This window comes from Paramormyrops kingsleyae, chromosome 16 (assembly GCF_048594095.1).
Source record: "Paramormyrops kingsleyae isolate MSU_618 chromosome 16, PKINGS_0.4, whole genome shotgun sequence".
Lineage (NCBI taxonomy): Eukaryota > Metazoa > Chordata > Actinopteri > Osteoglossiformes > Mormyridae > Paramormyrops > Paramormyrops kingsleyae.
The window spans coordinates 17439661-17561556 of NC_132812.1; the positions used below are offsets into that span (position 1 = coordinate 17439661).

The following is a 121896-nucleotide window of genomic DNA, read 5'->3' on the forward strand; positions in this document are numbered from 1 at the left end:
CCTCACTGGCATTGAGACCCAGAGCTTGATAGCCGCTTGATAGCCGCGCTGCCCATAGCAGCTCACGCTGCTTCCCTGCAGCCCAGCTGCTTGTCTGCATGCTGCATAAAAATTCTGCAATGAAGTGATGTCACTTGAGGAGGAGCCGGTTATGGCCCTATGTTTGTAGCCTGAGGGCGTGCTGGAAAAGATAACTGTGCCGGACCAGACAGGGTCCCACAGAGTCAAGGGCAGAACTGTCTATAGCAACTAGCTGAAGGCGGCTCCAACTGCCATCCTTCTGACACACACACACACACACACACACACACACACTCACATATATGAGGAGTGGGTATGCTGACGACTGACCGCTGCTGACAAACCCATCCTGGGGCTTGTGTAGGTGGTGCAGCTTGCAGAGGGAGAATCATGACAAGATTTAAACATTTCTGACAGCTCATGCTGTTTCATGCCCTTGTTTGCCATTTCCTGTACTTGATGAACGTTTATCAAAGATGGATGAATATTGTCATTTTCCTAGAATTGAAATCATTTTGCTTTTACAGATACAAACAGTTAAACCTTAGGTTGCAGGAGATCCTGGTATGTAACCAGGCATTACCAAAGATGACTACATGTATATATTTAATTTTTTCATAGAAAACATAAGTTCACTTCATTTGGTTAATATTATGTACTGGCAGACATCTGCTCTTGGGATATTTTTGAAAGTACTAGAAAGCATTAAATAAATATCTTAAAGATCCTACGTCAGTAGCAGATAGATCATCACTGTTTGCCGTGTCAGCTTTTATTGCTAGTATATTGTCCTGTTAGTGTCCTAATCGCAGCTGATGTATTTCGTATATATGCCCATGTATGCAGTATCTCTCTCCTGGACCTGGGATGTTTACTTGGCTTACATGGGACTTCTGTGTTGTGAAGTTTTTAAAACGGAGACGGTGTACAACACCTATAGCAGCCATGGTAAGAGTTAAGTGATGGCGACACTCTCTCACTCTCCATCCAAACTGGAAGGTCTTTCTGCTAGAAGGTGACCATAAAAAGGCACGAGCCATCATAGTCTGCGTGAGGCTTGCTGTGGGCGATGGCTCCAGCTCACCGAAGGAGGCTTTCGGTATAACAAGCTGCCTAGAGACACTTCCCACAGATCTCACACCTGCCGTCTTTGTCCTGATTACAGGCCACTTCATTACAGAAGCAGCCTCAGACCAGACTTCGGCGAGTGTGACTCCTGCAGTAAAGGCCAATGCCCTGGGCACAATTCAACACCTCACTCTATAACTGCCTGCTGGTGCATTGCTAATAAAAATATCATTTATTAATTACATTTATTTAATAAATAATACAAATCGGCAATAAAAATGTTATTTCATTAATCTTCTTCAATTTAATAAAAAAATACTTGAGCTATACCATCAATATGCAGTTTTACTAAACAATAAAAAGGTTAAAATGAACCCTGTAACTGTAGAACTTCACCTCTTTAACAAATTTTTAAGCTGTAGCACATACTTGAAACGCTCTTCCGAAGGAGGGGATTCACATGATCCCATATCTCCGTGCAAACAGGTGCATTCCAAAGGCCATTTCCTCATATGCGCATTGCGCCTGTATTTTGACCTGTTGTACTCTTGATATTCCCAGGAATGGTTACCCAGGCAATAGGGTAATTATCTCTGGCCCAGGCTCTGCCATTCTGTAGGACCCAGAGCCGATGATTAATCTCTCTGGTGAGATTTAGAAATCTTTTCCTCTTATTCCAGAGCTGTTCTGAAGCATGGTGGGAAAAACAGAGGCTCAGTGGCAGTTCTGCTACTAAACTGCTAGAAACGACAGCTGGCAGAGCAGTCCAGTATAAGCCTGCACTGTCACTCTTGCAAATCTCTACCCTGGTATTAACTGGCTAATTCTTTTGTTGTATGTAAAATGCTCCAGGGTGTTTCATAAAAATACTGTTAATTGGACTGATTTAAATTAAAAGCTGTTTCTGAAGATATATAGATGAGGTTGACTAATATAAAATGAGAGAGATGAGAGCAGCAGTTCATGGGAGACCCAGAAAGGTCATCACTTCTGCAATGATGCTTCCTATATGAGAAGATCTGTATGGCTCATATGAAACAGGCAGTAGTGTTAAAGTGGGCTAGTCTGTCAGTCTGTGGTCTCAAGGATTTGTAGCACATTAAAATAAGGTTAATAAATAGTGTTAACAGAAATTAAACCAGAACGCAGATCTCTGAAAAATCTGGGGGGAAAAACATCACTGCAAGTAAGCAGGAGCTCAGTAGGGGCATGGCTACCCTGGCAGATTCAGGGGCCCAGCACTATACAGGGGCCACAGAAGGGGCCTGGCTACCCTGGCAGATACAGGGGCCCAGCACTATACAGGGGCCACAGAAGGGGCATGGCTACCCTGGCAGATTCAGGGGCCCAGCACTATACAGGGGCCACAGAAGGGGCCTGGCTACCCTGGCAGATTCAGGGGCCCAGCACTTTACAGGGGCCACAAAAGGGGCCTGGCTACCCTGGCACATTCAGGGGCCCAGCACTATACAGGGGCCACAGAAGGGGCATGGCTACCCTGGCAGATTCAGGGGCCCAGCACTATACAGGGGCCACAGAAGGGGCCTGGCTACCCTGGCAGATTCAGGGGCCCAGCACTTTACAGGGGCCACAAAAGGGGCCTGGCTACCCTGGCACATTCAGGGGCCCAGCACTATACAGGGGCCACAGAAGGGGCATGGCTACCCTGGAAGATTCAGGGTCCCAGCACTATACAGGGGCCACAGAAGGGGCATGGCTACCCTGGAAGATTCAGGGTCCCAGCACTTTACAGGGGCCACAGAAGGGGCATGGCTACCCTGGCAGATTCAAGGGCCCAGCACTATACAGGGGCCATAGAAGGGGCATGGCTACCCTGGCACATTCAGGGGCCCAGCACTTTACAGGGGCCACAGAAGGGGCATGGCTACCCTGGCAGATTCAAGGGCCCAGCACTATACAGGGGCCATAGAAGGGGCATGGCTACCCTGGCACATTCAGGGGCCCAGCACTTTACAGGGGCCACAGAAGGGGCATGGCTACCCTGGCACATTCAGGGGCCCAGCACTTTACAGGGGCCACAGAAGGGGCATGGCTACCCTGGCAGATTCAGGGGCCCAGCACTTTACAGGGGCCACAGAAGGGGCATGGCTACCCTGGCACATTCAAGGGCCCAGCACTATACAGGGGCCATAGAAGGGGCATGGCTACCCTGGCACATTCAGGGGCCCAGCACTTCACAGGGGCCACAGAAGGGGCATGGCTACCCTGGAAGATTCAGGGGCCCAGCACTTCACAGGGGCCATAGAAGGGGCATGGCTACCCTGGCAGATTCAAGGGCCCAGCACTTTACAGGGGCCACAGAAGGGGCATGGCTACCCTGGCACATTCAGGGGCCCAGCACTTTACAGGGGCCACAGAAGGGGCATGGCTACCCTGGCAGATTCAGGGGCCCAGCACTTTACAGGGGCCACAGAAGGGGCATGGCTACCCTGGCAGATTCAAGGGCCCAGCACTATACAGGGGCCACAGAAGGGGCATGGCTACCCTGGCACATTCAGGGGCCCAGCACTTTACAGGGGCCACAGAAGGGGCATGGCTACCCTGGCACATTCAGGGGCCCAGCACTTTACAGGGGCCACAGAAGGGGCATGGCTACCCTGGCACATTCAGGGGCCCAGCACTTTACAGGGGCCACAGAAGGGGCCTGGCTACCCTGGCACATTCAGGGGCCCAGCACTTTACAGGGGCCACAGAAGGGGCGTGGCTACCCTGGCACATTCAGGGGCCCAGCACTTTACAGGGGCTACAGAAGGGGCCTGGCTACCCTGGCAGATTCAGGGGCCCAGAACTTATATGTCAAATCGGGCTCAAGGTGACATTTTTTCAGGGGGCCCAGAATTTCTAGCTACACCCCTGTAAGTGAGCAATAGTCACAGAACATAATGACAACAAATTCCGGAATATCTTGTATGTAGGTGTGCATGTGCTGTGCTATTATATGCAAACGCAGTTAGTTAGGGAGCCGGTTGATGGAACATGGAGCTTGTGAGCCATATTTATTGTAACACGCAGAATTTTATATGGCCTTTATAGAGACAGACCCTACTTAGTTCCTGAAGAGTATTACCTTCTAAATGTCATCCATTTAAAAACAGTTTTGCCCAAGTACCTCACACAGACATATGTTCCTCCTCCAGTCTAGACCTTTGTCAATAATAACTGATGTCATAAGTAACATGTTTCTTTTACAACCCGTCTTGTCCCTTTTGTATATAGCAACTTTATAGCTCAATTTGCATCTTCAGTCCACGCTTCCTCATAGACACTAAGAGCATCAAACAAAAATAAGGTACTTACCAATGACAACAATGTTCAACAAAGCCCAAAAGTCCAAAAGGTGTTTGCAACTATGGGAAAAACCCAAATGCTGTGGGTGTGATCAGATTCAAAGCAGCCCACTACATTTAGATGGGTGACATACAGCAGAATCACGAAATAAGGAAGGAATGCGTGTCAGCTTCAGTACTACAACCAAGTGTCTCAGGAGTGGGCAAATATGAGAAGATGTCATGGATCCGGGCGGGTTTGGTGCGACTGCGTGGCATGGTGCAGGCAGAAATGGTGGACAACCCACTTGCGGATCAAAGGACAAACGGGGTTTATTAACTGAACTAAAAAAACACTCTCACCAAAAGAGAGAAGTCAGTCTCTCTCTGCCCTTTGCATCAATAGGCCTCTAATTACAACAGGGCTAGTCTCTCTCTGCCCTTTGCATCAATAGGCCTCTAATTACAACAGGGCTAGTCTCTCTCTGCCATTTGCATCAATAGGCCTCTAATTACAACAGGGCCAGTCTCTCTCTGCCCTTTGCCTCAGCCAACTTGGTCTTACTTAGATGTAGTTCTTTAGTCTTTATGAGTCAATTTCTTTAGTGATGTGGTTTGGTTTGTTGATATGGTTTACATGATTTCACCTCCTATGCGGTCTACAAAATATGGAAGGGTTTGCAATTCCGTCAGCCAGAGGTGTAGCCAACACCCTGAATAATGCAAACTAAACAAACCAACTAACTGCAAGCAACTACCAATGTCATTTTGTTTTAAAAGCTTCTTGAGTGGTGTTACCTGTTCAGAAAGCTGAATGAGGAGGGAAGCACAGACAAACACAGTCAGGAACATAAACGCCCTTGGGTTAGGTTTGATTATGATGCATTCTGGGAAAAGAAACGGTGGAGCAGAAGATCACTTTTCACTTTTTTTCATGTTAATGGGTGTCTGAGGACTCAAATGACAGCATTTGACCTGATGACCATGTCAGAAGACGAGGTGAACTTTACCCACGAAGGTAGCTTGGTGCATTTGATTGGAGAAGTGCAAAAGCAGGGCAGGGGTCGTTTCTGTCGCCACGTTGGCCATTCCTGCTCGGCCTTGGCCTCTCGAGGCCCTTCTTTGAACTCCCCACACATACACTGTGACCTCTGAACTCCCCAAACATACACACTGTAAGCTCTGAACTCCCCAAACATACACACTGTGAGCTCTGAACTCCCCACACATACACACTGTGAGCTCTGAACTCCCCAAACGTACACACTGTGAGCTCTGAACTCCCCACACATACACACTGTGAGCTCTGAACTCCCCACACGTACACACTGTGAGCTCTGAACTCCCCACACGTACACACTGTGAGCTCTGAACTCCCCACACGTACACACTGTGAGCTCTGAACTCCCCACACGTACACACTGTCAGCTCTGAACTCCCCACACGTACACACTGTGAGCTCTGAACTCCCCACACGTACACACTGTCAGCTCTGAACTCCCCACACGTACACACTGTGAGCTCTGAACTCCCCACACGTACACACTGTGAGCTCTGTACTCCCCACACGTACACACTGTGAGCTCTGAACTCCCCACACGTACACTGTGAGCTCTGAACTCCCCACACGTACACACTGTGAGCTCTGAACTCCCCAAACATACACACTGTGAGCTCTGAGCTCCCCACACGTACACACTGTCAGCTCTGAACTCCCCACACGTACACACTGTGAGCTCTGAACTCCCCACACGTACACACTGTCAGCTCTGAACTCCCCACACGTACACACTGTGAGCTCTGAACTCCCCACACGTACACACTGTGAGCTCTGTACTCCCCACACGTACACTGTGAGCTCTGAACTCCCCACACGTACACACTGTGAGCTCTGAGCTCCCCACACGTACACACTGTGAGCTCTGAACTCCCCACACATACACACTTTGAGCTCTGAACTCCCCACACGTACACACTGTGAGCTCTGAACTCCCCAAACATACACACTGTGAGCTCTGAGCTCCCCAAACGTACACACTGTGAGCTCTGAACTCCCCACACGTACACACTGTGAGCTCTGAACTCCCCACACGTACACACTGTGAGCTCTGAGCTCCCCACACGTACACTGTGAGCTCTGAACTCCCCACACGTACACACTGTGAGCTCTGAACTCTCCACACGTACACACTGTGAGCTCTGAACTCCCCACACGTACACACTGTGAGCTCTGAGCTCCCCACACGTACACTGTGAGCTCTGAACTCCCCACACATACACACTGTGAGCTCTGAGCTCCCCACACGTACACACTGTGAGCTCTGAACTCCCCACACGTACACACTTTGAGCTCTGAACTCCCCACACGTACACACTGTGAGCTCTGAACTCCCCAAACATACACACTGTGAGCTCTGAGCTCCCCACACATACACACTGTGAGCTCTGAACTCCCCACACGTACACACTGTGAGCTCTGAACTCCCCACACGTACACACTGTGAGCTCTGAACTCCCCACATGTACACACTGTGAGCTCTGAACTCCCCACACGTACACACTGTGAGCCATGTACTCCCCACACGTACACACTGTGAGCTCTGAACTCCCCACACATACACTGCGAGCTCTGAACTCCCCACACATACACACTGTGAGCTCTGAACTCCCCACACGTATACACTGTGTGCAGCTGTGGGTAGACAGTACTGAACAGAAATCTTGAGCCAGTCAGAACCTGTGGCCACTTGCTGCATTGTTTATGGTGCCGACAAATATAAGCTCCTTTCCAACCACAGCTGAAGTGGAGGTATTCTGAGACATTTACTGCACCTGTACTGACAAACACCTCAGTTGGCTCCTCTGCAGTTTACCATCAAGCCAGGACATCAGAACAGAAGAACTTTAACCAGTTATACAGAATAGGAAGCATTTATACAGGGAACAGAAAAGCAAAAGACAAGCCAGCCAGCCTTGCTGCACCAGCCTCACTAAACAGAAGCCAGCTTCAAGATTCACAGCTCAGATTCACACTATGACAGCAAATCTGCAGTGGCGGCATTAACACTCACACTGCGACACCAAATCTGCAGTGCCTGCATTAATACTCACACTATGACAGCAAATCTGCAGTGGCTGCATTACCACTCACACTATGACAGCAAATCTGCAGTGGCTGCATTACCACTCACACTATGACAGCAAATCTGCAGTGGCTGCATTAACACTCACACTGTGAGAGCAAATCTGCAGTGGCTGCATTAACACACACACTGTGAAAGCAAATCTGCAGTGCCTGCATTAACACTCACACTATGACAGCAAATCTGCAGTGCCTGCATTAACACTCACACTATGACAGCAAATCTGCAGTGGCTGCATTAACACTCACACTGTGAGAGCAAATCTGCAGTGGCTGCATTAACACACACACTGTGAGAGCAAATCTGCAGTGCCTGCATTAACACTCACACTGTGAGAGCAAATCTGCAGTGGCTGCATTAACACTCACACTGTGAAAGCAAATCTGCAGTGCCTGCATTAACACTGACACTATGACAGCAAATCTGCAGTGGCTGCATTAACACTCACACCGTGAGAGCAAATCTGCAGTGGCTGCAATAACACTCACACTGTGAGAGCAAATCTGCAGTGGATGCATTAACACACACACTGTGACACACTCATGCTCATGTTCATGGGTGTTTATTATACATATAGCTGTCATGTCCATTTTACACTGCTCGACAACCTTTACACATCTATAGTACCTTTGCTTCTCAATAATGTTCTTAAGCAAACAAGAAGTTCTACTAGTCTTCAAAACTTTGTGCTTGTCACTGCTGTGTCCTGCAAGAGATATATGAAGTGTTTTTTTAATGTTTAACTGCTGGTAATGTGAAACATCATATTTTTATACGTTCTAATAATGTTAATTGCTTGAACACTTACACCATTCAAAGGCCTTGGGTAGCAGGCTGTAGCCTGGGCAAGGAATATGGCGGCTTTGCTGTCACCCGCTTGCACCTTCTACCTTCTTTTGTCAACCACAGGCTCTTCATCAAGATATGTTATTACGTGTCATAAGAATCGCTTGCTACTCCAGGAACAGCTAAGCACAACATGGGAAGCTGTTTGTGCCAGTTCTAGCAGTGCCTGTTTGTACTGTGATGACTCACTGACTATTGTCAGGCCATACCGACATCAGCTGTTAGTAACAAGAAGTTGATCTGAGCAGTTTGAGAGTGGCCTGACCTTGAGCCTCCTGCAAGAAATATGCATTAGCAAGATCTTTAAACGGATCGTAGCATATTTATTACATATTGTGTGATCATGCCACACATTCTGGAGGAGAAAAGTATATTAATAGCACAGTGGGCAGCAAATCCCTGAACACTTCAAGTTTTAATGCAACTGCAAGCCACAAAAGAATGTCAGGATGGAGAGAATGTTTGAGGGTTGCCAATGAAAGCATGACAGCAGACTGGTAACACACTTCCTCTGCTCACAAGAGCATGCACTGCAGTGCATTAAACTGAGTGTGCTGTGCAGATATTAGAATGACCGGCTCTGTGGTTTAAATTTTTTTTTAAAACAGTACATCTCACTCATCCACATTTCCTGCCTTTTATCCTGGAAGAATCGTTTGGGCCACACCAATGTGGCAGCCACTTCCTGGGATTCCTAATGGAGCTGGGGGATAATTTAGTTTTGACACAGTTAAGAGCTTGTGTGCAGCGCGGCTTGTTTTAACAGGAAACCACCAACTTAAACTTCCCCTTGTTCCAAATGCAGAAGTGAAAGGCAGCGATAAGAGAACGCTAGCATTTAGTAGTGTCAGAAGACTGAAAATATTAAGGACCTATTTAAGTTTACCCTGTCGATTACCTAGAATTCTCCCTACTGCCTGACATTCAAGCACAAAAGTGAATAAGTTGCGTCCAACGGTAAAAATAAAAATGCTTGCTTGATGCGTTTATTTAAGAGTCACTGAGTAGCGCTGCCCACATTTCCAAGTGCTGAAATCATTCTTCCAGCAAATGATTGGTGTCTTTTGTTAATAACCTCATTTGTTTGCATACAGAACAAGAGAAACTTGAGTCTGCAGACTAAAAGGCATGATTGTGTCGCTTTAAACTGAGAATCACATAGCATGGCTTTCCTTTCAACGCCACAGAACCATTTTCCCCGGTGATATTCGGCATGTGTTGCTAAACAAGTACTGTAGCACAACCCCACTCCAGTACCCCACCACGGAAGCTCACAAGGAAAGGAGAAGGTTTTATTTCCCATGGAAGTTTATCAGTCTAAATGTGGGAAGTATCTCTAAAAAACTGGTCCAATGTCATTGTCTCGCTTTCTTCTCACTTAGCATGTAGCCCTGAGTTAGTCTGGCTCTCCCCTCAAACCACATTTCCTGTTACGTGTCTCACTTGCAGCACTTTCTGAAATGTCTTTTTTTTTTTTTTTATAAATGTCAAAAGTAGAATACATCAACAGTACAACAGATGGCGTGCACATACAGGTAAATATGCATGTACATACAGGTAAATATGCATGTGCATGCAGGGATAGAACTTTTTGCAAATAGTCAACTGAGCAAGTTCAGTAAAAATGTAGCCTGACCTGAAATTTTTTCAATAGCCAGCTGGCTGGTGTTCAGCTCTTAGCACTTGTTCATCTAAATGACTCCCCACGTGGGGGCGAGCTCTGTTCCCAGCCCCGTTTAAATGCATATGCTATTTAAGATTCAGTTACGCTTGTGTGGTAAGTCTCTCTGGTTTGATGCGCAGACAGTATCACAGGTTATTGAAAGAGGCATGACTGCATCAAGGCTTGGAACATCACAATATAGGAATATTAGACACATCAGAAACAACTGCTTCATCCGCATTCAGTATTTCCCCATCCAGAATAGATATGTAGAAATAGTTTTCAATTTTTGCCGATTTAGGAATGGGAAGGTAGTAGTAACTTGCATATTGTTCTTTTGGGAATCCTTTGATGGGTCTTTAGCCAGCATGAGGCTGTAAAGCCTGTTTTGCAAGCTGCTCCCGGTCACATTTAGTGGCCCACAGCAGGTGTTTCATGTTCCTTCAGGGTGATTTGGGCTTTGATGCTTTCTGGTTATCAGGTTGGTGGTGTCCTCCTGATTGTTTTGTGGGCATAAAATGGCTGCAGCTTATGTGCAGAGTGCAGCCACAGTAAGACCTGGCCAACAATGTTTCACGGTTCATCACATCCCAGGTTCTTGGTAAAGGTACTTGTTGAATCAACACTGTTGTAATTCATTCCATATTAATCTGTATTAGAAGTAGAGAACTGGCATTCAGATAAAGCACAATTTATACAGGACGGCCATTTTCTGTCATTGAATATGTGCGTGTCGACACAGCTGTGTGTGGCTGGATAAATGTGTGAAACTGTCAGTGTTGCCAGACTCTCACCTGGTTTGCTGCTGTTCCTCAACAGGAAGCCAGTCTTCCTCTTCGTCTTCCTAACCCTCCACACACCCCGAAGAGTTAGTGTCAGTGGCCAAAGTGTCTCTCCAATTCTTGCAAAGATCAGAAAAACCACAGAAAAAGGATGGTTGCATCCAGATCATGGGATGTTACACACTGTGCTTCTTCAGAGCACAAGTATGTAGCAATACTTATTATTATTATTATTATTTTATTATTATTCTAGTGGTCCAGGGGAGCCAGTCTCCCTCTCTGGGCTGTGTTCTGCTGTGCTGACGCCAGGCCCCTGCAGACACTCATCAGGAGTGATTAGTCACGTTCCTTTGACTGGGCTTTGCACTCCCTCACTGCTCTTTCATAAACTCACCGCACTGCTGTGAACACAGGTAGTTGTTTACATTTTCATGTGACCCCCTAAAAAAAGCAATACAAATAAGCATAGGGTGGGTAATACTTATATGTAAGCGTGCATTACTATGTAACATTAACATATGTTTTACTACATTATTAAAGCCTGATATTCATATATAACCAGAAAAAAGCTTCCCTGGTTCTACCTTTTCACATTATAGCTATGCCACTGTGTTGAGATACATAGAGGCCACACTGCAAGCATGCATGGGTGCCGCCTGGGTGTGACGGGATATAATGAGGCCACACTGCAAACATGAATGGGTGCAGCCTGGGTGTGATGGGATACATACAGTAGAGGCCACACTGCAAGCATGCATGGGTGCCACCTGGATGTGTTGGATTACATCGAGGCTACACTGCAAGCATGAATGGGTGCCGCCTGGGTGTGTTGGATTACATCGAGGCTACACTGCAAGCATGCATGGGTGCCACCTGGGTGTGTTGGGATACATAGAGGCTACACTGCGAGCATGCATGGGTGCCACCTGGATGTGTTGGATTACATCGAGGCTACACTGCAAGCATGCATGGGTGCCGCCTGGGTGTGTTGGGATACATAGAGGCCACACTGCGAGCATGCATGGGTGCCCCCCCAGGCTTACGGAAAGCACACAGCCCTGCCAGGGCTTCTCCCATGCTATCAGGGTGACAGATGTACTGAAAATATCAGGCTAATTACAGATGGGGGGGTCAAATGAGTATGACTTTTGCCCACTGCTCTTTGTCTGGATGGCAGACAGCACCAGGGCACCTCACAGGTCATCTGTGATGAAGTTAATCTTGTTCACACCATTCTCAGCCACGACTCTGCAAAACTGTGAAATTTAGCATAGCATTAGCATGACACTTCCTCTTCTCCCTATGTTTAAGCATGCGACCAAAACCCCATCCAGCCCTCACAAAGCCAGAGATGACAATCTCCAAGGCACTTAATAGTGAGGCAAGAGGAAGCTAAATTCCTTTGCAGAAAAAAATAATAATAACTTGTCGTACTTGTGTACTGTTTTCCAGCCAGTGATCGTTCAAGGAAATGTTTCTTTCCTGTCTGTTTTTGACCTTTGCAGAGACTACAGATTGGGAAAAAGCATCAGCCTCTAAGTATTTTGTGGAAGTTGACCTGGCCAGACCCGCATGAGTCATAGGACTGTTTTATTGCGAGCTTCCCCTTATAATCCTCCAAACTACGGCAATAAGTATGATCCCAGCCGCACACAGTATAGATAAAATGCTAATTTCCATTCTGAAGTGTTTTTTGTAAATTATCATAAAATACAAATACAGAAGTTCTGCGAATACAGAAGAAGGCCAGACTTGGTGGAAGAAAACAAATCAGTGATTTGGAACAGTGATTTGGGTTGTAGTATGATGTCAGTAAATGTGTGTGGTTCTGGGAGGCATCTAGACCAATGGGAAGCATCCTTGGAAATAAGGAGGATTTTCAAACGGGGTAAAGTACTAATGTCTCATTCATGCTGTCATATCACAAGACACACAGAGAATTAGCAAACTGTACACTGGAAAACTGTCAAACATGCTTTTTTTAATCTAATATATGTGAAGGGCTCAGTGGGCTCAGTCCAAGCTAAAAAGCACTGTGATTTTAAAATGTTATTTCACTATGTAAACAACCAACCAGAATGTATATCAGAATATGTGCTGACCTCACCAAAAAGCATTAAAAATTTGCATGATGGACATTTGAATCTGACTTGGATTTGAATATAACTATTCAAAAATTAGATTTAATGTCTGTTGCGATATTTACCATCAACATATGCTATGTTTGGTCATTTTTTAGTGTCCCAGTCAAAGTGATAGTGACCGTTGGTGGTGTTCGCCATAAATGCCTTGCCATTGTAAAAATATTGAGTCATTCTGTCTCCCTTGACATTCCAGCTAGATAGCATTACTACCAATGCGAGAATACATTCATCATCATGAATATCAAAACAATTATGGAAAAATAAAATATGTTCCAAGAAATAACGTGTGTGATTCATGTGTATGCATATGTATGCATGTGTATCTCTACGAGGGGTGAGGAAGCAGAAGAACAGAACAAAAGACAGTCCCTCCCACATGTATAAAAATGTGGTCATTTTTATACATATATTACGCTCCCCCACCCTACGTCTGATGAACTGCAGCATCTGCTTGACTCTTTTCAAGAGCAGCTGGCAGCTGGTCTCTCATTGGTCCATCGTCCTCTTTCGCTTTGTGCACCATCCAATCAGACGGTCGTGGGAAAGGTGTGTCCTAAAGGGAATGGTATTCAAGGGATGGGAGATAAGCTTCTTTGATTCATGAAAGCAGCAATATTCCCTGTCCCAGATCACTCCCACACTGTACTAACAGTCAGACTGCAACAGATGACGGTGCAGCAAGGATGTGAGTCAGCAGCAACATCTGCTCTGGGCCACAAGGATGAGTCTGGTACCCACTCCAGTACTGAGTGGAACTCTGCCCTCTACCCTAACCCGCATTTCCTTTGGTTGACTATTCCTGGCTGTGCTGTGATTGTCTTTCAGCATATTACAGCCTTATCTCAGCTGGCTGGGGATTTTAGGATGCCTGCCCTCTGCCCTGCAATACACATCAGAGTTACACTATTGCTCATACTTACATGTATTTCATTTCTACTTTTCAATGACTCTTCTTAATTTGTCTTCATATTGTGCGATAACAATGGCTTTCCCTAAGGCAGCTTGCAGCCAGAAGGACTGCCTGAGCTGGATTCCTGCTCATTGTAGGGCAAACACTCACACATAAAGGTACACACTAATTTAGAGACATCAGTTATCAATTTAGCCTCTCACTGAATACAGTATACAGGATCTTTTAAAAAGCGCTTCAGTGTGACTGTCATCAGACTGACAGACAGATCACTCTGTCTCCTGAGGTGACAGCAGCATACTATCACTGCACTGGAATGAACTTTACTGTAATCATCACATCCTGGATGCTGGAATGTTACATTTTTGCTAAGGTTTTCCTTAATTACTAGTGATACTCTAAGCAAAATAAGTGAGAGTGTATTTATGCAATCAATATAAATAATGAATCATTAAAATAAAGATTCCAGTATAATAAGATGAATATCAGTAGACGTACCACTGATATTATTTTTCCGTGTCCACTACTTTTCTTTGCATAAGCATCTTGATAGTCTTTCAACGATGCAAAACGCGTTAAATATTTATCTCTTTCCTGGAAAGGCAGCAGTGTGCCGCCCGGTCTGCCGTCCGAGTCCCGTGTGAATTACGCCTGCGCCAAGTGTCCCCGTCGGCACCCGGATGGCCCCTGTCATCCAGTTTAATCAGCTGTGTAAGCCCTACGGTAAATCAGCGCCCCGCTCGCCGGTAGCTTCTCCTCCACGGACCAGCTTACCGTATCAGTCCTATTAGCAGCTCCGGCATGGTGCAAAGACCATGTACCGGAAAATCAATTCTGTTTAATCTAGTCATGTCCAGTGGTTAAGTACAACAACAATCTTTATTTATCTCAATCCACTTTCCGACGGTCCTAAAATTAATGAGCTATTAACGAGTTAAGTTAATGGTTTCCACATACATGGTTGTCAACTTTGGTCAGCTGGCTGGTGTGAGATTTTCAATTTGAGACAAGTATGCACACGCGTTTACACGTATCAAATCCATATTATTCCATTATAAACCTAAAATTAGGTATATCAAAAATCTGGGCTAGTTTGGAAACCCTACAGACTGTTTACATGGTAATAAAACGGAACATACATGTCAATGCGTTTGGAGACTCCTCTCGAGTTGAAAATCTCACGCCAGCCAGCTGACCAACATTGTACCTGATCAAGTCATCTAGCATCGATTAGTAATCAACCAGGAAAAAAAAAGACAACTAGAAGAGCATTTGCTAGGTTAGCATGTTATAAATCACGTTGCAGACTAATATGGGTTTACAATATTGCCTTACATTAGGTTTCATTACTTATTTGTTTGTTGTTCTAATTAATTGTGTGTTATGATGGCGTTCTGGCTAAACTCTGGCTATCACAAGCAAAAAGGAAAGTTTTCAGTAAACCTAATCTCTTTTCATTTAACGGGGAAAATATGTGTAGTAATAGTAATAACTCATGTGTTGTCATTTATACTGTAGGTTGACATTTTTGCATCTGCTGTTTCATCTGTAATGCAGCTCATCATCTTAACACCATTTCTATATTGTAATTTTACTATCTGAAGTTGTGAAAGTAAATCTATTTATATGTTACAGCCTTTTGTGAAATTTTTCTTAAGTAACCTCACTTTTAGAATACCTGGTTCTCAGTGGGATATTTGTGATTTGTGATATAGCTGACAGCAAATGAAATAATGGATCAATAAATGTTATTTATAGATGCCGCCTCCAGGCCAAGTCTCACTAGAACAGCAGCACATTGTTTGCTGAAATAATGATGACAGATAAGAGCTGAACAGATCAAAATCACCCCTAATTTAGTGAGACTACAAGGCTGCAGTTCAGTGTGCTGCAGGCGTTTTGCATCTTGTCTAATGTATATGAGAATGCTGTGTCTCTTAGCTGAACAAACATCAGTCACAAAGTCTTCTATGCCTACTAGCCAAAGAGAAATACTAGTGGCACTGATTTAACATCCCTGTTCTACAGAAGCGTTTTGTGTCAACGCTTTTTGTGTGAATTTGAATACAGGACAGAATGAGATGCTGTCACTCTCCTGACAGAAAGAGATCAACATTCAGGCTGATCTATTGACAGCTGCAGGCTGCTGATAATTAGACCTTCTCCCAGTCTCGTGTTTTCATTGCCCAAATTTTATGAGTGCATAAACGCTTTCTACTCAGTCCAGAATGCTCCCTCCTGCAGGAGTAATTAGAAGAAAGATCAAGATAAAGCCTTTGACAGGTGCTGATTAATGATGGTATGAGGTCTGTCTGCTTTGGAAATGCAGGAAAATGAGTTGTTGTAGCAAGTTTAAGTAAGTGCTGAAGGTCTGAAAACTGCAAATATTTATTAGTATTGTCATATCAATGTCTAGTTAACTACTCTGGTGTATAATTTATGTTTTATCGGAATATGTCCCTTAATGTGGGAATAACCAAATAAATATTTGGATAGTACGAGTATGGTATATTTCTGTTACCAGTAAGTATTTATTTTCTTATTTTCCTTCCTTCGGATCATGTCTCTAATATCCTCCCGACGACCTCTCAAAGTTCCTGCTCTGTAAGTGTGGCACTGCGTTGCATATTATTGATAGCACGGTTTAAGGATAATTATTATACTTTAATTCAATTTAATCTGTATTTTTTCAACTGCAGGTGATTATTGTGTTGTCAGTTTAACATTTTCTTCACTGCTTTTATTGTGTGTAGCATTCTTCAAGATAAATATATAAGAGTTTTGTCATGTCAGGTTGAAACATTAGAAACCACTGGTTCGGGAAAGCCTGCAGTTGCAGTGTCCAGTAGAGAGTAACAGAGCTCACTGATTCAGAGGTACACAGTTCAGACAGCTACATGAGCCCTTTAATGCTGTGCTGACAGTGGAGTATGACCTCACAGAGAGGAACAGCAGTAGGGGCTCCCAGGGGGGCGGGGGGCAGCTTTTACTCTGGCTCTGCTTTCCAGCTTCATTCTGTATCTTTTTGAATTCCCAATACAATTGGATACTGAAGTTGAAGTAGCCATTAATGTAGCAGATCCACACATATGAGCAACAATGTTTTTATAAGACCCATAACTTTGTTCGTTTGTTCGGTTTTCACTGAGCTGTACATGAGCGCGGCCCATTCTGGGTGTACCCCAGGGGGGGGGCATCAGGCTGAGCTGGCTGGGGCCCTGACTGTGCAGTCTGGGGTGGGGCCAGCTGCTCCTCCCACCCCAGTCCTGGATAAATGCTTGGGACATGACTGGATGCCTCAATAATAAATGAACAAGCGATATCATTTAAGAGTTTGTGCTTGTTTTATGAAAATGAAAACCAGTTTCTTTTATTTGCTTTGGGTAGAATTCAGGACACTCTGCTTTTGCTGGTCTAACACTGTGTGTCTAGATCATTCTGACCTGATCATTTCCAAGAATCCTGGTGTCATGGCAACAGATTGTCCTACCAGTTAGGAAACTAGACATACAACAATGCTTATGGATTATTATAATGCTGTAGATCAACAGTGGCACCTGCCCCCTTTCGTTGCGGTGGCCAGCAGTGGTCAGTAATAATTAGCCATAATAATAATTATGAGTGTGGGTAGGAGTGGGCAGTAATAATTATGAGTGTGGGTAGGAGTGGGCAGTAATAATTATGAGTGTGGGTAGGAGTGGGTTGGATGTTTTTGGGGCTTTATGGCTGAAAGAGGTACACTTGGAAAATCAAAGGTAAAGTAGATTGATAATCCGCTGATCAGCGCATGGGTAGGGGGATGCGAGGGGGACAGGGGTCAGCCTGGGTCCTTGGCGGGGTCTGACTGAGCTGGCCGGGGTCCTGGGGGGGGTGGGGTCAGGCTGAGCGGGCTGGGGCCCTGGGGGGTCTGACTGAGCTGGCTGGGGCCCTGGGGGGGGGGGGGGGGCAGGCTGAGTGGGCTGGCTTCGGTCAGGATGAGCGGGCTGGGACCCTGCGGGGGGAGGGGGTCAGGCTGAGCGGGCTGTGGCCCTGGGGGGGGAGAGGGGGGGTCAGGATGAGCGGGCTGGGGCCCTGCGGGGGGAGGGGGTCAGGCTGAGCGGGCTGTGGCCCTGGGGGGGGAGGGGGGGGGTCAGGATGAGCGGGCTGGGGCCCTGGGGGGTCTGACTGAGCTGGCTGGGGCCCATGGGGTCAGGCTGAGCGGGCTGGGGGGGAGGGGGGGGGGGGTCAGGATGAGCGGGCTGGGACCCTGCGGGGGGAGGGGGTCAGGCTGAGCGGGCTGTGGCCCTGCGGGGGGAGGGGGGGGGGGTCAGGCTGAGCGGGCTGGGGCCCTGCGGGGGGGAGGGGGGGGCGTCAGGCTGAGCATGCTGGGGCCCTGGGGGGGGGGCGGGGCAGGATGAGCGGGCTGGGGCCCTGGGGGGGCCTGGGTTTGCTCATGTTTAAAATGTACATGTTTGATCAATTAGAAAGACCAACTGACAAATTAGCCATCACTGCTCCACTGTTTGATAGCCAGTATGGAGGCTATGATGGGAGCAGTGAGTCTCCCCCTTCTTTTTCTCCTGGGAAACCCCACTGGACAGCCTATGAGCTCCACTGGCAGTATGAAGGCTATGATGGGAGCAGAAGGCAGAGTCTCCCCCTTCTTTTTCTCCTGGGAAACCCCACTGGATGACCTATGAGCTCCACTGGCAGTATGAAGGCTATGATGGGAGCAGAAGGCAGAGTCTCCCCCTTCTTTTTCTCCTGGGAAACCCCACTGGATGACCTATGAGCTCCACTGGCAGTATGAAGGCTATGATGGGAGCAGAAGGCAGAGTCTCCCCCTTCTTTTTCTCCTGGGAAATCCCACTAGATGACCTATGAGCTCCACTGGGAGTGCTGGGGCTGAAGTATTTCAGTATTTGTTCAAGGCTTGTTGAACAGGGCTCGGTGCATCTTTTTTTTAATGTGCAAAAAATGACAACATGCATACTTTGTAGTAACATTTTACTTCAGGGGGCACAAATACCTAGTAATAACTCAGTTACTACTGAAGTACAACTCATGAACAAATGTAGCAGCTACTTGAGATTAGTTGTAACAATTCATTAATGATGAACAAATATGAGATCTGTATTTCACTTGGTTATTCATGACTTGTTCCTTCAGTAGTTCACAAAGGTTTACAGAATTAATAGATATAACAAATATAGTGACTGATAAAGATGTCATGATTTATTAATGATGAACCATCATGAGATCAGTATGTAAAACTTAGTTTGTGGTTAATTAATACACAATTAAGAGCATAATACTGTATTATTTGTGCCCCCGCAAGTAAAGTGTCACTGACTTTCTTCACAATGTTTTATGGTGATCACTTTTGGATTCACATTAAAATGAAGAAGAATAGTGCAGAACAAACATCAAGCTGCTTAATAAGACATATATCAGCTTTTATAGATACAGGAGCAAGACTCAAAAAGGTATATGCTTGTGTCAGAATGGGTCACATGTCACATAGGATAGGAAGCAGCGAGTAGTTATAAGAGGCTCGATGTCACAGTGGGCCTGCGTTCATAGTGGGGTACCGCAGGGTTCAATTTTAGGACCACTTTTGTTCCTAATTTACATAAATGATATAGACACCAATATATACAGTAAACTGGTGAAATTTGCAGATGACACCAAGGTGGGTGGTGTAGCAGATACTGAACTAGCGGCTCAGCAGCTACAGCGGGATCTTAATTTAATTAGTGACTGGGCTGACACCTGGCAGATGAAATTTAACATAGACAAATGTAAGGTACTCCATGTAGGGAGCAGAAATATAAAGTACAGGTATTTTATGGGACCTACTGAAATAAAGGTAGCTGATTATGAGAAAGACCTTGGTGTGTATGTTGATGCTTCCATGTCTCATTCTCGCCAGTGTGGGGAAGCAATAAAAAAGGCCAATAGGATGTTGGGGTATATCTCCAGGTGTGTGGAGTTTAAGTCAAGGGAGGTAATGCTAAGATTATACAATTCCTTGGTGAGACCTCACCTAGAATATTGTGTACAGGTTTGGTCACCATATCTTAAAAAGGACATAGCGGCCTTAGAAAAGGTGCAGCGTAGGGCCACAAGAATGATTCCTGGTCTTAGAGGAATGTCATACGAGGAAAGGTTATTTGAGCTAAATCTGTTCAGCCTCAAGCAAAGGAGACTGAGGGGGGACATGATCCAGGTCTATAAGATTCTAACAGGTTTGGATGCTGTTCAACCGAATAGTTACTTCAGCATTAGTTCAAATACAAGAACTCGTGGCCATAGGTGGAAATTAGCGGGAGAACATTTCAAACTGGATTTAAGGAAGCACTTCTTTACACAGCGTGTAGTCAGAGTATGGAATAGTCTTCCTGATAACGTAGTGCAAGCTGAATCCTTGGGTTCCTTTAAATCAGAGCTAGATAAGATTTTAACAACTCTGAGCTATTAGTTAAGTTCTCCCCAAGCGAGCTCGATGGGCCGAATGGCCTCCTCTCGTTTGTATAGTTCTTATGTTCTTATGTTCTTATGTTCTTATGTACATCTGGGTTAGCTACACAAATACACAGCCCATCTTTCCTAATCAGAAGTTCGTTTTGTGTTAGAAATTTATATGGTTCTGTGGTGACTCAGTCACTCTTTACTTGAGGGAACACAAATAATGTAGTCAAAAGTCAAGTCAAAGTCAAAAGCCTTTAATGTCAATTCTGCCATATGTACAGGACACACAGAGGACTGAAATTACGCTACGCTCAGACGCCATGGTGAGCGCGCTAACAATGACAAGCAAGACCGACATTCAAGACAGATACAAGTATTCATATATACCGAAATAAAATTTAACTAAATTAAATACTTTGCGCAAAAGATGAGTGTGGGTGTTGTGGATGTCCGGAAGGAGGGGAATGGCATTCCAGTGGTCTTTCCTAATGCGTTTACTACGCAATGCTGGGTTTTTCGATCACTGGCAGTTCAGGTTCCAAACCACACAGTGATGCAGCTTGACTGGATACTTGCAGTGATGCCTCGATAGGAGGAGGCCATGATCGGTACCGGGGCACTAGCTCTCATTAATTTGTGGAGGAAGTAAAAGTATTGTTGGGCTAGTTCATGCTTACTTAATGCATTAATTAACCAGTAACTAAGTGGCTGTAGCCCCAAGTATTTTAAGCCTAGCCCTAAGTATTTAACCACTGATGCCAATCTTCCTTTTAAAAAAAGCCCAGGTAAACTTAACTTAGCCCCTGAATTTTTTCAACAGCTCGAAATGCCCCTGTGGTTCATGTATTCCATTTAGGAACTATAATAGTTAACAGTTAACTAATTAGGTAATAATTAACTAATATCATTCCTGCATGGAAAACATGAATCAACATAATTGATTAATGATGAACTAACACTTAGGTAATGGTTAATTTATGCATTAAGTAAGTGTGCACTGCTACATTTGTGTCCCCTCAAGTAAAGTGTTACTCTTTTCATGGTGTTTTTTTTTTTTCGTTTTTAGACTAAAATTAGAATATTGCAGTTTATTTTATAGGTATCAGGTTATCACACTGATCATGGGCAACTGCAGACGAAGACAAACAATGTGTCCATGAGGTGAGAGGAAAAATGAAAGAGCGGCAGTGAGTCAGTCACCTGCAAATGTCAACTTATGGTGTTTCGACAAGCTCAATCCCTAAAAACACTCCATAGTGAGAGATGCCATGGATGAGGCCCCTTGTTACACCCCCAGAATGCCCTTCTTTGAATATAGATGTGTGCAGAACACAGGAAGTGGTCTACTGTGCAGTGGAAAATTGATCACATGAGTCACTTTTAATCGTATTGTCTTCGAGCATGTGTGCAGTGTGTCTAAAAAGAGTGCTTCTTTTTCAGGGTAAAGGGCTCTGGGGGGGTGCATTTGCTAGTATGTCAAGGTCCACTTACATCTCATAGATTTAAAATCTGTGGGAAGACATTTTTGTTCTGGTTTGAGAGAAATTAATATTCCAGTGTGACTGAGCATGAGTGAGTGTGGTTTCATTATTTGGTGACTGCAAAAATTATATAAGCCACACACTGTGGGTGCTTGAGGCGACATCTCAGCTGGACATTTATGGGAAGCTCTAGAGGAACATGAAACAGCATATTTAGTCTGGCTTCTGATAAGCTGTCAAAATGACAGGCAAACAGGAAGGCTGAGTAGCACTGGAACACACTTCCTGATTTTACTAAAGCTGAAAACACATGACACGTCTCACAGGAATGTATGTTCTGTATATAGTCTGCACACTCAGATAAGTCGTGTTAGAAAGACTAAAAGGGTAATGAAAGAAATTACAAGCAAAAAAGACATGTATAAAAAATATTGAATGTGCGCAAATCTGGTAGCTGGTTGTAGATTTTAAACTTTTAGTTAACACCACAGTTTTTTTATGGTGTTTATATATGTATGTCTACAATGTTCTCATACTTATTAGGAAATATGCAAAAACCTTGACACTTGTGTTGTTTAACTTCAGAAACAGGCCAAAAAGAGCTTCTGTGTTTCCTTCAGGCAGCACTGTCTACAGTCAGTTGGGCGAGCAACTATTATGATGCTGGCAGATGCCTCAAATCCACCAGCTAAGCTCATCACAGTCAGACCTCTGCAGACCCGTCACTGGCATCACTGCGTTCTAACGCAGGCCCTGCAGCTGTATCGCTCACTCTAACACAGGCCCTGCAGCTGTATCACTCACTCTAACGCAGGCTCTTCAGCTGCATCACTCGCCCTACCACAGGCCCTGCAGCTGCAACACTGAGCTCTGGCGCAGTCCCTGCAGCTGGAACACTGAGCTCTGACGCAGGCTCTGCAGCCGCAGCACGAGCAGAGGAAAGAAAGGAAAGAATAACGCTGAAACACGAATGCGCTGGGTGCCATTTCAGAGAGAGGTCACATCGTCCAGACTCATTTTTATTCCTGCAGGTTAAGCGTATAACACACACTTCTGACACGAATTTTACTCAATGTGCGGTGGTTTAAGTACGAGAGGAATTGTCTTCTTTATGATCAATCTCTTACTCGTTGACACTTTGTAATGTTTTCTGAATTATTTAAACACATGGAATGATTCACCCCAATTCAATAACATGGGATAGTCTAATCCTGTCTTAAATGTCCAAAAGCAATAATTTCACCTGTTGTAAGGGCGAGATCCAGCTTTTTATGAAGCAAATGACACAAAATAGAAACCTCATCCCCTAAGTCTAGCATGTGCCATTTTCAGGAGCCACATGCAGCATCAATCTTAAGCCACTGACTGCTGTTCACCTTTCCCTGTAGCTCAGCCAACAGAGAATGATTTTGGAGTTTAATACTGCGTGGCAAACACTATTGGCAACCTTTGCACGCATTCTGTAAAATCTCCTGTATCTCTGATGATACATGTTAACCAGTTATCAGTTATCCATTCCCTTTCCATAACCTTTTATATAGTGCATAGTCAGAGCCAATTTCAACCTAAACCGCATGACTTTGGACTGTGGGAGGTGAGTATGTTCAGCAACTCTCCAGGTGTGATTATAATTACCAATGATAATAACCAATAAATTACCAGTTATAGCTTTTAGCACTTCCAAAAGTTGTTGACATTATGTAACTTACACCATAGTTTTTATGGGTCAGCAAATGGAATTATTAAAGATTCTCCAGAACGAAAAAAATAAAGTCAACAATCTTGAAAACTGGGTGATTGCCGTTGGCGTTTATTACCATTTTGTAGCAAATTTAAACTCTTATTTAGCTCAGAGTCTGCTTCTCTCAGTCATGCCAGGCCTATCAGACTGTTATGAAACAGATGCACACAGGCCTATGCGCACACACAAGGAGAGCATAGCAAAGGAAACGAGCCAGACATCAAATACGCAACTCCCCTGTACGCAGACGTATTTGCAGTAGTCGCCGCTCCTCTGTGAAGCAGCACTTCTCTGTGTCTCACACACTACACACTGAAAGACAATCCTGTGTCCATTGGCTAATTAAACACAGGCAGCACCCACTGTGTGGACAGTTTAATTATACTGCAGGCGAGCAGTGATGAAGGCAGTTAGGTCTTACTCACATACATTCATGTAGAATGAAGTTTGTTTTTATCTTCTATTGCTCTACATTAACAGACAGTCAATTTCAGAGGTTTCAGTCTATGTCTCCCAGTCATCAGTCATCACTGTTATCAGTCAGACATCTCACAGAAGAAAGTCCTCGTCATTTTCACATCAGTTGTAAAGTATCTGCACTTCACATGGAATCTCAATTTCTGTTTCTGTTCATATTTAAATAATTATAATTTGTAGATTTCTGAGTAAGTTTGGTATATATTTGTACCAAAATACCATCAGAATGACAGGTTATTCTGTACTCAAAAATAGTCAGACTTCCTTTCTGTCATGCGCCAGAACCAAAAGGAACAAAAGGAACTTTTAGAGGCTTCAGAATATGCTTTTGATGAAACAGGAAGGCCTGAAGCCTCACACTTCCTGTTTGCCTGCGTAGTTTCCCTGGTTATACTGAAGGTCTGATAGTAGTGCTCCAGCTGACATACCGACAGTGTTGGGCCACCCTGTGCTGGAGCAACACTGGGTGCTGATATCTGCTGTGACCTCTCAGAAGTACATGGTTTAGCATTGGTCTTGTTGGATAAGTGCTAGAAATATACCATTCAGTGAGCTTCTCAGTCTCCAACCCAGGATGCCCATCATTAATCTGTGTGCAGCTAAACTCTCTGTGCTAAACTGCATGTGACTGTACTGTAGCATCATGTTGTGAGGCCTGAATAGGGCCATTATATCTTCAGCTCAATGACACACATGATCCTTGTTGGTGACAGTGGTGGCCAACAGGCAGATGCATTCTTTTCAATGCCAGGATTCCTGAGAACTCCTCCACCCTTGTTGAAGGTCATTATATTACGAAAATATGATAAATACCCCCTACCTGGTCTGACACACACAAAATACCATTTAGAGTGTCCTAAATGTGTGATGCCAGAACAAAAAGGTTGTCTTTCAGGAATTTACACTCTGCTTGGAATCTGTTCTGCTGCAAACACAGGTGAGTTCCCATTGTTTTTCTGACAAAGTGATTTGACTCATGACAGCATTATAGAAACGTAAGATCCACAGCATGAATTATGCTGCAGGAATCATTTACCCAAATAATTACCTAATGACATTTTCACATTTAATGTAGGCTAAATATTTGAAAGCCCCGGAATTTAGGGATCTCTGAGGGATGTGGCATTTCCTGATCACACAGGCAGGAAGTGCAGCAGATGTTGGCAAAGCTACCATCGCAAGGCATAATATGAAAACGTTTGGCACATAACCTGTTTCCCATGCAGGGTTAACACAAAACCACAGGGATCCAAATATAGTACAAAACACTTCCTATTGTTGAGAAAGTATATATCCTGTTACAACTTTTTAAAAAAGCTCAAAATGAATCAAATGTTCAGCAGTTTGTTACATCCCACATTCTTCAGCAGTCGGATTGCCATGGCAACATCAGCAGTGCCAGTCTTTCTTACCACCAGCTCATATTTAATGTACTGTTTGTATTCCTCTCAGGAAACCTATTGATTTGTTTCATTTGAAGCATAAACATTACATTTAATAGCCCTATCCATTTCATTCAGTTTTATATATTTTAAAACATATTACCCAACAGAGATTAGGCTTTCTGTGACCACATTTCTTGGGTCAGATGTCTTTATTGTGGATATTTTAGCCTGATTTACTTTAGTTTGAAAATAAATGCAGTATGCTGAATGTGTATTACATTAACTTTGTGTCAACTGCTGACAGACAATAAATACATCAATATTAAAACAATAAATCAATCATTTGGTCTCCACTCCATTTTCCTGCTTTATTTAAGGATAATGGCTATTCCTGTTTTACATGTTATACAAATAACCAATTGCATATACAGCACTGGTAAAAAATGTGACTACTCTATATTTTTTTAAAAATCAGCATTTTTTAAAATCCTGGTTTAACCCTGGCTCTGCGGGCAGAAGGCTACACTGAGCAGCAGGTTGCTTCCAGGTTTAAAATTTCTAATGAAAGCAGGACACAAGAAAAGGATAAAGCAGGTGACACTGGGAACCACCAACTTTCTAATGCCAGAGATGACCGTTAACTTACTCAACAGTTTCTCATGAATTGTAGGATGACATCAGGTGACCTTCAAGAGAAACGGGAAACATTAATTGCAGGTGTGAAGTGCACTGCTAGGACAGTTCATATCAGGCTCCTAGAAGCAGGACTGAAGACCCATAAAGCAAGGGAGAAGCCTTTTATTATGTGACATGTTTGATGTGGGGCAGACCCAGAAGCAGGGTGCTTGTGCAGTACTTTCCCGCTCAGAGGTCACATCCGGAAGACTTACAGGGCTGAGTGAGACTTCCGACCCATCTTCCTTCCACTCAAGCCCTCTGATTTCTGCTGGAAGCAGCACCGTTGACATGCTTCCGCCCATGACTCTGCACTTCCTTGCCAAAGCACGTTCCATCCAATTATCACTCCAGACGAGCTGCTGTGAGCCTGTCGCTGCGCATGACTGCGCAGACCATCAGGCTTCCTGGACACAGAGTGACCCAGCACCTGCCTGTAGCCTTACCCAGGGTGCCACACGCAGGTGTGGTGCGTACTGTAGATCAGTGCTTCTGTCTCACCCTGATAAAGCATCACCCTTCACCTCCAGCGTCTCCAGCAAAGCCAGGAGCTGCTGATCACCCTAGAGACTGTAGCCACTGGAGGACCCCCCCCAACTGAAACTTACGTCAAATGTGGAAGGAAAGCAGGGGGGGTTAAGAGGTGAAACGGGCACAACAACCCAGTCCGTCTGCTCTTTTTCACGCTTACATTTTGTTATTTTTCAGTTTTCCAGACATTTGGAGAAATCACTAATAATGTGCAAACGGTTCCAGCAATATTTTTTTTATTGAACTTTCATAAGCTGTTCTTGAATTTCCATTGTAATTGCATGAAAATACGCTATTACATGAATGCATAATAATATAAATAACTGATTCATGAGATGGAATGTTTTGACATTTTTCAGGAACCTCTTCTGGCAGTATGAGCCCATAACGTGTGATAGTAAGTCAGCAGAGTTATCCTTCCAGCCAGCTGCAGGAAGCCATGTGGGGCGGGGGTCTGCGGGGCCAAAGATGGCCCCCGCCTCGGCATGCCGTGTGGGATGGGGGTCCGCTGGTGTAGGCAGCTGGCCACAGGAGAACTGTGAGGCGCAGCTGGAAGCCCCAGCAAGAAGGAGCACGAACAATGGCAGTCTGCTGGCCACAGGAAGGAAGTTACTAAGCAGCTGGCAGGGAAGTTACTAAATGCTACAAGCTTAACCCAAGAGGATATCAGCCACCACATCTTATGAATCAATGTGGAACATCCATCAATCCATCCTTACAGGGAGTTTCTACCTGACCTGGAGCCAATCCCAGGAAGCCCAGGGTTCAAAGCAGGAGGAATGCTAGGTAGGAAGCCAGTCTGTCACAGATCACAAAGTGATCAGCTACAGTCCTCCCACATGTACAGGTTTCTGGTCGTAGAAAAGCAGGTTAGTGCTCCAGAAGCACTTTCTTGCCTTCCAATTTTTGCTTTTTAAAATTTAAAAAAAGCACCTTAAAAAATAACCTTCTCGGCTACCCCCCCCCCAAGCCCCCCACGCCCCGCTGCATGAGTCAACGCTGGTGCATCTAACCGCTAACAGAAAGTTGTTTTCTCTTTTGATAGGCTAGTTAGAGAAGTTCTTGTGGAATAGAGGAAGTGTTTCATATACTTCATATACCAGTCTCTCATTTTCTCAAGTTCCTACACAAACATACAATCAGGCCCTAGCGTAAAATCAATTGTGTAAGATCAGTTTTGCAGCCCAGCAACTGCCGGTTGGCACAATGTAGTGTCCCTGCCATGAGGTCAGATTATCACGTTCATAAACATGGATGCAGAATGAGAATGGAATCTGAAGAGCTGGTAAATTGGTCAGGGTAACATTAACGTTAAATAGCTCACCTGCAGAACACTTATCCTGATCTAGTCCCTCAGTGTCATTGTCACATTCAAATCGAACTGCCATGTATAAAAGCAACAAAATTAAAACATTTAAGCAATTTAAATGGTTTAAAATATTATCTTTCTATGTGAACTTCCATCCACCCATCTAGAGGCTATTCCAGGAAGCACAGGGCAAATGGTAGGGAAACACTGTGTAGAGCAGCAGACCCTCCGAGCTGCCTGATTTCTTCTTTTTTTTCCTTTTCAAACGTTATGCAGTCTTACTTCTAATGCTCACATTTAGGTGATTAGTTGACAATTTTATGCCCTTCAAAGAAACAATGTTGATTTTTAAGCATGGCCATCCCAGTGTGCGAACCAATGAAAACAACTTGACCGTTACCCCAGCAAGACTTCCAAAAATGCAGGGGAACTAAATCTGTTTGCCGCGTCACGTGTTTAACTGAGACTCCTCTTAAAAAAATTCATGTCGCTCGAGACTTCTGTGTCTGCGCTGGCTTTTGTAACCTCCTGTGCCACTGCCAAGGCCTGCCATTGTCCACGCAAAGGGCACATTAAGTTTTTTCACCGTAAACTGACGCTGCTGGTTTTCTAGGTCAGTTAATAAGCTGGCAGGAGATTCAAACACGCATAAGTGCTGGCCACCCGCTTGCAGGCCGTACTGTGCTGTATGGCCAGTAAAGTGTGTCACTCGAAGGGACTTCCTCTACTGGAACCTAAGGCTACAGCTAGGTTTGCATGTCTGTGAAGTGCGTGCGTTCGCGGCATGCCTGACTGAAAATGTACTGTAACATTAGCATAGGCTATTTCAAAATCTTCTCCAGCTACTGTATTGCCAATATTACATTTTCACTCTTCACTCCACTGCAATAAAGGACTGCCAAACTTGTCAGCTGGCTGGAGTGGGATTTTCAATTCATGTCTGCACACGCATTTACATGCATGTAACAGTTCTATGTACCTAAAATGTAATAGGGATGCAAAGTAGCCTAACACTTTTGATGTAGCTAATTTTAGGTGTACAATAGAATAATATACATTTGCCATAAAATGTCTTATGTGAGCGTCTGAAAGTACAAATAACATGCTAATGCAAGCCCATGCATTCCCCAGAGTTTGAGAAAACTGCAGTCTGCTTTACTTTTGGCTGAAATATAAACTTACTGTAGTTCAGTTTTGGTTCTTTCTTAGCTTCAATTACAACAAACCTACTTCACATACAAAAGCAGGTTTGTCGTAGTCTAATTTTAGAGCTTATAAGATCTAAATAGCTGCAGTATGTTGTAGATACACAACACAGAATCATCAGCACATGTTTTTGTATGAATTTAAAAACTGCCTCATTCTCCACTCAAGTCTATGAATAAAACATTAATTTTATTGAAATACTACATAACAAAAAGCTAAATTTGTGAAATTTTCCAAACTTTTAGCTGAAAATTTGAATCTAATATGTTTACCGAAATGGATTCCTTACCAATCTATTTTTCAGGACAAACACATCAGCATTTGTATCTGGCAAAGTGGATCTTGGAGAATTGATGTTGGGATAGAAATGTGTGCACCTCCATTGATAGTGACCACAAGAAATTAGAAATGTTTGTTTTAAAACTTTATTTGCATATCAAAACAAAATGTTGTGCATTCCAAGAACTGAAATTAAAAAAAATGCCACTCAATTTGAAAGCATTTTACAAGTTGCCAAAAGCCATGATTGGCTTGGATTAGAGGGACATGGGTACAGTGCTGTTGATGAGCGCTCTCTACTCCCCATGCAGAGATGGACTCTGGAGAGCTCAGAGTGCAGAGGGACACTAGGATAATAGCAAGTCCAACACACAGATTGCCAGTCAGTAGTTTCCTCCATTATTGTTAAAGGAGTCGGGGCTTAAAGGGGCGGAAAGGGATTTCGTGTTTATGTTGGAGTGGAGGTGGTGAAGTAAGTACTACACAGTCGTCGGCTTTCATCCAATCACAATGCAACACGGGCTCAGGTTACAAAGTAATACAGCTAAAAGGAGTTAAAAACAAGGCAATGTTTGTGGAATGTACAGTGCATGGCGGACGCTCTGTGTTCATGACGTCTCTGCTTGCTTCTCCTGTTCAATGGCTGAGGAAAAGAGAGGAAACGCTTAGTTTGTCCAACCGAAGGTAGCACATTTCAGGGCTTTACAGTAAATTGCACACTTGTTAGTAACAAGTTGTTACAGTTTAAACAAATCAAGGACAACAACTTGAGTTCCTGTGCTTGGTGCAAAAATGGCACATTTAATTAAAATACAATTAGAATTTGTTGACTAATAAATTTCATGTCGTAATTCATATTTGCTGTCGTCTTACTTTCTTTAGACGGCAGGGGATTTTTCTCCTCAGTCTGAGTCTTCTTCAGCTTGGTTTTGTCAAAGCTGGTGACTTCCTCCAGATTCGGCTTATCAGACATGACTGTAGGGTATCTAGTGATCATAAAACATCGTTAGGTTTGAAATATCTGCATGACCAGGCAGCTTGTCTGAGGGAGAAAAATGACCTATGTGTAAAATTTCCTTGGCACTGAGGTATGTCCTTCACAATCTGGACCACACCCGTTCAATACCGTACAATACATCCGTATGTAGGCAGAAGCAGGGCCCATTTTACAGTAAAAATTTAATTTGCATTATAATATAAACTCAGATTAGTGAAACAGCAAGAAGAAGAATTTTAATTCAACTGGACACGGAAGTATATGCAGTATATGAAAAATATGCATTATAGTAAATATTCAAATTACATAAATATGGGCATTTTAAAATGAGAAGTACAATGAAAACCACTATATATTTCCGGTCTTTTTTCCTCTCGAAAAGCTCGGTCTAAGGAACCACCGCCCTTTTTGGCATTATCTCGGAGGAGAGCACGTTGTGAAAGGGCACGCCATTCTACGGCGGTTAGGTTAGACAAAATCCCACACCGAAGGATCAATATATGACCTTAAAGCAACGGCAAGATTTATACGTCAATGCAAGGGTGCGACTGCGAGCTGAAATAGCCCCTTCGCTGCTGAATTCATGATGCTCTCTAACAAGGAAATCGCATTATTGAGCAGATACAGTAACAATGCACAACCACTTGAGTTTTTGCACTGCTTTTGTGTTAAGCGCAAATATGCCCATATTTACTGGTAAATATCCTTATAATTAGTATTACTATTCAACGAAATCTTCTAATTTTGACATCCAATGCAAAATATAGCAATTACCGTCTTTTTTTTTTTTTTTACAGTGGAATACATATTAAAGGCTGCATTATGTATACAAATTCATGTACGTTTATCACAAATTAACAAAACTGTATACGTAAGTAAAATATAAAAACCTTAATCACTTACCAGAGCTTCACTTTCCAGACGAAAGAGCTTTTCTGTGTGCAGTAGTGGACTGACGCGCCGTTTGCGCAGCCTGAGAAAATATAGCCTGGAATATGCAAATGAGGAGGCGTGGCGACACGCAGCATCGCTTTCACAAAAGAATCGTTCACACTGTCAAGTTTTCCATTATTACATTAACAGATTTGTTTGCGCTGACGATTTTATTAAACGTATAAGCTTTAGAATATGTTTACAAATAAATGCATTGTTGCAGGTTTATTTTGCGAAACATATCCGGTTATGGAGTATGCTTCAAAGACGACATCTAGTGGCTGGTTATGGTACCTTACACTTATATTAAAGTTAGGCTTCCACTGGACTAGACACTAGACACTAGAATAGACACTCAACTTCATAAATGTAAGTGACAGTGAGGGACTCAGTGCAGTAAAACAGTTGAATTAACAGATTTTATATTCATCTATCTTCCACAGAAATGTTTTGATATCCTGTTTTCACATATTTTTCATAATGAATGGCTTCAGAATTTTGTAATATTTGATAAAGGATAAACATGTAACACAATTTAAAGTCATTCAACACTCACTTTGCCCATGTGAAAAAGTCATGACTCCACTCAGCCAGATGACCAAATCGAATTGGTAATCTCAGCTGACTGAAGTAGTCAGCACAAGATTTCTACAAGAATTCTACGCCATGATCAAATGAAATTCCAGAAGAAACGAGGAAAAAAAAATGTTGAAACTAACCACATAGGAAAGGGTTACGAAGCCATTTCTATGCTTTGGGACTGCACTACACCACAGTGAGAGCCAGTGTCTGTAAATGGAGAACATTCGAAACAGTGGTGAATCTTCCCAGGAAAGGTCAGTAGGCCAAAATGTGTCCAAGGTCACAGTGACGAATCATTCAAGAAGTCACAAAAGATCCCAGAAGGCCATTCCAAGAGCTGCAGGTCTTCTTAGCCTCAGCTACGGTCAGTGCTCATTATGCACAGCAAGAATGAGACTGAGTAAAAATAGCATTCATAGGGAGCGTAGAAACCCGTGCTGTCCAAAAGTAACGACAGTGTTCGTGTCACATTTGCAGAGAGAAATAATGTTTATGGACAGTCGGTCAAAAGGACTCTGGACGATGCATGTCCCACTGTGTCTGACATAAAGGAAAAAAACAGTGTTCCACAGTAAGAATGTAATACCCATAATCAGGGGTTAAATCAGAATCGGAGGGGGGGGTGACAGGTAGTGAGTGGGGATGGGGGTCCTGAGTGAGCCATTCTGTATATAAATAAATTAGTTATTATTTGTATTTATGATCAAAATATTAAGATACCGCATGTACATTTTTTGGCATGTTGTGTTACCACTTGAAAGCACCATAATATACACAAGAAAATATCTTTAATTGATATGGGTGTTGTACATATCGTGTGGTTAAATAACTTAACAACAATTCAAAATGGCTTATCACTACAAGTAAATTCTTAGTATTCAGTTGTGATGTGAAATTGCATTAAAACTTATTCACTGAGTTTTTGTTACACGTCTTACCTCTAGAAGAGTCTGGCAGTAAGTGAAAATTTAGCAGTAGTAAAGTAAACAAAACAAGTAAAAATAGAAAAACAAGGGTCACAAATCAAGGTGTTGTGTAAGAATATCTCAGCTAGGGCCCACCCCTTCATGCAGAAGAAAAACATTATTTTTAGTGCAAAACTGACCTTTCATTTAAACCTTTCACTTTAAGGCTTTTACTGAATGTTGGGACACTAAGCAAAGTGCCATTTGGACATAAGGAGGTAGGGCTGAGTTCCACCTGGATCTACTTATATTTAAACCCTACTTCATTTGAAAATGAGAGAGTAGCGTGATGGTGAGCTGATGCTTTGCTGCCTCAGGACCCGGAAGACTAGCTATTTTATTCAAGGAACCATGAATTCTGCACATTACCAGAGAAGTAGAATGTCTGTGATCTGAAGCTGAAGCATAACTGAGCTACATGCATTGTGGATACTGTGTCTGCACACCATGTTTGGTCTATGGCACTTCCTTATTTCATGGTCATGTATAGTGGTCACAGTGCAAAACCATCACATTTTTTTAAATAATTTGGGCTGTAGTGTTATTCTTGTCCCATTTTGTTAGTTATTATCTGCATTAAAAAAAAGGCAAAACATTTACGCAAAAAGCAACCTGAATATGCGTAGTGACCCTGTGCACCAACCTGTGCAGAATAACTGGGGTCACTTCCGTACTTCCTATGTGCTACTATTTTACCCTTCCCTGAAGAACATGAATCCTTTTCAGAAAACCATAGGTTCCTTCCTTATAAATACTAATATGTGTTGAGCTTGAAAGGAATGTGTGGTTTCTGATAGTCACCACTACGACTGGAGGGGATAACTGGAAGTATGAAATTTCCCCAAACCTCATTTGGTCAACGTAATTTATAATGTATTGTTGCACTTCATTCTTATCACTGCTGTGTCATTCCTTAGTGCTGAATGTAGGGCTGTGTGACCAGGTAAAAAATGTTATTACAATAAAAAAAAATTAACATCAGTCCATATTGACAAATTATCATGATGAATGTCAAATCATTATTTCTTTCCAGTTTAAAGACTGTCATTTTATATATTGACACTATTTATATATATTTACACACACACAGAACTTCAAGCAAAATTTATTTGAACATGATTTATTAATTTAAAGACAATGTGAATCTCATCCAGAATGTTCTGCTCACTACTGCACAGTGCTGCATGAGTGTGAAGGTGCTGCATGAGTGTGAAGGTGCTGCATGAGTGTGAAGGTGCTGCATGAGTGTGAAGGTGCTGCATGAGTGTGAAGGCCACTTGGATATGTGGCTGGAAGATGGATGGATAGAACATAAAATCAGTTTAAAATTAAATGTAAAAGAATAATGTTAATCTTCCCTTGCAATGAATATTTGCAGTAGAATAAACCAAATGCATTGTTTATGTTGTTTAAAACACAATTCTTAACTGAAGTATGACATATTCGTATTTATATATATTTACATATTCATATAGTAACCTCTTCAGATTCACGAGTAGGAGCAGAATATGACCATGAATGTGAAATTTGGCAAATAATACTTACCCCCCACCCCCCCCCCACACACACACACACACACACACCTTAATCCATAACAGTCAGTTAGCCTGAAGGATAATATAAAAACTGTATTTATAACCAATTCATAAACAAACATAACTGTATTTTACATTTTGCATGTTAAACTGCTTTGTCAATTCTTACATAGATATTTTAATATAATATACAAAACATCTACATTATGTCCCTGTATGTACAAATTTACCACAGCATGCACTGGGAGCACTACGTTTAAAAATGCTAAATTAAAAAGTTTAAAAGTTACTGTGAGAAAGCCAAGCTAACATGTGAAGGAAGCTGGTTACAGAGACAAAGATGCGTGGAGTAACCAAGGCAAGATTTTGAATATTAAAGACACAGTATACACTTACGCCAGTAAATATTATGTTTCAGTAATTATATATATATATACACACACACACACACAGTGGTACCTTAGTTCTCGAACTCATTAGAACTCGAATTTCTTAAAAGTCGAATCAACCACTTCAAAAAAAAAATTACCTATAGCTCAATTTGAATCTCAGAAGTCAAACTGTGAACGCCGACTTAAGATAACTTGTACGTGCGGGGAAATGAGTCACGCAGCACGTCTCTCAGCGGAAACAAAGGGTAAAGCTTCAGTCTCAGCCTCGCATTCGCTGTGATAGCACAGTGCATGTTTACACTAACTGAATACATATATTTAGACAGTAAAACTACATTTAGACAATGACAGACAGTAACAGTAATTATTATATAATAAAATACATTTTTTTAAAAAGATTTACTTTATTTCATTATTTTAATATTAATAATAAACCATTAATACATTTAATTATAATAATATTGTCCTGCCGAGTGGGGATGGAATGGAGACAAAGGCGCAGACGTCAGGGTATTGGGAAATATGGGGTTTAATTACAGGTAAGTCAGGCGAAACGCAGATGGACAATACAATGACCGGACTGGGAAAACAAACTGAAATGCGGACGAAATACAGAAGACTAATGACAACAACCAGAAACAGCTGATTCCACACGGGGTTAACGAGGGGAGTGGCACACGGAAGGAGCGGGCCATCGGGGCAGGACATATTGTTTGGACACATTTATTTTCTTTACAAATGACTGTTTTGATAAATGTGCTTAGATAAGATTAGTACAGTATATGCTCTTCTTGTTTTATCCTGTTCATATTGTGTTTAAATGCTTAAAAAATATATATATTTAGATGTAATTTTTTGGGGGCCGGGAACCAATTAATTGGTTTTCCATTATTTCTTATGGGGAAAATTCGATAACAACTCAAACTTTTTAGGATTCGATCCTTAGTTCTGAACGGATTAAATTCGAGTTCTGAGGTACCACTGTGTGTGTGTGTGTGTGTATGGTTTTATGTGACCTGAATCATTTGCAGTATTGTTTTTGGCTTACACGCCATATGTGAGTTTCTGTGATCTTTTGACAGGCTCCAAAAACATTCCTCTTTAATTATTCACCACCAACTCATGAATGATCAAAACTGTCAATGGAAAATGTTCAAATGGGAAGTCCTGTACCTGTAATTTTTTAATGTACACAAGACTGAAGCGAAAGCCAAACTCTCACAATACAAATGTAAATGTCTAATTTGAGATTAAGAGAAGAAGATGATAATGCTGTTGATTTCACATGGATTACACCATAACATTTGCTTTCGCTAACACAGTAAGTCATTCTAATACAGCAGTCCAGAAGGGAATGGTCGAAACACATGGACGGGTGTCCTGCTTTGTGTTGTGTTGAGGCTCAGTGTGTCACTTCTTGGATAATAGCACTGGTTTTGAGTTTTCTTGATTGATTACAGCTGCCACGTGTGACTGAGCCGAAGCGAGGCTTGCTCTTAACTCTCCACCCTGGCAGTAAAGTACCTAGAGTAGAGCTTGCTGTACATGGATTGGTTGTCCACCCTGATGATGTTTCTTAGACACTGCCAGAACCATGGCTCAGCAGAGGGGTTCCGGGGCCATTCCAGAACGGTCTTCCCGCAAAGCCTCCTCCTCAGGTGTAGGAACTGTGAGTGCTGCAACACTGGCTCCAGAAGCAGCAGCACGATCACATCCACATTTTCATCCAGCAGCCTCTGGTGGGCCAAGTAGATGGCCATCTTGAAAATACCACTCTGGACGTAGGCCTCTGTCAGAACAAAGATGGTCTTGCGGCTCTGCCGGATGCTCTGGGAAAGGCTGTCAATCACGGGGCTTCCAGGCGTCCAGTCCCGCTCCTCCAGGCAAATGGGCAGGGCTATCTCTCCACACTCCTCCAGCTGTATGCGAAGGTGATTGAGGACCCAGTCTGAGACGTGGGAGTCTTTTGTGTCGTATGTGATAAAAGCCTCATAGGAATTGCCACTGGACCCAAGGTAATGATAACCTTGAATCTTTGCTCTCCAGTAGTGAAGAATGTAGGAAGCATCCCAATAAAACAGATGCATCATGATAGCTATCACCATAAAGGAGAATACAAACGTATAACAAAGAAAGTAAATAAGAAATGCTTCACTGTTATTTACACATTGCTCGATGTCAAAGGTGACTACAGCCTTGCCCCTCAGTAGATCTGGCATTCTACAGGTGACATCCGTAGCTAAGTGGTTGATGTTAATGTCACCATTTTTCAACCACAGGATGAACTCTAATACATCGCAAGTACAACAAAAAGGATTGCCCTCCAGGTGCAACAAATTCAAATAATTGTTTGGTCCGGATAAGAAAGTGGACTGATTGATGACTGTAAGTTTATTGTGGCCAAGGTAAAGTTGCTGAAGACTTCTAGCATTTCTCAAAAATCCACCATAAAGCTGTGATATTTTATTATTATTGAGTCTAAGTATGCAAAGAGTATTTGTAATGGCTGAAATATTCCCCGATACATGAGTTAAGTGATTATAGCTTAAGTCTAGAATTGTTAGGTTTTTAAACCAAATCAGCTTATCCCACTCAAAAGTTTTAAGAGCATTATGTCTTAAATTGAGTTCAATGATTGTCTGTGGTAAGTTTTCATAGACTCCCAATGGTATCTTGTCTATCTTGTTGTAGGATAAGTCAAGTTTTGTCAAGTTTACAAGGTGTTTGAAAATTTCGAAATAGGAGTTGTCCCTGTCTTTCCACATTTTGTTCAGGGAGTTATCCTGGAATCGCAGCTCCTGCAGAGAGTTGCTGATCATCTTTTTGCTAGTTAAAGTGAAGATGTTATTACTGCTAAGATTAAGTATTTTCAACTCAGGCAGGTTCTGCATAAAGTTCAAATTGTGCGTCACTCCAGATATACTAAAATAATGGGGGTTATAGCTCAAATCTAATACTTTCAATTTTTTCATCTCCTTGAAGGCATTGTCATAGGCCAAGTCTATCTTATTGTGAGATAAGTCCAGATATGTCAGGTTTGGCAATGAACTGAACTCGGTTCCATTTAAAGCAGCTGTAAAGCCATTATTTGACAGGTTCAGACAGGATATATTGCTATAGCCTTCAAATTGCTTAGGGGAGATGAAGAAGATGTTGTTTGAGCTAAGGCTCAACACACGGCCAGAAGAATAACATTCAGGTTTCACAGGTAAGCGGTCCTCTTGATAATCCTCATCCTCTTGATAGTATGTCAGGGGTGCAGGCAGCTGAAAGTCATTAGATTCACTTCCTATGCCATACAATGCCTTTGTCTGTCCTGTAATCGGATAAAGCCTATTCTCTGACAAATATACCAGTTTTATGTTAGGAAATCTTGAAAACACACCAGGTTCTGTTTGAACAATGAAATTTGTCCCAAAGTCTAACAGAGAAAGATTTTTTAAATTATAAAGTGGTTTTAAATCTACGTTACGAATCTGTTTAAAAACATAACCTGCAATATGCAAATATTTAAGAGACACCAGCTTAGAAAAGTTATTTGAAAGATTGAGTGTTGAAGGGTATGCCATCCTGTTATAGTTAAAGTTTAGGTTCATTGTCTGTAGATGTGGTAGATAGTTCAAAAAGTTTCCATGAGCTATTTCATCTACTAAAAAATTGAAGGAGAGATGCAGCACACGAAGATTTGGTAAACATTCAAACCAAGAGCCTTTGAGAGAGTGCAGTGAATTTCCTGAAAGTTGCAGTATTTTCAAGGCTGAAAGATTTCTAAATGCCCAAGAATGAATGTCGATGGATCCATTTGGACAGGGAATGCATGGATAAGGTGAATTGTAGCATCTAGGACAGTTTCCTTGCAAATAGAGTTCTTTTAGTTTTGTCAATCCGCTAAAATCATTTTCCAAGATGTGCTGTATTTTATTAGAACTCAAATGTAATACTACTACTGAGTCTGATATTTTGCGTGGGACATTTGTTATGTTATTAAAAGATAAGTTCAGAAATTTTAACTTAGGTAAGTCCCAAAAGCTGTCATTTTGGATATAAAAGTTTTTTTTACAAGGCATCCAGTAATAACAGTTTTTTGAGAGGTCTATGTATGTTATATTTTTCACCGCAGAGAAGGTGTACTGAGTGACTTTAGTTATCTTATTCCTTGTCAAGTAAAGAGTTCGCAAACTGGGTGGGAGGTTTTCTGGAACATCTTGAAGGCAATTTCCATCCAATTTCAAGTAATTTAAGTTGGTCATGTTCTGGAAGATCCCTTTAGGAATTTGAACTTCCTGTTTCATGTTGAGCCACCCAGCATAAAGCTTCTTCAGTTTGTGCAAATCATGGAAGTCACTGATGGAAATGTTTTTTATATGGTTTTCAGAAAGGTAGAGGATTGTTGCATTTCTGCTTATCTCACTGGGTACTTCTTTCAGCCTGCGCTTCTCACAGTGAAAAATAACATCTGTTTTTATCTCGGAGACATCACATGGATTAGTTCTGGAGATCCAGCCTGGTCTCACAGCCTCAGTCAGAAAGAAACCAAGTGCAAAGAGCCAGAGTTTGAACCACTTTAGGAAAAGAGCCTGCAAACAAAAACAGTTACTTCAATAGTTATAGTACACACTCTACAAAGGCTTGACTGCTAGTTGTAGCCCAAGATTTCTCCATCATGGGCAGGCATAGTGCAGGCAGAAAGAAGGTGATAATCCATGGTGCAGCTCGGACGAAAGAGGGGTTTGACAAAAACAAAACACAAATGGTCAGTCAGGAAAAATGGATCACGAGGGGTAAAAATTAAAACAAGTACCACAAAAATCTAACTAAAATACTCACAAAGAAAACAAACACTAATCAGGGAACTGGCCACAAAACTGGGAGCAGGGGGGTGTTCCACAATGCAAGATTAAGGGAAAGTCTGACTTATTTCGACAAATATCAATATGTCTTAAATGAATCCCCGCTGAGCTACCATGGTAACTTAGGCGAGTGAACAAGTCTGCGAGTTTATTACCTACAGTGCGTTTTTCTGTTTTAAGTGACGTTTTCGTTTGAGTTAGCGGGAGGGTGAGTCTTGTATATATGTATATTAAAAAAATGAAACCCTGTAGTCAATGCTGTGAGTAACAGTAATACGAGGAAGCAGAGAGTAAAAACCATCTTTTCTGAAATAATCCTCTGCGTGATACGTCCATAATATGGAGAACAGAGCTGAGATTGCAATATAATCAATATAATAAAGCCTAAACAATCACGTCTCAGCATTCCAATTAATTCCAAAATAACTAAAATAAAAGCGTACCCATATTACAAAGGTCAAACATGAAATGTGCTGACTGAAATTGAAAAAAAAATCTGTTAAAAGAATATGAACAAGAAGATATTTTTATATTTTGTTTAGTCACAGTCTACTTTGAAAGTTTATTACTAAAAAGTAAAGACAAGATACGGTTATTTGTGCAGAACATTTCACACGGATGCGATTTAAAGTATTTTATGGAAATCAAATAATACAGAATAGCATTATACAGTAAGAATGACACTTGAACTCAACTCAGAAGGTTCCCCAGTGGCTATGGGGATCGAACCACTGTACCACCGTACCATGGTACTGGGCACTTGTAACATTTAAATAACCTACGCATTTAGTCTGCCTGCAATTCTTTGCCAAGCCAACTCCCTGGCTTTATTTATGGCCACCATATTGCCTTTTTTTAGCGATTACATCCTTGTATTCTTCATACAGCTCTATCAGCAGTGCTTGTTCTGCGGCAGAAACAACGCTCCCGTTTTACACGCTTTCCGACTCATTTGATCGATCTATCGTTCATTCATTCATCTGGGCTTCTTAAATATCTCGGGTGTGCGCACTAAGTGAGACTATGCAAGTCTGTCTTGTATCAGCCTTGATTAGTTAAAGCTGAACTGCGTTAGTGGAATGAAATGAGGCTAAGTTTAGAGATGGAGGTAGTTTAGGTCTGACTTTTCGGGAAAGTTTGGCTTTCTTTAGCTACTTTCATGGAATACCCCCCAGGACTGGGAGACAAAGAAAAGCAACAACAGGCAGTAACATGTACAATGACTAACTGGGGAAATTAACAAAGGTAGGCACTTAAATACACTGATAACGAGGACTAACAAAAGCATCAACCAATCAACAAAGCTATGGAACAATAAGTCACAGGTGAAATAACTTACAATCAACAAGAGCAGGAACTAGGGTACATTAACAAACACTAGGAACAAGTAGAAGCAGAAGATAATAAAGCAGAGCACAAGGAGCCAAGTTTGCACCCACGAGTAGAGGGGTGTCAGCTTCTGAGCTACTCACCCAACCCACTGGCAGTGGGGGGAGCAGGGAAACACATTAGGGACCAGGGGCGACAAGACAGAGGAAACAGGGTGGCCAGCAACACCTGCTGGCCAGACCGGGGAGACACATGGGACAGGGCCAGAAGGGCACCGACTCTGACATTCTCTTCATTTCATAAATCACACATTATACATTAATGCATTTCTATGTATTAATTTTCACAGTTATCACTCTTATGCTTCCTAAATTCTTACTATCTGTTCCTCTTTTACTCTAGTCTCATGTATTATTTAGCTGTTTTAATTCAAAAGCCGTTAACTATCGCTATCATGTTTTATGTTTCTTTTTCAGGGCTTGCGAAATATCTATATTCCTAGAAGCCCTTCGGACAGGCATTCTTCAGATTTAGGTAGCCCAAAATTAATTCTGGCTAAAAAGGACCATTTTTAAGTGCATCTATATACAAGAAAGCAATAAAAAAAAACATTTAAAAACTCAACATGGAAACATGGAAACATGTTCTAAAGGTCATTGCTATCCTTTCACTTTAGGCAAACGTGTTACTAACAGGACAGAAGCAAAATGAACTGGTCACCAGCAGCATCCCTGGGACACAGCAGGCTGTCAGCATCACAGACATCAAGAGAAGAAAGCAAAGAGAAACTACTCCTCAGATGCATGCATCAGGGATATATTGATCAATAATTTGCCTTTAAACATATTCAGTTATGTGTGATCAAACGACATTTATTGTGATAACAACAACAACAACAGGCAGAGCACAATAACATTAAAGGGGCAGTTCACCCCAAAGTAAAAAAAAAAAAAACACATATTTTTCGAATAGGCTGTATCCATCTAGATTATTGTTTTGAGGGTTGCCTAGTTTTGGAGATATTAGCCAGAGAAATACCAGCCTTCACTCGAATATAAATGGGACTGATGCCATTCTTTCTGTGGTGATTAAAGCGGCAAAAAAATGCATTTGAAAAATTCAGCAGCAGTGCCTCTTACTGGAAATTATGACCCGATTATTCAAGATAATCCATAGACATTGTAGTGAGCAGTTTCATGTAGGAACTATTTTTTTTTCTACTGAACTCCACACACCACCCGTAGCACTGCTCAGAAATTAACACCGGGCCTCATGTGCATTGTGATCAGGTGTTAACATCGATGGCGTCCTCCTTGGCTGAGCTCTAACGTTAGCTAGCTCAGTGGTGCCAGTTAACGTGCTAGCTAGCAGTATTAGTTAGCATCAGTTACCAAAAATAACAAATAGCAAGAATACTATCATAGAAGACGATATTTATCCACTAACACGCCACTCACCTATATCACTTCTGTACAGTTTCAGTTGTGTCATTGTGGATCTTTAATATAACCAACCTCTCTGTTTGACCTAGGCTGGGGTGTCGGGAAAGGCCTTCCAGCATCTACAATCATCTGCTGCTACAAACTCCATCTGATTATACAGAAACATGCATTCATTTGGCTATCTTATAATAATAGTTTTTATAATCTCTTGTGCATTCACCACCCAGTTTCACCTCTGTTTAGTATTTGATTTGGACCACGAAAAGAGGAGGATGGAACCATTGGACCCATTTGTTTTGTGTTTATTGATTGTAGTAATTTATTTCAATAGGAAGTCCTTTTTTTGGAGGTTTTTTTTGGGGAGGGGCTCCTTAATTGTGTTACAAGGGAAAGGAAGAAATAAAAACTGCAAACTACATTATTTCGGATCTCCTCTTCTGCTTCTATCCACCGTCCATAACCAACAGTCATAATAGCTTGATACTTCTATCTCACAAAGCAGCACAGGGCTATCATTGATGTGCATATTTGATCACATTGTTAGGGCCACCACAGGGCTATCATTGATGTGTATATCTGATCACATTGTTAGGGCCACCAGCCCTGGCACTAGATTTTGGCAGATAGTTGATATTATCAATAAATGCAATATTTTTCCTTATAACTATATTGATATAATCAAAAATGTGTGTTTTCATTGTTAGTTGCAAATTATTCTGTTTTCACCAGGTCAGACTGTGTTATCAGATTAAAAACCAAACACATGAAAAATCCTTTTTTCCTGCAGTTCTGTGATAAGCACACCCCGCCAAAAAGATGGACCACATCGCATATCCACTGTGCGCACAGCTAAACCCCAGCTTGTGTTTCTTGTTAATAATGCACAGTAAATTCAGCTGTGTCTGTAGATATTTAACAGAATACACAGTATATAGAGTATATGTAATGATTCATCAACATTATTCTTAGAATAATTTAATTGTATTTGACTACTCACTCAGCCATTGTTATATTAATTATTAAATCTCAACTAATGAGTTGCTGAAATGTTACAAATGCTCTGTATGCCCTCTGTCCAAATAAGGTGTTACTGAAAAGAATGGGTTTATTGTGTCTTGAGTAGTTTTTGCCTTTGTATCATGAGTTGTAAACACATAAAAAGGGCTTTCATGTGCTACACCTGCATTCAATTGTACAGTGTTCTGTACAGTGCCATAGAAATTGACATTTTACGTACACACGTGAACCAAATATTGGACATCGTAAGCTGTATTGCACTGTTTTAAGGACATTTTTAACAAAAAATATTACCCATGTATTGCTTCTAAGTGGAAATGCAAAATAGGCTGTCTAAACGTTCATTCATTCATCAGTCATTCATTCATGATCACGTGTTTAGTATGGATAATCACGATATTTCTTGTGGCAGTAATCGATAATGTAAATTCAGATATCAGCCTAACACTACTGTATCTGGTGCTATATTCTGCGCAGTGATGTGGTTTGTGTGTGACATTTGATGAAACGAAGAGGTACAAATTGGGCACCATCCTAAAATATGCCATAAAATGCTGCACATGCTCAGTCATGCAAGGTACAAAACGGGCGTGCGGAATAGAAACGTCCACTTGTTTGTTCGTTCGTTCATTCATTTGCTCGCTCACTCACTCACTCTCCCACTATAAAGTGCTACATAGTACACTCACTAGTGAATAAGGGCAGACAGCAGTTGATGCATTTCAGCCACTAGGGGGTTGTTATGCTGCTGCGTAATTGTGTGCTGGATAAAGGTAATTGATATCTGTGTTGCATAAACAAATGCCAGACCATGGGCACCAAAGTTGATATTTTTGGATAAGTACACCTTGTGACTGACATGTCTTTACAAAATTGAAATAAAAATAAAACTTTACAGCATTTGACTGTACTGTATCCACCTATAAAGGCATGGTGGGGGCTGCAGATGTAACTATGGTATTTTATACTAATCTTCACAAAGCTTTCTGTAAACCTTTTCATGTTTTCCAGAGGTAATCCATTCAACCACCTTTAAGGGCAGCACACGACAATTTTAAAAATATTTTGAAAACAGATCCTTAGGCTTGGTCAGGCCTGCATATTCTTGACAATACATTTCAAAACTGGGAAGAAAATTCAAAGATCGTGAAATTATTTTTTTGGGAAGATCACCCACCCATAGTTCCTACCAGAAAACTGGGTCATGATGTCTGTTAGGAGACATTGCTGTTCAATTTTTCAAATCACTTCCTAGTTTACAAACCGTCATCATGATCAACAACTCGTTCATTCGGTAGTCAGCTTTTTTCTCAAAATAACTAGTCAAAATAACAGAAAAGTTGAATAAAGGAGGAAGTTTTATTTTACTTTATAATTTCTGACAGTCTATAGGGTAGGGTAAATTTTGGTAGCCCGACAGGAAAACTTGATTGTCCCAGGATATCAGGCTAATGATTTTATGAGCCCTGATTTTTTGATGCAGTATAATGCCCAGCCATTGCAGATAACCATTTTCCACCTATTTTCTGTAATCAGTTGTCTTATTCAGGTTTGCAGGGGGTCGGGAGCCTATCCTGGAAGCTAAGGGTATAAGGCAGGTAATAGCCCAGCCTGGGGCATCAACACATTGCAGGTACCTTGTAATGAGTTTTTATATTATCCAAACTTAGCTTAGATGCATCATATTAATATTAAATATGATTAAAGACACTGTAATTTGCACGGCACTTTTTAATACACAAAACAGATGAGCACCCCCTGTTGGCCTAAAAAAATTACTTTCAACACTGAAATGCTTTCTCTAGAGTTGCCATAAACATCTAGACAGTACTAAAGGGCTGAATCTAGAAAAATTCCCTAGATTTCCCATTCGGATTGAATATGGTGGCTCATCAATAGAAAAGAAAAACTCCTTGTATACTCCAAGCTCCGTAACAACAGCACAACAACCCTCCTTCACCTAAGTCCATTTGTGAAATGCAAATTCAAATTCTAGCAATGCAGCAAAAACTCAGTCATTTTGTGAAGCAAACATGTAATGCATATTATGTGATAAAATGCCTTTTTTGCCATTAACTGTTGTTTGACATCTATGCAGTACTGATAATTGTAAATACAGTTAAACTGACGTAAACAAGGAAGTTCATAACAATCAGTCAAAAAGATCTCACATATTAATACAGCTAGTCAGACAACAGTGCAGACTTACCATTTTAATGTTATCAGATGTCATCTTTTAAAGCACAAAGACAGCATGTAAAGCAAAGTAACTTCATGTGTCTGTAGATTCTCACAATCCAGCAGCAAACTTCTGCTTGTGGCTATTTCTACATTGACTCTTAACCCTTTGGGGTCATGTTTTTATGGGGAGGAACTATTCATTTTGAAGTTTTCACTTCGTTAAAACGTTTTAATAAGGACATTTTTTGCACAAGAAATTTTGTGCACATCTATTGACAAAACGAGTAATTACGTTTACATATACATACAAATCAGCTACTGTTCCTATTTAAACAATATTATGTTCAGATGAAGAAAACCCCCACAGCTCACAGTCCAAAATATGCTTTTCATTAATCTCATATAAAACTGGAATGCAGATGTTCTCCATGACTTCTTTGTGCTAAACCCAATGCATATTTATAAGCAAGAAAATAGCAGATATATACCAGATACCAGATATAGTTATATGCAGTTCTGTTTGTCCCATGGCCACATGGTTTTATGAGGAAGTTTAGACGGTTCACTTCTCCATTTGGGGTTTAGCAGCACAGCCCTCACTAAATACTCTTTTAAGGTTACAGTTTCAAAATAAATGAGAAAAAACAGAGCACTTTACCATTTTCAGATAAACTGCAATGTATAATATAAAACAAACAAATAATTAATTTACAATGATAGGAGAGACAATACAAGAGCAACATATTAAAAAGTCATAACTAATTTAGTTAATATAAATTGCATGTTTCAGTGATGTGAATTTTAATGTGGGCCTTGAAAAAATCCCATAACATTTGCCCAGTATCTGTTTGCTGAATGACATTTCTAGCAGGCATGCTCAGCTGGCAGATTCTTACCTACCCTGTCTGCTACCCAAATAGATCTGCTGACTGTCCCTCCAGCAGTTTTCAAAGCCGATGTCACTCAAAGTTCCAAGATTTTTATATCAATACATCTCTTTTGAAATAATTGGCTGATGAGAAACTTGCAGCTGCATCTGTTTTTATGAAATGTTTGGTTAACAGCAGGTGTGTCAGACCCTGCCAGAGGCCTGTTTGCTAGGTTATATTTCATCTGGGGAAGGAAGGATATCATGAAAAACTAACAGCATGCTGAATATGTATGTCAGAGGTGGCCAATCTTATCCGCTGGTGTGTATGCAAGTTTTTGGGGTAACCTTTAGGTCAGCTGTTCAAACCCAGGTGTGAGGACTCCTCAGCCAATCAGTCCTCTAATTAGTAATATAATTAGGCAGCTGCAGCGAAAACCTGTACACACAGCGACCCGTTGCAGATAAGATTGGCCACCCCTGATGTATGTAGTCCTTATTCTGGTCTTCTGTCAGGAAATGTTGGTCCAGTCAGGCCATAGTGACCTGAAGTCTGTGCAAGACATGGAGTAGGTTACAGCAATGACACTGTGCTAATCCATCTGTCACAAGGCAGTTTATTGTGCATCTGTACAGTACCAAATTAACAGGTGCTTGACAGAATTCCATGGGTTTTACCAGGTGAATCGATGGGAGGTTCAGGAAGGAAATATAAACATTGCACTGACAAAACTTGGTCTATAACAAAACCCTAATGATGAACCTTCATAAAGAATCAAACTCAGTACCACTGAGCTGCAATCTTCTAGACCTTTCTGTTTCTAGAATCAAACTCAGTGTCATCGAGCTGCAATCTTGTAGACCTTTTTCTAGAGCTCAGAGCACCAAATCTGAAACCACATCACTAAATACACACCATGTACAGATACAAATTCTTCACTGCTGCCTTTTTATACACTAAATCAAATTGCCAGCCATTCACATTTAATACTTATTCCTTTCATTATTATTAGCTCAGTGTTCTTTAACATTCATTCAGCAGAATGGAATGTGGTGCCTTCAGTGTCCAGTTCTTTCTCCCTGCATCCATTTAATTTGAATAAAGCATGATGATTAATCCTAATGCTCCATGACCACACATGCTTCCAGCAATTGAATTCATGACTCAATCTATGACTGAAATGCAAACTGGAAAGGTACCCAGCCTTTCCTGTCATACAGATTAGATAGATACATACAGGGATGTCATTAGCAGCTCCATCTAAAGGGTCTCCTGGAATAATTTGCTGTATTGTTGGCGGCCATCCGTGGCCATTGCACTCCTGAGACAAAACCAAAAGTATTGCTGGGCTTGGGGGTTCTTAGGCCACTCCAGCACAGACCTCCTGTAAAGTCTCCTGCGCAACCTCAGGTACTTGGATTGTCGTGGAGGGTCCTCCAGGAAAATCAGAACAATGACATCAGCCTTTTCATCCATCAAGCGCTGATGTGCTATGTAGAAGGCAGTTTTGAAGTTTCCACTTCGTAAAAACTTTTTCGTAAGGACAAACACTGTCCTTTTACTCTCCTGGATGCTCTGAGAGAGGCTGTCAATCAGAGGGTATCCTGGTATCCAGTCTCTCTCCTCCAAGCACAGGTGTAGACCAGGATCTCCTCGTTCCTCCAGGTTGACCCGCATCTCATGCAGCACCCAATCAGAAACAGCTGGATCCTTCACATCGTATACTATAAAGGCATCGTAGATTGCACTTTGAGAAGACAGGGGCTTATAGCGCTTCAGCTTGGCTATGCAGAAGTGGTAGATGTACCACACATCCCAGAGGAAGAGTTGGCTAGAGATGGAGAGTGTGAGAATGCCAAGGATCAGAGAGGTCTGTATGATGTAGAGAGTGATGGAAAGAGAGTTGTGCTGACAGGTCTCCAGGTCCAGGAAAAGGACACTTTGGCCCACTTGAGCACTGGGAGCTGCACAGGTGACGTCTGTCGCCAGCCTTGGGATATTCACTGTTGTGCGGTTAACCCACATAACAAACCAAATTGCACTGCAAGTGCACATAAACTTGTTTCCATGTAGGAGCAAAGTTTGCAGGTTATTGGCAACATTTTCTGGGAAGCTGGTTTGTTCGATATATTGAATTTGATTGAAACTGAGATCCAGATATTTCAGACTAAATGCATCCTTCAGAAAATGTGGAGTTAGGGCCGATATTTTATTCCGTTGTAGGATTAGTTTTTCAATGCTTTGGGTGCAGTTGGAAAGTTCATTGGGAACATCTTCCAGCAAGTTCCCACTGAGATCTAAGACTTTCAGTCTATTAAGCAGCTTAAGCATCTCCCATTTGAATGTGTTCAGCTTGTTGTTTTTCAGGTAAAACTGAGAGAGAGATTTTGGCAAACCCTGAAAAACAAGTGGAGGGATGAAATTTAAATTATTTTGGGAGATGTCCAGACTGGTCAGCTTTTTTAATTTTTTAAAATAGTTCACATATCTTGTGTCTCCATCTCTCCATAACATATCCAGTCGGTTGCCCTTAAATTCAAGTCGCTCAATAGAATTGCTCTCCATCTCTGTGTTTGTCGAAGTAGAAATTTTATTGTGGTTCATCAACAATATTTTTAGCTTTGATAAATGTCCTGTAAAATTTAACATGTGTGTCAGACCTTCAGAGTCAAAGTAATGATTATTGTAGCTAATGTCTAATATAGCTAAATTTTTCAGTTCTTGGAATGCTGTAGAATACAGCAAATCCAAGCGATTGTATGAAAAGTCTAGATACTGTAAATTAGTCAGATAGGTAAATTCAGAGCCATTTAAACTCTGGCTCATAGCATTTCCTGAGAGATTAAGGCATCTGAGCTCCTTGAGGTTCAGGAACTGAGGGTCTAGAAAGAAGATGTTGTTCCGACTGATATCAAGCGTTTTTCCAAACTTACTGCATTGCTTTTTGGTAATTGAATTCAATGAGCCAGCTTCTTTGTCTTTATCTCTGCAGCTGCGTGCATATTCGTCATACCTAAAATAGTGTATTTCTCTCACTTCCCCGTTGTAATAGGGTGCTGAACTTGCCATTGGTGATACAGATAAAGACACAGCTCTTGAGGATGCAAAGACGGTTCCTTCGGAGGGTGAAGATGGGGTGGATATTTTGTTGTCAGAGAGGTTAATTATTTTTAAACGTTTTAGTTCTTTTAAAATGCTGAGGTTGGCAATTTTAATGAAGTTGGTTCCAAGGTCAATGATTTCAAGATTTTTGAGATGGATTAATGGATCGATGTCTTCTCTTCTCAGCTCCTGGAAAACAAACCCTCTGATCCTGAGTGTTCTGAGTGATGTTAAATTTGAAAATGATTCGCTGAGGATAAGAGAATTTGGATATTTCTGCAGCTCATAGTTAAAGGAAAGGTCCAACTCTTCAAGCTTTGGCAAATATGAGGGAAAGGTGGCATCTGTTATATGCTTTGCCAAAAAGTTGCTTGATAAGTCCAATTCTTGAAGGCTCTCTATGCCTTGAAACCAGTGTGGCACCACTGATCGTAGAGAATTACTGTGAAGACGTAGTATCTTCAATTTCTTTAAATTTCGAAAGGCATTTTCATCAATGCTGAGAGGAGCGTAGTCAGGACACGGAACACAAGGGAAAGGTGCATTATAACAACGAGGGCAGTTCCCACTTAGATCAAGGACCTCCAGTTTGATGAGATTTAGAAAATCCTCCCCAGTTACACTTTTTATATTATTATTATAAAGATACAGCTCTTTTAGACTTGAAGGTAATTTGTGTGGGATATGAGACAGGTTATTGGATTTAAGAGACAGCAAAGTCAAATTCCTTAGTTGGATGAAAGCATCCTCATCAATATAGTATGAGGTGTTACATGGATTACGATAGTAACAATTCTGGCCAAAATAGAGAACTTCTATGTTGCTCAATTCTGAAAGGTTCTCTCTGAAAATAGAGTAGATGCTGTTTACTTCAAGACTAAGCAGAGTCAGACTAGGAGGAAGACCTGTGGGTATACTAGACAGCTGGTTCCCATCCAAATAGAGTGACTTCAGATTCTTCAAATGCCAAAAGCTCCCATTCTTAATGGTCACGCTCTGGGAGCACACATGGTCCTTGGGGCCGACTTTTACAGGGACACAGTTGCAGCGCATGTCGATCTCTGTGAGGTTCTCCAACCCCTGGAACGTGCTCTCCTGGATGAGAGAGATGTGATTGATCGTCAGAGTAAGGTTGGTTGTGTTCCTTGGGATATGTTTTGGAACATCTTTTAAGTCCCGCTTTGTGCAATCCACGGTGACTGTGCTCCTGTTTGGTTTCTGGCTGACTTCACACGGAAGGCTTTTGGGGTACCAAGTAGCAGAGACTAATATGTAGTAACAAAAGAGGATGAGGACTGTAGTTCTCCCACAACGAGGCACACAATCCATCATCTGCAATAAAATTATTATCAGTTATACACATCATAGCAGAGCCTTTTCTGAATTCAGCCTCTCCAGATTACGTTTAACAGCAAGGGCTATTAATCTTCCCAACATCTACAGCTGTAAAGATTTGAGTCTACTACAGTTATTCTACAGAAGATCTGCATATACTTATTGTTACAACATTGCAACCATTCATTAAATAAAAAACAACACATCAGTACCCAACCAGATTTTTTTTTGTTTTAAAACAAAATCTAGAACAATTGATTTGAGAATAACAATCCAAAAGCACTGACAGTAGACAGCTGCTCTGCCCAAATCACATTGAAAAAACATATATCAAAAAATGCAAAAATGTACTATGGAATGTTCTTTTCATTACATATTATAGATTTTATACCAATATACAAAAATTACTCACCGCTATATTTAATTGAAAGGAACAAATCCACACAGTTGATTTTATGTTGTTAACTTTCAGTATGAAAATGAAACCTGAGGGGCATTCCCCCACATCAAGACAACATGTGAAAAGAGTTTATATATAGGCGAACTTCCTCATTGCTGCACAGCTTTGCAAACCACAGGTTTAAGTCCTGCCCTAAAATACAAGCTAAATCAATTAGTTTGAGTGTGTGTCCTGTAAAGGGCTCCTGGCATCCTGTCCAGGGCATACTTATGCTTTGTGTCATAAGATGCTAAAGATAACATCTTATCTGCCTTCCTCTACCCTGTCTTGCTCCTGTTTGGCCAGCAGATGTCACTGCTGGCCATCCTGTGTCCTCCTTGTGTAGTTCACTTAACAGCTGGTTTCTATACTTTGTAATTAGTTAATCATCATCATGTACAGCTGTTCCTTGTGTAGCCCCGCTAGTCATGTACAGTTGTTCCTGCCTGTGTGTAGTGCATCAGTCCGGTCTTTGCTACGTGTCTGATAGTGTCTGTAAGCACTGCCAAGTTCCCCTGGAAATAAAGCTTCTCTCCGTTTTACCCAATGGCTGTGTCTGGGATCTCTCTCCTTCATGACACGATAGGATAACCAGACTCATCCGATGACCCAGCAGCCTTACCTTTCACTCTGGTCTCAAAGTCTCCATGCATCCAGAGGATCACATCCTAGATGTCCCTAAACCCTAGAGGGCCTTGAGTTCCCCAGTGTTCATCCTCTTCTCCAAGACAAAGACATCACTCACCCCTCAGATCTTCATGGTGGATTTCCTTGCACTCCTGGAGTCACCCCATTACCTGATGATGGACCAGCGGTGTAAACATTACCTCAAGCCTTCACTCTACTCAAGGGAATAGGGAGTAGTTTGGTGGACCTCTCTCCCACTTCTCCCACTTCCAACCCCCTATAGGTGATAGTGTTAAGGAATGTCCTGCTGGAGGTGCAGTGACTAAGCACTATATCCCCGACAGAGTGTGGCATGTTGCCTGATAAGTTTACACTCCCCACACACACCCAGAAGATCCTGCTCATCTGACAATTGCACAGCTGCTCCGATGCCAACGTCTGACATCCACGGCTGCCTCGATGCCAGAGGCTGACACGTCCGCCGCTGCTCCAACCCCAGCGTCTGACATATCACCTGCATACCATGATGACCCTTGTCTGACATCTCTGCTATAGGACCACTAGTTGCTGTCTTACAGTTGCTGTATTAGATGCACTTGTTTCCCGAGTTGCCCCACCAGTGCCTCCAGAGCCTATCTTGCCAGACTCTGTAACTCCAGAGCCCACCTCACTGGTTGTCTCCCAAGTACTCGCTCCATTGCTCACTTTCCAGCACCAATCCTGGCCTCGGAGAGGCTGCTGCCACAGCATCCACAGTGCAACTTCCAGGCCCCGAGGAGGCTGCATTGCCCCAGTCTCCAGTACCTGCAGCATGAGTTGCTTCACCCGAATCTCCTCCAACTGTCCAGCCAGCCACATTGCCCGAGTCTCCAGTGCCTGTTCTGCAGTTGCCTCACCAGAGTCTCCAGGGCCTGTTATGCCAAGGCACATTGCCCAAGTCTTCAACACTTGTCCCGCCAGCCGATTTGCCTGAGTCTCAAGCGCCTGCTCCACCAGCTGCATCACCCAAATCTCCAGCACCTATCCCGCCAGCCACATTGCCCGAGTCTCCAGCACCTATCCCGCCAGCCACATTGCCCGAGTCTCCAGCACCTATCCCGCCAGCCACATTGCCCGAGTCTCCAGCACCTATCCCGCCAGCCACATTGCCCGAGTCTCCAGCACCTATCCCGCCAGCCACATTGCCCGAGTCTCCAGCACCTATCCCGCCAGCCACATTGCCCGAGTCTCCAGCGCCTGTTTCGGCAGCCGCACCACATAACTCTCCAGCACCTATCCCGCCAGCCACATTGCCCGAGTCTCCAGTGCCTGTTCTGCAGCTGCTTCGTCCACATTACCCAGCTATCATGGTACTCCCCGTGTCCCTGAGGATAACCGCTAGGCTTCCCACTACCTTGTTTTGCTTCAAACTGTCTGTCTGGAGTCCTGGTCCTGTCCTCTATGTTAATGTCTTGTTAATGTCTCATGTCCTGTTTCCCTGGTCCCCAGTCCCCCGTGCCTGATCCTGTCTGGTGTCCTGTTTCCCTGGTTCCATGTTGCATATCTTCTGTCCTCCTTGTGTTGTCTTCCCAGCTGGTTTCTCTCCTTTGTAATTAGTCAGTCGTCATCATCCACACCTGTTCCTTGTGTCATGTGTATATGTTCCTGCTTGTGTCTAATGCGTCAGTCCAATCATTGTTAGGTGTCAGTGTCATTTTACCCAATGACTGCATCTAGATTTTCCCTTCTTCATGACACGATATAGAATATGCTCCAGGCTCCACAAAACCCTGTCTAGGATAAGCGAAAGTCAAAGATGGATGGAAAACATTTTTAAGTATTTGGCTGTAGAACACTTTATTAATAACTTACAGAAGAATAGTTAAAATGTTATAAAATGCTGGGCCTTTTTGTCATTTCATGTTAATCCATTTTTGAAATTTTCCTTTCTTAGTGAAGAACATGGCAGTAACCAGTACCATCTGCCTTTATGCCAAGAGTTAGAAACATGCTTTGATTGAATCAGTTTTGTTTTTCAATAAATGAAAGCAAAACTGTGATGGTAGAGTAGGTTAGTAATTTCCACATGCCCAATCATGCAGATAGATAGATAGATGTTTATTGTAATTGTAATTGTAAGACTATGGCTCCCTCTTTTTCTTCTTTATATTGAAATATCAATATGGATGTAACATTTAAGCAGCACACAATTTACATGCATGCCTGCATGCATCCATCCATTCATTTTGTTTACCCACTTGTCCAATACAGGCTTGTAGGTGTCCAGAGCCGGCTGTAACAGTAAATGCATTCATTGTGTATCATTCCTTATGTTATTTTCAGTTCGGTTTGCACAATGAAATGAATGAATACTTTTATTGACATGGGCAGCCCAACACATTATGCTAATTGTGCTGTGAGCTGGTTACGACTAATGCTGGTAATAGTCGGTCATGCTCAGTGGTTAGGAAACATTTTAGTTTCCCAATAAGTAACACCATCACTGAGGGAGAGTAGTTGATAAGAGCAAGGGCTCTATTTTGATGATCTAACGTAAATCATAAAGCAGAGGCACATCAGCGATGTGTTTATCTGGCAAAACAGATCGTTTTCCGGCAGAGGAAATGGACCTAATCGAGCGCAAAATGAAACTGCACGAACATATCATTTATGGGAGGACCATTGTTTCACCTAAGCCTTTTGAACTGAAGCAGGTGTGGGATGAGGTACTGTAGCAGCAAGCGTGTCTTCAGTTTCTGGCATCACCAGATCATCAGCTCAGTGCCGAAAGCGGTATTATGATGTCAGAAGACCTGGAAAACAGAAGCTCGCTGCTCAACCTGGTGTCTTTAAATAACCATGTGTGTTGAATGGTCAAATAGCCTGAATCGCAACATACCGACAACGTACCCAGTCACCCCTCATTTAAAAAAACACCATGCCTACGAGCGGGAAACACACGCAAAATCATTTGTCATTTTGACAATGTGCGTGCTTGGAGTGAAAATAAGGAATGTGCTCATATGAAACTAGCAAAACTACTTTGCGTTTTGCTTTCCTCCAGTGCAAAATAGGGTCCCAATATGTCTCCCCGTGCCATTTAAAGCACTTTTGCTGAGAAATTCAGACCATGTTAAAAAACACTGGCTATAGGGGTGTTTATTGCTACAGATAAGCGGCCATACTTGGTTGTGTAGAACACGGAATTTAGTTCATTAGGATTGTTACACATCATTTTTGTTTTGTTTTTACAGTTTTTTGCTTTGGTACATTTCTCAAATCATCCCTAACATCTGCAAAACAGTAAATCATTTCTCAAAACAATTCATACAAACAGCAACAGAAAATAGATTACCTGTGAAAATCTGTAACTTTCTCAAAATCCTTAGTTTATCCCTCAAAAGTAGATATTTGTCAATGAACTTGTCCATGCACCAGAATGATACGTCATTGTGTCATTGTTCATGAAAAATATGGTCAAAATTGTCAATATAACAGTGCACTTTGTAAGTATTTTCCAATGAAGACTATGGCTAATATTTTGATGTTTTGACAATGATTGAAAATCACAAGGTTTTACTTTTTCTGTATGGCATACAGTATATCAATTTCAACAGTACAATGTTACTGTATGTATACTGTAACACACACACATGTATATATATATATGAATATTGAGGACACAGTAGTTCTCCCAACATTCAGTCAAACCCTGTGACCAGCCTCAGCCATTGTAAGGCCATGGTTGAGGACGTGGTCCTTATTCATCAGGAACATGCCTCTGTTCTTGGCCTCTTCTACCTCTTCCTCTGTTTTACCTCCCTATGTTTTACCTCCCTATGTAACCATGCAGCCTCACCCCTCTTCTTACTGGCTGTCATTTCCTTGTTGTTCTTCCATTGTCAAATTGTAACACTGTGTTACTCTGTCAATATGTACTTGTCAACTGAAGGTTCCTATGATGCACCTATTTAAGAGGACTGGTTGATCATTGGTCGATCAAATGCTTCAAACATTCCCTTCTATTGATGAAAGTCAAGATTCAGCTGAGAGAAATTCATCAATTCGGGACACATTTACTTAAAAAAAACTGTAGTAGAGAAGTATAGAGAATATGCTTGACAGATTATGACAACTGGTTCAACCATTTTGCAGGTACTGACTTATGCAATGAACAACCAGTACAATTCCTTTTGATTAACATGACATAAGCAATTGATAATATAGGAAACAGCAAACAATTGTTACATAATCATTTGCATGAATGTGCCAAAGCATTTGCAATTTTCCCAAAAGAATGAGACTTTGCATTTATGATGTGCACAAGTGACTTGATTATGTGGAGGTTGGACAAGTAGTTTTGAGATTTTCAATTCTAATCTGAGAAATGCACCAAAGCGACTGGGAAAAACTGTAATACATTTTGTTTTGAACACAAAGTCATAATCATATGCATCTGCAGGAAATTCACAAGCTATACTTTTCTCAAGGAAGTTACCCAAAGCTTCTGAAGAGGCCTAAATCAAGCCTGATGTGCTTCACATCCAAATGCTACAACACTATCTGTCGGGCTTCCCCTTGTGGTAGGAGGCCTTTTTCATATCTGGGGTATAGTTGGAAAAAATTTTCTAATGTGCCGCTCTTACAATATTTCTTTTATTGAGCCCCAGCGCTGAGTCCGGAATGTGTGGGAAAGTGACAACCGGGGGGTGGGAATGGGGCAGGGGAGGGGGCTTCATTTGGCCTGCTCAGAAAACAGACCCCTACATTTAAATTATTGCACCCCCCCATATAAAACTCGCTTCTCTGCCCTTGTGCACAATATAGACCAGTGCTTCCTAAACCAGAACACCTGACCCAAGCAATCAGGAGCTCGAAATTCCTTACAGGTGTGTTGGGAACTGGGATACAAGAAAAATGTGGATCTGTCCAGTGTGCCCTGGTTTGGGAAACACTGATATAAACACCCTGCCCCCCCCCCACACACACACACACACACACACACTCCCCAGATCTCCATGCTGGGGGAAGGTGGCATTTGGATATGACCTGTGCCGGCAGACACATTCACATACCATCACTGCTTCCATTCCTCATTAATCTACTTTCAAATCAGCATGCTGTACTGTGTCTGGCAAATGCTGAAGCTGATTTTAAAAACTGATTTGTTTCTCCAAAACATCAAGGACCTACCACTGACCTCCCCAGCAGGATTAGAACACCCTCAGCATATATAAATAGGCTCTATGTTAAATCGCAGATGGAGAATTACCAGAAGTAAGGACATGCTACAATATACATAATGCATCAGATGTTAAACATGAAAAAAACTAATCTATAATAAACCTTTTAACTGTTCGTGGTTCAAAAAATGGTGCTACTGATAAACATCGTTCCTTGAAGTATAAAAAAAAAAACAGATGGTGGAAATAAAAATAGAAAAATACAAAAATATCACTTCTTAAAATGGCATCCATTTAAACGTGCATTGACATGGAGATCCAAAGCCCATAATGGTTCATCAGAAGACTGACACAATTATGCTTCACATTCAGTTGCTTAACTAACATTTTATCCCATGAAATGATTTGTACAGTTGGTTTTTTCAGTGAAGCACCAAAAGGTTGACCCTGCTACACCAGGACCCTCCTGGAAATTGGGTGTCTGTATCCTTCATGCTGTCTCTACACTCTCCTCTTACTTTACTCGCATTCTGAGAGATCCTCTAATGCCTGTTCATTGGGAGGGCCAGGGATCATTTTTCTCTTGCTTGTAAACTATCAGAGCATTAGCAACTTGCTCATCCCTTTTCCTCTCTTCTTGACCTTCTTCCGATGGTCAAGGATTTAAACTGCACTGGGGAAGACGGTTCCGCTCCCTGCCCCAATTAGCAACCAATTAACAATCTCCATGGTCAACTGTGAAGAAAACACAGCTAACACCTGCCTGAGTGAGGCTGACTGCCCCCTGCTGGTGCACAGCAGATTCTCTGTGGACCATTGCATCACTGCTTGTTAAAACAGACAACCTGAATAATAGCTGTACTGTTAGTTGTGCCACATTTGGTGGTTGCAGCATTTCAGAAACAGCCACTGGCCTTGAATTTTTAGGCATTTACGAAGAATGGCCAGCCAGGAAATGACTTTGGCCAGAAAATACATGCTTAATGAAAGAGGTGAAAAAGAGGAGAAAGATAACAGCTCACAATACTGGTGTGCAGAATGGCTTCTTTTCACTTATCCACCCATCCGCAGGGTGTGTGCACATATATATCCATCCCAGGTGGGCCTGGAGTCTATCTCAGGTAAGGGTACACTCTGGACTGAACGCCGGTCTATCACAGGGCAGGACACACATTAGCCACACAGAAATTCAGAATCTCCATTATACCCCTGGTGTAACATCAAAACACCATGAGACAAAGCCTAATGCCTTGATGATATTCCTGAACACCGCATACCTCTTTCCCCATCTCATCCAAACCTCTAAGGTGTTACATTGGCATACTCAAGCTTGTTATTATTCCCCTATTTGCACAGCCTTAACTTACTCACACAATACAGACTAAGAGTAGAATTTGTTTCAACAACACTTATGTGTATGGCCTGAGAAGACATTATGTTTTATAATTAGGGTGGAGCCCTGGCAAGGCATGTGTACTGGAGATAGATGCAGTGTGAACAGAATAACAGTAGGTCAGTGCATTCAAGTATGTTAGGACAGTTAGTAATATTATAATATTGCAGATGTAAGATGGGGGAGATACAGGCAGTTTGGGCCGAGGAAAATCAACTGACAAATCAACGTACTCAGTGCACCTGATTCTCGCTCACTCAGTCACTCAGAGTCACTCAGATCCAACCTTCAGTTACAGCCTGTCCATGACCCAATCCCCATTTCAGCTTTCTGCATACTTCCTACCCAAGCTTACACCAAACGTGCTCATTAGTCATCAAGGGGGTCTTCCATGAAGCAAGATTTGAAGCTAGTGGTCATGATTGTCCAATATTGCTCCTTACTTAAACTCTTATTAGACAATCAAGGCTTCTAGCTTAAGCTAGCCCAGCTAACTGAGAAATCCATGTCCAGTCCTGCTGCCCCCCCCCAAACACCACACAGCTAAAAAAGCTTCCTCTTCTCACATAACTGTATTCACCATCTGGCCTTAAAAACTCTCACAAAGCTTTAATTCAGCATTATATAAAAATTTTGTGAAACAGCAGCAACAACAACAATAGTAATGCTTTGATAGTAAAAGGCTTATCTTCACTTTATTTTTAAAGTTCATTTTTTTAATAAAGATACAATGTATTAATATATAGTACAATATATTCAATAAACCCCAGTGACCTGTAATTTTACATTGCAACAAGTAAAAGCATTGTAATGCAAGATACAGGAGATTGCATGATGAAACACAGTCTGCCTCATACAACCTGTTCTGTAATGGGGGAGATACCTTTCTCTTTATATTTGTGTGGTGTTCATAATTCTGTTTATTACATATAAAACAAAATATATACAGATCAAATTTTTTTTCCCCAATAGCATGTTTTATTATGAGGGTCAGAGAAACCCGCAATTTCATGTATGGCTTAGCAAAATAACATTAAGGTAAAAGTTTAAGGTTTAATAAGTGCTTTGACTGAATGTGTTAGCATGTACACAATAGCGGACATGGTGGTAGAGTGCTGTGCCAGTACTCTGACGCTGTGGTCACAGGCAGAGCTGCCTACTGCTGCCTCAGCGGCTTTTAGTAGGCAGATATAGTTTGTGATGACTTCATCCGCTTTGGCCGCCACCTGGTCCTGTTGGGCCTCAGTGCTCATCCCGCTCAGTAGGTACATGCAAGCTTCAGGAAAGCAGCAGAGTGCCTGGAAGCTACAAGTTACTGCCTAAAGCATTTCCTCTGTGCTTTGGTGAGCTTGGGACACCGTCTCGCAGGTGCTACTCAGCTTTCTGGACTCAGTGGAAGCAGCTGGTAGTACTGACAGACACCTCGAATATTGTACTGCATGTCACACCCCCTGCCCAAACTGGAGCGCATCAGAGCGATCAACTCTTTGGCATCACTCTGTGCAGCTAAAAAGCCATCAGAGAATATATAACTCTTCCCTTTGAGTTGACCAATGGGGACCAGCTTTGAACTAAAGCTCATGTCCCTCAGTGTGGCATCCATGGGATGCTGTTCACTAGAGAGGTCCAAAGAGCACATATTTGCTGTATCCATGTTGCAAGTGTCCCATTGGGCATCAACCCTGGACAAAAGATCTGCTGTCCTTGTAGTACTCAACAACTGATCTAGGTTTTCAGCATCATCATGAATGTGTTGCTCCTCTTGAGGAAGCAGTAGCTGAAGGGGCCATGACACCTCTAGGTTTTGGCATCTGGCTGTGGTGCTTGCTGGGACCCTCTCGTTCTGTTTGTTGCTAGATGAATAGCAAGAGAAGTAGAAGTCAACAAAGTCTTGGGAGTCGCTCTTGCACAGTCTCTTCCCAAGGGGGTTCTTTTGCATTTTGGAATTAGGGGACTGGGGGGACTGCATGCACCTGCTACCGGCTGCAGCTTTGTTCTTCTCAAACAAGGTGTCGAATCTCCTGAAGCCAGTAGTTAGGCTGCTGGAGCCTCGTCTCAGGCTCCTGCCAATACCTCCAGTGCAGGGATCACATGAATGCAAGCTTCTGGGAGATGTTGAAAAATGGCTGTTTTTCTCACTGTCCGTGGACTCCTGCTTTGGCACGTTTGATTCTGCACTTAAGCGAGATGGCAGCAGCAGGGGAGATTCTTTCACCTGTTTGGGAAGAGCTGATGACGAGTCCCCTCGTTGGGCCTTCTCAGTTTCTGTGTAAGCTACACTAGGGGTAGTAGAGAAACAGAGAGTATCGTTAAGCATCTCTGTGACAACATGCTTTGTCCTGTAGTCAGCCCTGAGCGGCTCCTCCTCACCATGAGGCTGACTGTCATGTGCCCTGACTGGGACTTTGCCGATTCGCACACATGCATTCCTTTCAAGCAGACTAACAGAACCTTCTAAAGTGCCTACAGAGCCAGAATAGGAGCGCTTCCTTTTATGAAAACATTTCATGGATTGCTGAGCATGCAAATTTGGATTTCTCTTCAACATAGCAGGCAAGGTGGCTGAGTGGAACATTCTGGCATCTTTAAGTACTCTGAAGGCTGCTTGCAGCTGGATGCGCTAGAAGTGGGTTCTCAAAAGGTGCAAAAGTCAGCATGCAGGGACATCTTTTACCATTACCTCTCTTACCTTGCATCACTTCTACCCATGCAGTATTATAATGGGCATGCCTCTTATCAGCTATCTTGCCTAGATTCAAACATTGCTGCTTTCCACCTTGGTGCACAGACAGTGTGTTTAAACACTTCAGCTGCCTGCGAGCTTCATTCCTGTCCAATGAATTATTTTTAATGCATGCTTGCTTCACACTGAAATCACAGAGGACATCAGTCCTTTGAGCCATACCTGTGGTTTCTTTGATCTTAGGGATCCGGTGACATCCTTCTCGCAACGGCCCAAATACAGGTTCAGAGCCAGGGGCCGTGTGTAAGTTAGGCAGCATCTTCCGAAGCACTGTTGCATCGGCATTCGGGTGGAGATCTTTGAGCTGAGGACCATGACTTGAGGTGCTATGGGCTTTGTCCTCTGCGCCCATGTAGCTGATGTACTTCGTATCAGTGGTGCAGTGCGGGGAATCCATGGGAGTGGCACAACTGCTGCTCCCTGTAGAGCCACTGGCATCCAGAGAGGAGCACTGGGAGCTCTGAAGGGAGAAGTGACCCTCACTCTGTAGGGATGATATACGTTTGGCTAGGTGGTACTCACACAGCCCAGCAACAGCGTGCTCTCCTGGAGGTTGCTTACTCTGTTTTTGCTCCTCAAGGGGGGCATTGACGTGTTGGGAGCTGTTTTGCTCCTTTTCTTGGGAGAAGGTTTCTGAAATAAGACCTTCTTCCTTTCCTTTACTTGGAACCCTGTTGTCATTTAATTCCTGCTCTGACTCTTGGAGCTCAGCCTGACCAACATGACGTCCACGTAACAGAGGGTGACCACACATAGGTCCCATGGTGGAATTTTCTGCCATCTTGTTTTCACTCAGCATGTGTGACCTTTGGCTCTTCTCTCGGAATGAGGTACGTTCTAGATCAAAGTGATTCATACGATGGGCATCTCTGGCAGAGAAGGTGTTGTACTTTCCACCGTGGAGCTGCTCATCCCCACCTGCTTCAGCCATCCTCACCTGTCGTTTTCCCGTGGTGTTTGTATCAAAGGGTATTCTGGGATCCTCTTCACTAGGCTTTCCCTTTTGTTTGCTGTTACAGGATGGCAGAACAGACCCCACATGCATTTTGCTGAAGTAATCTGTGACTGATTTAGTCTCCATGGTTTCTGGCTCCATTTCAATGTTCTCAGAGTGAAGGATCTGTTTTGAAGGCACAGCCGTAGGCTCCCCTTCTTTACGGCTCAAGATACCAAGGGGCATCTTCAGAGAATGGTCTCCCTCAGAAGGAGAGATGGGAAACTCTGTCTTTTCCACTAGGAGAGGCTGAAATCCCTCTGTGGTTGCCACAAAGAGGCGCATGTTGCTTTCTGACTGCTTCTGGGCCGCGGCCTGCTCAGAGCTCTCCGTCATTTCAGAGGAATTTGTCTCATTCCCAGAATCTGAAGAGGACTCCGGACTAAAGGCCCGGGATATGGCTAAACCTGCATGCCACAAACAGACAAAATGCTTATTTATAATCACTTACGAATCACACTGTGACAACATTCTGCAAATAATGTAATGTTTTTAAAAATTCCATCTCAAACAATGGAGTTAGCTTTTACTTGAAACAATTGGAATAAATGCTTCAAATAAATAACTCAAATTCAGCAAAATCCTACTTAGTTATACAGAATTTTCTCCAAACAATGCAAATATTGCAAATTACAAGAAATGCAGATAAAACACATCAGCAACATGGGGCAATGGAAGTGTATAAGAGAACACAACAAATGAAAATTGGTGAATAATCGCATGCTATTAATGAATAAATGCTTAGTGTAAGAACCTGTATTACTGGTGGACGGCGGGTGGGATGACTCTTCAGACGCTGCAAGGGCTTCCAGTGCCTGCAGTGTAGAGACCACAGCATCGTCCAGGGCTTTCTCGCTGCTGCTGTTGCCCTGTGTCGGGACAGTGTCAATCAGAGACACTGGGATGTCATCGAGTTTCCCTGGGCCTCTTCCTTCTGTGACTTGAGAGACTTGGTGTTCCTCTTCATCCGAACTGTCCCTGAACCCAGGAGGAGGAGCGGCAATGGCTAGGTTCAGTGAATGCAGAAGGACATCGTTGTCCTCTTCATCATCGCCCTCTGGAGGAGGCAGGGAGGTCAAGTCGATTATGTCGTCACTGGAGCCCGAGAACTTGAGAAAGGTGGTCTTGCCCATCTCACTGACTTCACTGTCCTCCTCACAGCTGGCTTCATCCTCATCCTCAGCATCGTCCGTGGTTTCTGCGTAACAGATGTCATGCAGCAGAGGCTCCTCAATGCCTCCTGTGTTTCCAAAGATTTTTGCATCATTGATGCTGCTGTAGACCGTATGGGAGCCATACTGAAATCCATCCCCATCTCCAGAAGGATCCAAATGCTTTAAGCCCTCATTGTTTGGCAGATACAAGGAGCCATGTTCATCTAACATTTCTGGGCTATCATCCATTAGTCTCTGGTAACCAAGGTTCTGGGGGTTAATACTATCTAAAGGGGCATCTCCAAAAATAAAAGAAACCTTGGCACTTCTGGCAGAGTCCGGGGGTTTAGTTCTTGCCATAGAGAGAAAGGCTTGACAGTATGTGCTCCTGTTCCCTCTCTCGGCTCTTTGTCCTACCTGCATGGCATGCTGGGACTGCTCTACCTCTGTGATGTAAATGGGGACGGCCTCCTTTTCAATTCCTGTACAAATGGAAAAGTTGCCTTTTTCATGGGTATCCTTCTGGCATAACTGAAGGCCAGGATCCTCGCTGCCACTGAAGGAGGTACTGTACATGCACTCAATACCTTGGCAGTTAAACTTGCCCCTTGGTTCCTGGCCTACAATATAAATAAATAGGGAGGCGGTGAAAGCAATTTGAGTTAGTCATTTTGTCTGTCACAGCAGAATAAAAATTTAATAACTCAGAAGTAATATCGTCTCACTGTAAACACTGAGACACTCAGACACATATCCTCACTAGATGTGGTAAATACACCTACCGCCATCCATAGTTGCTGCCTTGGATTTGTTGGCCATGTTGAAAATGGAGCGCCGAGAATCTACCAGCAGCCTGTAGTATCCAGCAGTCAGACAGGCCAGGTTCATGGCATCACAGGATTCCATGAAGAGGGTGACAGGCTGTGGCACACACACCCTCACATCAGGCATTTTATGTTACCATGGTAATTCTCAATCCACTTTAATGCTCTATCATGCCACTTTCTAAGAACATGGATCCATCAGCAAATCCCACCAAGAACACTACAAAAGGCAAGGGAGATACCAGTCCATCACAGGGCACAGAGTGGGGAACACCCTGGATGGGATGCCAGTCCATCAGAGGACATAAGGCAGGGGGAAATGCTGGGGGAGATGCCAGTGCTTCACAGGGCACAAGGCAATGGAACACCCTAGCAGAGATGCCAGTGCTTCACAGAGCACAGGGCAGGGGAACACCCTGGGGGAAATGCCAGTCCATTACAGGGCACATGGCAGGGGAACATCCTGGGGGAAATGCCAATGCTTCACAGGGCACGGGGCAGGGGAACACCGTGGGGGAGATGCCAGTCCATCACAGAGCAGGAGAACACCCTGGGGGAGATGCCAATGCTTCACAGAGCACGGGGCAGGGGAACACCCTGGGGGAGATGCCAGCCAATCACAGGGCAGGGGAACACCCTGGGGGAGATGCCAGCCAATCACAGGGCACAGGGCAGGGGAACACCCTGGGGGAGATGCCAGCCAATCACAGGGCACAGGGCAGGGGAACACCGTGGGGGAGATGCCAGTCCATCACTGGACCCAGGGCAGGGGAACACCATGGGGGAGATGCCAGCCAATCACAGGGCACAGGGCAGGGGAACACCCTGGGGGAGATGCCAGCCAATCACAGGGCACAGGGCAGGGGAACACCCTGGGGGAGATGCCAGCCAATCACAGGGCACAGGGCAGGGGAACACCCTGGGGGAAATGCCAGTCCTTCATAAGGCACATGCACATACTAGGGCTGTCATTAACAACTATTTTTCTATCAATTAGTCTATTGACTGTTTTATAATTTTTTTTTCCTGAAAATAAAATTGACCATTTCATTTCAGTTCTTAAGTTCATTTTGACAAGAACAAACTACATATTTGTTATTGCAGGGCTTTAGATAATGGACACCAGCTTTTTGGCACTATACTTGTATCTTACTCCCCCATTTACAGTACACCAACCAAATTAGTAGTGTGGCTAAAATATTAATGAGAGGCATATCGTGACGCCCATAAGTTAGTAATCTTTATAAATTTGGCACATCCTTATCTTTATTAAATTCGGCCAGCGTGGTAAATCAAGTCAAGAAAGGTACAGCTCAACAGCCACAACATCTTTTAAAAGAGGAGATATTGTGGTTAAACAAGGTAACGAGACGTTGGTGGGAGGCGGTGCTTTTTGCAGTTTAAAGTCCATCTTTTGTTAAATGTAATTTTCATTTTTATTTCAGTTCAAGAATTATTTTTTAAATTCAGGGTCTGTTTTAATTTCAGTTTTAGTTTATGATAATAACTCTGGCCGCAATAATCTCAATGCGCATGAACACACATACGCCTAGCAGCACCATAGCACCAAACTAGCATCGGTGTAGAATAAGCCCAGATTGTAGCCTAAATGTTTTCTTAAACACTTCAATGGAAATTCTAAGGTACCAGACAGACAACTTTATGGCTTTAATAATGAGTGTATTTAGTAGCTACAATGACTAAAGGTATTAAAAAGCTCTTTGTACTAATGGCAATTTAATAAACATGAATAGACAACACAGTGGTTTCGCTTCTTCTGGCAGTCCATCATCCAGAAGAGTGCCTGCACCTGCGTCTGTACCTGCACCTGTGTCTGTACCTGCACCTGTGTCTGTGCCTGTGTCTGCACCTGCGTCTGTGTCTGCACCTGCGTCTGTGTCTGCACCTGCGTCTGTGCCTGCACCTGTGTCTGTGCCTGCACCTGTGTCTGAGTCTGCACCTGCGCCTGTGTCTGTGTCTGTGCCTGCACCTGCGTCTGTGCCTGCATCTGAGTCTGAGTCTGCACCTGCGCCTGTGTCTGTACCTGCACCTGCGCCTGTGTCTGTGCCTGCATCTGAGTCTGTGCCTGCACCTGTGTCTGAGTCTGCACCTGCGCCTGTGTCTGTGTCTGTGCCTGCACCTGCGTCTGTGCCTGCATCTGAGTCTGTGCCTGTACTACGTCTGTGTCTGTGTCTGTACCTGGGCCAGTGTCTGTGCCTGAGCCAGTGTCTGTGCCTGCGTCTGTGCTTTTTCTCTTCAGGTACTCATGCATCGCACTAGTGCCACTGCAATATGCCATCAAGACTTTGCACAGTGCACAAACCATCTTTTTGTTCTGTAATAATTTGAAGTACTCCCATAACTACTTAGTAATACTAAAGGAAAACTTTTTTGAATTGAAGCATTTTAGGAATCAAAAAGGTAATTTTATTACAATAACTTCAAAAAATGATGCGTTGATTTAAAATATTGATGTTGACACATTTTCAGCATCGTCATCGACTACGTCGACTAAGCGCTGCAGCCTTAGCATATACTACACATCACGCTATGGGCAGTTTAGAGACACCTTTTGCTACAAGCACTTTTTTGGACTGCAGGAGAAACTAGAAGCCACAGACACAGACACTGACACACACACACACACACACACAGACACACACACACACGAGGAGAACATGCAGCTCTAGTGCTGCTTACTACCCCTTAACAGAGATATTAAGGAGTACCATAAGATATAAGAAATGTGCGCTGAATACTCACATTCAAGCAGTTAAAATCAAAGGACACCAACACTGAGAGCTCTCTTTCATTATCAATCACCTCCCAAAAATGATCAAAGCTATGTGTTGGATGGTCTGAGCCGAAGCCCCTGCCTGACCTTGACATCCAGGACGTGCAGCTCTACCCTGACATTGCTCTCGTCCTCGGCATACATCTCGATGCGATGGACGTGGCTGAAATCGGCCAGCAAGGCCACCAGGTTGGTCTTGGTGTTGATGACGTGACTGATGCCATAGCGTGGCCCCACCAGCAGGGTCACTTCGGTGTGCCGGTCCCCCTGCTGTGAGACAGACAGCCTCTTTCAGACCAAAGTCGCCTCTGCACCATTGACTCCTTTAGATGCTATGCTGGTGTGACTCCACTTATAAATCCTTCATTGGAGACAGAGAAAGCCACAAGACCTCAGGTTTAAAAGCCTAAATGAGTCAAAAATGCAGAGACAAAAACACGCATTTACCAACAGTATTGACTTGAATACTCGACCCCCATACAGCCTCAGATCGCAGAGGTACTTCAGGTAATGTACCTTTGCCTGCAAGGCAGTTAGCTGCAAGAAGACAAGGAGAAGAAACAAATCCAGGGTGAAATCTGCAGGCTGAATTAGCGACATGACCATTTGCATTGCAGTATTTCTCACTAGCAAATACATTCATTTGTGCACATGCTAACAATCTTCATTGCACTTTACTGGTCTCCTGTTTTCTTGTAAAAATATCATAGTTTCATGCCACACAGGAAATCGCATGTGCTGCTCTACGTATCAGAGGGAAAGACAAGTTTGAGCGTATTAGAGTTGATGGGCTTTTGCACTGTACAATTATATTGTATGAATAATTCAACTAAAGTGACTTCACAGGTAACTATTAATTATGCACCTCCAAGAAGGATCTTCCTTTCATATCTGTTTGGTGTTACATGGTGGTATATATGTGTAGCCATAAGGGCGAATAGAGATGCTTACATGTCCACTGTATGCGGTATAATCAAAAAAAACCCAGCAGACTTAGAAACAGGGACAGAAGAAAACAGAAATCCTACTTTCTTGCCGGGAGGTACGAGGTTCTGGTTGGTTTTCAGGATGTGGGTCAGGGCTTTTTTGATGTTCTTCTCCTTCATGCTGGACAGCAGCGCTGGAGGCAGGAAAAGCGCAAAGCCCCACTCCTTCCTGTGGGGGTTGGTCATAATAACTAACAATGATCACCTAACGACTGAACAGACACTTGTCTTTAACAAGATGAGAAGGTAGACATCTTAGCCAAAGAAGAGACTGCTCTGGTGTGCTGGTAGGTGAGCAAATGATCATGGATCCTGTTGAAGATAATCCTAGCAAGGACCTTCCCAGCACAGAGAGCAGTGTTATCCCCCTGTAGCTGCTGCAATCCATGTAGTCATCCATACCTTTCCAGATAGGGACAACAGGTCCCGCCTTCCAGTCAGTTAGGATGACACCAATCTCCTAAATGGCAACAAAGATTGCATACAATGCCAGGAAGACAGCCTCACTACTAGCCTCGAGAAGTTCACCCTGGATACCATAGATCCCTGCACCATTCCCTACTCCCAGCTGGTTCACCACCTGTGCAATCTTAGTGAGATTGGGTGGTTCACAGCTAATTGGAGAATCAGCATCAAGAAACGTGGACCCAGAAACGTCCAACATCCTAGCTGGAGGATCCGCTTTAAACAGCTGCTCAAAGTAGCCAACCCAGCAAATTACAACTGCAGTGTCATCCGTAAGAAGTATTCCATCACCTGCTTTGACTGTGACTCTCCGAGGAACAGATTCAATTGTGCGTAATGCTTCAATTCCTCTGTAAACAGGACATGGGTCACTACACCATAGATGGCGTATCACTTGCTCACAGATTCCTCTAACAAATGCCTCTTTATTTGCCTTCAGAGCCCTTGCAGCCATCCTTCTCAGATCCTGAAGCAGACCGGAGTTACCATTAAGCCGTATGCTGCAACTCCTCTCAATAATATCCAGGGTGTTTCACACACCTAGAAAAACCAACACAACCCTCAGCAACCTTCAGGGTTTTGTCACGGAGAATCAGCAGTCACACCCTAGTTGTGCAAGTTCCTCACACAAACTACATACAAACTACATCATCTCCTTCGCCGCACCACCAGTACTGTAGTATCCAGTCCAACGGTCTGACTTAGAGTGCTGGACCCAGGATCCAGCGACCCCGAGACCCAGACCTTTCACAAAGTTGAGGAACATGAAGCCATTTTTACTATGATCGCCAGACCCATGGGGACTGACGGAGTCCTCATAGCCAGCCCTGTCACTGCCAGTGGTCGCAGTGGTCGAGTGAAGCTGCAAATAAAATGCATACAGTGAGACAACATATAAGATACCCAGAGAGTGCCTTAGCCTGAGTCTCATAATACTGTATGCTCATTGAAAGGAGTGACATTGGCCGCCATTGGGAGGAGCTGATCTGCTACAGTAACAGCTACTCCCTGAGTATGGCAGTCATCTCCCTGGTCTGTGTACCTCAGAGAGTGCCACCACTGAAATGCAGAGTTTGCAAAGCTCTTCCAACAGCAGAGGAAGATGGTCATCATGCCGGAGAGGCAAGACATTCCATGCACCTACTTGGTTGGGCTGCCTCATATTAGGACCCGAGTGCTGCAGTGCTGCAGTGCAGCGAGCGAGACCCCAGCAACACACCAGTTCTGATCCCCAACAGGCCTGACCCTACTGACTCTCCTCCGGGGATGGAGCTCCTGAGGGCTTTCCCCATCCCCTTCATAACGTGTGCAGCCTTCCTGTGGGTGTCTGCAGCAGAATTACTCCCAAAGAGAGCAGATCCCACCACCAACCCCCAAATTTTTCGATGCAAGTTGGAGGGTCTTTGCATATGAATTAAGACAGAAGGAAAAACCACTTCTTGTGAGTTGTGAGTTTGAGACTAGCAGGTAACCAGAATCAAATCTGGCTATCAGGACTTAAAGCCCCTTCTAACAGCTGATAAAACAGTCTAGAACATGGGTAAAGAGTAAGATAGGAGAGGGAGAAGGCCACTCACTCAATGTACTTCAGCGACACCTTCTGCGTCTGCTTCATGGTGACGGTCAGGATGTACATCTGCAGAGCAGCCAGGCGGAGGGCTGTGTCGTACTTCAGCTCAGGCCCGAATCGTTCCAGCACCACATCGTTACAGCTCTTCCGGTGAGAAAAGGCCAGCATATCAGATTCAGCCTGGGAGCTGAGGGAATCTCTCATACCAGGACAGTGTCTTCACCAGACCATCAGAATGCTGGACTTTGCAGAGCAAATTTATTCACTACCTATTACTGGATTATTATTTAGTGTATTAAGTTGCTTCTAAAGTTGCACACTATTTATGGTTACTGTGTTGTATATTTATTATTTTGGTTCAGTTCCAATTGAACTGATTGTTGCTGCTGTTGTGAGACTTGCACACAAACGTTTCTTCTGCACTCTACTAAGTATCAAGTTACATAACTCTGATCTGATATGATCCGATCTGATGAAGAAAGATCTCTGTCAAATGCAACTTTTATTAATGTATGTTTTTGGTCATTGTTTAGGCTCAATTTTAAATATTACTGCCTGCTAACCTTAAAGGAATGAGATTTTCTTTGTAATAAAAATGGCAAAAGAATGGACAATTAAACAGAATTTATCCTGTTTTAATCTTAATACTGTCAAAGGTAAAACCGCCACCCACCTGAACATAAAGATATTCAAAAGCCACTGGATCTCGTCTGAGCAGGTCAATGGGATCCTTCGGAACAAAGCTGATTCTGAAGGAGCATTTCATCTTATGAGATCCTGGTTTTTGTGTCACCTGGCCAACAGACGAGGAGGGTACATTTGCTCTGTATCAAAGGAAGCATTTGAATGCATAACAGTGAAGAACCCGAAAGTGTGTAGGCGCAGCACTGGATGGGCACAATGTGATGCTGAGCCACAAAGGCATACTATTACTCCAGCAAACTCTTACCTACTGCACCCAAAAATTCACCTACAAGTAGCCAGTAGTCTAAGTATAGCTTACTGAGAGACCAAGACGACAAAAAAAATGTGTAGAGAAGAGACAAAGTTCTACCAGGTAAACGCTAGTGCCACCAAAAGATTCTTCTGCAGTTATATATTCTTAACATTTGAACTTCATAACATGAAATTCTCAACCAATCACAGTCACGTCTTTCACATTCTTAGAGACTCCACCTAGCCGAACTGAAGTCTGTTGACCTATAAGCTAGGTAAAGAAAAGTAGAGGGAGGCAGAAAAGACTGTAATAAGATTTCAAAAACACATCTGTGATCTGAACCCAAGAACTAGAAGTGCATTGATACTGATACTAGTACTTGTATTGGATCCCATACAGTACTCAGGTACTCATACCCATCCTTGTGACAGTGTGCAGATATCTATAACCAATACCACCTGATGATGTATCAGCAATATCATCAACGAGCAAAATTAACAAGACCACAAAACGTCTGTGGTGTGGACGTATTTCAAAATTAATGACAACATCCAAAGTGGACTGCAAACTGTGCTCTGCTGAAATATCAAGAAGAAGTATGAAACAAGTTCAAACTACATAAGTAATTTAATTAAATATGTAAAAACTAAACATAAGAAAGAGTAGAGCTAAACTGCTACCAGCAGCATCCTGCAACAGCCCACTGTGTTGCAAACACTGACAGAGAGAGAGAAAATGCCAAGCAATACCCCCCGTGCAGTGAAAATAACAGATGTTACCCAGTAAATGGTTCTTGGCAGGCATAATGTCACGGCATAATGTCATAATGAAGGCATGTGTGTAGCGTAATACTATTTAGGTGGTATGCAGTGTAAAAAGTTTGTGAACCACTACTTTAGATGGTTTTAGATGCCCCATGACATGTTTTTAAGGCATAATTAAATCTGGCTCACTGATACATTGTCTTCCAAAGAGACAAAAATCGAGAATCAGCACTTCTAATCAGCACCCCCAAAGTATTTATGGCGGTGCCATCGTCATACTCTCATAAATAACACTGGCTCCATGTTTTACAGAAACTCAACCTCCTACTAAAAATGGTCAGCCTGTTATTGGGTCTCTCACCTGAGTTAACATCTCTTGCTCATGAAGGAGCAACAGCTTGCTTGGAGATGCCTCAGCACGCTGCTCTAGCATCAGAGAGAAGTGCTCGATACTTGTGATGGACAGCTTCTCTTGCAGAGTTAAGATGACATCCTTTAACACAGATGGATGTGACTCAGAATGGTGAAATGTGCACGGCCTGTTCAGGTACCTCACAAGCTGTACTGTCCTACTTTTTACGGTCGGGCGAGACAAGTGGGAACAATGATTGCTTCATAGTATTATTAAGAAGAAAGAAAGAAACAGGTTTTAATAAGGTTTAGACTTTAGTAACAATCATTTTGGTTGAGGATGCAAGGCTTGAAAAAATGGTGTGTGCAGTGAATAATTATTCTAGAGATTCTACAAGGCTCGCTACAATGTTTTTATATTGTGGCAGCAATGTGGTCATTGTCTTTGGAGTCAGAGATCAAGCTTAAATCCGTCGGCTGACGTAATTTAGTGCATAATCTTTGGCCATCTGTCTGCAGGGTACTAAAGCCACACAGTACCATACACAGTAACTATATAAAAAAGCCACCTTCTTGCAAAATGAAGCCACACGCAATGAGATATTTGCATTTCATAGATAAACATTACTATATCTGTGATAATTACAAACACCTGCTTAATCTCATTGACATTCTGTCCACCTTGATTATCCCCTGTTTCTCACTTTGGTCCTCAAGAACCCCCCCGATAGTCCACATTTTCCTGCTCCAACATCCGGGGGCCCCCCGAGGACTGCCGTAGATGATTAAAAATCTAAAATGCAATTTTTATAACTGGACTGTGTTCAGATCTTTGTAAAACTGATTAACATGCTCAGCAGACTAAGATTCTATGAATATTCACTGCCTGTAAAAATTAAATATTTAAACATAATGAAAAAATTCCCCCATGAGATCTTCTAAATAAATGTAAATGTTATACACACCTTTACTGAGGTACTGTTGTCAAAACGAAACGACTTAGTTTGTCCATTTTCCAAATATACTTTCAGAACATTTGGCATGAAAAGGAGTGAATTATCCTTGACAGGGTCCTGAAAAGCAGAACAAAAACTATTTTAAGCCTCTGCTGAACTAAATACTCTTTCCCACATCAAGTATACAGCCAAAACAATATGTACAGAAATTCACACACGTGCATCAAAATGTACCTACATCACTCAGCACATAATTAAGATGGAGACATACTACAATAAAAATAATAATTCTTCAGTAATCTTTTGTGATTATGATTACACCACATACGTGAACTGAGTGTGAAGTAAAATGTTCTGGTGAAAATCTCATTATCATTCATTCGGTTTTCCCATTTTGCAAGCCAAATAGCTATCGATTCACTTCTCTGTTATTGAAATTCTGATGTATTATTCTCAATATATATTAATATCACACTAATGCGGAAACAGTTGGTAATAATAATGGTTGGCAATAACAAAACAAATCCTATATGCAAAATAAACATAGCATTATATGAGCTTCTAGTTGATTTATTTGTAACACTAGCATAAAATTTTGTGATTTTACGCCCACGATTCACACTTTGGTGATAGAAACATTTAAATTTCACGTGTGGTACGAAACACAGCATGAGGCTGTAGAAGAGCGGGAGGCCGTTTACTTACCGGAGCCTGGCCGTTAACGATGACCTCCTCCGCGAAGCGCACCTTCACTGGGTTTGATTTTAACTTGGCTTTCTTTGCAGCACTGATGAAGGCAGATTTTGGAGACTGAAAAGAGTACAGACATCCGGCTTGTATTAGCGACAGAAAAGAAGGCATGTCTGCACTTATGGTCTCTGAGTGGCCAGGCAATGATGCAGAGGTAGCTATAACACTTAGAATAAAATGATGACACAATATGACTAAAGCCGTAGTCAGCAGAACGGATCTCATAAACAGCCTCTGCTCATTTCTATACACAACACATTTCCTAACTTGACTGTAAATCCATCATCACAATGTTTTCATGCTCAACGATTAACAGTCTGCACATAGTACGCTACATTTCTAAGTGAGATAGCAATCAAACTTCTGATTCTGTGCCAGTGATCAGAAGGTTGCCATTTCAAATCCTGCGGATGGAGGAGTGATCTCACTGTTGGGTGATTGAGCAAGACCCCCAATTGCTCCAAAGATTGGCTATGCTGCTCTGGATAAAAACGTCTGACAAATAGCATTTATACAATGTATCATATGATATAAGCATGAAGAAATCAGAAAGCAATGAAAACTGGGAAAAATTAGTCTGACAAAAATCTGTTTTCTGTCATGAAGGAAGAGAGATAATATGAATTGCAGTGATATAAAAATCATTGAAAGTAATTAAAAGCATTTTAAGCACTCTTCCACGTAGATCTGTACACTGTGTGCATAACCTGAGGACAGCAAGGGCACGCAGATGCTTACGCAGTGAAGAGTGAGAGCGAGCCAGGACTATCATAAATAATGACAGTAACATTGAGTCTCATTTAAAGTATGAACAGGAAGAGTGTAAAATTAATGTTGTTTAGCGTTTAAGGTCTTTCAGTTGACCCATACTGGTCACCATATGGGGATTAACTTAAGGGTTTTCCATCACTTGGGGTCAGATTCGGGAGGCACATTCGGTTTCACTTCATCCAAATTGTTAGAGATTCACTGAAGACAAGTACATAAAGAGAGAGACACTGTTTGAGGCAGGGGAATAAGAGAGGGCGCAGAGGTAAAAGCTGAACGAGCTGAACTGCTAGAGGTTTTCAATTAAAAGCTCCCTTTCGGAAAGCTGGGTTTGTGAAATGCATACTTACAGGGTAAGGCTGAACGACTGTCAGCATGATGGATTCCTTACAGCTTCTGCAGGACAACAACAAAAAAAAAACACGTCATTCAATGATAAATCACTGCTTCACCATTTTTAATGGAAAAAGATGTATAATTATTTTTTATAACACTGCAGCGACATATTATAATATCATATAAATATCATCAAATACAACCTAAAAACACAGTTAGGATTCTATAGGTATTAAAAAACAGTATTTGCAAAGAAAAGTGTTTTCATCAGCATTTCTGTTTCCAGCACTGCAAATGTATCAACAGGACATTTCATTCTCTGGTGAAAAGAACACTGCTTACAGCTGTAGTTATGAGTCAGGGACTGACAACAAGGCAGCTCTCGTGGAAATGAGGCCCAATAGGGACCATTCATGTCACTCCTTTTATCGTACAAGAAATGACCTCACGTAAGTGAGTATTTTCCTCTGAAACAACTATAACTAACCAGCAAAATTTATGGAAATCTAAGTGTTACTCTTTTGCCTCTGCCTGAATGTGCAGAGCTGCCCTGTTCTGGCCGTGACTGCACAGATCATCACTGGATGCTCCCGTTTCCTCCCATGGTCCAAAACAAGCATCTTCAGACAGCCCGGAATGTGTGGATGTTTGCCTTATGATGAACTGGCATCCCATGCTGGGCATTCCTAGTCTCGTGTGCCAGGAATGACTCCATGCTCCACGTGTTACAGAAGCCGGATGGATGGATATATGGGTAGTAATTACTAGTTGTTGTTACCATTACGATATGACAATACTCATTACTCTCATGGCATTGTGCTGAAAACATTTGAAATGAGCAGAACTAGGCCTCTAGGCTACTAGTGCAAACAGTCGTCATCGATTACTTGCTTGCTTGTATTACAATGAGGATTACGGAGCAGAGGAAGCAACCAATCAGTTGACTCAGAGATGCATAGCATATTCAGAACGTATGGTATTTTTTGATGTTTTTCCCATGTAAGCATCACTTGGCTTTCCAAGAAACACAAACCAGCACAATGCAGACAGTTGGGCAGAGATACCTGACGAGATCAATGACCCGTTCTCTTGGGGCAGTGCTGACTGGCTCCTCATTGATCATGATGATCTGATCTCCAGGGAGAAGCTCGCCCTCTGAAGGACCCCCTGACAGATGGAACAGGACCAGAGTTATGATGGATCCTCTGCCATCCACATGAAAAGAAACTGGTAAAACGATTGAACAACGTCAAAGAAATGTAAAAATCCTGCACTTGTCGTCCTGAATATAGCTGCGAAACTTTGTTAACGGCAGTTCCTTTAAACAGGATTTACCATGAACATGCGAGCATCTTTTAGTGCACACGCAAGATTTGCCATGCAAAACTGATAAAGGATGCTGAGCTTTTATAATGCAGAGTACATTGAATGAAGCATGGGTATCCATGGAGACAGGTATGTTACCGGGGGTGATGGAGCGAACCACCACAGGCTTCTCACTGCCTGCGACGAAGCCAAAGCCCAACACTGGGTCCCGTCTCATCTCCACCCTGCGGGGAGCGGGAGGGGCTACAGGGCCCCCGTCCAGGCAGACCTCTTCCAGAGAGCTGCTCTGGGACACGCTGTGGAGAGAAAGACCAGACAAGGACAAGGTGGAGCGGCTTCTCTTATTCGTGCCATTCCAGATAAACTGTGACTTTCCAAAAATGGAATAGAAAATAATCTTTATATCCAAGATATGATATAAAAATAGACTGGATTGCTCATGAAACATTCACTTGTCAGAATCTCTTCACTGTTCCTCATGTCACATTACCTTCAGAGGTACGTCTCCTGGTGGTGCTATGGGGTACTGCAAGCGCTCAACATATCATTGCTGACCATTGCTGACCTCTAACGTGCGCAATGTATTATGGGAGATCCCTCACAACTCAACCATGGACTGTTTGCTCTCCTCCCATCAGGAAGATGGTACAGGAGCCTGAAGTCTCGTACCAGCAAGCTCAGGAGCAGCTTTTCCCACAATCCCATCAGCATGCTTAACTCTCAAACCCTGCACTAGCCCATCCCCCACACCATGGACCTTACTTTTTATACTCTGCCCCCCCCCCCATCTGTTTTGCAGACAGTGATCATTTGCAACTGTCTGTACTTACAATATATTCATTTACTGTATGTACAAAATATTATTTCATCCCATCTGCATTTAACTCATGCATGCCTTCATCCTTTGCACCTTATCTACAAATACTACCAAACAGTAAATGATTTTTATTAGCTGTGCATACTTCACGTTGCAAAAAAACTGGATATCATTCTACATGCTCCTACATGTAAATATTGCCAAAGCGACACTTTTTTCTACTTTGCACTATAATTATTTGCAAATGTTGCCTTGCCAGCCATTTTCTTCCAGTCTTTACATATTTTATGTTTATATAACTTTATATTATTTATTTATACCCCTCTTGTAAATGTTACTTCATAACCACTTTGTACTATTATTTGCACTTCTGGATAGATGCAAAACTGCATTTCGTTGTACTTGAATTTGTGTCATGTGCCAAAAAGGTGAAAGAAATACCTAAAAGAATTACGAATTTTGGGAGAACAATGACCAAATGGGAAATATCAGTTAACTGCTCAGTCAACTGAAAAAAAGAGTTAATTTCATGTGTGTCAAGCAAATTGACTTTTGCCAGTGGAAAATAAGAGCCCCATCTGAGTTTGACTGCAAGTCTGATCTGGGATGAACATCTTGGCTAGATAACCAGCTTCTGTTTCCGCATCATACGAAATGAGTGAAAAAGTCATGCAGAATTTCTCTCTGAGAGAGTCTGAGCGAGTAGCTCCTGGACCTGGCCCTGTCTGCCCAACACCTCTCCCTCTGAGAGAGTCTGAGCGAGTAGCTCCTGGACCTGGTCCTGTCTGTCCAACACCTCTCCCTCTGAGAGAGTCTGAGCGAGTAGCTCCTGGACCTGGTCCTGTCTGTCCAACACCTCTCCCTCTGAGAGAGTCTGAGCCAGTAGCTCCTGGACCTGGCCCTGTCTGCCCAACACCTCTCCCTCTGAGAGAGTCTGAGCGAGTAGCTCCTGGACCTGGTCCTGTCTGCCCAACACCTCTCCTTCTGTGAGAGTCTGAGCGAGTAGCTTCTGGACCTGGCCCTGTCTGCCCAACACCTCTCCCTCTGAGAGAGTCTGAGCGAGTAGCTCCTGGACCTGGTCCTGTCTGCCCAACACCTCTCCTTCTGTGAGAGAGTCTGAGCGAGTAGCTCCTGGACCTGGTCCTGTCTGTCCAACACCTCTCCCTCTGAGAGAGTCTGAGCGAGTAGCTCCTGGACCTGGTCCTGTCTGTCCAACACCTCTCCCTCTGAGAGAGTCTGAGCGAGTAGCTCCTGGACCTGGTCCTGTCTGCCCAACACCTCTCCTTCTGTGAGAGTCTGAGCGAGTAGCTCCCAGACCAGGCCCTGTCTGTCCAACACGTTGCCCACCTAACTACCTTTGAGCCTGAGGCTCGTCTGTCACCTACAAGACCATTGTACCTAATAAAAAAATGCAGGCACCCATGTGTTTTCAGTCCTCATCCACAAGTATTTCATTCTGTCCGTGTATTACCAGTTTCTAATATAGGTTCTCGTGTACCAGGTTGCAGATAGATTTCTGATTACAATATATATAGCATGTCAACATCCAGCCTGCAACAGGACCTGGTAATCACTCTGAAACCAAAGGAAGAACTAATACACTCAGTGACAAAAAAGTTAAGCACTCAGAAGAAATGGTCCGATTTGGTTGTAATTTGGTAAATGTGCAGCCCAGCAATGAGGTGCCAGACACAGAGGATGCTTGATGTTGGAACCAATAGGCACGTGAGGGCATCCAAAAACGTTGTGAAGGTTCAATTTGCCCAAGAGTTACCACACCAAGGGAGTATCGTCGTATTGTGCGGCAAGCATTATAGAACCCCATGACATCTCTGCCTGCTATCCGGACACAGGTATTGGACTCTCTACAACACCCAGTGTCATCCCACACCATGTCTCGATGACTGGCATCAGCCGGACTACATGTTCACAGTCCTATGCATAGGCTGCTGTTCACACCAGCGCGGAGACAGCTGTTTTTGGAGTGGTACCATAACCGGGGGCCATGGACAGATGACGAGTGGAGTCGTACCATATTCAGCGATGAATCTTAGTTCTGCATTAACACAGATGACTGTCAGGTGCATGTATGGCGACGCCAAGGAGAGAGGACCACTCCCACCAATGTTGTGGAGAGACACACCACCGTTACTCTTGGCATCATGGTGTGGGGAGCCATAGGGTGTGACTTCAGGTCATCTCTGGTAGTGATTTGTGGGACCCTGACGGCACAGCGCTACGTCAGTGACATCCTGTGTCCGCATGTCTTACCCATCCTGAGAAAGCACCCTGATACAGTCTTTCAACATGACAATGCCCGTCCACATACGGCATGTGTGTCAATGGACTGCCGCCATCATGTTGAGATCCTCCCTTGGCCAGCCAGGTCGCCCAGTCTATCCCCACGCAAATATGTGTGGGATCAGCTTGGACGTCAACTCAGACCCAGTGCCGATCTGCAGGATCTCGAGGGCCAGTTACAACAGCTGTGGGCCGACTTGCCGCAGGAGAGGAAACAATGGCTGTACGACTCCCTTCCCCTCTGTATCGCCACATGTATCAAGGCCGGGGAGGACCACAACCTTCTGAACTGGGGACCAGCAGTGTGCCCATACTGCTAACTCTGTTGTCCATTTAATCTGATATTATACTCATTGCAATAAAGTCACATGACCTTTCACCACATGCAGATTAATTTCAAAGCCTGTTATTTTGATGTTGTGGGGACCAATTTTCAGGTGCTCACAAAGATCTGTGAATGCAATGAATAAAGTAAAAATCTCCACAAGTCTCATATTTTGTCTGGTTACTAATGCTTAAGGTTAGAGCTGGGTAGGGGTTAAGGTCATCATGTTGTGATTAGAGTTTTCCCATTAGAAAGGAATGGAGAGCCCCCACAAAGATATAATTACAAACCTGTGTGTATGTATGTGTATGTGTGTATTTCAGTCATGCATGTCTGTTTGGATAACAGAACAGGATGTACGTGCAAAAAGCTGAAGATTTCACACAATTGTTTAACAATTTGCCATTTAAAGTTCTAACATATCGACTTTCTCCAGACATCAAATAACAGGAACACTGAGTGGATCACACAGGCAATGGCTTCTGAAATGGTTATCCAACAAAACTCATGTACATAACAATCGAGTCTTTACAAGTTGCAATTGATTTGCATAGAAACAAAGACGCCTCATATTCATATAAAATAGATATTAAGCAATAAAATGACAAAGAGCATGAAGTTCCGCAAGCAGCTGCAATGAATATGTATTACATCTAAACAATCAACAATAAATATTTTCATGGTCCAGTCATTGACACTACTGTGCAATCGACTGGAAAATCAAATGGAAGGGACCAGACAGACATCTAGACCTAACCGAATATCTATCTTCATAAATTGTATTATTGTCTCTGTTATACATGAATATCTGCTAGAAATGTCATACTTTCTGTATGCTCTAATACTGAACCTTGGCCAAAAAAACACAAAAAAAAACACAAGTGTTCAGTAAAGAGATGTGGAAGGAGCCCAAATGAGCGCATCTACGCTCCTCTCTTTCCTGCATTCTTTCATCCCCTCTGCTCCTTCCTCCTTTTTAACTGCAGATTCCCCATCACTGCCCACACTGTCGGCTAATTAAAGGTCTGGCTGGAGGAGGCAGTGTGTAATTCACCATCACCCCTGACACATGTTCCATCTCCTGGTGAAAAGATACAATTATTCTTTCAAGACTGTGTGTGGCCCTGGGTTTACATTAAACTGCATACGCACGAATCCGAAAGACATTGTTAATAACCTGTTTTAAAATCCCATTGCAAGGATGGAATCAGACAAGACACAAATTTACACAAAGCAGATATAAAGATAAATATTAGACGATTGTGAACACACACTCACCGCAAAAAGGGAGCATGGTAGGGATAGAGCTGAAGGTTACTGACACAAATTCAGCTTGTAGCATCAGAGACGCCAGCAGCTTGCCGCCTGCTTTAGCTCGGGTCCTAACAAAACCGTGACAGATTGTGTGCAATACAAAAAACATATGGCCCTCTGCATCCAGGAAGCATGCTCTACCATCTCCAGGGCCAGCCACCTGCCAGAGATGGCCACCCTCCCAAAAACAACGAGAAGCTTGAATCTCATGGCCCCTAATCACCACCATTAGATCCTAATGGCTGCTCATTTTCCCGCAACCACGATAACACGAATCCCCCACAACCTCCCAAAAAGTTTCACTTGATTGTTTCTTTTTTCGTGACTATGTCTGAGCCGCTGACCATGCCGGGCGTGCATTTGTGATCACGCTCATGTTACACCAGTGACGATTATTCCAAGCATGCGGCAACATTGGATGGGACACAGTGAACTGTCTTTTCTGCCGGACTGCAGTTGTCATGGAGACGGCTGTGTTGTGGATCCACATAACGCCAGTGTATCGCAGGAGTAAAGCTGTAAATTTAGGTTTCTCGATAGGACCATTCTAAAACACAAGTTATGGGATGGAATCGCTTGCGAAAATGCTCGAGAGACAGTAGGAACCCCGTTTTTGTAATAAACATCCGTCAATCGTTCTCGTCCGCTGCTTTGCATAAGGCTCCTGCAAATATGACTGTGAGCAGACTACCAGGGCTACACTCACGCACTCTGCATCCTGTCGAGTTTGCTGTTATTATGGAGGCAGATTTTCCTCTGCCTGTGGATCGCACGCCTTTTTTTATTTATTTATATAACTGTGCTGCAGTGCTAGTCAGGCTATGGTTCAATATGCAGCCAGCGCTGCTCTGAAGACAAAACAAGCTGCAGCAGGTTAAAGGCATTAGGGAGAGGTCCAGTCCGTGAAAAGACGTGACTGAATATCCAAAGCCAAACAGGTTGTTGTTGTAGAGGGAAGGATCTGGCAGGAAAAATGACATCTAGATGACGCCTATAAACCGAAAAATTAAAATGGCCATGTGGCAGAAGATTTTGTTACCTCTGTCCTGCACGTTGAAGCTCCCGTTCATGAAGCATAGATTTTCAGACTCTCCACACAGAAAGTGTGCGATACCATATGTGGGTATATTTTGTTACAAATGGCACTAACATAAAGAATTTCTGATCTAATGTTAGTCATTGAGAATAGCAAATGTTATGCATCTTTTTCAAAAGCAGTAGTCATGCATGTCAAAAAATGTTTAGAATGAAAGTCATGACTTTGCATAAAAAGAATGTCACTACATGGCTTTTAGATGTTTTCATTTCCTGTACTGAGGCCCCCAGAGTGTTCAGTATTACCACAAGATGTTTTAACTGGTCAGTGCATTTTTAATCAGTTATAGAATAGACTGTTATAGAATAGACTTTGTATTTACTGAGGCGGGGAAATAAGACAATTAAGTGATTCCCATAAGCAAATATAACAACATGCTAAACTCTGATTTTCAAGAGAACTTTACGATCTTAGGAAAGTCAGAGCTGAGTTCCTCTTTGCTGGAACCATGAGATTCACCTCTGATCATCCCTGTTTGGATCTTCAGTCATTCACCCTTCCCTGTTTATTCATACAGAACTTAGAACTTATCACCTTGAGAAGTAGCCCCCCAAAAGGCATGCATTGTGTACTGCATATCAGCAAGAATCCATCAGAAAGGTCTGCAGTCCAGGGAAACCCTGTAGCTGTATGATGCCATCGTGAGTCAACGCCTTTAGGGAACATATTCTCACCCGTGTTTCAGACCAGCACCAGTGAGAGCAAAGCCTGTCACTGATTTGGGTGCAGATATTGATCTACGCCAGAGTGTATCAGAGCCCTGAATCCTTACAGCATTCCCCGCCTCATTTCTTAAATCTCATGGTATCATGTGTAACATAAAGATGGCTTGATCCTAGATTATGAGACCAGCCCATCCTATTTGCATCATGTAGCACAGCAGCATGGCAAGAAATAAGTACAGAATTACAGATTACTCAGACTTGTCCAGAACCCGAGGATTTAAAATGTTATTCCAGTTCGCCTTCACTTCATCTCCCGCACTCATTGTAAGGACTTACTAAGGAACGCAGTCCTGCCACCCACCACCTGAACACACTGATCACATTTCAGTGCTATAGAAGAATAAACAGACACATGAATGACAGCACAGTGATTCTTAATATTTTAACGAAAAATTGTCATGGTGGGGGTAAATCATTAAGGACTTGCATCTCACCACGTACCAGCCTCGCAGTAGAACACACAGAAGACGTTGCATGTGCACACACATATAGCATAGAAAGCCCCCGTAACGTTTTCTGGGCTGCATGAAATATTTTTAGCAGCAGAACGAACCCAGGCGCTCATCCTTCCCGGGCGAGCGAGGGAGGCGGCCGGAGGAGCGGGCAAGAGTCACATAGGAAGCCGCGCTGAGTCTGGGGCTCACTTGTTACACACGGAGCTGCGCCGCTCTAACATGCACGGAGACGCCGCAGAAACACCGAAGGGCTTCGGCACACGAGCTCGCTTTACCTTCCCCCTCCTGCTGTCCGCCGCTCTCTCCCAGAAAAGCCGGGCGCTGACTAATGGGTGACCGCAGCGGCGATTCTGCCCGGCATCATCCCCGGGGCCACGCCTCGCACCTCGCCGAGATCAAAGGCGCCCTCCCCCCCACTCTTTCCCGGTGCCGCTGGTTTCCGAGGAGCCGCTAGCCGCGCTGAGCGCTCTGGAGAATGGGATCTGGTGTGCGTGCGTTTTCAGGGATGGGTGGGAGGGATGCGGCTGCGAAGGGAAGGGAAATCAGCATTCCGTCTGCGCAGACGGAGAGCGGCGGATCCGTGATGCGGCTGCAATAATCGCGCGCTGAGGCGACCCCTCCACACAAGGTCCTCCGAGAACCTCCGCCCCCGCCCCCCGACTTACTTGACGAAGCAGTCTCTCCACTCTCTGCCAAAGGCTGGGTCCCAACCATAGGGGTGCCCCCGAGAGGGGCTCCAGGTCCCAGAAGGAGGGGGGCACCCAGACGATTTAGTCTTATGGCTGGAGGGGGAGAGAAGCGGGGGGTTGATACTGAAAAGAAACAACCACAGGTGTCCTGGACAGTTGCATTTCTACGAAAAATGAGCCCCGACAGCTCAGTTTAAAACAGCTGCAGCGTGAATGGAAAATCCCCTGTATGTAAACGGAACCTCCAGCTGTTACAGGCAGATTTTCACAGGAAGGTTTTAAATGCCCCTGGATTTTCATATCCAAGCAAAAACGTAGCACGGAAGAGAGACTCATTCTAAAAGACATACGTTAGATTGCATGATATTTTATTCCCAAACCATGCGATTATATGCTATCATGTGAGTATATAAATGGGAGATAAAGCAGCCAAGACAAATCTCTGCATATTTAATAATAATCTTTTTTTATTAATGTTGCACAAATATGTTAATGAAAAGTGTTCTAACGTGAGTGGGTTGTTAAGAAATGCAAATGTGTAGACCCATTAAATTGGTGAGCAGCTCCATTTACCTTGATAGTCAATGGAAAATATATTTTAATGCAATTAGTTCATCTGTTGATTTTGCAGTAATGAAACTGCAGCCTTATAATTTTAATAATAATATGGGATGAAAATAGTGCAAAAGTGAACTGCTTAAACTTTCCAAAGTCTTAACAGAATTGCTAGCTGTTTTTTCCCCAAAAGCGATAACCAAGACTTGTTAATCACAGTTTAATCACTCAGTGCAAGTTAATTAATCATGTTATCTATAAACTGAGGCATAATTATCAGGCCTTGCTCTGGTGCTTCTGGAGGCGTGAAATTAGTTAGAAAGTTCCTTCGAAGGCTCATTGTCCTGGGGGATGATTCACTTGGAACAAGGGATTGTTAAAGGATTTAGGGCTACTGTCAAAAGAAGCCTTCAAATTGTAACAATAACTTTTTTCATGCCCTTTTTAATTTACATTCCTGTGGCTTGTGATCCGAAATGACGCAACGATGTGGTACATTTGCTATGCCTGTGTGTTGACAAGGAACCTTCTGCTACTACTGGCAAGTCCCATGGCTTTCCTTCATGGCACACTTGGTAGTGCATCTCGCAGAGTACACAAGCCTAAATGCTTACATGAAGGAAAGCAATGGGAATGGACCTGAGCATGAGCTGAGTAAGCAAGCCAAGTGACATTAGTGTGTCTTTATTCCTCACGGGTGAGAACTCATCAACAAAGTATTCCCAATGATTTTATAGAGACATTATCTTAAACATTCAGGTATTATATGCTTTTCATATCCATCACAGCAGCAATAATGTACACATTAGTCTGTTATACTACCGACCATGAACCTTATGCTAAGTTCATATGCAGTCCATCTTCTGGCTAGATATTCATTAGCTATTTCTGCAGACATGGTTTATTTCCAGTCTTTCTTCTTGGGTGAGCAAAGCATCCGTTGAATGATCTCTGCTCAAAGTCGCATTCACCAAAGAAATACTGATATCTGCCCATCACCCAGGTGAGTTCATGTCAAGGGCAGAGCCACCCATATGCTTGCCAGGGGAGTCACACTGCATGCAGTGCTCCACGTGTGAAGAAATGTTGTGACACTCAACACTGCAATCACTCCCCACATATGTTGTCCTGTAAGGATACGCACATCATCTCTCTAATTGAAATTGTAGAGGGTGACATTATATAACATGGTGATGTTATTATATGAAAGGAACCATGTTATACTCGCCAGTTATTTGGGAGATACTGGGCATTTCATTACCAGATGGTTAAAATTCTGTACAGGGTCAGGATGTGGTTTTAGTCTCTGTCTACAGCCTAACAAGCAGTGTTAGCATAAGCTACACTGCAGCTGCTTTAAGGAGACACAGTAACCTCACCAATGCAGAAGAGGAATGGTGTGGCGTGGTACCACGGTACATTCTGTGGTCCAACCCAGCAGAGCCGCCTGACAAATAGCACCTGTTTCTGTGTTGTTATCTTGCCAGTGCTGGTCTGTGAAAGGGAGCCGTGCAATCATCATTTAGAGTGGGCCATTAGCAGTCTGGGTGATTGTACTTCAGAGACTGCTTCACCTACTTATTGGGCTTTGTGACTATAACAACAAATGTTACTCTGCATTCCTTTGCACGTCAACACGCCTGTGTGTGTGTGTGTGTGTGTGTGTGTGTGTGTGTGTGTGTGTATGTGAGGATTAGGTTCATATTACATTGTGGGGATGAAATGTCGCCCACAATGTAATAAAAACTTGTTTTTTGACATTGTGGGGACAAGTTTTCAGGTCCCCACTAACATCTGTGAATGCAGTGTCAAATCACATTTGGAACATGCATTTGCCTGTCTTTATAAGAAATAATTGAAATAGGTTTTAGTGCTTTTAGGTGTTTATAAAGCAACAGGTTGAAATAAAAAAATTGATGGATCCCAGTCATATTGTTTTATCGTTCAGCAGGCTGAATGATGACCCATATTCCCGTTATTTATAATGATACTTCTTTAATAAACAAATGTATCTTTCAGGAAAATAATACTCAACTGACATATTTAAAGACATATGAGGTTCACAAGTAACCCAAGTGTTTTGATTGCTGCTTGTGGAGTTCATGATGTGGGTGGCACTGAGGACTCACTCCTCCAGAGCTGTGGGTTTGATGTTTGGTTCCTTTGCCGGCCTTGAGTCTATGCAGCCTGCATGTTCTCCCTGTGTTTGTGGGGGCTGCGGCCCACAGTCCCGCCACATGCTGATTTTGTAAATCTGTGCCTCTAAATGACACTGTGTGTGGGCCTCTGTGGTTTGCCTACTGGGACGGGCAGTGCATCCTGGGATAGCACTGGTCATGTGGCTTTGAAAGCTGAAAGATAGACAGGTGGCTTATTTTCATTCCATCTTGGCTTGCTTATATATCGTTATGTAGAAAATGTACAATGGAAGTAATACAAAGGAAGTGTTAAATATTTGAATACTACAGAGTATTACGCTCTACAATGATACAGTGCATTCATTACCTAGTCTTAGTCAAGTTGGAATAAAAAACGCTATTTCTGTTGTAAATGGGTACAAAATATTACATAAATGTAATAAAATCTGTTGGAATTGATCATACTAAAATTATGAAGTAAAAATTTTGCCTTTCAGTCTAATGCTGGAAATAAACAGAGCCAACTGACAATAACAGTGAAAATTCGCATCCGTGTAGAATCTGTTGCTATGGCAGCACTGAAGGTTGGCAGGAATGGAATCCCTTTCCTAGTAGGAGCTGGAAATCCAGAAGGCACAGCTCATCTTCACCTTAAATTTAAAGCCCATGCACCAAAGCTCTCAAAACACAAGAAAAGAAGGGCGTTGTTCTTATGACACACTCTAACCTATGCTAAAACTAATCTAGGTGAGAAGCAGCTCCAAATAATTACTCACACTTACGGGAATGTAAATACATATATAAACTAAAATAGATAAACACCAATAATTCTGTTTTGCCTGCAACTCTGCAGTAGAATTTAATGTATAAGTACATTCTGGACTGGCATGCAGCCACCCAAACAGTAAGGCTGAGTGGGGAAAGACACACACACGCACACGCACACACACACACACACACACACACACACATTAGCTTACAGACTTTTATGCATGACATGTGCAGACATCTACGGAAGCACCGAAGGGCAAAAAACACCAGCAAATACAAAAACACAACAGCAAATATGAAAACACGCCCGCAAAAACAAAAAGGCAATAGCAAATGAGAAAACACACCAGCAAATACAAAAATGCTACAATATTAGCGGAATATGTACCTACTGATCATCATATGCTTGTTATTGATTGGACAGGGAGCCTGTCAATCAGCCAACAGTCATAACTACAGTTAACCCAAAGGTACATCTTTAGGTACCGGATGCAAGCAAAAGACACAAAGAGAAAATGGATGTTATTAGATGTGATCATACACATTGAAAACTACACCTTGTGAGTGACTTTGAAGTGGACAAAATATTTTGGTGTATTCACAGGTAAGTGCAAGTATACATCACTTGCTTACTCATCATTAAATTTATGGTGCTGTGCCTGTTTTTGTTGCCGATACAACAAACCTGGTCTGATCACACATAAGTTAGTGTGTTTTATGTGTAAACCGAAGACCGATTTATTTGTTTCAAGGCACAATATGGAACAAACCTCCCAAATGGCCCCACAAATGAAGTGGTCATTATTTGATTTGTCAGTACTTGCTGCTTTATTTTTCAAGTTCCAGAAAATTCTCACTCAAATGGAACAACAGACTGACATTTAAGGCACAGTATATTCTCGCAGTTTTGTTTATTTGGGCCCCTGTATCTCCCTCTTTTATACTTAACACTTCCGAAGGTAAAGCACCATGCAAAACTGAATATTTCCTCCTGACAGGCCTAATAACTTGTTCTGCAGGGATACGGTTTCACCAGCTAAGCATAAGTTCGATCGTAGCCTACAGTGGGCGTAAACTGTCCCTATGTTCAAATTCACAAATTACTAAACAATAATCAGTTGCGTCACACACATAGTTTGTGTTAATTTTACTCCCCCTTATCATTAGTTGTAAGGTCCATCATAGCGACAAAAATATGTGTTAAATGTGGTGAAAATGGCACAAATGTGAATAACTTAACAAAGCTTTTATTTATTTTTAACATGTAACAGTTTAACGTTATCGGAGATCATATTAATAACTTGATATCGCTGATTTAGAAAAAAAACAAGGTCACTGGCCTTGGACTAGTCAGCTAATGTTAACTGGTAAGCTGGAGAAATGCATTGGCCTGCTTTTTGGTTCTGTTGAACCCTGTTTGTATTCCTTGAGCTCAAGCATTGCATGTAGCAGAGCAACTATCAAGCACCTACAATAAATGGCTAACTTTACCACTACAAATTTCATAAACATACTAGTGGTGTAAGCAGACCATAATTAATCTGTGATCAGAATGGCTCTTCAGCATGGTGTTCAGCACACATGATGTGAACCGCAGATTTAACTAAAAAGTTTAACCATGATAGTATGAAATAAAAAGTTTTACTGCTGCTGTCACTTTTTAAAAGTTATTGTTGACATAATTTCTCACAACAATGGGGAAACCCCCCTTATGAGGGGAATTTTTTATTTTACCTTGGAATGCAATAAAAAAAAAAAACCTGCATGGATTCAATAGCATTAGCTATGGCATTTTAGTGGAATCCGCTTCCCTCTAACTCTTGACAAATGCTGTTCGAGTGTTTAATTACAACTTTTGTTTTCCCAAGATAACTTTAATTTTGTGATTTCGAGAAAACAACTTTGGCTATAGTGAGTTCACAAGAAAGATAAGTCGTGATGCAGGGTTGCAATGAAAAGCAGACGAAGCAGCGTGTGTTCACGGGGCATGTTAAAAATTCCTAAAGATGTACCTTTGGATTAGCTATAGATACCACTGCTAGCTGATTGACAGGCTCCCTGTCCAATCAGTAACAAGCACATGATGATTAGTATCCTTTCTGTTTTCAGCGCCACTAATGTTGTAGTGTTTTCATATTTGCTGTTGCATTTGCTGGCATGTTTTCATATTTGGTGGCGTGTTTTGCCCTTCAGGGCTTCCACAGACATGCTTTGATATCAGCCAGAAATCAGAGCAACAAATGTAAGTATAGCATTAATGAGGCATTTGATTAAGGAAACTGCAAGTCACAGCAGGTCAGCCAGCTGTTAAAGAACACAGGGCTTCAGATGCCCAGCCACACAGTCTGGTTACATTATGTTATCTACGGGGAGAGACTCTAACCACTACTTTTAAACCAGCAATATAATAATAGTTAGTGCAATCAGTCAGTGACAACTGGTTGTTCTGTTTAATAATTATTAATGCTTCATTGCTAATAGAGACATAGGACTTTAGGACTGGACTAAAAGGCCAACACAGAAGTATAGCTGCAGTGAAATAAATGTCCTTCCATCTGTGGTGTAAGTTTGATGGCTCCTGAAATGAAATGCTTCTGTCCTTACACATTTAAGTACTACAATGGAGAAGGCTGGCTGCTATAATGAAATTTTTCTGTCCTTACACATTTAAGTACTACAATGGCAACGGCTGGCTGCTGAAACTTGTCTTAGTTGGTGTCCTGGTCTTCTGTACTTTAAGAGGACGCAAAGTGCTGAAATAAATATACAAATAAACCCAGTGCATATTAATTTTGTGAGTCATCGCGAGACAGGCAAGAGGAAATGGCCCAAACGTAAATTCAATGCATGCAAAGTCAGTGAAGCCCCATTAGCTTGAACATCTCAACACCTTCTGTGCCTCCAATTTTGCAGACGATGGAAAGAAATTACAGCAGCCTTGAGCTGTACTGTAACTTGCACTAACTCAAACATTCATGTTAGCCGCAGCTTTCCCTAACATCCAAAACACAGAATGACAACACCGGCCACTTCACCCTAACCCTCCACCCACTGAACCTGAAACACACTGTAACTCCTTCCAGAAACTAGTGTCTTACTTCGAGGGAGTATAGCATAAATCCTTTCAGAAGCCGTGACTGTAAAGGCGGCACACTAAACGCCCTTCATATTCATCCCGGGGGCACAATATTTGAGGAAGAAAGACATTTCTGCTGATCCAAAATGTCTTCCTGTTTCATTCTCCAGTGCTCTCTACAGACAGGCAGACATTCCACTTGTATGGCTCTAGTAAGAAACTTTGAGCGTTTGACAGATGATAGGTTGGTAAAAAGAGTGGTGTTCTGTGCAAACTCCTCAATTAGGATTTGCAATGACAATGCTTTACACCTGGGATCATTTTCTCAGCAAGGAGAAAGCATGAGTTTCAGTCATGAGTCTCTGAAGACCAATGGAAAGTCAGAATTATCCACCCTGGGCTGGCCAAAACCAAGCAAGTTTTAGCCTGTATCCATGCAAACTTAACCCGTTAGGTCTGGTGTTCATATCAACCCCCTCCTTAAATTATGTGTGGATATGTGTATGTGTATGTGTATATACAATCAGTGACAAAAAAGTTAAGCAACTAGAAGTAATAGTCTGATTTGGATGTAATTTGGTACATGTGCAGACCAGCAATGGATATGTAAATGATTCGATTTACAAGGTGCTGGCATGTCTAGTCAGGAGACACAGAGGATGCCTCATAGACACATTAGACATCATTACCAGCACTTGACGGAGTTTATAGGGGTCACATTGTGGGCTTGCATGATGCTTGCATGACCCTGGTACAGTCTTTCAATAAGACAACACCCATCCACATGCGGCACATGTGTTTATGGTCTGCCTGCGTCATGTTGAGGCCCTCCCATGACCAGCCAGGTCCCCCGATCTTTCCCTACTCAAACACGTGTGGGATCAGCTCAGACGTCAACTCCGGCCCAGTGCCGATCTGCAGGATCTTCAGGGCAAGTTACAACAGCTGTGGGCCGACTTGCTGCAGGAGAGGAATCGGCTGTACGACTCCCTTCCGCACTGTATCGCCGCATGTATCCAGGCCTAGGGGACCAGCTGTGTGCCCATACTGCCAACTCTGTTGTCCGTTTGAACCGATATTACAATTATTGCGATAAAGTCACATGACCTTTCACCATGTGGAGATTCATTTAATTTCCACCACTCTGTCTGGGTGCTTATTTTGTCATTGAGATTTTATATATATATATATATATATATATATATATATATATATATATATATATATATATATATATATATATACACACACACACACACACACACACACACACACACACATATAGAATGTATTATTTATATGTTGAAAACACCTTATCTACATAACAAATTCTAAAATAAATTAAACATACACAGCCCTCAGCATCACGCTTTTCAAAGTACATGGCTTTTGAAGACTTTTCTCTGCATGTTCCATTAGAGGGCACTAGTGAGATATTATTTGACTTCTTCCTAATGCTTCAACAGCATGCAAGGCGGCATGGGAAAATTAAATTAAATGCATTTTGGCAGATTTTATCTGTTTGCGTATAGTACCATTTTAAAATTCATATTTAACAAAAAAGTATTTTTGTATATGAATAAGATGGACCTTTAACATTTGCAAGGGTGTAAGGGCAGGGGCCCGGGGGAGACCTCTGCATGCCATGGTCACACAAGTGGGTCACCCTAACCCCGCTGAATTGCCCAAATGCAGGAATCTCAGCTATGTAATTCCTGAAAGAGTGTGTGTGTGTGTGTGTGGGGGGGGGGGGGGGGGGGCTCCTGCTGATCAATCTGCCCAGTGTGTGGTTCTGCAAGTTAGGAATCTGTCTGTGGTCTGTGTTTGGAAGGATGTCGCTGGTCCAGATCTCATGGCTGGCAGAGTGAACACATCACTGTTGGGACCCGGAGCCCGACCCATAAGCTTAGCCACTGCAGGGGATAAACAACTGGCTCTGTGCCCTGATCCCAGCCTTCCCTATCACCTGTGTGTGACTCACTGGAGAGAATGCTGAGGAATTAGAAAATTGAATTTCATTACACTTGCTACCAGTACTATGACAATAAAGGCAATTTCTTCAAGACACACTCTCACACACATATTAAGGATATATAGAGACACAATGTCGCCTAATTGAGTGGAAAATTGGATGGAGGAAACCCATGGAAAATGAAGAGTATGCACAAACACTACACACATACTGCTGTACTGCAGTGTGACCTCTCTGTGCTCTACCAGGTCTTAACTCATGTAGACACCCTAATCTAAAATTCTGTATCTGACATGCCAGTCTACAATGACTCCCTAGTTGTCAGGAAGTGAGACAACAGGCAATACGTGCCTCTTTGATTCCGACTCCAGTTGCTCTCACTGGGACATAAGTTGCCCTGCAGTACAGTTTGACACCAGTCAGGGGAGCTATGTTTCTTCCTATAGCCACACACTCTAGCATGCCTAGAGGAACAGTGGTGATGCGTGGCAGTAACAGGCAGCTAGCAGGGAGCGGGTTTCTTGAACGAAACAGTGACAAGGTCAATTTTCTGTGCTGCCAGGGTGGCTTTTCTGTCCCGGGATGAAATGACAGAGCTGAGGAACCCTGATGTGGACTGTGGGGCTCAGCTATGTGGGAGTACATATTATGGACATAGGATGAGCACATTCTGATGATGTGTATTTTTTTTACTGTGTGTGCATCCATGTTTCTGTACAAACATGACCAATTCAGAGTATTTCAAATTTTTTGCTTGGTTCATTTTTATGCTGCTATATTATCAGACAGCATAATAAGTCTTTGTTTAATAATAATTGATACCTTATTGGTCCCCATGGGGAAAATCTCTTTACGCCTCCCCCAAGTTGCTCTCTGTAGGTAAGAGTAAGCTGGCCATGAAGGGCAGCCACCCATTGTGGCGCCAAGGGAGCTGGGGGTTAAGGGCCTCGCTCACGTGCCGAGGCCGGGCTCAAACCAGCGCCCTTCTGATCTCAGGCGCAGTGGCTTAGCCAACTGAGCCACAGATTGTTTACTCTCCTCTATTACTTGTTGTTGGGATGATAAGCACTTTCTTCTCCAGGGCGACCACCGGCGAGCTTCATTGCTGCTTCTGCAAAATAGGATCCTAAATCACTTTGCTCCCACTTACAGAACAATGTTGGTTGAAATGAAGCAATCCTTTGTGTACAGGTACACGGGGAAGCCTCCTTTCACATATGCCATCTTGCTCTCATTTGTGACAAGCAGATACTGCATACAGGGGAGAGCAAGGCTTGCGGTCTGACTTCAGGGGCTGAGCTCAGGGTCTGACTTCAGGGGCTGAGCTCAGGGTCTGACTTCAGGGGCTGAGCTCAGGGTCTGACTTCAGGGGCTGACTTCAGGGGCTGAGCTCAGGGTCTGAGCTCAGGGTCTGACTTCAGGGGCTGAGCTCAGGGTCTGACCACTTGTCTGGCCTCCCTGGAGCATTTTGTATTGTTAAGGGCTTTTCTCAAGGACCCTGCAGGAGATGTGGCTCCTCTGTTCTGGCTCAAACTAGCCACCTTCCAATTACAAGCAGAGAGTCAAACACTGCCCCTGAAAAACATGGGGAAATCCACCATGCATAGAGCTGGGAACTCAACCCTACTCTCCAGGGATGTGAGGTGACCACAGTAACCACAATAACCACCAACAACTGCTTTAAGTTTGCAGAATACAATAAAGGGAACAGTACCCGTGTGATGGCAATAATGTGGTCATCCTTAAATATCATTCAATAAACCAATAAAAAAAAGCCGGCACCTGGTGTTGTAGCCCGTGTATGGGACACAAGTCAGTTTTTTAAATTATAAGGAAAACAGCAGAATAATTACATCAAGTTGTTTAAGTGGAGGCATATGCTACAATCAAATGTGTTCAATTTCACCACCAAAAAAAGAACTGGGAAAAAAGTATGTTGATTCATTCTCGAAAATGCCCTTATCACCCAAGTGTAATTCAAGGTTCTATTAATGTGCCATCTTATAAGCAATATTTAAAGGATCCCCGAAGGATGCCTGACATATAAGTAACACCCAAAAACTGCAAAATGAAGGAGAGCCAGGAGGCAAAAAAGCTACTGCAATTTCCACACACTTCACACATCCTCCACACACTTCACACATCCTCCACACATTCCAGGAGTATTCACCAATTGCCCCAATGATACACAGCCTATATTTAATGGGAGAGATTTCTATTTAGGAGAAAATCCAGTAGCTCCCTCTAGTGTCTGTTCGTATAATAATAATTATGCATTATAGCATGTTTCAAAACTCTATCTAGAACACGGCAACCGTTTTAGCTAAACTTCGAGTTACACTTACGTGATACATTTACACATATGCCGAATGTCAGTGAAACCGGGAGCAGCCTTACAGAAAGATTAAAAGCATTTTCAGAAACAGTCAGACAATAATACATAAGGTCAGGAAGACAAAAACATTTTTAAACTTCATATTGTCCTAAATAGAGAATGAACAGTTACCAGGATAACATAACAACTCATTGCCCTGCGTATATCAGCTAAAGAGTTGTATAAGTAATATTGATAATGAATTGATAAATTAACAAAACTAAGTCAACAAGTTTAACCTATTTTTTTTTTTTTTTTTACAGAATTTGTAATTTTGCTACATTTATTACAAATATCCTCTTGACCTTTTATTGTTGTTACTAATGCTTCCAGTGAATTTGATAACTGCAGGTGTATATAATACAGTGCTGCTTGAAAGTTAGTGAACCCTCCAAACATGGTCATTGTTTTCTAAAAATAAATTAAAATAACCTTATGAAATGAACATTTAAATTTGTAAAGCAGACCTTCCAAATCCAGAGTGTGAATCTTCTTTCTCTTAAGCCATTCCTTGGTAGTTTTGCTGGAATGCTTTGGATCGTTGTCTTGATGCATAATTTCTGTCCCAGCTTCAACTCCCTGACAGATGGCAGGGGATTCTGGTCAAGAATTTGTTGATAGGCCTGGGAATTCATGTTCCCTGGATAATATGGAATCGTCCAGGTCCGGAGGCAGAAGAGCAGGCCCAGACCTTCACATTGTCACCACCATGCTTCACTGTTGGGAGGAGGTTCATTTCTTGATATAAAGTGTTGACTTTTCTCCAAACATGGCGCCTGTGATTGTGGCCAAATACTGTAGTTAAATTTTGGACTCATCTATCCATAGAATGGACTTCCAAAGGGCCTCTGGTTTGTCCAAGTGCTCTCTGGTAAAGTTTAAAAGGGCATCTTTGTTCTTTCTTGAGAGCAGAGGCTTTATGCCATGTCTACTCACTTTTCACCTGATTGTAGATGCATGTACATTTATCCCAGATGCTGCGAGTGAGGTCTGCAACTCTCTGAAGGTGATGTGTGGGTTGGCCTTTACCTGAATTATTATTTTTCAGGTGCTTCCTGGTGAAAATTTTGATGGCAGAGTTTCCTCCGTTTGTCAATGATTTGTCTTATTGTGGATGGATGGAGCAGGAATCTTTTGGAAATCATCTTGTAGCTTTCCCCAGACTGATGGGCTGTCACCACCTTCTCTTCCTGATGTCTCCTTTCCTCTCTGCATCGTTGTAAAGAGAATAAATCAGAGTAAAACTGAAAAAAGGATTTGTTGATTTCCAGAGGGTTAGTGGTGATGACCCCATCCTTAGTTTTAACTGAAGATATCACTGAAAATGAGTCATAGTGTCATACTGCCTAAGCCTAAGAGCCAACAGTTTACTAGGCTTGGCACCAGAAACATAATAGTGCGACATAGTGTGATGAACCATAAAGTTTAAGAGATAAATAGAAGAGATTCCAGGTCCGCTCTTACACTTGTAATAAGGATCTCATGATCCTGATCAACCACTGCAGAATGCGCACTTTCTAATTGAGATAGACGCTATTCTAGTTCAGAAATTTTCTGACGATAATTGAGTCAAACCACTGGCAAAGGCAACCGTGACATCAGAAAGGAAGCCCTGAACAGGCATCTGGCAGCAGGCTGGGTCGTCATTTCAGCCGGCATTAACGGAAATAAATTCTTCGAGTCTAGGGGTTAAATAATCTATGAATTTAGGGTTCTGAAGCAGAGAAGAATTCAATTTCCATTGCGGGGCCCCAGGAGGTAGAGAAGACAGCGCCAACTGGAGAAAGGCAGACTTCTGATCAGATAGAGAAGAAGAAATCAGAGAAGCATTAGAAACAGCAGGTGGAAGAGAGAGAGAAACAAGGATGTAACCTAAGCGAGACTGGGACTGGAAGCCAGGAGAGAAAAAGGACAATTCTTTGGCGGAGGGTTAATTAAACAGAATGAGTTGACAAAATTTTCAGGTCCTGCACAAATTTACACAAGGAGTAGGTGGAGGGGGGTACCCGGCTACCCAGGAGGGAGGGGGATTTGTCCAGGACAGGATTGTGGACAGAGTTGGCATCAGTATCAATGATAAGCTTGAATTCCTGGAATTTAAGAATATGATTAGACATATCCAAGAAGAATGAGCTGCGTGGGGTGGGAACGTAAGCAGCAACAAAAAGACCTTCCAGCCCCCCAGGTCAGAAAGAACATAACTGAACCTGCCGTCTGCATCCCCTCCCGAATCGAGAATACGAATTTGAAGGGTCCGCCTAACAACAACAAATTTATTTTTGTATAGCGCATTATCACAACATTACATTGTCCCAAAGCGCTTTACAGCATCCCCACCCAAAGCCCCCAGTGAGTAAGCCATAGGCGACAGTGGCAAGGAAAAACTCCCCAGAAGGAAGAAACCTTGGGAGGGACCAGACTCAAAGGGGGAGCCCATCCTCCAGGGGCCGGCAGGGAGAGTCAAATACAGTTAAATCTGAAACACAAACGGGGAGCAGGGGGGAGATGACAAGCCGGTGCCATCACTCCCTCCAATCGCCAGGCAGCCAGAAGGCAGGGAGCGGGTCATACAAGGAATATGACACAGGCAGAACGGCGAGCTGGATGCACGGACGTCATTGGTAGTGGCGACGTCACATGTTGCAGGGTGTGCTGGACATCTTGATAGATTGAGGGCTCCAGGCAGCACCCCCCAGGAGAACCAAAATGAGCACCTCACATCTCCAAGAAGAAGCTGATGAGGAGAAACCACACTGTAGAATCTAGAGGCTGCCTGCATTGCATCTCGCTGTACTAAGTGGGTCTCTGTTAAGAAGGAAATATCAACACGTTGCCTAATTCCAGAAGAGAAGACAATGGATAAAGAAAAGTGGCTGTGGCTGGAACCAGAGCGTACAGCCCCCCACCCCTATGACTGCTGTCGGAGAATGTGCTCACATGGTGCCCAAAGCCAAGCCGCTAAACTAACTCCGCACACACGCCCCTCACCCCTTTCTAAATAACAGCATTGAAAGAAAAGAAACAGAACCCCTACCATGGTTACTGCCCCGTATACAAAATGGAAAGGAGGCAATCAAGAGAGCCATCAGCTAGCCAGCAAGCAAACAAATAATTAAAACAAAAGCAAACACAAATGACGAATTAATCACAGTCAGGAGCGACAGGTAAGAGGGCAGTACAATACACAGAACTCAAGGCGATTACAGTGACCTGCCAGAAATGACCGACAATTAACTCGGTGGAGAGAGAATCAAAGGGAAGAGTCCCAAGAGACTGGAAATGGTCCATGGCGGCGTTGGAGTCCTCCGGAGAAGTACATAGAACATGCTGACTGCCAAAGGAGAGCTTCAGGCGTGCGAGAAAAATTAGGAAAGAAGAAAGCCCCAACTCCTTCGCTTTCCGGATCGGTGCATTCATCGCTTTCCTGGCCGCTGCAGTCTTGGCGCTAAAATCTTGATAAAAAGACATTTTGCCACCTTCGAAGCTGAGGTCCTGTATTTTGCGGACTTCACGTATCACTGCCTGCCGGACATGGAAGTCAATAAAGTGCATGATTATGGGATGGGGGGGCGAGAAGAGGTTTCAGACTGGCTGTACAGCCTGTGAGCATGGTCAATGGTCGGCTGGAAGTTGGGGAGATGAGGGAAAATGGTGGGCCAGGGCTGGGTAAAAAATGACCCCATATCGTTCCCCTCGTGGCCAAGCTTAACCCTAATTAATCTAAGGTTAAAGTGACGGCTGCGGCCCTCAATCTCAGTAATCTTACTATCCAGAGAGCAGATGGTAAAGGGACTTGCGAAAGAGCAGAGCTATGCAGCCATCGGCGACAGGCGTTACGTGACTCCCAGTCTACTTATCTGATTACTTCAGCACGCAAATGTGTGTCACCTCAGTCTATTACCTATTACCTACTTGGTTCACATACTTTTGCACATACTCTGATTTCATGTTTTATGTAGTCTGCTGGCTACTTATACAGTTACCTCAAAACAGGTACATGGAATTGATGAACATAAAACCTGACATTTCATATGTAAAAACTGGTAATGATAAAACAAGAAAATCACGGTAAAACAACAGACAAATCTAAACTACTCACTGGGTTCACAAACTTTCAAGCAGCACTATATTTATTAGTGTAAGTGCACACTATATCTTTAATATCATAAGTCTTGGCTTGGGGTTGCCGTTTCTTTGTTAGCTCACATTTCTCATAGTAACTTTGAAACTTTTTATTGCCGTTAATTTTGTATTTTTAATAATGGGTCCAAAATGTAGCACTCCCAGTGCATAGAGTAGTAACTTTGCACATACAGGGGCACACTTTAGATTGTTTGGATATCATATAAAAATGTCTAGACAGAAAGTGACAAAGCAATTTGACATGCAAAGTAAAGTCCACAGTACTGTGTGTTAGAAATTGGCATAATTTAATTTGATGTTATGGTTCAGGCTTGCAGATTGTTATGGGTTGAGGTTAGGGGTGCCCACGTATTATTCACAAATTTTCACATTTGCAGGGATCCTCCACCCCTAACCCTCTCAAATGTGAAGGGGTGACTGTACAGCTTAAACATAATGCTCAGGGCAACAAGCATGCAGAACAGAAATATACCAAAGTCCAAGCAATACAACAAATGTATGTAAATGCTGGTTACCTGTTGGCAAAATCTTACTAGCTTGGTTGGAGGGAGTTTAGATGTTTCCAGTGCAGTGAATCAACACAGAGAAGAGACACAGAGTAGCTCTGCTCTTATAATACATCAGCCTCCTTGTCACATGTATTTCTGTGCCTTAATCCCACTGCAACACATATTCCATAAAGATGCTGAACACCCCCTCATTTTATTAGAGCCATTGCCAACACCTAGCAGCTGAACAAAACCTTCTACACAGCAGGTTTACCAGCATCCCAACCAGCCGCCTCATAGGTGTGAAATTTCTGTTGGAGAAAACTGATACAACACTGTCATGGCTGTGAACAAGGCGAGACTCTGGGGGTCAAGGCACACAAATCAACACAAACTCCAATTATCCCACAAACACTCTCAACTGCTTCAGTGGAGATGGAACATCTAATTCAGCTAATATAGATCCTTCCCCCTAAAAACACATCTTGATCATTCATTTTAACCAATGTTTTTCTTAATATACCTTCAGTAAAATACTGCATTGTACACAAGCAGCCAAAGACGATGCTGATTGGAGACTGCTTTCAGTAAATGCTCTTACATTTTCTCCTCTCCCCCACTGACCAAAACACAGTTACACTCAAAAACTGCCATTATAATGAGGTATTGAGACACGCCGCTAGCAGGTATCACAGGTGACTAGAGATGGGAAATACTTATTGCATTAGGATGAATTCACGGACGATTATGTCACCCGCGTGGCATGGAATTAATCCTTTTACTATAATATTCTGGGAAGTTGTAATTGTGGATTAATTCTGATCGCGTGTGGACTGATCATCCTGAAATTCAGATCAATCGTCAATGATTCACCCCGAATGTTACTAAACTGCACGAACATGTTATTTACGGATCCCCTGTAAAAAAAAAAAAACCTATTTCACCATAAACAACTTAGGCTCATAAAAAGAAGCCAGGATGTAAATTTGGGCCGTTAGATCGGCATGCAGGATGCTTATCTTGGTTTCGGGAGACAGGGGAGGGTCGACCGGTATATAGCACCCTATATTGCCTTTAGGGGGGTAGGGAGGCATGGCGCAATTAAGGACATCTGGCGCAAGGACGCCTATCTTACTATATTATCGCAAGCAGCATCACTCGGACAAAAGGGGAATTTGATAACATATTGCCTGGGGGGAAGGGGTGAGCCTGGCCAGCTTAACACTAAATTTAGTATAAAGGAAGGGGGAGATCCCAGTACTGACTGGAGCTCAGCCGTGGGATAGAGCGCGCATCACCCGGCACTTTCTCGGGACTCACGTGTTGGTCTCCTGCCAGGACTGAAAAGGGCTCCCCAGTCCGTGTGTGAAGGTGGGTGATGATGGCACGTCCGAGTGTAAATAGTTTTGCAGCTGCTTATGCGTTTAATTGATTATGGGGATTGATTATCAACGCTCGTGATAATAATTCGCATTTTCTATATTTTATTGTTTCTTTTCTATATATATTCGTTCGTATGATATATACTATTCTATATCCCTTGTAGTATGAGGTTATTTTGCATTACATTCGATACGATAGCTCGGTATTGATGTTAATGCGAGGTTATTTTGTACTACTTATTAAAGTGTTTTTTTGAGTGAACCTAAGCGTGCCTGTTTGTTCCTTCGAGAGCCCTATATCCCTCTCTCATCCAATTTTAATACACTTATGCATAAGAAAATATCAATGACTTGCACATGCCATAGCTTCCTCCCAGAATTTAACCCAACACATTTTTTTCTTTTTTTTCAAAGTGCAAGGCATGTGATATTAAAAGTAATTCTAAATTAAACATTTGTGGTAAAAATGTCCTATATGAACAGAAAGCATACTGCCTGTTGACTATAGGGCACACAGATACATCCATCACCAAAACATACTTCTGGAGAACATGGCTTCATAGGCTGGTTTCAGCCTGTTCCAGTAGGAGCACCACTTCATTAAGCATGCATATTATTTAAGGGAGTAGGGAAAGGATTTTTAATCAGATTAGGACGAAACAAGATGAATCAATTAAAAGAGACACCACCTTGACCAATATATTGACTGGCGGAAAAAAATCAGACAATATAAAGTTTCCACAATGTTTGGGGGGAGCTAGTACTGGATAATAAATTACAGGAAATGTTTCCTTAAACAATTATGATGAGAAAAGAAGCCCCCAAGCTGGAAAAAACGCTGAGAATTGATCAGCTGGGAATGGAATTACAACAGAAAAAAATTAGGAGGTACACAACAGCTCGATACCGCAGTGGCTCTATTAAGACAATGCATTTTAAATTTGCTCTTCTTTGATAGTTCATCATTGTGACACTACATGCTATTTATTTAAGGTCTAAAGTTATGATATAGTTTGTTTTGTATTTATATTATTTTAGCTTCAGTTTCATTTCAAGAGATTAAGAGATAATGATAGCCAGTAAAGTACAGTGGTATCTCAGTTCTCAAACTCATTAGAACTTGAATTTCTTAAAAGTTCTACCAACCAGTTCGGAAAAAAAAAATCACCTAGAACTCGATCTGAATCTCAGAACTCAAACCGTGAACGCCGACCTAAGATAACTTGTATGCGCGGGGAAATGAGTCACGCGGCACGTCTCTCAGTGGAAACATAGGGAAACTCTTCAGTCTAAGCTTTGCAGTCGCTGTGATAGCATCGTGCATGTTTACACTAGCTGAATACATATATTTAGACAGTAAAAAATACATTTACACAATGATAGACAGTAACAGTAATTATTATATAATAAAATATATTTAAAAATAAAGATTTCTTATTAATTATTTTAATATTAATAATAAACCATTAATACATTTAATTATAATAATATTATCGTGCCGAGCGGGGACGGAAGGGAGACAAAGGCGCAGACGTCAGGGTATCGGGGAATACGGGGTTTAATTACAGGTAAGGCAGGCAAAACGCAGACGGACAATACAATAACCAGACTGGGGAAACAAACTGAAACGCGGACTAAATACAGAGGACTAATGACAACAACCAGAAACATCTGATCACACGGGGATTCCACACGGGGTTAACGAGGGGGCGTGGCACACGGAAGGAGCGGACGATTGGGGCAGGACACATTGTTTTTTTAACTTTACACATTGTTCGGATGCATTTATTTTCTTACTTTACAAATTACTGTTTTGATAAATGTGCTTAGATGTGTTTGGTACAGTATATGCTCTTCTTGTTTTGTCTGGTTCATTTTGTGTTTAAATGCTAAAAAAAACATATTTAGGTGTAATTAACTGGTTTTCCATTATTGCTTATGGCGAAAATTCGACCACAAGTTGAACTTTTTAGGATTCAATCTGGAGTTCTGAACGGATTAAATTCGAGGTACCACTGTACTGTAAAGCACAAATATGTAGTGTCCCCTCCATTTTTGGACATATTGAATTTTTTAGTTCTTTATTTAATATTGGTAGTTGAGGCAATTTTCATCTTTTATAAGATGTCATACTTGTCAGGAATTCTTTGTACTCTTTATAATCTAGAATTCAAACGTATGACTAAACTAAAATTTGGTATTGTTTGACTGTTATGAATGCTATTAATTGTTTTTAGATGTTTAGGTCTGTAGAATCTTTCAAATGTTACTTTTCAGAAATGCTATTCATGTCCTGTGGTAGAATTAAACATTTAAAATGTTTACACATTAGAGTAAAACAATGAGCCCATAGCATCTGATGGAAGAGCTAGGGGTTAGACTAAAATCATAGGCTGCCATTGGCATTCAACATTTCTGCAGCCATCTCGGCAGGCTTAGTTTCACATATCCAATGATGGTTCCCGATGACCCCCGACAGCAGCCTGCCATCATACAGCACTGTGCCTGCAAAGCTACACTCTTCTGGGCATGCAGCAGACACATGCATCTTTGGCTGTAATGCAAAAGCGACTTAACATTCTTTTATAGGTTTCATTTACATGCGAATTTAAGGATAATGAGAGGGTAGAATGGCATGATGACTCAGTGGGTAATGCTGTCGCTGGGCTTGACTCTCAGTCTGACGCTGGCATGTTGAGCTGGCATGTTCCCCTTGTGTTTGCTGAGGTTTCCACCCACACCACAGAACCATATGGCCTGGTGAATCGCTGTGTCAAAGTTACCCAGGGGCATGAGTGTGTCCTTTGATGACTGCAAGTGCTACAGAATCAGTGGCTATGAGAAACAGCAGGAAAAGAGCAGACCGCACTGCTTAGATTCACAGATACTCACTGTGCTGAATGGAAATGGGAAATGGCTGGATGCTGGATAAGAGCACACTGCATTCTGCTGAGGATCACAGATACTCACTGTGCTGAATGGAAATGGGAAATGGCTGGATGCTGGATAAGAGCACACTGCATTCTGCTGAGGATCACAGATACTCACTGTGCTGAATGGAAATGGGAAATGGCTGGATGCTGGATAAGAGCACACTGCATTCTGCTGAGGATCACAGATACTCACTGTGCTGAATGGAAATCGGAAATGGCTGGATGCTGGATAAGAGCACACTGCATCCTGCTGAGGATCAGATACTCATTGTGCAGAATGGAAATCGGAAATGGCTGGATGCTGGATAAGAGCACACTGCATTCTGCTGAGGATCACAGATACTCACTGTGCTGAATGGAAATGGGAAATGGCTGGATGCTGGATAAGAGCACATCTTGTTTAGGATCACAGATTCTCAGTATGCTGAATCAGGGAAAGGGCTCCCATATTTATTAACATGACCTCAAGGGATTTTTAGAAAACTGCCTTTTAATTGAAACAGTTTCTTTTAAATTTCAAACATGTCTTTTGAGACATGTTAAACATTACAGATGCAATGGTGTAGACTTTAATGAACAGTACAGGTGAGCTGACTCATAGCAAATGACTATAAAATGTAATTTTGACAAAGTGTATGAGTTTGGATCTGCAAGAACTGTGCCTCAAAACATAGTTACTTGCTAAACAAACACTCATTTGAAAGAGGAACATCTATTTTGTGCTCAGTGTGAATTATACTGAGAAACATTTCTGTCTAAACTCATTTCAGCCACTCCTCCAAAACACTCCAAAGTGGCTCAGTAATCTCAGTAATTTTTTTATCTATCTATCTCTCTCTCTCTCTCTCTCGGTATAGTGTGTGCGACCGATTTAATGAGCCACAAATGAGAAGTAGTGCTTAAACAGTATAAAACTACAACTTTCCCTTCTGTTGATAAAAGGTGTAGCCATCTTGGATTCTGAACTCGGGATCCTCTGTGCTGCTCCGAGATATTTCTCGGATCTCTAACAAACGGGAGCGCGCATGCCGTCACTAACGGGACATTTCAGGGATTTTGAGTCATTCTGTGCTGCAGATGGGTTAATTGCGTTAAAAATTTTAATCAAATTAATCATGATGATGGATTGATCCGCGTAAACCCGTTAATTTTGACAGCCCTAATATATATATGAACATGATTAATTCAAAACTGGTGAGGCAACATTAAACATTTTCCACAGTGCACATTGTCAGTTTTAATAATAACAAATATCACGTCTATAAGCATCCAGATTCTTGGTGATGTTATTAATGAAATGATTGACTATCATTTCTGTCCTTACATTTAGTGTAAACTAAAAGGACTGTTTTCTCCTGATAACACATAAAAAATAACAGTTCTTCCTGAGCCATAAGGGGATCTGCTGACGAAGCATGCTAATCACAGATGAGATTTCTTGCATTACAGGTGAAAATTGTCTTGACAGGAAAGAAAAAAAAAAACATGGGCAGCACCACTGAGGATTTGGGAAAATGAACTCATTCATTCATCTCATCATTTGTTCATTGAATAATGCCTTCATTATGAAAGATGTTTGATTTTATTAATACCATAACTATGTCATGGTCACCCCACCATGTGCACGTTAGACAATGGGCCAAATGCAGCTTGCCATGCGTTAACAGCAGCACTGGGTGTTGTTATTGTGACAGCTCTGCACCATGTGCACACTAGACAATGGGCCAAATGCAGCTTGCCATGCGTTAACAGCAGCACTGGGTGTTGTTATTGTGACAGCTCTGCACCATGTGCACACTAGACAATGGGCCAAATGCAGCTTGCCATGTGTTAACAGCAGCACTGGTTTTTATTATTGTGACAGCTCTGCACCATTTCTGTATCATAAACAGGCTCTCCCAAATTCCATTAATGTCCTGTAATATGCCCTTTACTTATTATCCCTTTTTGACTGGTAAACATACTCATAATAAATCATTAATGTTCATTTAAGTAGTAGATTTAGGAAAAATTCAATATGGGCACAATAATAATTACCCTAGTCCTACTTCCTATGACTCGGTAGGCTGTTATATTGCAGCAAGCTTTGTTTGTGCTGTTAGAGTTGCTGATATACCTCTGAGCACTTTGCTAAGTTTAAGGTTATAATCTGCCCCCTCCCCCACCCACAGTTGCCTACTGTTGCAAGATTTTCCTCCAAAAATTCCTCTTTTACAATTATGCCAAATAGAACAATCTCTCCACTATTTATATAAAAGTTACAAATATATAGTTCCCAATACCATGTCACTAATGGTTACAGTGGCAGTTACTCGCATTTCATAGGTCCCCCCCAACCCCACCGTAGCCCACTCCCAAACAGACCGGACTCTGTCAATCATACCAGCAGCATTTGAGCATGCAAGAGCAGCCAGGCAGCTTGCAGGACACTCACCCTGAGAGTTTTGGCATCTTCACAAAGCTAAAGACATCCATACGTGCTGAAGGACTTCAGCCAGGGTCCGGGCTGGATCTCACCGCTGTGCCATGCCACGCAATTTATTTACATGTGCAAAAGGTGAATAATTCAGACGCAGAAATGAGAAGCGGAGGAAACCAGCAGTCAGGCAGAGAGATGAGCCCCTTGTCCAGCTGCCTGCATCTCCGTGCCTCGGCGACACAAACCCGTGGTTCCCGGATACGGGATGGGGGGGCGCAGCGTCCCTGGCTCCAGCCTACGGAGTGTGTCGGCTGCATTTAGCCACCTTCATGCAGCTTATATGGCCAAGGAATAATGTGCAGGAGGCTTGCTGTGAAAGCAGCACAGATATGGGAGCGAGAGGGAGAGAGGGTAGATGATAGAGGGGGAGGGGGCTGAATGGGTGGCGTGTTTTTGTGTGAGCCGGTGTGTGTGTGTGTGTGTGTGTGTGTGTGTGGAGGGAGATGCAGGGGGGTTAGGGAGAATGTCAGTCACCACAGATGGATGCTCCCAGCGCTGATGATTTCTCTGCCACAAAAGGGCAGCCTCATTGGCCTCCTTTAAGCATCCTCTTTGGCTGAAACAGCAACTGGGGAACCGGGGGGGTGCAGCAAAACGGAGCTGGGGTTGACACGGGTGGGGGGACATTGCAATTAGGGGTAGGATTCAGCCACACCGAAGTGCCAGATGCATTAAGTGTGAGATGGTATACAGAGAGGTGCACATAAATGTAAACTAGTAGATTTGAAGAGATGTTTGTGACATCAGATTCCCTTTCAGGGTGGCAAGGGGGTGGGGGGGGGGGGGGTAGGTGGGCGCAGGCAAGCACATCTGCTGTAGCAGCACAGCTGGCACCTAGTCTCTCCATATGAGAACCACAATATATGGCCACCAAGATGCTAACTGGAACTTAAGGAAGCGCTGAGGTTGACGATCAGTCTGCATGATTAATCAATGTCTTTGGCACCACTGGGTCTCATCAGAGAATCTGATTAGATGGACATAATATGTCGGAACTGAACAACACACCTATCATTCAGTGCTTCTCAAAAAAAGGGAAGACTTTTTTTCCCCAAATATTTATCACAATGAAAACCATTCTTCTCACTTGATCAGAACAACAGACTCACTCCAGAGTAACATGGGTAAAGAATACTGGGACATACTACAGAGAGAAAGCACAAGACCACAAGGCAGGGGTTTCCAACTCCGGTCCCTGACATCTACTGTCCAGATGGTTTTCTATCATACTCGGCTTCTGATGATAATAATACTCTCAGGTAAATACAAGGAACAGGTGTGGCTCATCAGAAGCCTGGGAGAATAGAAAACCTACAGGACAGTAGCTCTCCAGTAGTGGAGTTGGAGACCCCTGACCTAAGACAACTACTGTAGGAAGATCAAAGGAACTTACAGCATAACCTGAAGGCAAATGTCAAACAATTTGAAATAGATTCTAATAGATGAACTGAGAGCATTTGGTACATCTTCTTCAATGTTCTTTTGCCTATGAATCACAAAGCCTTGAAAAACAATAACGAAAGTGCTCTCGTAGAGTGGGGAATAGAAATGCCATTCAGGCTGCAGCACTTCCTTTGATTAAGACAGAGCCTCTTTTAGTCATATTTATTTTTCTTTCCTGCTCAGTCATACTAGGATTCCATTAAGAATCCATTCAGCACAGCCAGATCAAGGCATGTGAGCCTTAGAAGCCGATCTGCTATTTACACCACATATGCACCCAGACGGCAGCTATTATGCAAGCTGATCTCGTCATCATTAACTCAGAAGCACTACCTGTAAGATAATACAAGTATAATATAATCCATAACCATCACGGTGATCCTGGAGTCCCTCCCAATAAACACAAAGCCCAAAGCAGGGGACGCTAAGTGGGATGTCAGTCCATTGCAGGACACACACACTATGGGTGTTTGTATCACCAATTCACCTAACATGTCTTTTGGGCAGCAGCAGGAAACTGGAGTATCCAGAGTGAATCTGTGAAATATATAATATATAATACTTAGTTTAAAACTTTCCTAATCTTCTTCCTCCATAGAGTTCTTAATATCTCCTGAAGATGGACGCCAGCCCTTGAAGGTGTTTAGCTTCCTTATTCATTTCTTGATTTGTTACAAATCCTTAAATCCAGAGCAATAATAGTGCATTGATGGGTTTCCACAACCTCTTACTGAACCCTTTGATTACCTCCCTGTAATTACTGGAAAACCAGTCAGTCCCAGAAGTCAGTCTTCTTCCTAAACTTCAAGGTCATACATTGAAATTTGCTACCTATAACCATCCATATGACAGTCCCACCCTTCCCTTGAGAGGGGTATAATCCCCAGGAAGCATCTCTGATTGGAGGACAGAGAGCTGCCCACAAGCTGGTCTCTTGATTTGTTCGCTGCATTTCCTGCACCAACATGCAGCTAATTATAAGCGCTATGACACTTGTTTTATCATTTCTTTGAAAAGTATTTTAAAACTACAATTTGCTGAGTGATATTGGGGCAGGGCACTGAAGGATGTATTTATTCTAGCTTCGGGTTTTTCATTTCAGAACCAGGGCCAGGGCATAGAACAGATCAACACAACACAAAAAATACCACAAAAAGGAGCTGTTTTGCCAAAATGATCAAGATAAAACAACAAGGTTACTGGGGACAAATTAAACCAAATGGTATAATTGCAACCCATGGGTGAGATACCAAGGGCTGCACTGGGATATGAAACAAATCATAATTAATTCTTATATATATACTGTATAAGGGGTAGACAAAAGGAATACTGGCACCAGACTCTCCAGCCTGCAATGATGATGCAAAGGGATCAGTCAGCTTACTCTCACTCTTTTAGGTCAAGGCAAATAGAAAACGAAGCAAAAACAAGCAAAAGGCATTTGTTGTGTTCAGAGCCTGTCAGGTGTGTGCGCCGTGTCTGCATGCTCTCTCCATGTTGGGTTCAGGGTCTGAATTTTGCTTTCTATGAGTGTGCGCCGAGTTCGCTCGCTCGTTCGCTCGCTCGCTCGTTCGTTCACTTGCTCGTTCTCTGTGCCCCATGATGAACAGGCTTCCCATCCAGGGTGTGCCACAGTCTTGAGCCTTATGACACCATGGACAGACTCCAGGACCCTAGGTCATCTTGCTCAGAATAAATAATCTTGGGATAGAAATACTATATTTTGACAGATAATTAGTAGCTATTGCTGTTGTTACTTGTTTGTTGCGGTCCTGTAGAAATGGACAAAGAGGTGGTGTGGCTTTGAGCTCTGGATGTTGGTGCTTCCCTGTATGCCTCTCATAGCAACTGCTGTGTGCCTGTTTGGTTTGATGCAGGCCTGCTTTGCCCAGGTATTACACTCTCTGCTTTGTTATCCCCCAACCTCTGTGACAGATAAGCCTATGTCCATGCAATCCCCAGTAATCAGGAGTCAGCAATTCCAGGTATTACACTCTCTGCTTTGATATCCCCCAATCTATATGACAAATAAGGATCCTCCCAAGCAAACCTCCGTAATTAGGAGTCAGTAATTCCTTTGTCACTGGCATAAGACTCTGAGAAGGAGTTAAGGCAGAGGCAATAGCATTTTGCAACAACATATAGCAGTTTAAGGGCAGCAGACTAAGTCAAAGCCACAGTCGAAAGTTAAGTTACACATAAACTGCTGAAAGGTTAGGTTTTAATAAATCTATTATCACTAGATGTTCAGAATATGCACACACAGTAGGAATAGTATTACAGAAAGAGATGTTTCTAAAGAATCCTGCCTTGCCGTGTCAAAATATGCTCAATGTGCTAATGATAAAACATATTCCTCATAATCTTTATTTATTATGAAACATATGCCAACCTTTGAACAGCAAAATTAAAAAGCAAATCCAAATATATAGCAAAAAATTCATCAGCAATTTAATATTCTGTGACAATTTGCATTAGGAAGATTATATTACAGCTGCACTGTTCTAGTCAAAAAAATTACTGGCCAACTGCATAGATTGCATCAGCAGACAGGGAAGGGAACAGATCAGCTGTGCTTCAACAAGCCACGAGAAAAGGGAGCTCAGATGAGGACGGCGTGCTGGCCATGGCAAAGGCCAGTGGTACAGGGAGAATGGTGGGGTTAGGGTTAGGGTTAGGATTAGGATAAGGAAGAAGATTAAAAACAAGGGGAAAGGAAGGAGGCATAAATCAGTAGGGCAAAACACGAAGAGCTGAGGAAGGAGGCATAAATCAGGGGGCAAAACATGAAGAGCTCAGGAAGGAGGCATAAATCAGGGGGCAAAACATGAAGAGCTCAGGAAGGAGGCATAAATCAGGGGGCAAAACACGAAGAGCTGAGGATTGAGGTATAAATCAGTGGGTAAAACATGAAGAGCTCAGGAAGGAGGCATAAATCAGAGGGCAAAACATGAAGGGGCAAGGAAGGAGGCATAAATAAGGGGGCAAAACATGAAGAGTTAAAGACGGAGGCTTAACACAAGGGGCAAATGAGCAAGTTAGTTTGATTTAATAATTCACTGTTTTTTTAAGACATGTAACTGGTCTTAGATCTCCAGTGAAAGATATGCTGGTACTCTGAAAACAGTAACACCTCTCCCTATAAGCGCAAGCTGCACTCTGCAGATCAAGCAACAGTCTTAGTCAGGTTTTGGTCACCTGGTGACTGTGACTGAGTGTCCTGTTGCTAGGTAACACACCTAGGGACTGCTTGCCTAACCTGTTTCTCCTATGACTTGCCTTTCTGCTATGGGTTTCTTTTAGCACAGTGGTCCCCAAACTTTCTCTGTAGGGCCCCCCTTTTCTAGATAGAAACTTTATTGAGCCCCCCATTCAAACTACACAGGTTCAGATTCAAACTTTATTTGAAATACAACTCCCTTTTCTAATTGAGCGAAACAAATGCAATTATAAAATACAAATGGTGCAATTTCACCACTATGGGGGAAAAAAGAGCAATCAATTAAAAATAAAAGTCCAGCATATGTTTCAAATTATGCAAATGCAGATTTAACATTCCTGTTAATTTTCATTGGCGTACACAAATTAAAGTTTGTCTTACGATTATCCCATTTTGTTTTTAATGATAGCTGCAGGTTTCAGCCTATACTATAGCACAAAACAACACTAAATCATACCCATTAATTGATAGTCTCCCTGCACTTCATGTAGAAAATTTAAACCTTGTTTTTCATATGGTTAGATTTTTTGTGCAGCGCAGCAAAACGACGTCAAGCGTCACCATGTCACATGGTACAAAAACCTTGCAAGAGCAAGACGACTTAAGACAGATCGTACAGCACCTCTCAGCCGGCTGAACAAACTGGAACTGCCTCCGTGACAACACAACTTTGCCCTTATTGGCTGAAGAACGTGACGTTTGTATGACGTTTGTATCCCAGGAAGTTCCGATGCGTTATCTGCTATTTCTCCCGAATATCACGTATAGCAGTGAGAACTGGTTTCCAGTTCATTTACCTGGTAAAATAAAGTTTAAATAAATTACATAAATGCTCTAATAGTACACGTAAGTTAGTGGTTTATTTATTGTTAGTTACTGTAATGTTTCGCTGCTTTATTTGTTTAATCGTCCAGTCTGTGAAGAGATTATTTTAGGGTGGCACATGCCCCTGAGGCTATCCCACTGGTGCCAAATTGAAATAAGGAATATTTAGTCAGTGCAATGTCTGAATAATTTAAATACTGGACTACCCTATTGAAGCTTCCCAACATTATACTTTCATTTTGTCAAAATAAAGGAGCCAAAGTATTGAATTGCTAATTCCAGAAACCAGGAAAGACAAAGACCAATATTACATCAGCAAATACACATGGACAAACAAGGGCTGTTTTCAGAGGATTCCCCTTAAGTGTAGACAAAGTTATTTCATATACATGAAACATGCCCCAGCAATGGAAAAGGTGGTCACATCTCAATAGAAAGGTTACAAGCAACTGAAGAAGAATCACCCTTTGACCCCAACTAGTATAAGCTTTTGGAAGACAGAAGGATGGATGAAGAAACAATCAATGTGAAGAAACGGAGGATGTACACAGATTTTGCCTCCTTGGAACAAGCATAAGCAACAAAGGATCCAACAGCCATTAAATACAGTTTATCACGGACAGGCCCTTGGCAGAGCTCCAGTGGAAGATGCAGAAAAAAATCTCCGAAAGCAGTAGAAATATACAAGGGGCAAAGAGGGGCACTGCCCCGAATGTTATATATATTCTGTAAGTTTCTTTGACAAGACAGTAAGTTCTGGAGGAATGTCATCTTTGTCGTTACTTGCAGTCATCACCATTTTGGTGGCAACTAACAGTAACAGCCATTTACTACAGAGGAAACACTCAATACAGACGAGATCTTCCTGCCCAGGAAAAAGCACTGACATTCCAAGTGTCAAATTAATATGACAAGTAAGAGTTCATCAAGATCTGGTTGTTTAAGCTTTGAAAGAATTATTCTTAATATTTTAGGAAGATAATTTAATACAAGTTAGTGTTATCAAATACATTCCTAGAGTTTGCACTTTAACCAGAAACCCCTAGGCTGTTTATTGGTGTCCTTAACTAAAATGAACTAAACCTAAACTGCTGTCCTTAGTAAAAGACTACTCCAAAATGTTAAAAGGGATATAAAATCACCCAAAAATCACTGCGGAATCTTAATTTTATATCTGTTTAATGATCGTGATTATGACTGTGATGTCCATTGCTATAATCCATTCATCCATCCTCTATCAGTTTATCTTGCTCAAGATGACAAGGGGCATGACAACAGCATGAATCACAAGACTGATCAGCTCCACTCTGGATGACTGCACTCATAAAAGCACAGGTCCCTGTAAGTTACTGTAGGACCTCGTGCTGGAGATTGGAAGGCTGATGTCACCGCTGGATTATTGTCATCTTTTTCTGAACCCTTTTTCTAGGTAGCATTAAAACAATTATCAAAGCATATATTTCATGTTTCATTATCCAAAATACGAAAAGTGAATTGTTACATTTTACACAGTCATAAAAATATTCTGATCAGTTTCCTGACTGAAAATATTTCATATTCATGCCCCAAAGTGTGACAGAGGTAAGAGTGGCTTCTTCATGAAAATTCACAGGAGGTAATGGAGCAGACAATCCCTTAGATGGAGTCATTTGCATAGTGTGATGAGAGTGGCTTCATGCAGAACGACAGAGGATGGAGTGAGTCCTTAAACACTGCTTTGGGACAGGAGACCAAACACCTTTGGTGCAAATTTTTGTAAGACTACTTATGAATTTACCCAGTTCTCAGTGTAGCTGCTTTTTCTATTCTACCAGTAAAATAAGTGTTATGAAATTAGTGTTAGTCCACTTATCTTTTATGCCATATTAAACTAAAACCTTTAACACGCCTCAGGAGATCTTCAACAGCTGTATTAATTACCTTAATTAGACAATGAATTTAGCTTAATCAGACATTGCACAGGGTTTTATAATGGATAATTGAGTATATGGCTACCACTAACAACTATTTTTCTATGGATTAATCTTTCGAATATTTTACCTATTGGTCGATTAATCTGAACAATTTTCCTCCAGAAAAGCAACTCGTTCGTTTAGTTTTATTTTTACAAGAACAAACCGAATGTCATTGTGATGCTTTAGATAACGGACGATGGTGTTTCATCACTATATACAGACATAATTTTCACCCACAATTCCGTAAGCAGGTAGTTTGCCTAAAATAGTAATGAGATGCGTATTGTGACGCCTGTAAATTAGTAATCTATATAAATTCGGCATATCTTTATGCTAATTAAATTTTATTAGCGGAGCACACCAGATACGACTGTTTTGGTAAATCAAAAGGAGCTAAGCACTGAAGTGGCAATTAAGAAACGGACAGATGAGCAGCCATAAGAACTTTTTAAAAGAGGTGATACTGTGGCTAAAGAAGGTAAAAGATTTTGGTGGTGTGGTGATACTTTTTGTAGATTAAAGTCCGTCATGTTCATTTTTATTTCAGTTCACAATTTTTTTTAAATTTAGTGTCAGTTTTCATTTCAGTTGATAAGATAATAATGACCCCAAGTAGCCCAACGTGCAGGAACACACACTGGCATAGTCAATCAATCATTCAAGCGTGAATCATAGAATAAGCCCAGATTCTAACTAGAGATGCACCGATCTGATATTCGGATCAGCATCGGTGCCCATCCACACCTATTTGACGGATCAGGTATCGGCCATGCGTGACCGATCCACATCCTATACTTATTTAGTTTTTGACAATCTCTAAAAAGACAGCTCCTATTTCGTGTTAAATCTATTTGTACAATCAACCGCATGATAGCTTTCCCATTTTGCATGCGTTTTTTGCTGCATTCAAATCGAACGCTAACGCTGCTGTGACGTCACGTGCATACCCTTCGCAGTACGAGGAGTGTAAAATAAGACGTGGCGATTTGGGAGTATTTTACGCTTTTAACAGAAACACACAGCGATTTGCAATCTTAGTAAAATTAAGTTTTGAGAGGTGGGAATAGCGTTTAATGGACAATCCCATTTAACAAAGCGCACGCAACTGTGTGACACAAAAAAAGCAATGGATGATCTGGGAGTCGCTAACCTGGACTGTCTTGCAAACTCGCTGCAGCTTGTGATACAAGAGGGGCTGCCATTGCAACAAAGTGTAATTGAGCTGACTTGTGTATACTTGTTTTGAGGATATTCATATTGAACTGCAAAAGCCTCAAAAACGCTTAAAACAAGACCTACAAACGAGGTGAAACAGTATAGTACATTAGGTATGTTTGTAGTAGCCTAATTAAGTTTTTTTGTCATACATTTTTTCCATCTGTATTTTCTAGTTTTAAAAAAATAATATATAAAGTATAACAAAGTTAAAAGTACTCTTGTATCGGAATCTGTATCGGTATCGGCAGTTGTGTATCGGAATCGGATTGGAACTGAAAAAATGTGGATCGGCCCATCCTTAATTATAACATAAACATTTTCACTTATTCAATGGAAATTCTAAGGTAGCACAGACAACTTTATGGTTTTAATAATGAGTACTTAGTAGCTAGAAGTACAAAAGAATTTAAAATCCTTCTGCTTTTTCTGGCGGCCCATCAACCAGAATAGCGCCTGTACATTTCCTCTTCAGGTGCTCCTGCATAGAGCTACCACTGTGGGATAACAATGCAAAACAACCTTCTTGTTTAGCGATTATTTTAATACTACCATAATGACATTGATATTAAAGGAAAACATTTGTTATAATGGCCGGAAGCATTTTAGAAATCATATAGGTAATTATATTTTTTTTAAAAAAACAAAACTATGCGTTGATTTAAAATATCGGTCGACCCATTTTCAGCGTTGACGTCGTCGACTAACCACGGCAGCACTAATTGAGAACAAACCCATTTAATCTCTCCTCTTTTACTACACTTAATGTCTTGCTCCAATATAACTGCTCTCAGCCTGTCAAAGGAAAACATCATAATGAAACGCTTCTCTCGGGGTTTCTACAGGAAGCAGACCCTGTCCGTCACGTCGCCTCCACAACCAGAACCACTATATGGAGCCCGTACCTTTTAACTTTACTTTGTTTCTGTGATAAACGTGTTTATCTGGGTAAATGATCGTAACTTGAAATGTTCGTAAGTCGTTATTCAGCATCATTTTAAGGGTATACGCAAGTACAAAGAACTAGGACGCTGGGAGTGCGCACGCTACGATGCTGCGCGGCGGGAGTAGCGGCCAGAAGTCGTACTAGGCAGAATTGGCGCGCAAAAAAAAAAATTGATGTTGCGGACAGGAAACGGGAGCCCAAGAAACACAATTTGGACTTGCAGTCCTCTTCATTTATATGTCTGCAAGTTCATAAGTCTGAAAGTTCGTATGTAGAGGAGCGTCTGTAGTTGCAATGTGGATGGTTATGTACTGAAGCATATATTTACATCTATGTTGATTATTTATTGAATTTTTAATATTGGTAATGTGTACTTTTTATTGCAAGATGAGCCGAAAAAAGAATACCCTTGCAATACTCAGTTTCTGACGTGTCTCAGATCATCACTAGGTGCAGCTGACATCAATTGTCAAACCCTGGCTCAGTTGTATTAAATGCAGAAAATTTAACCTATGAAGCACCCCTTTGCTCTCATGGCATTCAATAGGGGTAGCTACCCCGGTTCCCTTGGTAATGGGTGTAATCTCTTACGAATTAATGATTTACCTTACTGGTTAAAACTAGGAGCTTTGTTGTTTCTTCCACGGGTTACACCTACAAATTGAAAAGATGACAGGATCTCATTTGGTAAAGTTATGGATCCAGCTCTGGCTGATGGTTATTAGCCATCGGCGTAAGAGCTGCGTCTCCGATGGCAGTAAATTTTAGGCAGCCATACTTGCTGCGATCGCAGCCCGGATATCTGATATGAGCACTCTGCTACACACAGACAATTCTCTCCCAGGCCTCCTGAGAGGACTGAATTCCATGTGTTCAGCAATTATCTGTAATGCAGGAGGAAAAATCAATTTCTGTATGGAAAGACTACCTAGACCACAGCGGCGAGACGGAAGCTTCAAGCAGCTAAGTCTGACTTCTGCGGCAAACAGCGTGTGTGGTCGTTCGCCTTTTCCGCTAACAAGGCCAGCGCTCAACCCCTGTGGGCCTTCCTGTCGGCCTGCGTCTGTGACACATGTCACTGGAGCAGTACCCCCCGCAGGACCGCTCCTTCTTGTAGGGGGAGGCGATGTAACGCTGGCATCTCTAATTAATAACGTCTCATGGACATCAATCAAATTTAAATTTACCACTTATAAAAAATAAAATAAATCCAAGAGAGGTCCAAAAGCTATGAGCACTGCACTGGTAAGTGGAGATATGTCATGTCTGTGTCGATTTCTGAAATATGTCCCACCTGGGCTAATGTTCGGACTTATGTTCCGACTGAAGTTTTATTTACTGATTTGCTAGCTGATTAGGTAGCTTCGGTAGAAATTCAGAATAAAATATTTTCTCTTGACTTCCCATCCTTAGAATAATAATGCAATGCCAAATGTAATGCTATCATTATTAATAATGGCATTGCCCCTGAATACATATGACTGACTGATCAATTAATCACAAATACTTTCTATTGCTTGAGGTCAGTAAAGAGCCAGTAAAACAGGCAATACAGTAAGCTTTATATTCACCAATACAAATCACATAGGCATTACTGCCTTACACTGAAAACATGTCTAATACAAAAACAACCAAATCCAGCATTACACATGGATTTTTTAAGACTAGAAGGCATGTCTTGAAATAACAATAAAACATAATATTATTTTAAATATCATTTTAGCATGCATTTTTCCTTTTTTTTATCAAAATTAAAGGGGGGTAGAGAACAGCAATCACTCACCCAGGCTGGTCCAGGTTGCCCGCAGCCATGCTTTCACTCTCCTGGAGCGGAGTGGAATCTGCACTATCGCACGGTAATGCTGTGCTCCCTGCTGTAGGCTGCTGCTCCATCGAGAAAAAGACAGGTGAAAAAAAGTGAGGCGGACGAAGGATGTCGGCTTTATTTTAATAGATCTGCGGTGACCGTCTGTCCCTCTCTGGACTGTACTTGTAGTAAGTGAGAAGTGAGATCGATCAATGTTGGCTGGCTGTTTTTGAAGTTCTGCCTATCTCAACATGATACCTTTGGGGCACTGTGTCCTGAGGTAGGGTCGCATTTGTAAGTGCATGAATTAATGGCTTATCCGACTTTTAAACTGCATTAAGCTCTCGCTGTTACATCCATTTCAGCATTCAACACTTTCTCTATGGTATAATCGTATCATAAAAATATGGTGGCACACCCTACACTCATCAAATTACTTGCACTTAAGAAAAACATAACCCTTAATAATTCTCTGGAAAACTGTCTATATGGAGAGCATTAGAGTGTTCTGATACATCATTTAAATACATTTTGTGTTAGTAAGATAGGAGTCATATTAGTGGAATTGCCTTTTGGGTATATTGGGTGGGACCCTGGGCTCACACTTCCGTTAGTGGGCTTGATTCCTGCATTTCTGTGAACTTTGCATCTTCAAGCACATTAGATGCTTTGGCATCCCTACATTGTAGTATGTCCATACCGTGTGATTGTATGTGTATCTGCCCTGTGAATGACCAGAATCCTGGCCAACATGTCTCCAGCCTCATGTCTTTTGGCGTTTTTACTCTTTTGATTGCATTCACAGATTTTCATAAAACTGAGGCTATCCAAATGGGGACCTTAAAAATGTCCCCAAAAGTAAGGACGTTTCAGGTTTCACCACACTTTGGGGACCATGTAATATAAACCTAATCCACACACACAAACAACTGAAAGCTTTCCTGATATGATTAACAAAAAAGAATATTTCTGTGTATGAGGCAGCCAGTCCAGGCAAAACCATGCCGGACTCCGCCCTCAACTATGTTAAAGTGATGTGATTGGCTAAAATAAATGTGCGTTATAGTAAATTGCAATTTTTATTTTTACAAATCGTTCTGAAGCAAAAACTCCATATAATGACTAAAATCGATTTGTCTCTCAGCTCGTGTGTGTGGAAATAAATAAATGATTATGCAAGTAACACCACAAACTCCATCTCAAGATGTTAATGTGTGCAGTCGTGCTGCTCTTTTAGTTATGGGAGAGCGGTCAGTGATATTACTGTTCAGTTGAATTATTTGCTGGCATTGTGTTTTTCTTTATTAAAAACCATTAAATTGGAAATGGAAATCTGAATAATGCAAGACATAATGCTAAATAATACGCGGGGCACAATGAAAAGGTGCAGGCACGTTTTAAGTTGTAAGAAAATACAGCTTGACTTGGAAGAGTATGTGGGAAATGTTTTGGGACATACCTGTTAAATTATCATATTTATGGCAATCTATGCCGATCTTTGTCACTGTATAACAACACAATATGTAGGTATATATAATTTAAGACACAGGTTAAGCAACGCCTATTTCTAAAGGGTGCCAGCTAATTTAAAATAATACACCGAATAACACTCGGAATATCCCGCTCTTTGTCAGATCAGGTCCGCAATTTGAACTAGTGACAAAACAGAAAAAGCGTGTTAGAGATTGGTGACACTGGCCTGGCGTCACGCTTCTCCGGCTCCAGTTCCTATGCTCTGTACACAGCAGCACATCGTGATGTGTTTAATGCCTTTACGGTTTGGGGTGAGTTGTACACTCTGTGCGAGTCAAGTGTGAGTGGGAAGTCAAATTAAGAGCGACTCAAGTGCAACTATAGTCACAAACTCGAGTCCCCATCTCTGGTGCTGAGCCATCAGGGAGTATCCTGGAAGGGGACATGCTGGTGGGGCAGAGTAACGTACTGTAGGCGGTGGAAATTAACAGCTAAGCCTAAGAGAAACCGAGATGGAAACTGAGATGTTAGACATTACAGAAACCATATACAAATTTAAAAACGGTGCAATAAACATAATGAATATAACAGCAGGACGCCAATTGAGAGTATAGCCAGAGCTGTTCAGCACTGTTCAGCAACGGAAGGCCCTGCAGAGGGTAGTGCGCACAGCAGAACGCACCATGAGAACCCCTCTACCAGCACTGCAGGACATCTACACTGAAAGGTGCAAATCCCGGGCCATCAGGATCACCAGTGACTCCGGCCATCCCGCCCATAAACTGTTCAGGCCACTGAGGTCTGGGAAACGCCTCTGTAGCCTGAAAACAAGAACGGAACGGTTTAGGAGGAGTTTTTACCCACAAGCAGTAAGACTCCTAAACCACAGCACATAACTGGGCAACACAATGGACAACTACACACACAACTTAATTTCTTCCATCTGTAAATTATAAAAACATCTGTACCTCATGGCACATCTGCACCTTACCTTGTCTGCACCTTATGGCACATTATTTATTACATGGTAAATGCATATTTACTTCTGTATATAGATGTACATAAATTCATTTTTCCTCTTTTTATACTTATCCTCTGTTAGTACTTATACACTTATCCTACGTCTAGCACAGTCGGAGTTCAGCCAGGGAAACACATTTCACTGTATGTTGTACCAGCTATAACTATATGTGACAAATAAAGAATCTTGAATCTTGAATCTTGAATCTTGAATCAGAGCTTTGAATCATGGAAGACGTAAAGCAAAACCTTTCGTTTTCGAATTGAGCATAAGTAGCCAGCCTTATGTATAACACCTTACTGTCAGATGCCTGTACCTCAGCCCCACCACACAGCTGTGGGACAGTATTTGACAGGTGGTTTAACATGCTACAGATCAGCTGTCACTCCTGGATTGAGGCCTCTCTCATGCTGCAGACAGTGAGAAATGGCTTTGCAGTGAGCACATTCCACATGGGAGAAGGGGCTCAAAGCTTGTTTATTACTCAGGCAGAAGAGCTTTTAACACCATGCTGCAAAGCCACTCTGACATCTATGAATGCAAACAGTCTTCTTTCCTGTGTGATATTTACAGCACAATTAAAGTTTCCTTACCAATATTCCTTACAAATATAGGACTCAGGCCCTAACATGATCAGGATATCACATCATCCCTCTACTCCTAGTGATTTTCAAAACATGCAGAGTTCATAAATATTCTTAAATTGACCACAAATATGGTTGGCTATACAACACCTAGCACCAAAGCGTAATGGCCAAACCTCAGCAATAACAATCTAAGTTGTCAAGTAAATGTTTAAAAGTCATTAACTTATTTAGACTCTTGCCTGATCAGAAACTCAAAGATACACTTCAACCTGGTAAAGACTGTCGGCACTTAAGTCCCTGTGAGTATGCCTATGGATTTTGCGATCGCTGTTGTATTTAATCTTCATCACGAAGGAATTAGTACAACCGGAATGCAGAAGCTGAAAGTCAGAATAATAATCCAAATCCAGTCTCTCCACTGTGGTTTTCAATTATATGAACCTCATTAAATATCACTTGTCTAGTTTACATGAACTTCATGGCCAATTTTTTTACTACATCCACTTGGTCACCCAAACAGCCACCTCCTCCAAACAGCAAACCATGTGGTTGTAACTGAATACTGAGAAAAAGGTTGAGTCACTGTCTATGCAGTATGATGTCATGATGTAAGCGATCCTGAATCTGGTGTGATTGTTGTTGCCAGGTGTGGAGGTCACTGAATCTCAGAAAAAAGCCATTTTCCTGAGGTTTTCACATACTACTGGGCATGGATTTTACAGAGAATTGTGAAATTCAAGCCCGTGGCAGTTCTGTATGCTATGACACCTTCTGTGACCCCATGAAGTGGGACTAATAAGATAGATAGACAGATAGATAGTTAGACAGAGAGACAGACAGACAGACTTTAATGACAGGTACAGAGCTGTACAAGTACACTGGAATTCTGCGTAGCTCACAGCTAGCTTTCAGGATAGAAAGAGAAAGTAAGAAGCAAATAATAAATAAATAGATAAGCAAATGAATAAATAATAATAATAATAAGACTATAGAAATAAACTATTAAAAAAGGCCAAAGTGGGTCCTACCTAGTACTAGCTTGGCCTACATAATAGATGGGCCACTGCGAGTATTTTTGTACTCTGTACTGGATTACAGAATGGCA

The 121896-nt window shown here is 42.4% G+C and overlaps 4 protein-coding genes across 5 annotated transcripts; all 4 read right to left on the reverse strand.

The window, feature by feature from the left end:
* Positions 1 to 29530: 29530 nt before the first annotated feature.
* On the reverse strand, positions 29531 to 31402 carry LOC111851511 (thymosin beta-11-like). The gene is made up of 3 exons (XM_023826503.2): positions 31299 to 31402; positions 30272 to 30384; positions 29531 to 30041 (listed from the first exon to the last, which is right to left on the reverse strand). The coding sequence occupies exons 2-3, from the start codon at positions 30369 to 30371 to the stop codon at positions 30007 to 30009; spliced, it is 135 nt and encodes a 44-aa protein (XP_023682271.1). The 5' UTR covers positions 30372 to 30384; positions 31299 to 31402; the 3' UTR covers positions 29531 to 30006.
* Positions 31403 to 34432: 3030 nt separating this feature from the next.
* Positions 34433 to 45805, reverse strand: LOC111851510 (toll-like receptor 8). Its single transcript, XM_023826502.2, has 2 exons — positions 45650 to 45805; positions 34433 to 39379 (listed from the first exon to the last, which is right to left on the reverse strand). Exons 1-2 carry the CDS (start codon positions 45671 to 45673, stop codon positions 36299 to 36301), a joined length of 3105 nt encoding a protein of 1034 aa, XP_023682270.1. The 5' UTR covers positions 45674 to 45805; the 3' UTR covers positions 34433 to 36298.
* Positions 45806 to 45995: 190 nt separating this feature from the next.
* tlr7 (toll-like receptor 7) lies at positions 45996 to 51414 on the reverse strand. Its single transcript, XM_023826494.2, has 2 exons — positions 51340 to 51414; positions 45996 to 50924 (listed from the first exon to the last, which is right to left on the reverse strand). Exon 2 carries the CDS (start codon positions 50922 to 50924, stop codon positions 47751 to 47753), a length of 3174 nt encoding a protein of 1057 aa, XP_023682262.2. The 5' UTR covers positions 51340 to 51414; the 3' UTR covers positions 45996 to 47750.
* A 7799-nt stretch (positions 51415 to 59213) lies between these two features.
* On the reverse strand, positions 59214 to 106607 carry LOC111851518 (FERM and PDZ domain-containing protein 4-like). Of its 2 annotated transcripts, none has more exons than XM_023826523.2 (17): positions 106255 to 106607; positions 83965 to 84081; positions 76405 to 76562; positions 76005 to 76107; positions 74955 to 75000; positions 73792 to 73896; positions 73096 to 73203; positions 72141 to 72272; positions 70752 to 70871; positions 70086 to 70222; positions 68086 to 68212; positions 67505 to 67594; positions 67145 to 67327; positions 64222 to 64360; positions 63040 to 64059; positions 61454 to 62692; positions 59214 to 60822 (listed from the first exon to the last, which is right to left on the reverse strand). In XM_023826523.2, exons 1-17 carry the CDS (start codon positions 106293 to 106295, stop codon positions 59924 to 59926), a joined length of 4764 nt encoding a protein of 1587 aa, XP_023682291.1. In that variant the 5' UTR covers positions 106296 to 106607; the 3' UTR covers positions 59214 to 59923. The 2 variants fall into 2 exon arrangements, with proteins under 2 accessions (XP_023682291.1, XP_023682292.1); XM_023826524.2 differs by having other exon boundaries at positions 60690 to 60827; positions 106255 to 106606.
* Positions 106608 to 121896: the final 15289 nt, after the last annotated feature.

Coding starts and splice junctions, on each gene's coding strand:
- LOC111851511 (XM_023826503.2), bottom strand. CDS start 30,371: ATGTCTGATAAGCCGAATCTGGAGGAAGTCACCAGCTTTGACAAAACC. Junction 30,042..30,271: donor TCCCCTGCCGTCTAAAGAAA/GTAAGACGACAG, acceptor TCTTTTCCTCAG/CCATTGAACAGGAGAAGCAA.
- LOC111851510 (XM_023826502.2), bottom strand. CDS start 45,673: ATGACATCTGATAACATTAAAATG. Junction 39,380..45,649: donor CATCTGATAACATTAAAATG/GTAAGTCTGCAC, acceptor TTTTGTTTGCAG/GCTCTTTTCCTAAAGTGGTT.
- tlr7 (XM_023826494.2), bottom strand. CDS start 50,924: ATGATGGATTGTGTGCCTCGTTGTGGGAGAACTACAGTCCTCATCCTC.
- LOC111851518 (XM_023826523.2), bottom strand. CDS start 106,295: ATGGATGTCTTTAGCTTTGTGAAGATGCCAAAACTCTCAGG. Junction 76,108..76,404: donor GGTTCGCTCCATCACCCCCG/GTAACATACCTG, acceptor TCCATCTGTCAG/GGGGTCCTTCAGAGGGCGAG. Junction 70,872..72,140: donor AGCAAGAGATGTTAACTCAG/GTGAGAGACCCA, acceptor TCTGTTGGCCAG/GTGACACAAAAACCAGGATC.